The sequence below is a fragment of the Salmo trutta genome, chromosome 3 (assembly GCF_901001165.1).
Source record: "Salmo trutta chromosome 3, fSalTru1.1, whole genome shotgun sequence".
NCBI lineage: Eukaryota > Metazoa > Chordata > Actinopteri > Salmoniformes > Salmonidae > Salmo > Salmo trutta.
In genome coordinates, this window is record NC_042959.1 from 7285252 (window position 1) to 7403065 (window position 117814).

General features: G+C 43.0%; 4 protein-coding genes, 1 long non-coding RNA gene and 2 pseudogenes across 7 annotated transcripts; 3 read left to right on the top strand and 4 right to left on the bottom strand.

The window, feature by feature from the left end:
• The first annotated feature begins 7042 nt into the window (after nt 1-7042).
• LOC115164668 (uncharacterized) lies at nt 7043-7668 on the top strand. Its single transcript, XR_003869965.1, has 2 exons — nt 7043-7102; nt 7314-7668. It is a non-coding gene; the product is annotated as an uncharacterized LOC115164668 (long non-coding RNA).
• A 2053-nt stretch (nt 7669-9721) lies between these two features.
• slu7 (SLU7 homolog, splicing factor) lies at nt 9722-17489 on the bottom strand. Its single transcript, XM_029721742.1, has 13 exons — nt 17364-17489; nt 16903-17089; nt 16516-16669; nt 16259-16339; nt 15805-16038; nt 15402-15566; nt 15136-15233; nt 14109-14176; nt 12494-12633; nt 10911-11072; nt 10537-10641; nt 10196-10414; nt 9722-10032 (listed from the first exon to the last, which is right to left on the bottom strand). Exons 2-13 carry the CDS (start codon nt 17064-17066, stop codon nt 9847-9849), a joined length of 1776 nt encoding a protein of 591 aa, XP_029577602.1. The 5' UTR covers nt 17067-17089; nt 17364-17489; the 3' UTR covers nt 9722-9846.
• Nucleotides 17490-20507: 3018 nt separating this feature from the next.
• nsd1a (nuclear receptor binding SET domain protein 1a) lies at nt 20508-79176 on the bottom strand. 3 transcript variants are annotated; one of them, XM_029721720.1, is made up of 20 exons: nt 79105-79176; nt 76332-77242; nt 75767-75908; nt 74855-75027; nt 72550-74584; nt 71772-72452; nt 40378-40532; nt 40087-40281; nt 39769-39891; nt 39462-39585; nt 38877-39077; nt 37632-37811; nt 35901-36057; nt 32193-32398; nt 31824-31936; nt 30856-31125; nt 30284-30542; nt 28823-28929; nt 26329-26539; nt 20508-22038 (listed from the first exon to the last, which is right to left on the bottom strand). In XM_029721720.1, exons 2-20 carry the CDS (start codon nt 77223-77225, stop codon nt 21251-21253), a joined length of 7014 nt encoding a protein of 2337 aa, XP_029577580.1. In that variant the 5' UTR covers nt 77226-77242; nt 79105-79176; the 3' UTR covers nt 20508-21250. The 3 variants fall into 3 exon arrangements, with proteins under 3 accessions (XP_029577580.1, XP_029577571.1, XP_029577590.1); XM_029721711.1 differs by lacking the exon at nt 79105-79176 and adding an exon at nt 77884-78574; XM_029721730.1 differs by lacking the exon at nt 79105-79176 and adding an exon at nt 77451-77467.
• Nucleotides 79177-79666: 490 nt separating this feature from the next.
• Nucleotides 79667-82242, bottom strand: LOC115167371 (UPF0461 protein C5orf24 homolog pseudogene; annotated as a pseudogene).
• Nucleotides 82243-83060: 818 nt separating this feature from the next.
• Nucleotides 83061-84416, bottom strand: LOC115167384 (ATP synthase subunit O, mitochondrial-like; annotated as a pseudogene).
• A 2317-nt stretch (nt 84417-86733) lies between these two features.
• Nucleotides 86734-91850, top strand: LOC115167379 (serine/threonine-protein phosphatase 2A catalytic subunit alpha isoform). Its single transcript, XM_029721769.1, has 7 exons — nt 86734-87191; nt 87773-87982; nt 88695-88868; nt 89809-89898; nt 90419-90580; nt 90725-90843; nt 91098-91850. Exons 1-7 carry the CDS (start codon nt 87090-87092, stop codon nt 91168-91170), a joined length of 930 nt encoding a protein of 309 aa, XP_029577629.1. The 5' UTR covers nt 86734-87089; the 3' UTR covers nt 91171-91850.
• Nucleotides 91851-99321: 7471 nt separating this feature from the next.
• On the top strand, nt 99322-116158 carry LOC115167393 (sideroflexin-1). Its single transcript, XM_029721789.1, has 9 exons — nt 99322-99402; nt 104916-105085; nt 106443-106613; nt 109112-109210; nt 111656-111731; nt 114211-114296; nt 114999-115126; nt 115315-115364; nt 116090-116158. Exons 2-9 carry the CDS (start codon nt 104922-104924, stop codon nt 116141-116143), a joined length of 828 nt encoding a protein of 275 aa, XP_029577649.1. The 5' UTR covers nt 99322-99402; nt 104916-104921; the 3' UTR covers nt 116144-116158.
• The last annotated feature ends 1656 nt before the right edge of the window (nt 116159-117814 follow it).

Below are 117814 nucleotides of genomic sequence, written 5' to 3' on the forward strand. Positions count from 1 at the left end.
CCTGGACTTCCTGACGGGCCGCCCCCAGGTGGTGAGCGTAGGTAGCAACACATCTGCCACGCTGATCCTCAACACTGGAGCTCCACAGGGGTGCGTGCTCAGTCCCCTCCTGTACTCCCTGTTCACCCACGACTGCATGGCCAGGCACGACTCCAACACCATCATTAAGTTTGCAGACGACACAACAGCCTGATCACCGACAACGACGAGACAGCCTATAGGGAGGAGGTCAGAGACCTGGCCGGGTGGTGCCAGAATAACAACCTATCCCTCAACGTAACCAAGACTAAGGAGATGATTGTGGACTACAGGAAAAGGAGGACCGAGCACGCCCCCATTCTCATCGACGGGGCTGTAGTGGAGCAGGTTGAGAGCTTCAAGTTCCTTGGTGTCCACATCAACAACAAACTAGAATGGTCCAAACACACCAAGACAGTCGTGAAGAGGGCACGTCAAAGCCTAATCCCACTCAGGAAACTAAAAATATTTGGCATGGGTCCTGAGATCCTCAAAAGGTTCTACAGCTGCAACATCGAGAGCATCCTGACTGGTTGCATCACTGCCTGGTACGGCAATTGCTCGGCCTCTGACTGCAAGGCACTACAGAGGGTAGTGCGTACGGCCCAGTACATCACTGGGGCTAAGCTGCCTGGCGTGTCAGAGGAAGGCCCTAAAAATTGTCAAAGACCCCAGCCACCCCAGTCATAGACTGTTTTCTCTACTACCGCATGGCAAGCGGTACCGGAGTGCCAAGTCTAGGACAACATTTTTTTTTTTACCCACAAGCCATAAGACTCCTGTACAGGTAATGAAATGGCTACCCGGACTATTTGCATTGTGTGCCCCACCCAACCCAACCCCTCTTTTTACGCTGCTGCTACTCTCTGTTTATCATATATGCATAGTCACTTTAACTATACATTCATGAACATACTACCTCAATTGGGCAGAACAACCAGTGCTCCTGCACATTGACTAACCGGGCTGTCTGCATTGTGTCCCGCCACCCACCACCCGCCAACCCCTCTTTTACGCTACTGCTACCCTCTGTTCATCATCTATCATATAGCCCCATATACTACCCACCACTGCGACCTGTATGATCTCGTTGGCTGGCCCTCGCTTCATACTCGTCGCCAAACCCACTGGCTCCAGGTCATCTACAAGTCTCTGCTAGGTAAAGCCCCGCCTTATCCCAGCTCACTGGTCACCATAGCAGCACTCACCCGTAGCACGCGCTCCAGCAGGTATATCTCACTGGTCACCCCCAAAGCCAATTCTTCCTTTGGCCGCCTCTCCTTCCAGTTCTCTGCTGCCAATGACTGGAACGAACTGCAAAAATCTCTGAAGCTGGAGATTTTTACCTCCCTCACTAGCTTTAAGCACCAGCTGTCAGAGCAGCTCACAGATCACTGCACCTGTTCATAGCTCATCTGTAAATAGCTCACCTGTAAATAGCCCATCCAATCTACCTCATCCACATACTGTATCTATTTATTTATCTTGCTCCTTTGCACCCCAGTATCTCAACTTGCACATTCATCTTCTGCACATTCTACCATTCCAGTGTTTAATTGCTATATTGTAATTACTTTGCCACCATGGCCTATTTATTGCCTTAACTCTCTTATCCTACCTCATTTGCACATGCTGTATATAGATTTTTCTACTGTATTATTGATTGTATGTTTGTTTATTCCATGTGTAACTCTGTGTTGGTGTATGTGTCGAACTGCTTTGCTTTATCTTGGCCAGGTCGCAGTTGCAAATGAGAACTTGTTCTCAACTAGCCTACCTGGTTAAATAAAGGTGAAATAAATAAAATAAATATATGGATAGTCACTTTAACCATATCTACATACTACCTCAATCAGCCTGACTAACTGGTGTCTGTATGTAGCCTCGCTACTTTTATAGCCTCGCTACTGTATATAGCCTGTCTTTATACTGTTGTTTTATTTCTTTACCTACCTATTGTTCACCTAATACAATTGTTGCACTATTGGTTAGAGCCTGTAAGTAAGCATTTCACTGTAAGGTCTACTACACCTGTTGTATTTGGCGCATGTGACAAATAAACTTTGATTTGATTTGGAATACTCTTATTGCAATGTCAATGGCTCTTAAAAAGAGCCTTTGGTTGTGGATAGTGTAGTCTATGGTGTTGCCAGGGAACAGCACCCTCTTCGAAGAAGTAGGAGGTGAAGATCTGCTGCACGGATTGCCTCTTGCTGCGTTGTTGGACCCCATCCTTGAAACATCCTGCAGAGCAGCAGACTGATATTTCATTCACTTAGCTAGCTGTCTATACAGTATGTGAAGTTTGCTAGATAGCTAGCTAGCCAACTAGCTAGCACATTTAGCAGCTCATATGAGTTAGCCTGCACTGTAGGTAGTTAGATAAAAAATTTCTAAATGAATTTTCTTACTTGAATTGGTTCTCCTAGCCATGTGGACAATTGGAAACAGGGCAGCAACGTTTGTTTGTCACCAGAGCGTTTTAGAGGATATTACTATTGAACTATGTATCCATTTAATAACCAGACCTTCATACAAACTGCTGAATTCTTGACAAAATCGAACATGCTGCTATATGCTGCCAGCACGCCCACAAGCGAGTCACACTGGGCGGCCTAAGCGGCACGAGGCAATTTACAGCGCAATTTACCGTACATTCACCATTAGTGACAATTGGTGGAATAAATACATTTTATATATTCCCATTCTGTTTGTGAATAATTTTATCTCACTACGCACTGAAAATGTCATATATCACTGAAAGTATAGGTGATGTAAGTGCTGTTTAAAGAAAATAAATTGGCTCACACTTTTGGTACCTAAGAAGTGCCAAGCACTGCAGACAAATAGTTGCTGCAAAAATACTTAGCTTGGCCCATGTCTGGTATGGGTTTGTGCTTGTCTCATCAGTGGAACCTGAAACAGGACATGGGAGAGAGACAACAGGACAGGAGGGAGAGACACCTCTACATGCATCATCTTCGATCGTCTGATTCACAAACCAACAATGTCATTGTTCAATGGTCCCCATCTCTGGAATAGTTATATATTAGCTGTTTCTTTGCATGCCAATTAGTTTGAGGGCTTAATCACAATTGTATCATGTGTTTTATTTAGTTGACATTGTGGTTTTATTCTGTGAAGCATTGCCAACACAGTGCTTCACCCTCTTCTTCCAGCGGGGAGATTTTGATGGGTTTTCTCTGGTTCTTGTGTCTGGACACATCTGGTAATCCTCAGAGTTTTTGCATGGAGCCGCCTTCAATGATCTTTGTTTTTCAGATTTCTCATTGTTATGGTGATAACCTGAGAAGTTGACGGTATAGTGCCTATCAAAACATCACCTAATGCAATTTGTCCCCTTGGCACAACTGTCCAAAGCTGTCAATCAATCACGAGCCTAGGGAATCAAGTGTCAGATTAAATTTCACACAATAACCGGTGAGAGAAAAGCCTCAAAACCAATACATTCAGCTTTCATCTTAAACTTTGCTTAATTTATTTATTTACATTACAAGGATTGTCAGAGGGTAATCTTGTTGAGTTGGTTGAAACTAATTACCTCATGGTGAAAGTATTTGTTGGCAGAGAGAGAACTATTGCTGAAACAGGGTGGATGTTCATGTTTTGCATTTGTGGTTAAAATACACACAGGATTTCTTTCCAGTGCTGCACTTCAGAGATGGTATTTCGACTTGACATTGGAGTATTATGTAGGCGGTAAGGTTGTGCTTCTGTTCTGTGGAACTGAAGGGTTGGGCAACCCATAAAAATGCTGCTCTTTATCAAGTTGACCTCTTCAGTTGGTGAGTAGCATACATGTTTTGTCTTTCTCTATTCCTTCAGCATGTTCCCTAATGATGTCATAATGTGTAAGAGATGTTCCCTAACGCTGTCATAATGTGAGAGATGTTCCCTAACGATGGCATAATGTGTGAGAGATGTTCCCTAACGATGTCATAATGTGTGAGAGATGTTCCCTAACGACGGCATAATCGTTAGGGAACATTATGACATCGCTAGGGAACATCTCACACATTATGCCATCGTTAGGGAACATCTCTCACATTATGCCATCGTTAGGGAACATCTCACACATTATGCCATCGTTAGGGAACATCTCTCACACATTATGAGATCGTTAGGGAACATCTCTCACACATTATGCCATCGTTAGGGAACATCTCTCACATTATGCCATCGTTAGGGAACATCTCACACATTATGCCATCGTTAGGGAACATCTCTCACACATTATGAGATCGTTAGGGAACATCTCTCACACATTATGACAGCGTTAGGGAACATCTCTCACACATTCTGACATCGTTAGGGAACATCTCTCACACATTATGACATCGTTAGGGAACATCTCTCACACATTCTGACATCGTTAGGGAACATCTCTCACACATTCTGACATCGTTAGGGAACATCTCTCACACATTCTGACATCGTTAGGGAACATCTCACACACATTATGACATCGTTAGGGAACATCTCTCACACATTCTGACATCGTTAGGGAACATCTCTCACACATTATGACATCGTTAGCGAACATCTCTCACACATTCTGACATCGTTAGGGAACATCTCTCACACATTATGACATCGTTAGGGAACATCTCTCACACATTATGCCATCGTTAGGGAACATCTCTCACATTATGACAGCGTTAGGGAACATCTCTTACACATTATGACATCATTAGGGAACATGCTGAAGGAATAGAGAAAGACAAAACATGTATGCTACTCACCAACTGAAGAGGTCAACTTGATAAAGAGCAGCATTTTTATGGGTTGCCCAACCCTTCAGTTCCACAGAACAGAAGCACAACCTTACCGCCTACATAATACTCCAATGTCAAGTCGAAATACCATCTCTGAAGTGCAGCACTGGAAAGAAATCCTGTGTGTATTTTAACCACAAATGCAAAACATGAACATCCACCCTGTTTCAGTAATAGTTCTCTCTCTGCCAACAAATACTTTCACCATGAGGTAATTAGTTTCAACCAACTCAACAAGATTACCCTCTGACAATCCTTGTAATGTAAATAAATAAATTAAGCAAAGTTTAAGATGAAAGCTGAATGTATTGGTTTTGAGGCTTTTCTCTCACCGGTTATTGTGTGAAATTTAATCTGACACTTGATTCCCTAGGCTCGTGATTGATTGACAGCTTTGGACAGTTGTGCCAAGGGGACAAATTGCATAGGTGATGTTTTGATAGGCACTATACCGTCAACTTCTCAGGTTATCACCATAACAATGAGAAATCTGAAAAACAAAGATCATTCAAGGCGGCTCCATGCAAAAACTCTGAGGATTACCAGATGTGTCCAGACACAAGAACCAGAGAAAACCCATCAAAATCTCCCCGCTTGAAGAAGAGGGTGAAGCACTGTGTTGGCAATGCTTCACAGAATAAAACCACTAAATAAAACACATGATACAATTGTGATTAAGCCCTCAAACTAATTGGCATGCAAAGAAACAGCTAATATATAACTATTCCAGAGATGGGGACCATTGAACAATGACATTGTTGGTTTGTGAATCAGAAGATCGAAGATGATGCATGTAGAGGTGTCTCTCCCTCCTGTCCTGTTGTCTCTCTCCCATGTCCTGTTTCAGGTTCCACTGATGAGACAAGCACAAACCCATACCAGACATGGGCCAAGCTAAGTATTTTTGCAGCAACTATTTGTCTGCAGTGCTTGGCACTTCTTAGGTACCAAAAGTGTGAGCCAATTTATTTTCTTTACACAGCACTTACATCACCTATACTTTCAGTGATATATGACATTTTCAGTGCGTAGTGAGATAAAATTATTCACAAACAGAATGGGAATATATAAAATGTATTTATTCCACCAATTGTCACTAATGGTGAATGTACGGTAAATTGCGCTGTAAATTGTCTCGTGCGGCTTAGGCCGCCCAGTGTGACTCGCTTGTGGGCGTGCTGGCAGCATATAGCAGCATGTTCGATTTTGTCAAGAATTCAGCAGTTTGTATGAAGGTCTGGTTATTAAATGGATACATAGTTCAATAGTAATATCCTCTAAAACGCTCTGGTGACAAACAAACGTTGCTGCCCTGTTTCCAATTGTCCACATGGCTTGGAGAACCAATTCAAGTAAGAAAATTAATTTAGAAAAAAATGTTAAAAAATTATTATTATCTAACTACCTACATACAGTGCAGGCTAACTCAGATGAGCTGCTAAATGTGCTAGCTAGTTGGCTAGCTAGCTATCTAGCAAACTTCACATACTGTATAGACAGCTAGCTAAGTGAATGAAATATCAGTCTGCTGCTCTGCAGGATGTTTCAAAGATGGGGTCCAACAACGCAGCAAGAGGCAATCCGTGCAGCAGATCTTCACCTCTTACTTCTTCGAAGAGGGTGCTGTTCCCTGGCAACACCATAGACTACACTATCCACAACCAAAGGCTCTTTTAAGAGCCATTCACATTGCAATAAGAGTATTCTTCCATTTACGTCACTGTCAACTGCAGTTATTCAATTCCCTTTTGATTTCTACTTCTCAGGTGAGGGTGCTGTTTAGGTAAGGGTGTGATGTCTGTACAAAAACAAAACAGGCTATTTTAAATCACCCATATTGAAAAAATGTAGAACAATTAGACAGCCTATAACCCACACCTACACACTCATGTATCAATCTGATTGATGGATTGTGTTGTGCAGTAAACTGGCTCAGGTGTATAACTGTGACTCCTTCCACCTTCAAAGAATAGGCAAGAGGACCAACCATGGTAAGACACTTCATTATTTCTATAACTACGCTGTATTGTTTGTCCTCGTGTGTCCGTTTATGTTTTTCAGCATAAAGTCTCTGCAGCCACTTGGTGTGGTGTGGACACCAGGTGAGGCCACACACAGATTCCTGTTGAACACTGACTCTTTAACTACCTTATTTTCTCAATAAGTCTCTCTCCTTCACTTCATCCCTCTCTCCTCTTCTCCCTCAATCCTCTAGGGTTATATCAGCTGTGTCGGTGAACCCCTGAGGCATTAGGACTGGCTACATAGAGGGCACAGCATGATCAGAGGTGAGAGGTCACTTGGTTGGGTCAACAGGACATACTATTAAAGAGATGCTTTACATTGAAATACAGATAGAGATGTAGTAGTCCCAGAGTTAATGATCCAAGGTCTGTTTTGCATTTCACCTCCTGATGATTATGATAACTAACAAAGTTAGAATAAAAAATAAAAACAAGTCTTAAACATGCTCTCTCTCCATCTGTCTCTCGTCTGCAGATACGTTTTGATGTGAGAGAGGATGCCAACCCCCATTCCCATCATCACCACCTCACCCACTCTTATCCTTCGGGCTGACTAGAGACACTATTATATAATTGTGATGAAATGAGAAAATATTTGAGTTGCACTGATTCATTAACCATATGCTGCCTTCCCTGCTCCTAAGTTCATAACTCTTTCCCTTTGTCTTTTACACCTCTCTTCCTGTGCATTATAATGCACAACAGATGTGCATTGAAGTACAGATTGAACTTGTATTTATAATATTACAATTATATTTGTAATGCATGTATTTATAACCCTTTGATAATGCACTTTCAATAAAGCGTTTCACATTCTCTACTGGTTGAAATTAAGTCTCATTTGATTTAATACTACACCTATCCTGTTTATCAGATCAATGCAGATGAAGGGCATCAGATATTGAGATGAACCAGTTTTAGAGTATTTACATGATGATTAGGAAGTGTAGTGTAATGTTTTAAATTATATTTCCATATATGATTTACAAATCAGCCTTTAAGTAGTTAAATCATGTTTCTAGTCTAATGCATAGTTACAATGTGTAACCATTGATGTCCCAGGACCAAGATTGGTAAACACTGCTGAAGTGTATAATTGTAATACATACATGCAGACACAGCATCATACAAAGACTGGAATGTAATACTCCTGGTATTGGATATGAGTTTAAAATAATCTGTCTTTTATACCTGAACTGCACTTTTATTTGCCAAGGTAGAGTTACATGATCAGTGAATATATTAAATATACAGGCTACAATGTGGGGATCTCATGCATGGTAATAAATACATGTATATACGACTTGCATCCTTGGCACAAAGTTATATTATATTCTACTCAATCCATAGGCTTCATTAATGTCATTCAGACTGTTGTGAAGTTGATACAACTGGCTATGATAGCTGAGGTTCATAGGTTCTGAACTAATATGTATACCAAGTGTTTGGGCCCATACACAGATCAGCTAGATAGCTAGCTACACATCCATAGGCATACAGGTATTTTTTTTATATTCCACTGCACAATAAGCAAGAACATAGCTAGCTACGTTATTTCATCTATCTGCACTGCATGGCAAATATCAGCAAAGCAAGCTTACAAAATTGTACATTAAATTTGCAGTAAACGCTTTAGCTAGCTAGATTCTTTACATCCACTGTTTCACAAGATGACAGCCTGGTTTGCTGGTTGTTTCAGGAGTCCCTAAAAACAAACCAGAATTACAATTTCATACCCATGTCACAACACCCATAAAGCTAGCCAGCTAGCTGGTTAATGTTAGCTAGTCAGCTAGCTTGCTAAATTGCGATTTTCCTAAGTTAACTTCACGATTAAAAAAATATGCATAATCGTTTGTCTCTACATTAACTAACATATTCCTCTCAACAGTATTTTTTTTTTATTCGTTATAATCACTTACATTTGTTTCCATCCTAGTATTTTTGTCAGCCATCTTCCCTGAAGTCTCCTGCCTTGGGTCGCACAGCTTCAAAATCGTCATGGAAACCGCTCCATATGATTGGTCATCGCTCAGCGGTCGCCGCTGGTGATTTTCACAAAGTTGGTAAAAGTTGTAACTTTTTCGCCACCTTCGCACCGCCCTCTCCGCTTTCCTTCCATTGAAATGAATGGGGAAAACGGTGTTTCACCGCGCGGCATCCTGTGCTAGTGTATCATGCCCGTAAAAAGAGAACCAAGGGAAGTCATGCTTTTTATTGGATAAACGGTCGTTTGAAAGTTCAAAATTCATTCTAAATGTACAAATATGAAAGAAAATAACATTCTACCACATTGATAGACTTAATAATAAAAAGACAACCATGATCTTGAGGCGTAAGAACATTAACCAAAGAACAGGAGGTTGGGTTCCAGAGTGTGGTAGAAGGAGAGGGTAGGGTTATAGGAGAGAATATGGTAGAGGTAGGAGGAGAGGGTAGGGTAGAGGTAGGAGGAGAGGGTAGGGTAGAGGTAGGAGGAGAGGGTAGGGATCGAGGTAGGAGGAGAGGGTAGGGAACGAGGTAGAAGGAGAGGGTAGGGTTATAGGAGAGAATATGGTAGAGGTAGGAGGAGAGGGTAGGGGTCAAGGTAGGGTAACAGGATAGGGTAGAGGTAGGAGGAGAGGGTAGGGGATAGGAGATAATAGGGTAGAGGTAGGAGGAGATAATAGGGTAGAGGTAGGAGGAGAGGGTAGGGGTCAAGGTAGGGTGACAGGATAGGGTAGAGGTAGGAGGAGAGGGTCGAGGTAGAAGTATAGGAGAGAATAGGGTAGAGGTAGAAGAGGGTAGGGGTATAGGAGAGGATAGGGGTAGGGGTAGGAGAGGAGGGAAGGGATTTAGGGGAGTAGAGGGTAGGGTACAGGGGTGGGAGAAGACGGGTACAGGGGGTAGGGGTATAGGAGAGGGTACAGAGGTGGAAGGAGAAGGGGTACAGGGGTGGGAGGAGATGGTAGAGGGTATACTGTAGGTAGGGGCGAGCATAGAGTATGGGGTTGTCACTATCCCTCTTATCACTGTCCCAGCTCCAGGAAGTTGGCCATGGGGTCGTCTTCCCTGGAGCGTTTCATCCTGAAGGCCTCCATCTCCTCCTCCGTTGGCTCCTTGATCTCCTGCAGGCTGTTGTACTTCCTCTTCCTCTCATCCACCTTCATCATCTCCTCTACCTGCTTCAGACGCACGTCCTCTGCAGCCAGGGCCTGGGGCGAGAGGGAGGTAGGGGGTAAGGGGGAGGTAGGAGGATGAGAGAGGGAGGTAGGGGGGTGAGATATAGTCAGGTAGGAGTACAAGCAAAGGGGACTGACATGTACATAAACACACAGGCATTGACACAAACATCAAAGCAAAGAAGTCAAAGTTCACCTTGTTCAGTTTCTGTTTCTTCTTCTCCTCATCTTCCTCCTCAGAGTCGCTGCTGTCTGAGCCGTGCTTCTTCTTCTTCTGCTGCTTCTTCTTCTTCTGCTGCTTTTTCTTCTTCTTCTCTTTAAGTTTCTCCCTGTGCATCTCCAGTAGAGTCTTAGGCTCCTTCTCTTCCTCCTGCTGCTCAAGTCCCTCCTCAAAGGGAACACAGGCCGAGGAGCTCTATAGGGGGAGATACCTGTCAATCATCTCATCCGGGGAAAAAAACATGAGTGTTCATAATTGACTACGCAAATCACATTACCCAAGGCTCAAACATGACTGATGATTAGTGGAATACCGACCGTAGTTTTGATGCCAGCCTCGCCTGTGCAGTAGCTCTGTTTGACCATGGAGTGGCAGCACTTAAAGCCCCAGCAGCCTTCTCTCCAGTATGACCCCCAGATACACTGCAAAGCAAAAACCCAGAAACCCCTGTAAGTATGCATATCTGAATAGATGCTACTGTACAACCTTAATACTGTCCTTTACTCTTTTTTAGTTGGCACAGTTCTTGAACACTCCAATTGTTATTGTCTGACAAAGTCCTTCTAAAAACACCAGCACTGTGCTCCTCCACAAGGGGGCCGTTCAAGAACACTCCAAAGGTTCCTGTCTAACCGGAGACCGTTCTGACTGCGCTCATCTCTACGGGGTTAGTCAGTTCTAGACGCCTCACCGCGTGGTTCTGGATGAGTACGTCCTCTTCGTATTTGGAGCGTGCCACAGCCTTCTCCTGTCCCTTCAGCACGGCACCGTGGCGACTGTACTCCACGTAGTCCTCAGTCTGGGCCAGCAGCAGCTCTCTGGGGGGGGCGTCCAGGTGCTCCTCACCCCCGTACTGAGACACAGTCAGAACACACAGGAGTAACAGTCAGAACACACAGGAGTAACAGTCAGAACACACAGGAGTAACAGTCAGAACACACAGGAGTAACAGTCAGAACACACAGGAGTAACAGTCAGAACACACAGGAGTAACAGTCAGTACACACAGGAGTAACAGTCAGTACACACAGGAGTAACAGTCAGTACACACAGGAGTAACAGTCAGTACACACAGGAGTAACAGTCAGTACACACAGGAGTAACAGTCAGTACACACAGGAGTAACAGTCAGAACACACAGGAGTAACAGTCAGTACACACAGGAGTAACAGTCAGTACACACAGGAGTAACAGTCAGTACACACAGGAGTAACAGTCAGTACACACAGGAGTAACAGTCAGTACACACAGGAGTAACAGCCAGTACACACAGGAGTAACAGTCAGTACACACAGGAGTAACAGTCAGTACACACAGGAGTAACAGCCAGTACACACAGGAGTAACAGCCAGTACACACAGGAGTAACAGCCAGTACACAGTCAGAACACACAGGAGTAACAGCCAGTACACACAGGAGTAACAGTCAGTACACACAGGAGTAACAGTTTTTCAATAGGACCATCAACAAACAAACAAGAATGAAACAAACATTAACTAATGTATGACAGGGTTGGGGTCAATTCCAATTTAATTTGAAATTCCAATTTAATTCACTCAAAGTGAATAATTTACATTGAATTCAATTTCAACTATCTTTAAGTTATAGAATTGAATTAGACTTGTTTGGACTGTTTGAATTGGAATTGTGAAAACATTTAATCTTTGGAATTGAAATTCAATATTTGTACATTTCCCAGTTAAAGGAATTAATGTACTTAGTATCAAAAATGGACAGTAGGATTTGTTTTTAATTATTTAAGCTTACATTTTTGGGGATAATATTGAATTGGGAATTTAATTATTGAATTTGGAATTTAATTATTGGAATTATTATTTATTTTTTTACCTTTATTTAACTAGGCAAGTCAGTTAAGAACAAATTCTTATTTACAATAACAGCCTACCAGGGAACAGTGGGTTAACTGCCATGTTCAAGGGTAGCACGACAGATTTGTACCTTATCAGCTCACGGATTCGATCTTGCAACCTTTTGGTTACTAGTCCAACGCTCTAACCACTAGGCCACGCTGTCGCCCAAAATGTATTTATCTCAATTTAAAGACTGACCTGGAATTAGAATTTAATTAAATAGAATTCACAAGGAGGGGGAATTGAATAAGTATAATTAATCCAAACCCTGCTGTATGAGGAACTTGAAATCATGTTTATTACATTGATGACACTTTTATGGGCTTCACAACTTTCTGCATGCAGTTTATCTACATTGAAAATGAGGCTGGTGAGGATGGATTGCTGTGTATTTATTCTGTACCTTATCCAGGATAGTCTCCTTCTGTTTGTCCTTGAAATCCTCCTTCTTGACCTTGAAGGACTGGTGCAGCAGCTCCAGCTTGGTGGGGTCGGCTTGGAGGTGCACCTCAGAGCCCTTATCATAGGCCTCCCACGCAAAGACTGGAGAGATGGAGGAGATGAGAGGAAGTATGTTTAGTTCCATACAATCTCTTTGCTAGACTAACTGTGAAGAATACTGGCATTAGGATGCTCTCTCTATGGATACCATTTTATGAGCCTAATAAATGAGAAGTGGGGAAATATGGGAGAAAATATGAACAAATATGGTTTAATATGAAGATACACTAGATGACCAAAAGTATGTGGACACCTGCTCGTCGAACATCTCATTCCAAAATTACTGGCATTCATATGGAGTTGGTCCCCCCTTTGCTGCTATAAAAGCCTCCACTCTTCTGGGAAGGCTTTCCACTAGATGTTGTAACGCATTTCCACTGCTCCAGAGTCCAACGTTGGTGAGCTTTACACCACTCGATGCTTGGCTTGCGCATGGTGATCTTAGGCTTATGTGCGGTTGCTCGGCCATGGAAACCCATTTCATGAAGCTCCCGACAAACAGTTCTTGTGCTGACGTTGCTTCCAGAGGCAGTTTGGAACTCAGTAGTAAGTATTGCAACCAAGGACAGACTATTTTTACGTGCTACATGCTTCAGCACTCTGGGGTCCCATTCTGTGAGCTCGTGTGACCTACCACTTCGTGACTGAGCCGTTGTTGCTCCTAGACATTTCCACTTCTTAATAACATCACTTACAGTTGACCGGGGCAGCTCTAGCAGGGCAGAAATTTAATGAACTGACTTGTTGGAAAGGTGGCATCCTCTGACAGCTCTTCAGTAAGACCATTCTACTGCCAATGTTTGTCTATGGAGATTGCTTGGCTGTGTGCTGAATTTTATACACCTGTCAGCAACGGGTGTGGCTGAAATAGCCGAATTCACACGTTTTAAGGGGTGTCCGCATACTTTTGCATATATAGTGTATGTAGAAACTGGTTGTCCAATAGAAATACCTCGATATAACTTCATTTTTGACGAAAATGTGTCAGTTTGTCACTTTGACGAGGTTGGATTAAAAACATGTTCAGTTACTTAAAGGGATAATTCTGGATTTGTGCAATGAAGCCCTTTATCTACTTCCCCAGAGTCAGATTAACTTGTGGATACCATTTGTCTATACGTGCAGTTTGAAGTTGCTAACTAGCGTTAGCTCAATGACTGGATGTCTACGGGAACAGCTAGCATGACGCTAGTTAACATTGGCTCTCGAAACTACCTCTAGACTTCCTTCATACTGGACACAGATAATAAAAATGGTATCAACAAGTTCATCTGACTCTGGGGAATTAGATAAAGGGCTTAATTGCCAAAATTCAGGAAGTATCCCTTTAAGACATTGTCTAGGTTGTGCCTTTAGAAATCGAGAAAATGAACAACTATGTAAGAATTTTCCCCTTGGTCTGCCGAGTATGCTTTGCAAGCGTTCCCGGACGTCTTGCGATGTTGGGTCTCTGTGTTTAGAAACTCAGAGAAAACCCCGTTGGGTCGTTGGCAGGAAAGAGAGACTTTGTGACTCACGCTGTGTCTGTGCCATGGTGACGGTGTCTCCAGAGTAACGTACAAAGTTGTCTCCTGCGAACCCCACACTGCCAAATAAACACGACACAGACAGACACACATTTAGGAAGACAGTTAGGAGATCTCTCAGTGACAACAAAGCATTCTTTCAGACACATCCCAAAGACACAGTGAAAGAAAATAAGCATTTTCACTTCAGCATTCATGACATGTATTTAGTGATTTGGAACATGTAATTACAAAATCATAACACATGGTTTAAGACTCATGATATGTAATTAGAGATTCATGACATGAAGTTAGACTGTTAGTTAAAGGAATAGTAACCTAGTGCTCAGACACCATGCCAGTGTTCCGATAGGGGTTTTCTCGTGGGGAGGTCATTAGCTAAATAGTGCTGAGAGATTAGTGCTTGTTAAGGTCGGTTCGGTTTTGATTATTAAACAATAATACCGGCTTTTCATTTCTCACATTAAATGCACTATGCATTATGTGGGTTTAATTCTGTAACAACATAGAATAAAGTCCCCTGATAGTAGTGACTGCTCATTACTGCTTATCACTTATTAAAAATTAAAAATGAAATATGTTAGTAAACCTTTATTTAACTAGGCAAGTCAGTTAAGAACAAATTCTTATTTACTACGACGGCCTACCCCGACCAAACCCTAACCCGGACGACGCTGGGCCAATTGTGCGCCGCCCTATGGGACTCCCAATCACGGCCGGTAGTGATACAGCCTGGAATCGAACCAGGGTCTGTAGTGACGCCTCTAGCACTGAGATGCAGTGCCTTAGACCGCTGCGCCACTCGGGAGCCCCCAGAGTTGTTGTGTATATTACATTTTATTTTAAGACTTTATTATTTCATTCCAAGTCATCATCGCATTGATCTCACACACACACAAAAATAACTAAATGGTATTCAAATAGTTTAACCAACTTTTGTCAATTTCTTTTAAAGTGAAAAAAGAACCTACATGTTGGTTAGTCGCTCAGCACTATAGTTAAAGGAAGTGTAACCTACTCTTCAGGAACCATGCCAGTGTTCTGGTATGGGTTCTCTCTCATGGCTCGAGTCTTGGGGTCGTAGTAAGCCGAGTCTGGATCCAGATTTCTCAAGTACTACGGGGCGCAAAGTACACAAACGCATAAGTTAACAAATACTTCTTCATCAAAACTTGTCATAATTACAAATGTGTAACTTCTATGGGTGATGAGGGGAAAAACAGATTGAGATGCCCAATGTAGGAAGGCTCACAAAACACCTTCAACATTTATGACTGGACTCACCTTAGCGATGTCTTCTCTGATACGCAGGTTTCTGACTGTGATTCGTCTCTTGGAGTCAAAGTTCTGTCCCGGCATGTCGATGTCATCAGCGTACTTATCTTCATCCTCATCCTCACTGTTTTGCTCCTGTGTGCGTTCGCCATCATCCCACTTTCTTGAGGAGCTCTACAGGAAACAGAGAAGAGTATATCAACACACACCACCAGAAAACAGACAAGCATATAGCATGCATTTACCTACTAGATTGATATTAACCAATCAACCAAATGCATTTTATTTCATTTTGGATAAAGTGCCAACGACCAATATTTAATGCAGTATTTGCAGTCTTCAGCAACATATTTAGTGTGTAGAATAATAAGTGGTATTCAACACAGCTATGTGAGAAAATCTGATGGCTTACTGCTTGGTCCGTGAGTTTACCCGAAGCCAACTCCTCATGGAGTTTCTGAGATTTCAGTGTTTGTTTGGCCTGGTCTACTTTGGCGTACTCCTCCACAATACGCATGTGATCCTCAGGGTCGTAGCCGTTCCAGCGGTCCCTCTTCCCATCGTAGTCCAGATCCAGAGAGATCTGGCTGTGTTCGTCGGGGGCCATGCCGTTACCTGTGAACTTTGCCCCCACCTTTCTGGGCCGCTGAAAAGGGGTAAGGATAGGGATGGATGAATGGATAGATATATATATATATGGATAGGTAGATAGTCAGATGTGGAGCATCATCATTGATTCCAAACCAAGCACATAATACTCTGGCTACATCCAAACAGCACTCTATTCCCTATATAGTACACTACTTTTATAAAGGCAATAGGATGCCACTTGGGTTGCAGAAAATAAAACTAAATGTGGTAAGCACCTCCAAGCAGTCCTTCTTCTTGTGTGTCATGGCACCGCAGTTATCACAAGCTCCCTTCCTGAACTTGGTGCTGATGGCTTTCTGCAGAGAGATACAGGGTCAGGGATCAGGCATACGTTTAAGGATTTAGAACGGAAGACAATTGAATTATGCCTTAACTCAGCTCGTGGCTTTAACTGCTACATGCACAACAGTATTTATTGTAGTTAAGGCTTTACAATGGAAGACAGCTGAATTACAACACTGAATCTGCTCACCTCTTGCACCCCTCTCTTGTACCACTCCTCGATGGAGGAGAACTGTTGTTGCCTCTCCTCCTGGGGCCTCTGGTGCTTTAAGGTGGGTCTCTTAGAGGGGTCGATGTACCAGGGCACTGAGGAGATGTACTGGGGAATGTGAGGGTTGATGTCCCTGGAAACAAGAGGAAGAACAATTAGTCAGCACACTATGCTTCCACAAAAGGAGAACCCACTGGCCCGCTGGTTTCTTTTGTGCGGAATGGTGTGACTAGCTAGCCCAAAGTACTGGAAAACAGAGAGGATTCTCGCTCTTTATATACAAACAGACAGAGAGACTATGAGGTCCAGTTCTGGGCTGTGTGTGTGACCACTCTGATGTGAACTGGTCCAGCTAATTTTACTTACTTTCCCTCTTCATCTACCTCAGCAGGAGCATTTCCCAGTTTTCTCTGTTCCTCTAACTCCTTCTTCTTCCTCCAATCCTCTCTGGTCATCTTCTTGGGTTCTTCCAGACCCACCACCCCATCGGCGCTGGTCGCAGCCGTCGCTGCCTCTTCTTCCTCCGGCATGATTACTGTGATGGGGTCACCGGCTGGGAGTGCACACGACACAAAGCTGGATCAGTCACCTAGCTACTATTAAACGAATACGTGGCTTTCATAAAATGATGCATATTTATGTAGGGATACGGGGCTGATGGTGTAGCTAGCTGGCTTTAAGTTATTGACAAAAACAAAGGTTTCCAACACGCTGGCAGGCTGGTTAGCTAACTTTGGTGCATCCCTCTGTATAATTCAAGTAAGCGACGAAGGTCTGACAAAAATAGACCATACAACTCACTCTGATCAAATGCATGTTTTTCTTACCTTGACAGGATCACCAAAATTAGATACGTTTAGAGACGTAGACTGGAATCGTGGCTTTCGTGACTTGTGTTTACAACATGAACGTCGCCATTTCACAAACCAGGAAGTGACGTCATATCCTGGCAGAGAGGAAGAGGAACATCGGCCTCTCTCCAGCAGCTGGCGTATTTTCCCCGGCCAAGGAAGCAGTTTTTGTATTGAGGTCGAATTTGTTCAACAAAAAAATGAATGCCTTATTTACTACGTGAGGTTTATTTGACCGAGTAGAAGTTTCGTATTTGTTGAAGTTGTTACATTTGTACCGATATAAGTACAACACGTGACTTCCCGGCAACTTTGAGAGAAAACATTTTATATCGGCGTTGTTCCTGGATGGCTATGCATATTCATGATATGAGGCTATAGTAGCGTTGTATTTCTCCCCATTGAATACAGGCGGTTGACGTCAACAACCTTAATCGAATACTAAAATGTGCATGCATTACAATGAGATGTTTCCACCAATAAAAAGAAAGGATAGGCGGGAGCTAGACAGCACGTCCTGTCGCTTCGTGGACAACGACTCCCATTGTTCGGGCGGAGAGATATGCATCTTGTCAGTATATCTATCATCGTTGCGCTGAGCCAGTTGTATGACCATGACTTGTTCGCCACCGACAGGAACGTTTATGACATGTGTCCTTTGATTCATTTCATAGTCATTGTAAAATAAGTTCATCAGTAAATATTCTTTCAAAAGTGGACAACTGGTGAGTGATTTAAAAAAAAATGACAAGAACAACATTTTCTATTGTAAAACTTTACTTATAATATTTATTATACACAAAGGAGTACAGTACAGTTCAGTTCATGAGTCTTCTCTACATGGCATCAATAAACATATCCCCCGTTTCTTCAGAAAATCTATGGTTGTGTTTCAGCTCTCTAAAAAAAACAGGAGGGGCCAGAGAACTCTTCGAAGTAGACCTGTTGGCATAAACATCATCACAGAACACACAATGGAAAAAATACAAAATAAACATTAGAAAAAAAGATAATATTGGTTTGAGAAATACAAAACTAGCCAACAAAAAAAAACCATATATTTATCTGCCCCAGATGTCAAGAGTGAGGCAGAAAGATTTGTTGTTGACATTGATGGGCAAGCCATGTAAAAATGGTAGTGCTTCTGTTTGGGAATTCAGTACATAATTTTCTCATTTAGTTGATATGTGTTGGACCCAATTGATTATTTTAAAAGGCTGAATATTCAGGATTGTAAGGCCAATTGTCTAGTGATTCTCATAGTTGACATTCTAATTCTAAACATCAATTTAACCAATTCTAAAATTCATGAAAATGTAGCAAAGGGTTCTCATTTCAAAAACGTTGGATGAGACTCATGGGAAGGATTGTTATTTCATGGAATTTAACATAACCAGCAACCAATCAAACTGGACCCGTGTGTTTTGTGCGTTGGAAGTGTGCTGCTACATGTTTGAATGCAAAACATATAGGGCAGAACATTACACAAAAGTTATGAACTGAAAGTCTCAGAACAACCTTTCTAAAATGTACAGATGTTTCAGGACACTTCACAGCTTCAGAGTGATGGATAAACCACCCTGTTGGAAAAGCTGCCCGATGAATCAACATTAGTTATGACAGAGAACATGAGACATTCTGCTTGGCTCTTCAGTTAACTGACTTTTAGTGATGCAAGCAACCAGCCTTCCAGCCAGACGATGAAGAGTCTATACTAAGGGTTTTTTGTTAAAATGTTTACAGCACCACAACACTCAATTCAGAGGTATAAAACTCTACTTTAAAAAGTCTAAAAGCACTGTTCTTTAGGCCATGAGTTAATACATGACTAGTATTGCTTGATTCTATAACAGCAGACATGTGCGTGCACTCAAACATACATCACTTTCACTCACAATATACATTGTGTCATCTCCCAAACAGACAATAGACATTCTCCTGCCAGATGTGACATGTGAATGACCTTTAATGATGGAATCATAGAACTAGAATGTGTTTCATTTCCTTCTAATTCTGTGGATGGAACAGTAACACAAGCCATAAATGAAGGTCAAAACATTGATGTGCGCACAACTAACAGGAGTGATGTTCTGAACTCTTGGAATGTTTCTGTTTGTCCAGCCATAAACATCTTAATGTAATGAACAAACAATCTGTGATCTTAAATCAGGGATTTTGAGAGTTTTATCAACAATCTTTTACAGTAGACAAAAAGGGTTTTCTTTACCGTTCACAAGAGATGCACTTTAGATTTCAACATTGGGTTGATTTGTAACAATGTTATAAGTCCAAACCAGTAGTTGGTTATGGCTTTTTAAAATCAGTGATCATTGAGAGCATATCGTTGATTATTCTTGATAACTGGTCGAGCTCCTAAATCTAACACCATGGCTACACCGGACTAGACGCCATGACACACAGGTTAAAATAACAAAACCAACTGTGATCCAACTATATTCATTTGGGGCCAGGTTGAAACACACATGAAACATTCATGGACAATAAGCTGTTGTTAGCGGTTTGTCCTGGGAGATGAACATTCATGGACAATAAGCTAGATAGCTGTTGTTAGCGGTTTGTCCTGGGAGATGAACATTGTGTTGTTATTTTACCTGATCATTTTGTAAAAAAAGAAAGAAAATGTAACCTTTATTTAACTAGGCAAGTCAGTTAAGAACAATTTCTTATTTACAATGACGGCCTACACCGGCCAAAACCTGGACGATGCTGGGCCAATTGCGCGCCGCCCTATGGGACTCCCAATCACGGCCAGTTGTAATACAGCCTGGATTCGAACCAGGGTGTCTGTAGTGACGCCTCTAGCACTGAGATGCAGGAGCCCATGCGTGTGGTCCCATTCTTAGCTGTGTGTCGCTCCATTCCAACGAATAATCCATAGATAAAAAGGGAAACCAAGCTATCTTTGATTAATATCTCCCGGTTTCTCCTTTCAAGCAACCATGTTGGGTTGTATCTTCATGAAAACCAAAAAGGATATGAGAGATGTGGGACTTACAGCGCATCGAGTGTCTGAAATATAACCAAGTTGTGTTTTAGAGTTAGGAATCAAAGAGGTTAGTTGACGTGTGTGAGCAGTGTGGATGAAATGATTGAAGAACATGTTTTTGTACATTTATTTTGCAACATGGCCGGTGTAGGCAGGGTGTGGCTGAGTGAGGTTGGCCATCCTTTTTTGTTTTCCAATTGTAAAAAAAAGCAAGAACAAAAATGTAAACAACTTTTTTGAGAGGAAGAAAAACAGCACCAGACACTAATAACATATCAACAGAAGGACCAGAGGCTGACCGGAGCAGACACTAATAACATATCAACAGAAGGACCAGAGGCTGACCGGAGCAGACACTAATAACATATCAACAGAAGGACCAGAGGCTGACCGGAGCAGACACTAATAACATATCAACAGAAGGACCAGAGGCTGACCGGAGCAGACACTAATAACATATCAACAGAAGGACCAGAGGCTGACCGGAGCAGACACTAATAACATATCAACAGAAGGACCAGAGGCTGACCGGAGCAGTCCTCCCAGCCCCTTAGCACCACTTCCTATCCCTTACACAACGTTAGTCCAGTCCAGTCCAGTCTACACTGTGCTATGCTGTGCTGTGCTGGGGATAGGAAGACTATGCAGTACGAACACAAAGGCAGCTTCGTATTTCACTTGGTACCACCAGGACAATCTCTCTCTCTCTGTCTCTCTCTGTCTTTCTCTGTCTCTCATTGTCTGTCCATCTGAATGTCACTCTAGTGAGATGAGAGCTAGAGAAACAGTATTTTTGTAGAGATGGATAGATCTAAGAAGGAATGGAAGACACAAGGGGGAGGGATGTAAACGGAGTTCATTTCTCTTCGTCCTCCACCCTCCCCCACTCCTCCTCCTCTCCCTCTACCTCCCCCTCATCGTCTGGCTCCTCCTCCATGTAGTCCCCCCAGGTATCATACACATCTCCCCCTTCCTCCTCCTCCTCTCCTAGTCCGCCCTCATACTGCTCATCTTCTTCTTCCTCCTCCTCATCCTCAAATACCTCCATCGCCTCTTCTTCCTCCTCGTCCTCTCCTTCCTCCTCCTCTTCCTCTCCTTCTTCCTCCTCCACGTCCTCTTCTATCCCACCCACCTGTCCGTCTTCCAGCTCTCCATCCTCCTCCTCTTTCTCGTCCTTGTAGGAGGAGGGGGGAGAAGGAGGGGAGAAGTGCAGTATTTGACTATCAGACATGTAGGGACTGCTAGGTGGTCCGTATGAGAAAGTGTTGGAGGACTGGGAGGTGTTGAGGAACAGGCTCCCTGTAGGGGGCAGTAGCGAGTCCTGGGCCAGGCCTGAGGCAACCATGGAGGAGATAGAACCAGCAGTGGTGGAACCAGGCCTGGGTGGGACCAGACCCTGGGGGTGGGTGAGGAGGTGAGGGAGAGGCATGCCCCCAGGAGGTACATACTCCCGGATCTCCCCTGGTTCCAGGGGCTCGGGTCCACAGGGGTCGTGATCGTTGCAGGCGAGTCGCCCGTCTATCTTAGAGATGAAGAGCAAGCCCTCACGGTGCTGCTTGCAGAAGGAGCTGGGACACATCTCACAGAAGGAGGCCGCCTCATGACCGCAGATGTCACACTGGTGCCAGGGGCACTCCCAACGGCCTTAGAATAGACACAGAATCACTGCTACAACAGAGATCATCAGACACATTCATGTAGTACAGATCCTTACGCTCCTTCAGGAAACTCCAGCTTTGAGGGTTGAACAAAAGCTAAAACTACTAGTACAATTTATTTCCTTCTCCGATGTACTAAATCAATCTAACCCACTGGGCACAATCTGGTTGAATCAACGTTGTTTCAGCGTCATTTATTAGCGTATTGTGACGTGGAATGTTTTCAGGGTGACATTTCATCCACAGGATTATGTCATCATGGTTACCACATTGCAACATAGACAAACCTTGTATAAAATATGTTGAATTTGTACCTTTAAAACAACGTCAGCTCTTCAACGTTATATCAACTATCCAAAGGAACAAAAAACTATAGGCTCGGCAGCACCTCCTACTGGAGAATTGTTTCATCTACAGCTACCCTTTGGTCTCTCATCCAGGGTTTTAACCAAACCCAGCTATGTTGTTCGTTACTGACTATTACCAAAGTGCGATCGTGAGAATGATCTTAGAAAGATCTCCACTTAAAAACAAAATAGATTCACTGTTGCTATTGAAGTCATTCCAAACGGTAGGTTTAACAGAGCAAATGAAATGTGACCATTATTTATCTATTTAGGCCTACATAGCATTAGGGATGTCATCGACAGATATTTTTTCAATTTAACCAAGGATTCAACTAAAAATAGACAATACAAAAGGCATAGCGTTTCAAGCCCTGGTTGATTTAATATTTAATGATATTTAGTGATGATGAATTGTGTTTGGTTGTCAACGCAACCAAATTTCAACATTTGAAGGAGATGTGCATTCGGAAAGTATTACAGCCTTATTCTACAATTTATTAAATTAATCTACACACAATACCCCATAACGACAAAGCAAAAACAGTTTTTTATTTAGCAACTGTATAAAACAAATTAAAATGAAATACCTTATTTACATATGTATTCAGATCCTTTGCTATGAGACTCGAAATGGAGCTCAGGTGCATCCTGTTTCCATTGATCATCCTTGAGATGTCTCTACAACTTCATTGGAGTCCACCTGTGGTAAATTCAAGTGACTGGACATGATTTGGAAAGGCACTTACCTGTCCATATAAGGCCCCACAGTTGACAGTGCATGTCAGAGCCATAACCAAGCCATGAGGTCGAAGGAATTGTCCTTAGAGCTCCATGACAGGATTGTGTTGAGGCACAGATCTGGGGAAGGGGACCAAAAAATGTCTGCAGCATTGAAGGTCCCCAAAAACACAGTGGCCTCCATCATTCTTAAATGGAAGAAGTTTGGAACCACCAAGACTCTTCCTAGACCTGGCCGCCGGCCAAATTAAGCAATCAGGGGAGAAGGGCCTTGGTTAGGGAGGTGACCAAGAACCCGATGGTCACTGTGACAGAGCTCCAGAGTTCCTCTGTGGAGATGGGAGAACTCTTTCTCTGCAACACTCCACCAATCTGGCCGTTATGGTAGAGTGGCCAGACGAAAGCCACTTCTCAGGAAAAGGCACATGACAGCCCACTTGGCATTTCCCAAAAGGCACCTAAATGACTCTCAGACCATGAGAAACAAGATTCTCTGGTCTGATGAAACCAAGATTGAAACCTTTGTCCTGAATGCCAAGTGTCACGTCTGGAGGAAACCTGTCACCATCCCTACGGTGAAGCATGGTGGTGGCAGCATCATTCTGTGGGTATGTTTTTCAGCGGCAGGGACTGGGAGACTAGTCAGGATCGAGGGAAGATGAACTGAGCAAAGTACAGAGAGATGCTTGATGAAAACCTGCTCCAGAGCACTCAGGACCTCAGACTGGGGATAAGGTTCACCTTCCAACAGGATAACGACCCTAAGCACACAGCTAAGACAACGCCAGAGTGGATTCGGAACAATTCTCTGAATGTCCTTGAGTGGCCCAGCCAGAGCCCGGACTTGAAACCGATCGAACATCTCTGGAGAGACCTGAAAATAGCTGTGCAGCATCGCTCCCATCCAACCTGACACAGCTTGAGAGGATCTGCAGAGAAGAATGGGAGAAACTCCCCAAATACAGGTGTGCCAAGCTTGTAGCATCATACCCAAGAAGACTCAAGGCTAAGCTTGAGAGGATCTGCAGAAGGGTCTAAATACTTATGGAGATGTGATATCAGTTTTTTATTTGTAATACATTGCACTGTTTTTGCTTTGTCATTATGGGGTATTGTGTGTAGATTGAGGATTTCTATTTATTTAATACATTTTAGAATAAGGCTGTAACGTCAAGAAATGTGGAAAAAGTCAAGGGGTCTAAATTTCCAATTGCACTGTATCTTCTGCTTGGATAGCTCTATCTGTGCCACTGTAACGCGGGTCGTCTAATGGGGACCAAGACGCGGCATGTGACGTGCTCATATTCACTTTTATTAAACTTACAAACAACAAAACAACAAACGACCGAAAACAGTCCCGTCAGGTGCAACATACACAAAACAGGAACCAACCACCCACAAAACACAGGAAAAAACACCCCTACTAAATAGGACCTTCAATTAGAGGCAACGAGGAACAGCTGCCTCCAATTGAAGGTCAACCCAAGAAACTTAAACATAGAAATAGACACACTAGAACAAACATAGAAATATACTAACATAGAACATAAACCAAAAAACCCGAAACACATAAAACAAACACCCCCTGCCACGCCCTGACCAAAGTACAATAACAAATAACCCCCTTTACTGCTCAGGACGTGACAGCCACTGATTTAGTCTGGCTGTAATTCCAGTTTGTCTACAAATTAACAGTTGAAATGTTAGATTCACGTCTCCATCTCAACCAAAAATCTAAGTTAAAGAATGAAACCAGACTAAGTCTGTGGCTCAGATGGAACTATCCAAGCAGAAGATACATCTCCTTCAAATGTTGATATTTGGTTGCGTTGACAACCAAACACAATTTAATATTAGGCCTACTTTTGTAACACAGTATAGCCTAAGGTTAAAGACATGCTCCGGTAAGTATTTTTTAAACCTCACACTTTGGGCTGGATGTGTCAATGTGTAGTTCATACATGCATAATCTATTAATTAGCCATGAAATCCCTAGTTTGAAAGCAACTGTTTTCTGGAAGCTGTGCAGTGCCATTTTCCCTACATTGACCCTCACTTGGGCCAGCCCCCTAGCAATTCGAGTTTCAGCCAATTATCTCCAGCCCCTCGCCATTGGAGTGACAGACAGCGAGACCCAGATACAGTAGAACGAGAGAACAACGACATGGTGCACATATCTGCAGATTTGAAACATAGTACGCAATTTTTGGGGACCACTTTCGGACCGTGGGCGCTACTTTCAAAAACTACTGGCTAAAAATTAGTCAAAAGTTCAGGAGAATCTCTTTAAGGCTAATGTAAAACAAATACAAAAATTCTACCTTAAAATGAGTAACAGATTCATGGCCACATTTTACTGTAACTAATATCTTCTTATGTAATCATATAAAGCATGCATGTTCCAGGTAGCACGCATAGGTCATCGCAGGTCTGTGGAGATCTTCACAACACCTGTAGTAAACTGATCAGAATGTCAAAAAGCATTGGTCACTGCACTATATACTTTTAATGGAATCTTAACTGGAATCCAGGTCATTTGGTTGTGCTATTAGATGAAGCACAGTGATAACAAAATAATCTGTTGTATAAATAAACAACATATCTGACATTTGAACTTTCTGGGCTTTTAAATGGTTGAAAGTGCAATGATAGACATTTGAGTGACAACTCAACCAAAAACCAGACATTGTTTTTCCATTGGAATTCGATTGTACTTTTAGATGGTTGAAAGCATAGTGATAGTTTGACATGTATGTAATTCTGTCCTTGAGCTGTTCTTGTTCTGTATTATGTCATGTTTCATGTTTTGTGTGGACTCCAGGAAGAGTAGCTGCTGCTTCTGCAACAGCTAATGTGGATTCTAATAAAATACCAAATTGGAAATTCAACTAACGTTTGGCTGTCTTTTTGAGTGGGTGACTGTCTTTTTGAGTGGGTGAATATAGTCGGTTGTAATCTCATTGATCCAACATCTCAACCATACATTACCCAATTATTTATGTTGAAATTATGCTGTGTGCCCAGTGGGAAGTTACCCCCCCATGTCCAAATCCCTTGCTGATGAATTATAAGGACAAAAGAATCTACAGACAACCTCTTAGGCAAGTCCCATTCATAATCACACATAATATAACAGCCATTTTGGGTCAAAGAGCCTTCATGGGGAGGTGGTTTCTCGCCCCTTCACTCACCTGCAGGTCTCTTGGCCAGGTTGAGACAGTCTGCGTGGTAGACCTTGGGACATCCTGGCTTCTTACAGGACACGATCTGTCCTCCATCCCCACAGCTGAAACACTCGTCCTCCCTCTCCTTCGTCACCTCCAGCTGAGGCTTCCTCTTCACCAGAACCTTCTTCTTGCCCTCCTTTAGTTCCCTTCCTTCCCGTGCTTTAGACGGCTGGTTCTGGGAGACAGACACACGTACACACAGGCCATTACTTTAGACTGCTATATTCCCCGTTCTACCTTTAGACTGCTATATTCACCAGTCTACCTTTAGACTGCTATATTCCCCAGTCTACTTTAGACTGCTATATTCACCAGTCTACCTTTAGACTGCTATATTCACCAGTCTACCTTTAGACTGCTATATTCCCCGTTCTACCTTTAGACTGCTATATTCACCAGTCTACCTTTAGACTGCTATATTCCCCAGTCTACTTTAGACTGCTATATTCACCAGTCTACCTTTGGACTGCTATATTCACCAGTCTACCTTTAGACTGCTATATTCACCAGTCTACCTTTAGACTGCTATATTCACCAGTCTACCTTTAGACTGCTATATTCACCAGTCTACCTTTAGACTGCTATATTCACCAGTCTACCTTTAGACTGCTATATTCACCAGTCTACCTTTAGACTGCTATATTCCCCAGTCTACCTTTAGACTGCTATATTCCCCAGTCTACCTTTAGACTGCTATATTCACCAGTCTACCTTTGGACTGCTATATTCCCCAGTCTGCCTTTAGACTGCTATATTCACCAGTCTACCTTTAGACTGCTATATTCACCAGTCTACCTTTAGACTGCTATATTCCCCAGTCTACCTTTAGACTGCTATATTCCCCAGTCTACCTTTAGACTGCTATATTCACCAGTCTACCTTTAGACTGCTATATTCCCCAGTCTACCTTTAGACTGCTATATTCCCCAGTCTACCTTTAGACTGCTATATTCACCAGTCTACCTTTAGACTGCTATATTCCCCAGTCTACCTTTAGACTGCTATATTCCCCAGTCTACCTTTAGACTGCTATATTCACCAGTCTACCTTTAGACTGCTATATTCACCAGTCTACCTTTAGACTGCTATATTCACCAGTCTACCTTTAGACTGCTATATTCCCCAGTCTACCTTTAGACTGCTATATTCCCCAGTCTACCTTTAGACTGCTATATTCACCAGTCTACCTTTAGACTGCTATATTCCCCAGTCTACCTTTAGACTGCTATATTCACCAGTCTACCTTTAGACTGCTATATTCACCGTTCTACCTTTAGACTGCTATATTCACCAGTCTACCTTTAGACTGCTATATTCACCAGTCTACCTTTAGACTGCTATATTCACCAGTCTACCTTTAGACTGCTATATTCCCCAGTCTGCCTTTAGACTGCTATATTCCCCAGTCTACCTTTAGACTGCTATATTCACCAGTCTACCTTTAGACTGCTATATTCACCAGTCTACCTTTAGACTGCTATATTCACCAGTCTACCTTTAGACTGCTATATTCCCCAGTCTACCTTTAGACTGCTATATTCCCCAGTCTGCCTTTAGACTGCTATATTCACCAGTCTACCTTTAGACTGCTATATTCCCCAGTCTACCTTTAGACTGCTATATTCCCCAGTCTACCTTTAGACTGCTATATTCCCCAGTCTACCTTTAGACTGCTATGTTCACCAGTCTACTTTTAGACTGCTATATTCCCCAGTCTACCTTTAGACTGCTATATTCCCCAGTCTACCTTTAGACTGCTATATTCACCAGTCTACCTTTAGACTGCTATATTCACCAGTCTACCTTTAGACTGCTATATTCACCAGTCTACCTTTAGACTGCTATATTCACCAGTCTACCTTTAGACTGCTATATTCACCAGTCTACCTTTAGACTGCTATATTCCCCAGTCTACCTTTAGACTGCTATATTCCCCAGTCTACCTTTAGACTGCTATATTCCCCAGTCTACCTTTAGACTGCTATGTTCACCAGTCTACTTTTAGACTGCTATATTCACCAGTCTACCTTTAGACTGCTATATTCCCCAGTCTACCTTTAGACTGCTATATTCACCAGTCTACCTTTAGACTGCTATATTCACCAGTCTACCTTTAGACTGCTATATTCACCAGTCTACTTTAGACTGCTATATTCACCAGTCTACCTTTGGACTGCTATATTCACCAGTCTACCTTTAGACTGCTATATTCACCAGTCTACCTTTAGACTGCTATATTCACCAGTCTACCTTTAGACTGCTATATTCCCCAGTCTACCTTTAGACTGCTATATTCACCAGTCTACCTTTACTTTTTATAGTATAACTCATCTTCATCACACAGTAAACAACTAAAAGCACTTACTTTACATTTCTCTAGATAAGAGTGTCTAGTAGACAAGTCAAATTTGAATTCAAATGTTTTGCATGTTGACATTCGTCACTCTCAGAGCCTTACCTTTGGTCGAACCCCCAGGAACCCGGAGCAGTTGGACGCTCCACATTTACACACCGTCTTCCCGTTACCAAGACACTCCAGGTTGTAGTTGAAGGTCAGCTCCACACCTGTTCAGAAATAACAACACACAGCCAGATTATGTACAGGTAGCTTGATTCCTATTCTAATTAAGCAAACAGATTTGATATCATAGTCCATAATTAAGGAACAATTAGGTTTGTTTCTTATGTCGTGCTTCTTCACAGTTACCTTCTGAATCTTTACAAATTACAAAGACACTTTTGGTCACTAGCCCTAGTGCCTGAAGTGGAGTTAGTTACAGAAATGGAACCAGGGTCCAGGAGTTAGTTACAGAAATGGACCTAGGCTCCAGGAGTTAGTTACAGAAACGGAACCAGGGTCCAGGAGTTAGTTACAGAAATGGAACCAGGCTCCAGGAGTTAGTTACAGAAATGGAACCAGGGTCCAGGCTCCAGGAGTTAGTTACAGAAATGGAACCAGGCTCCAGGAGTTAGTTACAGAAATGGAACCAGGATCCAGGAGTCACTTACAGAAATGGAACCAGGCTCCAGGAGTTAGTTACAGAAATGGAACCAGGGTCCAGGAGTTAGTTACAGAAATGGAACCAGGGTCCGGGAGTTAATTACAGAAATGAAACCAGGCTCCAGGAGTTAGTTACAGAAATGGGACCAGGCTCCACAAGTTTGTTACAGAAATGGAACCAGGGTCCAGGAGTTAGTTACAGAAATGGAACCAGAATCCAGGAGTTAGTTACAGAAATGGAACCAGGCTCCAGGAGTTAGTTACAGAAATGGAACCAGGGTCCAGGAGTTAGTTACAGAAACGGAACCAGGGTCCAGGAGTTAGTTACAGAAATGGTACCAGGGTCCAGGAGTTAGTTACAGAAATGGGACCAGGGTCCAGGAGTTAGTTACAGAAATGGAACCAGGCTCCAGGAGTTAGTTACAGAAATGGGACCAGGCTCCAGGAGTTAGTTACAGAAATGGAACCAGGCTCCAGGAGTTAGTTACAGAAATGGAACCAGGGTCCAGGAGTTAGTTACATAAATGGTACCAGGGTCCAGGAGTTAGTTACAGAAATGGAACCAGGGTCCAGGAGTTAGTTACAGAAATGGAACCAGGCTCCAGGTGTTAGTTACAGAAATGGAACCAGGCTCCAGGAGTTAGTTACAGAAATGGAACCAGGGTCCAGGAGTTAGTTACAGAAATGGAACTAGGGTCCAGGAGTTAGTTACAGAAATGGAACCAGGGTCCAGGAGTTAGTTACAGAAATGGAACCAGGGTCCAGGAGTTAGTTACAGAAATGGAACCAGGGTCCAGGAGTTAGTTACAGAAATGGACCCAGGCTCCAGGAGTTAGTTACAGAAATGGAACCAGGCTCCAGGAGTTAGTTACAGAATTGGAACCAGGCTCCAGTAGGTTTGTTGGTACTTCCTCTGACCTTTGGGGATGTCCTCCAGGGCAAAGAGCCCCACCCTGGTGTCTCCGTTTACCGTCCATTTCTGGGTCTCACAGTTGGGCTGGCAGCAGTGATTCATGAACCTCGCCTGGTTCCCCTTGGGCCCAGCATCTATGATCCGGTCCTTGTCCAGCGTGAGCATGTAGAAGTTACAGATGTCGTTCTCTTGAGCATGTTTGATCCTGGCTCTGCACTCCTCCTCGTCTATCACCTCCCCCACGTACTCATTCACAAATGCACCCTGAGAGAGGGAGGAGAGCACAGACTCAGGTTATAATCCAGCTCATACACAACACCTTTTACATCCCAGACACAGCGGAATGGAGGCTAAATATACTATTGTATGCCCACATCTTAAAACAGACAGAAACAAAGAACAATCGGGTGAAAAGGCGCTTGGAATTGATTTCAATTGTAAATACTTGATTTATCCCACAAGAGGCAATTATGTAGGCAGCAGCGCAGATCCGTAGCAGGGACAAGGCGGAATGGTTCTCTAAACAGAAACACAAGAGGAACTGTTTTGAGTTGTAGTTTGATGCCCTAGTCTGTACCTTCTTGATGTCGGAGACGCCCCGTAGCCCCCAGCCTCGTGACAAGGTCCTGAAGATCTCCACCTGGGTGTACTGTCTCTTGGTGTAACTCTGGTTCAGACACCTCTCCCCTGCCAGACACACCTGAGGGTGGCACTCATACATCAACATGCGGTTGATACACTCCGAGTCCATACCACACGGGTTCTCATCAGACGCCTTGCAGTTACAGCGCGGCACCTCCGATAGGTCCGCCGTGATGATCTGGACCTTGCCGATTGGTCGGTTCACCTGAGGGGAAGAATAAGCGGATGCAATTCAGACTTCTGTGTGAATTATGCATAGATCTCAAAGGGAGATTTGAGTGAAAATACTGAGGTACTATTCAATCTTCAAACATGAGAGAAGCTGTAGCAGGACAAATCAAATAGGGACCAAAGAGAGGGACAGACAGGGGATGCAAGGCAGTACCTTGATGTGTCTGCAGGGAGGAGGTTTAAAGGGACAGTACCTTGATGTGTCTGTAGGGAGGAGGTTTAAAGAGACAGTACCTTGATGTGTCTGTAGGGAGGAGGTTTAAAGAGACAGTACCTTGATGTGTCTGTAGGGAGGAGGTTTAAAGGGACAGTACCTTGATGTGTCTGTAGGGAGGAGGTTTAAAGAGACAGTACCTTGATGTGTCTGTAGGGAGGAGGTTTAAAGGGACAGTACCTTGATGTGTCTGTAGGGAGGAGGTGTGTCTGTAGGGAGGAGGTTTAAAGGGACAGTACCTTGATGTGTCTGTAGGGAGGAGGTTTAAAGGGACAGTACCTTGATGTGTCTGTAGGGAGGAGGTGTGTCTGTAGGGAGGAGGTTTAAAGGGACAGTACCTTGATGTGTCTGCAGGGAGGAGGTTTAAAGGGACAGTACCTTGATGTGTCTGTAGGGAGGAGGTTTAAAGGGACAGTACCTTGATGTGTCTGCAGGGAGGAGGTTTAAAGGGACAGTACCTTGATGTGTCTGTAGGGAGGAGGTTTCTTGTCATTCCTCCTGTCCTCCTGAAGCTGTCTCATCTCCTTCTCATCCTGAAGCGCTTTGAACCGCTCAGCTGCTTCACTCAGAGCTGAGAGGAAACGGAAGTTAGCATTATCAACTAGCTAATACATCTCAAATTGCAAACTTTCAGCTCTACCATGTGGTACCTGGAAACATCTCTATTGTTTAAGACTTGAAGAAAACATTTAGAAGGTGCCAAAATAGGCAAAAAGGCATTTTAATACACTAAATAGGAAAGGTTCTTTGGTATTTCTTTCTAAAATGAAGTCTATTGTTTGTCATATATTCTATAATAACCAGGTAAAGGAGGTTTTCTTTCTAACCTTTCTTGTAGATGGCGTCACAACCCTTCCCCATCTTGTCCTTGTTGTTGGCATCTCCCTCCATGTAAGGGAAGACTCTGGCCTGATAGGTCCAGGCGTAGTCCTTAGAACCAAAGAACTGAACGGGGAACTCCCCCACCTCGTGTTTCATACGGAGGATGTTCTCTGGGACGTTCTTAGGAAGACACACCTCCGCAGGCCACCACCTGAACAAAGGAGAGGAGATACACATTTTACATTATACACTGATTATACAAAAACATTAAGAACACCTGCTCTTTCCATTACATAGCTTTCACTTAGATTCACCTGGTCAGCCTATGATCCCTTCTTGATGTTAAATCCACTTCAATCAGTGTAGATGAAGGGGAGGAGACAGGTTAAAGAAGGACTTTTAAGCCTTGAGACAATTGAGAAATAGATTGTGTATGTGTGCCATTGAGGGTGAATGGGCAAGACAAAAGATTTAAGTGACTTTGAACGGGGTATGGTAGTAGGTGCCAGGTGTACAGCTTTGTGCCAAGAACTGCAACGCTGCTGGGTTTTTCACACTCAACAGTTTCCCGTGTGTATCAAGAACGGTTCCACCACCCAAAGGACATCCAACCAACTTGACACAACTGTGGGAAGCATTGGAGTCAACATGGGCCAGCATCTAGGGCTGTGGCGGTCATTAAATTTTGTCCGCTGGTTATTGTCATGCAAAAGACCGCTGGACTCACGGTAATTTACCGCTAATTAACATAACATTTTTTAGCATCTCCTTGCCTCCAACCTTCTGATGAGCCTTTGGAACATCTACATTTAAAAAGGTAGAATAAATCCATTTAATATACACCATCACAATAAATCCATGATTTATTTTAGGCAGGTCTAAAGATTTCAGAAGAACAGGATATGAAATTGGCGTACTGTATGTTATCTGGCTATGCTCCATGCCATAGGCTGTAGGCTTGTTCATGTAGCAGACAAGATATGTTTATAAGTCCCGTGCCATTATTTTACATTATATGATTTTATAGTAAGAAAAATATATAATTGAACTTAGCTGAATAAAATAGGATGCGTTTCCCATTCCGGAGCGAGTGCTCATATGAAGTGGCTATGTCAAACGTAAACGTGATTATTTGGAACAGGCCCTATACACTAGATGTACAGTTATTTGGCAACTTTAGTTGTGAATGATACAAACCATAGAATGTGTTAGAAATCACAAGATATTGTCTGCATGATGCCACTATACTGACGATTTGAGAAAGTAGTAAAATAGAGCTTGTGATCTAGTCCTTACCTCAGACTGCACACGCTGTTCTCTCATCAAGGCATCATATTTTTACCCATCAGACTATTTTCTATTTCATCTTGCCTTTACTAATATGTAATATTTGTTTTTCGATTTAGAACGGCCCATTATCAAAGGGGCAGGAAAAGGGGCAAGGGGAAAAAATAAGTGTTGCACTCAAATAGCGAATGGAGGCCTTTCTCACCAGGTAGGCGACTTTCTATATTTACCTCCTGCATCAACCACAGGTTGAGCAGCATGCAGCCGCTGCTGCGCGGCAGGTGATATTCCGCCCAAACTCTGTATGTTATGGGCTTTCCAACCCTGTTCCTGCAGCTACCCAGTGTTTAATTTGGGAAACCAAGTGAAATCTGTTCAGGAACATCCATAGTAACATGTTTTCACAACGAAACATATTTCACTAAACACAGGCTCTCTCTCTGCGCGCTGAAGAAAGGAGTGAAGGAGAGAGGGGAGATGGAAACGCAAGGTGGTGAGACATTCTGTAGCTAAAGGTAATGTGTCAGCCTATTAATAAATGACCTATTACCAGGCTATTCAAAATCTAATTTCACTGTAGGCTTAGCCGCCCCGCACAATCACTGAACCAACAGCATCCCCTACGCCCAGGCTCATGAATAGAAAGTTTGAAGCGTAGCATAAGGCACAAGCCAGTCCATCCAGTATGCATAATAATACAGTCTACACCCAAAGGCATTACTAAAGTATAGGCTAGACCAATTATGTACCAAAGTCATCTTAAATCAATTTTGTTCTATGTTTTTCTGCAACAGAGCCCCCACTCAGTTTCAACCTGCTGTTGAACTTCTTTCTTCAAATTGATCAAATCACAGTGACGTGAGTTTTAAAAGAATGATACTGTTTTGATATCAGTGTTTTATTAGAGTTTATATTATATTTGCATTGATGTCAGAGTGGTTAGAGACAATAGAGCCCTGAGTACCAGGCCATTAGGACCTGATGGAGGGACAATAGAGCCCTGAGTACCAGGCCATTAGGACCTGATGGAGAAACAATAGAGCCCTGAGTACCAGGCCATTAGGACCTGATGGAGGGACAATAGAACCCTGAGTACCAGGACATTAGGACCTGATGGAGGGACAATAGAGCCCTGAGTACCAGGCCATTAGGACCTGATGGAGGGACAATAGAGCCCTGAGTACCAGGCTATTAGCAACCTGATGGAGGGACAATAGAACCCTGAGTACCAGGCCATTAGGACCTGATGGAGGGACAATAGAGCCCTGAGTACCAGGCTATTAGCAACCTGATGGAGGGACAATAGAGCCCTGAGTACCAGGCCATTAGGACCTGATGGAGGGACAATAGAGCCCTGAGTACCAGGCTATTAGCAACCTGATGGAGGGACAATAGAGACCTGAGTACCAGGCCATTAGGACCTGATGAAAGGACAATAGAGCCCTGAGTACCAGGCTATTAGCAACCTGATGGAGGGACAATAGAGCCCTGAGTACCAGGCCATTAGGACCTGATGGAGGGACAATAGAGCCCTGAGTACCAGGCTATTAGCAACCTGATGGAGGGACAATAGAGACCTGAGTACCAGGCCATTAGGACCTGATGAAAGGACAATAGAGCCCTGAGTACCAGGCTATTAGCAACCTGATGGAGGGACAATAGAGCCCTGAGTACCAGGCCATTAGGACCTGATGGAGGGACAATAGAGCCCTGAGTACCAGGCCATTAGGACCTGATGGAGGGACAATAGAGCCCTGAGTACCAGGCTATTAGCAACCTGATGGAGGGACAATAGAACCCTGAGTACCAGGCTATTAGCAACCTGATGGAGGGACAATAGAGCCCTGAGTACCAGGCCATTAGGACCTGATGGAGGGACAATAGAGCCCTGAGTACCAGGCTATTAGCAACCTGATGGAGGGACAATAGAGCCCTGAGTACCAGGCCATTAGGACCTGATGGAGGGACAATGGAGCCCTGAGTACTAGGCTATTAGCAACCTGATGGAGGGACAATAGAGCCCTGAGTACCAGGCCATTAGGACCTGATGGAGGGACAATAGAGCCCTGAGTACCAGGCCATTAGCAACCTGATGATAATTAGCAATTTGAGTACTACCAACGCGTGTCCAGAGCGCATAAGAGGAGATTACCTTACTAAGTGGTCACGTAGAATTTTACTACGGTCATGACCCATAACTGCCGGTGTGGCAGCAACTGAATGTTAGGAAGATGTTCCTTATGTTTGGTATACTCAGTGTAGAGGCAGATTATACACACAGATAGAGATTCTGATCAATAACAACATGACTGGGTTTCAGGTTCTGCTCTTAAACTACTTTTTTATGTTGACCCGGGATTAAAGTGTCACTCAGTTGGTTCTGACCAAAAGCATCGATACTATTTCTACAGAACAGTGTTTCTTACTTGTATCTTCCCACTTTAACCCAGAGGATGTCCTTGAAGTGTGGTTTCTTCCCGGCCTTGCAGTCGTTGCAGAACCAGCTACCCTCAGGCATCTCGATGTTCAGACACTCTTGGTGGAAGGCAGCAGGACAAGACTCGCAGCACAACAGACTGCCTCCTGCATGGAGAAAGGAGGAGGTGAAGCTCAAACACCAAGTCAAATCAGATCTGACCCAATGACCTCAGGACGGGAGGCTGAATGCTTCTTTTCACTTTATGTTTCACTTCAATCTTTTTACTCTGTGAGGAGCGTAGGTCCTCCACATTTGATTTCCACCACACTCCTACTCCTATTATTACTGTACCTCTAATAACAATACCACCACATTTGTATACGGGTTCCTTCCTCCTTGCATAATGGACTCTGGAACACTGACAACACTCAATCAACCAACCAATCAAGTCCTATTTATCAGGAAGGGAGCAAGTAGTAGAGGTTAATGGTTCACTGTCTCAGGCAAAACCAATGAGTTGTGGTGTTCCGCAGGGGAGCGTGCTTGGGCCTCTGCTGTTTTTATTGTATATTAACGATATGAAAGATGCTTGTTCTTGCCGTCTTCTTCTTTATGCGGATGACTCTACACTTCTGGTGTCTCACAAAAGTAAAACTATGTTGGAGAGCATACTTAGCAGAGAGCTTACTAACATTAGCAAATGGCTTGGAGATAATAACCTATCTCTGCACTTAGGGAAAACTGAAGCAATTATTTTGGGATCCAGACCTAAATTGTGTAGGTCGTCTGAAATCAGAGTGGAGTTAGGGGATGAGGTGCTGTCTACTAAAACCTCTGTTAGCTACTTGGGATGTATCCTTGATGGAAGCTTGGGAGGTGTGAGCATGGCCAATAAGGTGCTAGGGAAGGTTAATGTCAGGACTTAAGTTTGTGGCTAGAAAGTCCAAGCTGCTTGATAAGGACTCCATGAAAGTGCTAGCTACTGCCCTCATTCAATGCCATTTTGACTACGCTAATACTTCCTGGTTTGGGGGCTTATCTAAACTAATGAAGGAGAAGCTCCAGATAGCCCAGAATAAGTTGATCAGGGTAGTATTGAAGGTGAGTCCACGCACTCACATAGGCAGGAGCTGCTTTCAGGAACTAAACTGGCTGCCTGTTGATGCTAGGGTGTCCCAGATTAGACTAGGTTTGGTTTACAGGACTATTTATGGTCCAGCACCCAGATATCTAAGTGATTACTTTCCTCGCGTTAGGGATGCATACAATCACAGCACCAGATCAGGTGTTGCTGATGTGTGCTTCTACAGGTTCAGGAGTAATGCTGGGAAAGGTACTTTCTTGTATACTGGAGCCTCAGAATGGAATGAGTTGCCTCTGCCCATAAAAACAACGTCCTCTCTGGACAGCTTTAAAAATAAAGTAAAAACATGTTTGATGTCTTCTGTGCCCATATGAATAACCCCTATGATGTAACTGGAATGATGAGATAGATGTTCTCCTTTTATGTTTTTGTTTTATTATTTCACTGCCATACTGTGTTGGATCTTGTATAGCCATCTTGTCTCAAGAGGACCACAATGGACATAAGTCCCAGGCTTTACTGTGTGTTATCCTCAATGATTTTCTTCATGTGCATGTATATGGCTTTTTCAGGTTTTATGTGTGCTTGTTCTTTAAAATGGTCAAATGAATAAACTAAACTAAAACATTAACAGCAACCCAACCAGTCACCAACCTTCTGAGCAGACGAAGCACCAGCTGACGTTGATGTGTTCGTGGTTCTTGCAGTTCTTGCGGGGGATGAAGTGGTTGGGACACAGGAAGCTGTTGTTGGCCAGGACTACGCTGCCCGCCGCCATACAGTAGTCGTTAGCGTGGTACGCCACAGGGCAACGCACGCAGCGGGTCAGACGACCTAGAAGAGGAACACAGGTCAAAAACAACACACACCAAAGCATCTCTACAGCCATGTTAGAATCTAGGATCCCATCCCAGACAAACAGATCTGCAGTAATGTTTGTAGCTAATCTTAGTCCTCCAATCACGTTACGGGTTTTCACCCTACTTGATACGTTTCAATTCTACTGTAGCAATAGGTTTTCCATCCCATAAAAACCACATTCAAATCCACTCTAACCGTGTAACTTCCAATTGTAAACAGAACCTAGAGTGTAGATCTATTTCTACTCTGTCCAGGGGTGAAAGTAACACGGTACGGTACATGAGCTTATCACAATAATTCAAACAAAATGTCCCAAAAACTGTAGGCCTTCATACCACTATTTATCATTATTATATGTCAGAGGCATGAGCAATTAGCAAACGGACTTGAAAACAGGTGGTTTAGCCTATGCTCCAAAAATGCAACGTGGTTCGACGAGAACACTGACATTTTGTCAAGGCAGAAATAAGTTGCTGATACCGCGACACGCGCAGACGCATAAATTCTGGCCTAATGACAATCGCCAAACGTCATAAACCCTTTTTGGTGTAACATTCACCACTGTTTGGAGGCTGGAAAAACTGACCGTTCATCCTCTCTGAACGTGCAGCCTAATAAAGGAGACCTATGAAGTGATTGTTTGACAATCAGATGAACCCTAATGAAGACAGCTTGTCTGTCGAAACGTTGGACATAGAATATTTTTGCATCTGAGTTCCTCCTGTGTGACTCTTCTTTATTTTTTAAGTGTTCTACTCCGCTAGCCAGCACCTTCGCCTAAATAGGTGTGAGTTTCTTCCACCTCTTGACAATCAGATGAAAACATCATGACTGGCTGTGTTTATACCACAATAAAAGGTCATACATTATAAAAGTTAAATGACAAATCTTTACGAATAGACCCACAGAGATCCTATTGAGTTAATAGTGCACAAATGTTGGACGCACGCATGCACATATAGGAGGTCTCGTACCAGGAAGAAATGAATTCTACTTTACCCCTGGTTCTATCCGAAGCAGACTGGAAGTGGAACCTACTTTTGGAAGTGCAGGGGTTGAGGGGGTTGGTGATGTGGCAGGACAGACAGACGTGGAGGGAGCAGCGAACCCCTTTGTTCTGGGGCTGGGTGGGTGTGTGTTTCAGGATACACTCGTTGTGGTAGAATTTCCCACATACAGGCACCATGCACCTCTTCACACCGTCGCCAGACTTCTTACACACAAAGCACGTGTGGACCCCTGCAATGGAAAGGATACACTCTTAGCTTTGTGATACACCAAAGCAGCTTACATACATTGTGGGTATTGATACAGAATACCTCTGTCAGATGCAGAGATATGGTCTATGAGCATGGCAGTATCACTGCACAGGTATAAGAACTCAGTAACACAGTGTTAAGTCAAGGTGAATGTGTGTATAGGTGAGGCTGCACCAGGTGTATATGGCTCTGTATGGTTCCAGGTAGCCTAGCAACCGAAAGGTTGCTGGTTCGAATCCCTAAGCTGACTAGGTGAAACATCTGTGCCCTTGAGCAAGGCATTCAACCCTAATTGCTTGGATAAGAGCGTCTGCTAAATGACTCAAATGTAAATGTACAGACAGGTGTATAGGTAGAGACTCACCTATAGTGCATTCACTACAGATAAACTTCCCTCTGGGGGCTTCTGATAGGCCGATACACTGCAGGTGGAATGCCCCACAGCACTGACCCTCACACAGCAGCAGCTCACCTGTCCTCTCACACACCTGCAAGACACACACACACATATTTTGTGTTACAATACTCTCAAATGTCATTCATCACTCGGCTATTGGGAACGTCTATTTCTGAACTAATGTGAGAAAGCCTGGAAATCAAGGTTAGCGCTATTTTGACTGTTTCTGCCACTACAAAATAGAAAGGTTGTGGTATGTTGTTGGTTGACCTACCTGACAGACATTCTCCTTCATGGACGCAGCTCCTCCTTTCTCTCCTGTGTTCTTCTTAGTGCTGGAGACCAGGGACCCTTCACCAGGTAGGGAGAAACTGTCATTCAGACCAGGAGAGAACACCTGGAGGAGAGGAGAGGTTTCATTACACATTAATACATAAGTTAATACACAGCATATTGGTTAAGGTGTGGGGGCTTAGCATCCTGTTTTACAGTACTGGTACAATTATACCTCAGGTGAATGCTGACATCAATAACATGAAACTAGTCATCTTTTCACACAGGTTGAAAAAGACAACGAGGTGTTTATGCTGACCTCAGGTTTGGGTGTTCTCTCTCCGTTGGTGTGGCTCTCTCCTCCCACCCCAGGACTGATCTTCTCGTTCTCTTCCTTGGGGGTGAGGAGCACCATAGGGCTAGGGGGCCGGGCAGGGGAGGAGCCCTGCAGAGAAACCACACTCTCTGGAGTTGTCACGCTGGATACAGGCACTTCTTTCTTCACAGACTTAACCTGTCATAGAAATGAGATAATTAGATCAGTTTCCGAGTGGTACTGTAGCAGTATAGTTGTGTTAATATGGCTGTTGATTAGTTCCTTCAGCCTTACCTGAGTGTTCCTGACTTCTGTCTTCTCCTCTGTCTGTCCACTCTGCTTCTTCAACTCTTTCTTCTTTGGAGGACTGAGTGACACTTCTTCTATGGTGCATTCCAGGACCTTGTGAGATGGCTTCCTTGGCCTCTTCCTATCCAGGGATACTGGGGCTGGGGAATGAACAGACATTTAAATACCCTAAATCTACTGTATATGAAAATATCAGGATTTGTTTTCATTATCATAACTACTTTACCAAAATATCTACTTTCACTACATAACTACAGTACTCTCCCTATGGAACTACTTTCCCTATGGAACTACTTTCACTATGGAACTACTCTCACCAATGGAACTACTTTCCCTATGGAACTACTTTCCCTATGGAACTACTTTCCCAATGGAACTACTTTCCCTATGGAACTACTTTCCCTATGGAACTACTTTCCCTATGGAACTACTTTCCCTATGGAACTACTTTCCCTGTGGAACTACTTTCCCTGTGGAACTACTCTCCCAGTGGAACTACTCTCCCAATGGAACGACTCTCCCAATGGAACTACTTCCCCAATAAAACAACTTTCCCAATGGAACTACTCTCCCAATAGAACAACTTTCCCAATGGAACTACTCTCCCAATAGAACTACTCTCCAATTGGAACTACTCTCCCAATGGAACTACTCTCCCAATGGAACTACTCTCCCTATGGAACTACTCTCACCAATGGAACTACTCTCACCAATGGAACTACTCTCCCAATGGAAATACTTTCCCTATGGAACTACTCTCACCAACGGAACTACTCTCACCAATAGAACAACTTTCCCAATGGAACTACTCTCCCAATAGAACTACTCTCCCAATGGAACTACTCTCCCAATGGAACTACTCTCCCAATGGAACTACTCTCCCTATGGAACTACTCTCACCAATGGAACTACTCTCACCAATGGAACTACTCTCACCAACGGAACTACTCTCCCAAGGGAACTACTCTCCCAACGGAAATACTTTCCCTATGGAACTACTCTCACCAATGGAACTACTCTCACCAACGGAACTACTCTCACCAATGGAACTACTCTCTCTATGGAACAACTTTCCCAATGGAACTACTCTCCCAATAGAACTACTCTCCCTATGGAACTACTCTCCCAATGGAACTACTCTCCCTATGGAACTACTCTCCCAATGGAACTACTCTCCCAATGGAACTACTCTCCCAGTGGAACTACTTTCCCTGTGGAACTACTCTCCTATGGAACTACTCTCACCAATGGAACTACTCTCACCAATGGAACTACTCTCACCAATGGAACTACTCTCACCAATGGAACTACTTTCCCTATGGAACTACTTTCCCTATGGAACTACTCTCACCAGTGGAACTACTCTCCCAGTGGAACTACTCTCCCAGTGGAACTACTCTCCTATGGAACTACTCTCCAAATGGAACTACTCTCCCAATGGAACTACTCTCACCAATGGAACTACTCTCCCAAGGGAACTACTCTCCCAACGGAAATACTTTCCCTATGGAACTACTCTCACCAATGGAACTACTCTCACCAACGGAACTACTCTCACCAATGGAACTACTCTCTCTATGAAACAACTTTCCCAATGGAACTACTCTCCCAATAGAACTACTCTCCCTATGGAACTACTCTCCCAATGGAACTACTCTCCCTATGGAACTACTCTCCCAATGGAACTACTCTCCCAATGGAACTACTCTCCCAGTGGAACTACTTTCCCTGTGGAACTACTCTCCTATGGAACTACTCTCACCAATGGAACTACTCTCACCAATGGAACTACTCTCACCAATGGAACTACTCTCACCAATGGAACTACTTTCCCTATGGAACTACTTTCCCTATGGAACTACTCTCACCAGTGGAACTACTCTCCCAGTGGAACTACTCTCACCAACGGAACTACTCTCACCAACGGAACTACTCTCACCAATGGAACTACTCTCACCAATGGAACTACTCTCCCAGTGGAACTACTCTCCTATGGAACTACTCTCCAAATGGAACTACTCTCCCAATGGAACTACTCTCACCAATGGAACAACTCTCCCAGTGGAACTACTCTCCTATGGAACTACTCTCCCAATGGAACTACTCTCCCAATGGAACTACTCTCCCAATGGAACTACTTCCCCAATGGAACTACTCTCCCAATGGAACTACTCTCCCTATGGAACTACTCTCACCAATGGAACTACTCTCCCAATGGAACTACTTTCCCAATGGAACTACTCTCCCAATGGAACTACTCTCCCTATGGAACTACTCTCACCAATGGAACTACTCTCACCAATGGAACTACTTTCCCAATGGAACTACTCTCCCAATTGAACTACTCTCCCAATGGAACTACTCTCCCAATGGAACTACTCTCCCTATGGAACTACTTTCCCAATGGAACTACTCTCCCAATGGAACTACTCTCCCTATGGAACTCCTCTCCCAATGGAACTACTTTCCCAATGGAACTACTCTCCCTATGGAACTACTCTCCCAATGGAACTACTCTCCCTATGGAACTACTTTCCCAATGGAACTACTCTCCCTATGGAACTACTTTCCCAATGGAACTACTCTCCCAATGGAACTACTCTCCCTATGGAACTACTTTCACCAATGGAACTACTCTCACCAATGGAACTACTCTCACCAACGGAACTACTCTCACCAATGGAACTACTCTCCCTATGGAACTACTCTCACCAATGGAACTACTCTCCCAATGGAACTACTCTCACCAATGGAACTACTCTCCCAGTGGAACTACTTTCCCTATGGACCTACTCTCCCAATGGAACTACTCTCCCAGTGGAACTACTCTCCCTATGGAACTACTCTCCCTATGGAACTACTCTCCCAATGGAACTACTCTCCCTATGGAACTACTCTCCCAATGGAACTACTCTTCCAATGGAACTACTCTCCCAATGGAACTACTTTCCCAATTGAACTACTTTCCCTATGGAACTACTCTCCCAATGGAACTACTCTCCCAAGGGAACTACTCTCCCAATGGAACTACTTTCCCTATGGAACTATTCTCCCAATGGAACTACTCTCCCAATGGAACTACTCTCCCAATGGAACTACTCTCCCAAGGGAACTACTCTCCCAAGGGAACTACTCTCCCAATTGAACTACTTTCCCTATGGAACTACTCTCACCAATGGAACTACTCTCACCAATGGAACTACTCTCCCAATGGAACTACTCTCACCAATGGAACTACTCTCACCAATGGAACTACTTTCCCTATGGAACTACTCTCACCAATGGAACTACTTTCCCTATGGAACTACTCTCCCAGTGGAACTACTTTCCCAATGGAACTACTCTCCCTATGGAACTACTCTCCCTATGGAACTACTCTCCCTATGGAACTACTCTCCCTATGGAACTACTCTTCCAATGGAACTACTTTCCCAATGGAACTACTTTCCCAATGGAACTACTCTCCCAATGGAACTACTCTCCCAGTGGAACTACTTTCCCAATGGAACTACTCTCCCTATGGAACTACTCTCCCTATGGAACTCCTCTCCCAATGGAACTACTTTCCCTATGGAACTACTCTCCCTATGGAACTACTTTCCCAATGGAACTACTCTCCCTATGGAACTACTTTCCCAATGGAACTACTCTCCCTATGGAACTACTTCCCCAATGGAACTACTCTCCCTATGGAACTACTTTCACCAATGGAACTACTCTCACCAATGGAACTACTCTCACCAACGGAACTACTCTCACCAATGGAACTACTTTCCCTATGGAACTACTCTCACCAATGGAACTACTCTCCCAATGGAACTACTCTCACCAATGGAACTACTCTCCCAGTGGAACTACTTTCCCTATGGAACTACTCTCCCAATGGAACTACTCTCCCAGTGGAACTACTCTCCCTATGGAACTACTCTCCCTATGGAACTACTCTCCCTATGGAACTACTCTCCCAATGGAACTACTCTCCCAATTGAACTACTTTCCCTATGGAACTACTCTCCCAATGGAACTACTCTCCCAAGGGAACTACTCTCCCAATTGAACTACTTTCCCTATGGAAATACTCTCACCAATGGAACTACTCTTCCAATGGAACTACTCTCCCAATGGAACTACTCTCCCTATGGAACTACTCTCCCAATGGAACTACTCTTCCAATGGAACTACTCTCCCAATGGAACTACTCTCCCAAGGGAACTACTCTCCCAATTGAACTACTCTCCCAATGGAACTACTCTCCCAATGGAACTACTCTCCCTATGGAACTACTTTCCCAATGGAACTACTCTCCCAATGGAACTACTCTCCCTATGGAACTCCTCTCCCAATGGAACTACTTTCCCAATGGAACTACTCTCCCTATGGAACTACTCTCCCAATGGAACTACTCTCCCTATGGAACTACTTTCCCAATGGAACTACTCTCCCTATGGAACTACTTTCCCAATGGAACTACTCTCCCAATGGAACTACTCTCCCTATGGAACTACTTTCACCAATGGAACTACTCTCACCAATGGAACTACTCTCACCAACGGAACTACTCTCACCAATGGAACTACTCTCCCTATGGAACTACTCTCACCAATGGAACTACTCTCCCAATGGAACTACTCTCACCAATGGAACTACTCTCCCAGTGGAACTACTTTCCCTATGGAACTACTCTCCCAATGGAACTACTCTCCCAGTGGAACTACTCTCCCTATGGAACTACTCTCCCTATGGAACTACTCTCCCAATGGAACTACTCTCCCTATGGAACTACTCTCCCAATGGAACTACTCTTCCAATGGAACTACTCTCCCAATGGAACTACTTTCCCAATTGAACTACTTTCCCTATGGAACTACTCTCCCAATGGAACTACTCTCCCAAGGGAACTACTCTCCCAATTGAACTACTTTCCCTATGGAACTACTCTCACCAATGGAACTACTCTCCCAATGGAACTACTTTCCCTATGGAACTACTCTCCCAATGGAACTACTCTCCCAATGGAACTACTCTCCCAATGGAACTACTCTCCCAAGGGAACTACTCTCCCTATGGAACTACTCTCACCAATGGAACTACTCTCACCAATGGAACTACTCTCCCAATGGAACTACTCTCACCAATGGAACTACTCTCACCAATGGAACTACTTTCCCTATGGAACTACTCTCACCAATGGAACTACTCTCACCAATGGAACTACTTTCCCTATCGAACTACTCTCCCAGTGGAACTACTTTCCCAATGGAACTACTCTCCCTATGGAACTACTCTCCCTATGGAACTACTCTCCCTATGGAACTACTCTCCCAATGGAACTACTCTTCCAATGGAACTACTCTCCCAATTGAACTACTCTCCCAATGGAACTACTCTCCCAATGGAACTACTCTCCCTATGGAACTACTTTCCCAATGGAACTACTCTCCCAATGGAACTACTCTCCCAATGGAACTACTCTCCCTATGGAACTCCTCTCCCAATGGAACTACTTTCCCAATGGAACTACTCTCCCTATGGAACTACTCTCCCAATGGAACTACTCTCCCTATGGAACTACTTTCCCAATGGAACTACTCTCCCTATGGAACTACTTTCCCAATGGAACTACTCTCCCAATGGAACTACTCTCCCAATGGAACTACTCTCCCTATGGAACTACTTTCACCAATGGAACTACTCTCACCAATGGAACTACTCTCACCAACGGAACTACTCTCACCAATGGAACTACTTTCCCTATGGAACTACTCTCACCAATGGAACTACTCTCCCAATGGAACTACTCTCACCAATGGAACTACTCTCCCAGTGGAACTACTTTCCCTATGGAACTACTCTCCCAATGGAACTACTCTCCCAGTGGAACTACTCTCCCTATGGAACTACTCTCCCTATGGAACTACTCTCCCAATGGAACTACTCTCCCTATGGAACTACTCTCCCAATTGAACTACTCTTCCAATGGAACTACTCTCCCAATGGAACTACTTTCCCAATTGAACTACTTTCCCTATGGAACTACTCTCCCAATGGAACTACTCTCCCAAGGGAACTACTCTCCCAATTGAACTACTTTCCCTATGGAACTACTCTCACCAATGGAACTACTCTTCCAATGGAACTACTCTCCCAATGGAACTACTCTCCCTATGGAACTACTCTCCCAATGGAACTACTCTTCCAATGGAACTACTCTCCCAATGGAACTACTCTCCCAAGGGAACTACTCTCCCAATTGAACTACTTTCCCTATGGAACTACTCTCACCAATGGAACTACTCTCCCAATGGAACTACTCTCACCAATGGAACTACTCTCACCAATGGAACTACTTTCCCTATGGAACTACTCTCACCAATGGAACTACTCTCACCAATGGAACTACTTTCCCTATGGAACTACTCTCCCAGTGGAACTACTTTCCCAATGGAACTACTCTCCCTATGGAACTACTCTCCCAGTGGAACTACTTTCCCAATGGAACTACTTTCCCAATGGAACTACTCTCCCAATGGAACTACTTTCCCAATTGAACAACTCTCCCAATTGAACTACTCTCCCAATGGAACTACTCTTCCAATGGAACTACTCTCCCAAGGGAACTACTCTCCCAATTGAACTACTCTCCCAATGGAACTACTCTCCCTATGGAACTACTCTCACCAAAGGAACTACTCTCACCAATGGAACTACTCTCACCAATGGAAATACTTTCCCTATGGAACTACTCTCACCAATGGAACTACTCTCACCAATGGAACTACTCTCACCAACGGAACTACTCTCACCAATGGAACTACTTTCCCTATGGAACTACTCTCACCAATGGAACTACTCTCACCAACGGAACTACTCTCCCAATGGAACTACTCTTACCAATGGAACTACTCTCACCAATGGAACTACTTTCCCTATGGAACTACTCTCCCAGTGGAACTACTTTCCCTGTGGAACTACTCTCCCAGTGGAACTACTCTCCCAATGGAACTACTCTCCCAATGGAACTACTCTCCCTATGGAACTACTCTCCCAATGGAACTACTCTCCCAATAGAACTACTCCCCCTATGGAACTACTCTCCCAATGGAACTACTCCCCCTATGGAACTACTCTCCCTATGGAACTACCGTAATTTCCGGACTATAAGCCGCTACTTTTTCCCACGCTTTGAACCTCGCGGCTTAAACAATGACGCGGCTAATATATGAATTTTTCCCGCTTTCAAATTATTATTCTTTTTTTAAAAACACATTCTGTGACGTGCTCAGTTTCTTGGCGGCATGAAGCTTTCATTAGACCAATGAAATTGCCGAACGGGTTAAGGTCAAACAACTTTTGTGTTTACTGTTTAGATTAAATCGAGCGCGGTCAAACTTCCCATCATTCTGATTACGGTAGTCATTTTGTCACCCTCATCATGGCAAAGACACGGAGAAATGCATATGATGCAGCTTTCAAGTTGAAGGTGATTGATCTGGCTGTTGGAAAAGGAAATAGAGCTGCTGCACGGGAGCTTGGTCTGGAGCAATGAATTTCTTGGAAGGCTACTGTTTACTGCTAATTTTTTATTTTTTGTTACAAGCCATGTTTCGTTAAAGCCTATTTATTTTTGTTACAAGCCGTGTTTCGTTAAAGCCTATTTTTTTTTGTTACAAGCCGTGTTTCGTTAAAGCCTATTTATTTTTGTTACAAGCCGTGTTTCGTTAAAGCCTATTTTTTTTTGTTACAAGCCGTGTTTCGTTAAAGCCTATTTATTTTTGTTACATGCCGTTTTTTGTTAAAGCCTATTTATTTTTGTTACAAGCCGTGTTTCGTTAAAGCCTATTTATTTTTGTTATAAGCCGTGTTTCGTTAAAGCCTATTTATTTTTGTTACAAGCCGTGTTTCGTTAAAGCCTATTTATTTTTGTTACAAGCCATGTTTCGTTAAAGCCTGTGTAAAGTTAATTTGTTTCAATGTACCGGTAGGCACCTGCGGTTTATAGACATGTGCGGCTAATTTATGTTCAAAATAATAATTTTAAAAAAATTCAGTGGGTGCGGATTATATTCAGGTGCGCTCAATAGTCCGGAATTTACGGTACTCTCACCAATGGAACTACTCTCCCAATGGAACTACTTTCCCTATGGAACTACTCTCACCAATGGAACTACTCTCCCAATGGAACTACTTTCCCTATGGAACTACTCTCACCAATGGAACTACTCTCCCAATGGAACTACTCTCACCAATGGAACTACTCTCACCAATGGAACTACTCTCACCAATGGAACTACTCTCTCTATGGAACTACTCTCCCAATGGAATTACTCTAACCAATGGACTACTCTCACCAATGGAACTACTCTCACCAATGGAACTACTTTCCTTATGGAACTACTCTCACCAATGGAACTACTCTCACCAATGGAACTACTCTCACCAATGGAACTACTCTCTCTATGGAACTACTCTCCCAATGGAATTACTCTCCCAATGGAACTACTCTCCCAATGGAACTACTCTCCCTATGGAACTACTCTCCCTAAGGAACTACTCTCCCAGTGGAACTACTCTCCCAATGGAACTACTCTCCCAATGGAACTACTCTCCCTATGGAACTACTCTCCCTAAGGAACTACTTCCCCAATGGAACTACTCTCCCAATGGAACTACTTTCCCAATGGAACTACTCTCCAAATGGAACTACTCTCCCTAAGGAACTGCTCTCTTAATGGAACTACTTTCCCAATGGAACTACTCTCCCAATGGAACTACTCTCCCTATGGAACTACTCTCCCAATGGAACTACTCTCCCAATGGAACTACTCTCCCTATGGAACTACTCTCCCTAAGGAACTACTTCCCCAATGGAACTACTCTCCCAATGGAACTACTTTCCCAATGGAACTACTCTCCCAATGGAACTACTCTCCCAATGGAACTACTCCCCCTATGGAACTACTCTCCCTATGGAACTACCGTAATTTCCGGACTATAAGCCGCTACTTTTTTCCCACGCTTTGAACCTCGCGGCTTAAACAATGACGCGGCTAATATATGAATTTTTCCCGCTTTCAAATTATTATTATTTTTTAAAAAACACATTCTGTGACGTGCTCAGTTTCTTGGCGGCATGAAGCTTTCATTAGACCAATGAAATTGCCGAACGGGTTAAGGTCAAACAACTTTTTTGTTTACTGTTTAGATTAAATCGAGCGCGGTCAAACTTCCCATCATTCTGATTACGGTAGTCATTTTGTCACCCTCATCATGGCAAAGACACGGAGAAATGCATATGATGCCGCTTTCAAGTTGAAGGTGATTGATCTGGCTGTTGGAAAAGGAAATAGAGCTGCTGCACGGGAGCTTGGTCTGGAGCAATGAATTTCTTGGAAGGCTACTGTTTACTGCTAATTTTTTATTTTTTGTTACAAGCCATGTTTCGTTAAAGCCTATTTATTTTTGTTACAAGCCGTGTTTCGTTAAAGCCTATTTTTTTTTGTTACAAGCCGTGTTTCGTTAAAGCCTATTTATTTTTGTTACATGCCGTTTTTTGTTAAAGCCTATTTATTTTTGTTACAAGCCGTGTTTCGTTAAAGCCTATTTATTTTTGTTATAAGCCGTGTTTCGTTAAAGCCTATTTATTATTGTTACAAGCCGTGTTTCGTTAAAGCCTATTTATTTTTGTTACAAGCCATGTTTCGTTAAAGCCTGTGTAAAGTTAATTTGTTTCAATGTACCGGTAGGCACCTGCGGTTTATAGACATGTGCGGCTAATTTATGTTCAAAATAATAATTTTTAAAAAATTCAGTGGGTGCGGATTATATTCAGGTGCGCTCAATAGTCCGGAAATTACGGTACTCTCACCAATGGAACTACTCTCCCAATGGAACTACTTTCCCTATGGAACTACTCTCACCAATGGAACTACTCTCCCAATGGAACTACTTTCCCTATGGAACTACTTTCCCTATGGAACTACTCTCACCAATGGAACTACTCTCCCAATGGAACTACTCTCACCAATGGAACTACTCTCACCAATGGAACTACTCTCACCAATGGAACTACTCTCTCTATGGAACTACTCTCCCAATGGAATTACTCTAACCAATGGACTACTCTCACCAATGGAACTACTCTCACCAATGGAACTACTTTCCTTATGGAACTACTCTCACCAATGGAACTACTCTCACCAATGGAACTACTCTCACCAATGGAACTACTCTCACCAATGGAACTACTCTCTCTATGGAACTACTCTCCCAATGGAATTACTCTAACCAATGGACTACTCTCACCAATGGAACTACTCTCACCAATGGAACTACTCTCCCAATGGAACTACTCTCACCAATGGAACTACTCTCCCAATGGAACTACTCTCACCAATGGAACTACTCTCCCAATGGAACTACTCTCACCAATGGAACTACTCTCCCAATGGAACTACTCTCACCAATGGAACTACTCTCCCAATGGAACTACTCTCCCAATGGAACTACTTTCCCTATGGAACTACTCTCCCAATGGAACTACTCTCCCAATGGAACTACTCTCCCAATGGAACTACTCTCCCAATGGAACTACTCTCCCTATGGAACTACTCTCACCAATGGAACTACTCTCTCTATGGAACTACTCTCCCAATGGAACTACTCTCACCAATGGAACTACTCTCCCAATGGAACTACTCTCACCAATGGAACTACTCTCACCAATGGAACTACTCTCTCTATGGAACTACTCTCCCAATGGAACTACTCTCACCAATGGAACTACTCTCCCAATGGAACTACTTTCCCTATGGAACTACTCTCACCAATGGAACTACTTTCCCTATGGAACTACTCTCTCTATGGAACTACTCTCCCAATGGAACTACTTTCCCTATGGAACTACTCTCACCAATGGAACTACTTTCCCTATGGAACTACTCTCTCTATGGAACTACTCTCACCAATGGAACTACTTTCCCTATGGAACTACTCTCCCAATGGAACTACTTTCCCTATGGAACTACTCTCACCAATGGAACTACTTTCCCTATGGAACTACTCTCTCTATGGAACTACTCTCCCAATGGAACTACTCTCACCAATGGAACTACTCTCACCAATGGAACTACTCTCCCAATGGAACTACTCTCCCAATGGAACTACTTTCCCTATGGAACTACTCTCCCAATGGAATTACTCTAACCAATGGACTACTCTCACCAATGGAACTACTCTCACCAATGGAACTACTCTCCCAATGGAACTACTCTCACCAATGGAACTACTCTCACCAATGGAACTACTTTCCTTATGGAACTACTCTCACCAATGGAACTACTCTCACCAATGGAACTACTCTCACCAATGGAACTACTCTCTCTATGGAACTACTCTCCCAATGGAATTACTCTAACCAATGGACTACTCTCACCAATGGAACTACTCTCACCAATGGAACTACTCTCCCAATGGAACTACTCTCACCAATGGAACTACTCTCCCAATGGAACTACTCTCCCAATGGAACTACTCTCCCAATGGAACTTCTCTCCCAATTGAACTACTCTCACCAATGGAACTACTCTCCCAATGGAACTACTCTCCCAATGGAACTACTCTCACCAATGGAACTACTCTCACCAATGGAACTACTCTCCCAATGGAACTTCTCTCCCAATTGAACTACTCTCACCAATGGAACTACTCTCCAAATGGAACTACTCTCCCTAAGGAACTACTCTCCCAACGGAACTACTTTCCCAATGGAACTTCTTTCCCTATGGAACTACTCTCCCAATGGAACTACTCTCACCAAAGGAACTACTCTCACCAATGGAACTACTCTCCCTATGGAACTACTCTCCCTAAGGAACTACTCTCCCAATGGAACTTCTTTCCCTATGGAACTACTCTCCCAATGGAACTACTCTCACCAAAGGAACTACTCTCACCAATGGAACTACTCTCCCAATGGAACTACTCTCACCAATGGAACTACTCTCCCTATTGGAACTACTCTCCCTAAGGAACTACTCTCCCTATGGAACTACTCTCCCTAAGGAACTACTCTCCCTATGGAACTACTCTCCCTAAGGAACTACTCTCACCAATGGAACTACTCTCCCAATGGAACTACTGTCACCAATGGAACTACTCTCCCTACGGAACTACTCTCCTAATGGAACTACTCTCCCAATGGAACTACTCTCCCAATGGAACTACTTCCCCAATGGAACTACTCTCCCAATGGAACTACTCTCCCTATGGAACTACTCTCCCAATGGAACTACTCTCCCAATGGAACTACTTCCCCAATGGAACTACTCTCCCAATGGAACTACTTCCCAATGGAACTACTCTCCCAATGGAACTACTCTCCCAATGGAACTACTCTCCCAATGGAACTACTCTCCCAATGGAACTACTCTCCCAATGGAACTACTCTCCCAATGGAACTACTCTCCCAATGGAACTACTCTCCCAATGGAACTACTCTCACCAATGGAACTACTTTCCCTATGGAACTACTCTCACCAATGGAACTACTTTCCCAATGGAACTACTCTCCCTAAGGAACTACTATCCCAGTGGAACTACTCTCCCAGTGGAACTACTCTCCTAATGGAACCACTCTCCCAGTGGAACTACTCTCCCTATGGAACTACTCTCCCAATGGAACTACTCTCCCAATGGAACTACTCTCCCAATGGAACTTCTCTCCCAATGGAACTACTCTCCCAATGGAACTACTCTCCCTAAGGAACTACTCTCCCAATGGAACTACTCTCCCAATGGAACTACTCTCCCTAAGGAACTACTCTCCCTATGGAACTACTCTCCCAATGGAACTACTCTCCCTAAGGAACTACTCTCCCAATGGAACTACTCTCCCAATGGAACTACTCTCCCTAAGGAACTACTCTCCCAATGGAACTACTCTCCCTATGGAACTACTTTCCCTATGGAACTACTCTCCCTAAGGAACTACTCTCCCAGTGGAACTACTCTCCCTAAGGAACTACTCTCCCAATGGAACTACTCTCCCAATGGAACTACTCTCCCAATGGAACTACTTTCCCTATGGAACTACTCTCCCAATGGAACTACTCTCCCTATGGAACTACTCTCCCTATGGAACTACTCTCCCAATGGAACTACTCTCCCTATGGAACTACTCTCCCAATGGAACTACTTCCCCAAAAGAACTACTCTCCCAATAGAACCACTCTCCCAATGGAACTACTCTCCCTATGGAACTACTCTCCCTATGGAACTACTCTCCCAATGGAACTACTCTCCCTATGGAACTACTCTCCCAATGGAACTACTCTTCCAATGGAACTACTCTCCCAATGGAACTACTTTCCCAATTGAACTACTTTCCCTATGGAACTACTCTCCCAATGGAACTACTCTCCCAAGGGAACTACTCTCCCAATGGAACTACTTTCCCTATGGAACTACTCTCCCAATGGAACTACTCTCCCAATGGAACTACTCTCCCAATGGAACTACTCTCCCAAGGGAACTACTCTCCCAATTGAACTACTTTCCCTATGGAACTACTCTCACCAATGGAACTACTCTCACCAATGGAACTACTCTCCCAATGGAACTACTCTCACCAATGGAACTACTCTAACCAATGGAACTACTTTCCCTATGGAACTACTCTCACCAATGGAACTACTTTCCCTATGGAACTACTCTCCCAGTGGAACTACTTTCCCAATGGAACTACTCTCCCTATGGAACTACTCTCCCTATGGAACTACTCTCCCTATGGAACTACTCTCCCTATGGAACTACTCTTCCAATGGAACTACTTTCCCAATGGAACTACTGTCCCAATGGAACTACTTTCCCAATGGAACTACTCTCCCAATGGAACTACTCTCCCAGTGGAACTACTTTCCCAATGGAACTACTCTCCCTATGGAACTACTCTCCCTATGGAACTCCTCTCCCAATGGAACTACTTTCCCTATGGAACTACTCTCCCTATGGAACTACTTTCCCAATGGAACTACTCTCCCTATGGAACTACTTTCCCAATGGAACTACTCTCCCTATGGAACTACTTCCCCAATGGAACTACTCTCCCTATGGAACTACTTTCACCAATGGAACTACTCTCACCAACGGAACTACTCTCACCAATGGAACTACTTTCCCTATGGAACTACTCTCACCAATGGAACTACTCTCCCAATGGAACTACTCTCACCAATGGAACTACTCTCCCAGTGGAACTACTTTCCCTATGGAACTACTCTCCCAATGGAACTACTCTCCCAGTGGAACTACTCTCCCTATGGAACTACTCTCCCTATGGAACTACTCTCCCTATGGAACTACTCTCCCTATGGAACTACTCTCCCAATTGAACTACTCTCCCAATGGAACTACTCTCCCAATGGAACTTCTCTCCCAATTGAACTACTCTCACCAATGGAACTACTCTCCCAATGGAACTACTCTCCCAATGGAACTACTCTCACCAATGGAACTACTCTCACCAATGGAACTACTCTCCCAATGGAACTTCTCTCCCAATTGAACTACTCTCACCAATGGAACTACTCTCCAAATGGAACTACTCTCCCTAAGGAACTACTCTCCCAACGGAACTACTTTCCCAATGGAACTTCTTTCCCTATGGAACTACTCTCCCAATGGAACTACTCTCACCAAAGGAACTACTCTCACCAATGGAACTACTCCCCCTATGGAACTACTCTCCCTAAGGAACTACTCTCCCAATGGAACTTCTTTCCCTATGGAACTACTCTCCCAATGGAACTACTCTCACCAAAGGAACTACTCTCACCAATGGAACTACTCTCCCAATGGAACTACTCTCACCAATGGAACTACTCTCCCTATTGGAACTACTCTCCCTAAGGAACTACTCTCCCTATGGAACTACTCTCCCTAAGGAACTACTCTCCCTATGGAACTACTCTCCCTAAGGAACTACTCTCACCAATGGAACTACTCTCCCAATGGAACTACTGTCACCAATGGAACTACTCTCCCTACGGAACTACTCTCCTAATGGAACTACTCTCCCAATGGAACTACTCTCCCAATGGAACTACTTCCCCAATGGAACTACTCTCCCAATGGAACTACTCTCCCTATGGAACTACTCTCCCAATGGAACTACTCTCCCAATGGAACTACTTCCCCAATGGAACTACTCTCCCAATGGAACTACTTCCCCAATGGAACTACTCTCCCAATGGAACTACTCTCCCAATGGAACTACTCTCCCAATGGAACTACTCTCCCAATGGAACTACTCTCCCAATGGAACTACTTCCCCAATGGAACTACTCTCCCAATGGAACTACTCTCCCAATGGAACTACTCTCACCAATGGAACTACTTTCCCTATGGAACTACTCTCACCAATGGAACTACTTTCCCAATGGAACTACTCTCCCTAAGGAACTTCTCTCCCAATGGAACTACTCTCCCAATGGAACTACTCTCCCTAAGGAACTACTCTCCCAATGGAACTACTCTCCCAATGGAACTACTCTCCCTAAGGAACTACTCTCCCTATGGAACTACTCTCCCAATGGAACTTCTCTCCCAATGGAACTACTCTCCCAATGGAACTACTCTCCCTAAGGAACTACTCTCCCAATGGAACTACTCTCCCAATGGAACTACTCTCCCTAAGGAACTACTCTCCCTATGGAACTACTCTCCCAATGGAACTACTCTCCCTAAGGAACTACTCTCCCAATGGAACTACTCTCCCAATAGAACTACTCTCCCTAAGGAACTACTCTCCCAATGGAACTACTCTCCCTATGGAACTACTTTCCCTATGGAACTACTCTCCCTAAGGAACTACTCTCCCAGTGGAACTACTCTCCCTAAGGAACTACTCTCCCAATGGAACTACTCTCCAATGGAACTACCAATGGAACTACTCTCCCAATGGAACTACTTTCCCTATGGAACTACTCTCCCAATGGAACTACTCTCCCTATGGAACTACTCTCCCTATGGAACTACTCTCCCAATGGAACTACTCTCCCTATGGAACTACTCTCCCAATGGAACTACTTCCCCAAAAGAACTACTCTCCCAATAGAACCACTCTCCCAATGGAACTACTCTCCCTATGGAACTACTCTCCCTATGGAACTACTCTCCCAATGGAACTACTCTCCCTATGGAACTACTCTCCCAATGGAACTACTCTTCCAATGGAACTACTCTCCCAATGGAACTACTTTCCCAATTGAACTACTTTCCCTATGGAACTACTCTCCCAATGGAACTACTCTCCCAAGGGAACTACTCTCCCAATGGAACTACTTTCCCTATGGAACTACTCTCCCAATGGAACTACTCTCCCAATGGAACTACTCTCCCAATGGAACTACTCTCCCAAGGGAACTACTCTCCCAATTGAACTACTTTCCCTATGGAACTACTCTCACCAATGGAACTACTCTCACCAATGGAACTACTTTCCCTATGGAACTACTCTCACCAATGGAACTACTTTCCCTATGGAACTACTCTCCCAGTGGAACTACTTTCCCAATGGAACTACTCTCCCTATGGAACTACTCTCCCTATGGAACTACTCTCCCTATGGAACTACTCTCCCTATGGAACTACTCTTCCAATGGAACTACTTTCCCAGTGGAACTACTTTCCCAATGGAACTACTCTCCCTATGGAACTACTCTCCCTATGGAACTACTCTCCCTATGGAACTACTCTCCCTATGGAACTACTCTCCCTATGGAACTACTCTCCCTATGGAACTACTCTCCCTATGGAACTACTGTCCCAATGGAACTACTTTCCCAATGGAACTACTCTCCCAATGGAACTACTCTCCCAGTGGAACTACTTTCCCAATGGAACTACTCTCCCTATGGAACTACTCTCCCTATGGAACTCCTCTCCCAATGGAACTACTTTCCCTATGGAACTACTCTCCCTATGGAACTACTTTCCCAATGGAACTACTCTCCCTATGGAACTACTTTCCCAATGGAACTACTCTCCCTATGGAACTACTTCCCCAATGGAACTACTCTCCCTATGGAACTACTTTCACCAATGGAACTACTCTCACCAATGGAACTACTCTCACCAACGGAACTACTCTCACCAATGGAACTACTTTCCCTATGGAACTACTCTCACCAATGGAACTACTCTCCCAATGGAACTACTCTCACCAATGGAACTACTCTCCCAGTGGAACTACTTTCCCTATGGAACTACTCTCCCAATGGAACTACTCTCCCAGTGGAACTACTCTCCCTATGGAACTACTCTCCCTATGGAACTACTCTCCCAATGGAACTACTCTCCCTATGGAACTACTCTCCCAATTGAACTACTCTTCCAATGGAACTACTCTCCCAATGGAACTACTTTCCCAATTGAACTACTTTCCCTATGGAACTACTCTCCCAATGGAACTACTCTCCCAAGGGAACTACTCTCCCAATTGAACTACTTTCCCTATGGAACTACTCTCCCAATGGAACTACTCTTCCAATGGAACTACTCTCCCAATGGAACTACTCTCCCAAGGGAACTACTCTCCCAATTGAACTACTCTCCCAATGGAACTACTCTCCCAATGGAACTACTATCCCTATGGAACTACTTTCCCAATGGAACTACTCTCCCAATGGAACTACTCTCCCTATGGAACTCCTCTCCCAATGGAACTACTTTCCCAATGGAACTACTCTCCCTATGGAACTACTCTCCCAATGGAACTACTCTCCCTATGGAACTACTTTCCCAATGGAACTACTCTCCCTATGGAACTACTTTCCCAATGGAACTACTCTCCCAATGGAACTACTCTCCCTATGGAACTACTTTCACCAATGGAACTACTCTCACCAATGGAACTACTCTCACCAACGGAACTACTCTCACCAATGGAACTACTCTCCCTATGGAACTACTCTCACCAATGGAACTACTCTTCCAATGGAACTACTCTCACCAATGGAACTACTCTCCCAGTGGAACTACTTTCCCTATGGAACTACTCTCCCAATGGAACTACTCTCCCAGTGGAACTACTCTCCCTATGGAACTACTCTCCCTATGGAACTACTCTCCCAATGGAACTACTCTCCCTATGGAACTACTCTCCCAATGGAACTACTCTTCCAATGGAACTACTCTCCCAATGGAACTACTTTCCCAATTGAACTACTTTCCCTATGGAACTACTCTCCCAATGGAACTACTCTCCCAAGGGAACTACTCTCCCAATTGAACTACTTTCCCTATGGAACTACTCTCACCAATGGAACTACTCTCCCAATGGAACTACTTTCCCTATGGAACTACTCTCCCAATGGAACTACTCTCCCAATGGAACTACTCTCCCAATGGAACTACTCTCCCAAGGGAACTACTCTCCCAATTGAACTACTTTCCCTATGGAACTACTCTCACCAATGGAACTACTCTCACCAATGGAACTACTCTCCCAATGGAACTACTCTCACCAATGGAACTACTCTCACCAATGGAACTACTTTCCCTATGGAACTACTCTCACCAATGGAACTACTCTCACCAATGGAACTACTTTCCCTATCGAACTACTCTCCCAGTGGAACTACTTTCCCAATGGAACTACTCTCCCTATGGAACTACTCTCCCTATGGAACTACTCTCCCTATGGAACTACTCTCCCAATGGAACTACTCTTCCAATGGAACTACTCTCCCAATTGAACTACTCTCCCAATGGAACTACTCTCCCAATGGAACTACTCTCCCTATGGAACTACTTTCCCAATGGAACTACTCTCCCAATGGAACTACTCTCCCAATGGAACTACTCTCCCTATGGAACTCCTCTCCCAATGGAACTACTTTCCCAATGGAACTACTCTCCCTATGGAACTACTCTCCCAATGGAACTACTCTCCCTATGGAACTACTTTCCCAATGGAACTACTCTCCCTATGGAACTACTTTCCCAATGGAACTACTCTCCCAATGGAACTACTCTCCCAATGGAACTACTCTCCCTATGGAACTACTTTCACCAATGGAACTACTCTCACCAATGGAACTACTCTCACCAACGGAACTACTCTCACCAATGGAACTACTTTCCCTATGGAACTACTCTCACCAATGGAACTACTCTCCCAATGGAACTACTCTCACCAATGGAACTACTCTCCCAGTGGAACTACTTTCCCTATGGAACTACTCTCCCTATGGAACTCCTCTCCAAATGGAACTACTTTCCCAATGGAACTACTCTCCCTATGGAACTACTCTCCCAATGGAACTACTCTCCCTATGGAACTACTTTCCCAATGGAACTACTCTCCCTATGGAACTACTTTCCCAATGGAACTACTCTCCCAATGGAACTACTCTCCCTATGGAACTACTTTCACCAATGGAACTACTCTCACCAATGGAACTACTCTCACCAACGGAACTACTCTCACCAATGGAACTACTCTCCCTATGGAACTACTCTCACCAATGGAACTACTCTCCCAATGGAACTACTCTCACCAATGGAACTACTCTCCCAGTGGAACTACTTTCCCTATGGAACTACTCTCCCAATGGAACTACTCTCCCAGTGGAACTACTCTCCCTATGGAACTACTCTCCCTATGGAACTACTCTCCCAATGGAACTACTCTCCCTATGGAACTACTCTCCCAATGGAACTACTCTTCCAATGGAACTACTCTCCCAATGGAACTACTCTCACCAATGGAACTACTCTCACCAATGGAACTACTCTCACCAACGGAACTACTCTCACCAATGGAACTACTTTCCCTATGGAACTACTCTCACCAATGGAACTACTCTCCCAATGGAACTACTCTCACCAATGGAACTACTCTCCCAGTGGAACTACTTTCCCTATGGAACTACTCTCCCTATGGAACTCCTCTCCCAATGGAACTACTTTCCCAATGGAACTACTCTCCCTATGGAACTACTCTCCCAATGGAACTACTCTCCCTATGGAACTACTTTCCCAATGGAACTACTCTCCCTATGGAACTACTTTCCCAATGGAACTACTCTCCCAATGGAACTACTCTCCCTATGGAACTACTTTCACCAATGGAACTACTCTCACCAATGGAACTACTCTCACCAACGGAACTACTCTCACCAATGGAACTACTCTCCCTATGGAACTACTCTCACCAATGGAACTACTCTCCCAATGGAACTACTCTCACCAATGGAACTACTCTCCCAGTGGAACTACTTTCCCTATGGAACTACTCTCCCAATGGAACTACTCTCCCAGTGGAACTACTCTCCCTATGGAACTACTCTCCCTATGGAACTACTCTCCCAATGGAACTACTCTCCCTATGGAACTACTCTCCCAATGGAACTACTCTTCCAATGGAACTACTCTCCCAATGGAACTACTTTCCCAATTGAACTACTTTCCCTATGGAACTACTCTCCCAATGGAACTACTCTCCCAAGGGAACTACTCTCCCAATTGAACTACTTTCCCTATGGAACTACTCTCACCAATGGAACTACTCTCCCAATGGAACTACTTTCCCTATGGAACTACTCTCCCAATGGAACTACTCTCCCAATGGAACTACTCTCCCAATGGAACTACTCTCCCAAGGGAACTACTCTCCCAATTGAACTACTTTCCCTATGGAACTACTCTCACCAATGGAACTACTCTCACCAATGGAACTACTCTCCCAATGGAACTACTCTCACCAATGGAACTACTCTCACCAATGGAACTACTTTCCCTATGGAACTACTCTCACCAATGGAACTACTCTCACCAATGGAACTACTTTCCCTATCGAACTACTCTCCCAGTGGAACTACTTTCCCAATGGAACTACTCTCCCTATGGAACTACTCTCCCTATGGAACTACTCTCCCTATGGAACTACTCTCCCAATGGAACTACTCTTCCAATGGAACTACTCTCCCAATTGAACTACTCTCCCAATGGAACTACTCTCCCAATGGAACTACTCTCCCTATGGAACTACTTTCCCAATGGAACTACTCTCCCAATGGAACTACTCTCCCAATGGAACTACTCTCCCTATGGAACTCCTCTCCCAATGGAACTACTTTCCCAATGGAACTACTCTCCCTATGGAACTACTCTCCCAATGGAACTACTCTCCCTATGGAACTACTTTCCCAATGGAACTACTCTCCCTATGGAACTACTTTCCCAATGGAACTACTCTCCCAATGGAACTACTCTCCCAATGGAACTACTCTCCCTATGGAACTACTTTCACCAATGGAACTACTCTCACCAATGGAACTACTCTCACCAACGGAACTACTCTCACCAATGGAACTACTTTCCCTATGGAACTACTCTCACCAATGGAACTACTCTCCCAATGGAACTACTCTCACCAATGGAACTACTCTCCCAGTGGAACTACTTTCCCTATGGAACTACTCTCCCAATGGAACTACTCTCCCAGTGGAACTACTCTCCCTATGGAACTACTCTCCCTATGGAACTACTCTCCCAATGGAACTACTCTCCCTATGGAACTACTCTCCCAATTGAACTACTCTTCCAATGGAACTACTCTCCCAATGGAACTACTTTCCCAATTGAACTACTTTCCCTATGGAACTACTCTCCCAATGGAACTACTCTCCCAAGGGAACTACTCTCCCAATTGAACTACTTTCCCTATGGAACTACTCTCACCAATGGAACTACTCTTCCAATGGAACTACTCTCCCAATGGAACTACTCTCCCTATGGAACTACTCTCCCAATGGAACTACTCTTCCAATGGAACTACTCTCCCAATGGAACTACTCTCCCAAGGGAACTACTCTCCCAATTGAACTACTTTCCCTATGGAACTACTCTCACCAATGGAACTACTCTCCCAATGGAACTACTCTCACCAATGGAACTACTCTCACCAATGGAACTACTTTCCCTATGGAACTACTCTCACCAATGGAACTACTCTCACCAATGGAACTACTTTCCCTATGGAACTACTCTCCCAGTGGAACTACTTTCCCAATGGAACTACTCTCCCTATGGAACTACTCTCCCAATGGAACTACTCTTCCAATGGAACTACTCTCCCAAGGGAACTACTCTCCCAATTGAACTACTCTCCCAATGGAACTACTCTCCCTATGGAACTACTCTCACCAAAGGAACTACTCTCACCAATGGAACTACTCTCACCAATGGAAATACTTTCCCTATGGAACTACTCTCACCAATGGAACTACTCTCACCAATGGAACTACTCTCACCAACGGAACTACTCTCACCAATGGAACTACTTTCCCTATGGAACTACTCTCACCAATGGAACTACTCTCACCAACGGAACTACTCTCCCAATGGAACTACTCTTACCAATGGAACTACTCTCACCAATGGAACTACTTTCCCTATGGAACTACTCTCCCAGTGGAACTACTTTCCCTGTGGAACTACTCTCCCAGTGGAACTACTCTCCCAATGGAACTACTCTCCCAATGGAACTACTCTCCCTATGGAACTACTCTCCCAATGGAACTACTCTCCCAATAGAACTACTCCCCCTATGGAACTACTCTCCCAATGGAACTACTCCCCCTATGGAACTACTCTCCCTATGGAACTACCGTAATTTCCGGACTATAAGCCGCTACTTTTTCCCACGCTTTGAACCTCGCGGCTTAAACAATGACGCGGCTAATATATGAATTTTTCCCGCTTTCAAATTATTATTCTTTTTTTAAAAACACATTCTGTGACGTGCTCAGTTTCTTGGCGGCATGAAGCTTTCATTAGACCAATGAAATTGCCGAACGGGTTAAGGTCAAACAACTTTTGTGTTTACTGTTTAGATTAAATCGAGCGCGGTCAAACTTCCCATCATTCTGATTACGGTAGTCATTTTGTCACCCTCATCATGGCAAAGACACGGAGAAATGCATATGATGCAGCTTTCAAGTTGAAGGTGATTGATCTGGCTGTTGGAAAAGGAAATAGAGCTGCTGCACGGGAGCTTGGTCTGGAGCAATGAATTTCTTGGAAGGCTACTGTTTACTGCTAATTTTTTATTTTTTGTTACAAGCCATGTTTCGTTAAAGCCTATTTATTTTTGTTACAAGCCGTGTTTCGTTAAAGCCTATTTTTTTTTGTTACAAGCCGTGTTTCGTTAAAGCCTATTTATTTTTGTTACAAGCCGTGTTTCGTTAAAGCCTATTTTTTTTTGTTACAAGCCGTGTTTCGTTAAAGCCTATTTATTTTTGTTACATGCCGTTTTTTGTTAAAGCCTATTTATTTTTGTTACAAGACGTGTTTCGTTAAAGCCTATTTATTTTTGTTATAAGCCGTGTTTCGTTAAAGCCTATTTATTTTTGTTACAAGCCGTGTTTCGTTAAAGCCTATTTATTTTTGTTACAAGCCATGTTTCGTTAAAGCCTGTGTAAAGTTAATTTGTTTCAATGTACCGGTAGGCACCTGCGGTTTATAGACATGTGCGGCTAATTTATGTTCAAAATAATAATTTTAAAAAAATTCAGTGGGTGCGGATTATATTCAGGTGCGCTCAATAGTCCGGAATTTACGGTACTCTCACCAATGGAACTACTCTCCCAATGGAACTACTTTCCCTATGGAACTACTCTCACCAATGGAACTACTCTCCCAATGGAACTACTTTCCCTATGGAACTACTCTCACCAATGGAACTACTCTCCCAATGGAACTACTCTCACCAATGGAACTACTCTCACCAATGGAACTACTCTCACCAATGGAACTACTCTCTCTATGGAACTACTCTCCCAATGGAATTACTCTAACCAATGGACTACTCTCACCAATGGAACTACTCTCACCAATGGAACTACTTTCCTTATGGAACTACTCTCACCAATGGAACTACTCTCACCAATGGAACTACTCTCACCAATGGAACTACTCTCACCAATGGAACTACTCTCTCTATGGAACTACTCTCCCAATGGAATTACTCTCCCAATGGAACTACTCTCCCAATGGAACTACTCTCCCTATGGAACTACTCTCCCTAAGGAACTACTCTCCCAGTGGAACTACTCTCCCAATGGAACTACTCTCCCAATGGAACTACTCTCCCTATGGAACTACTCTCCCTAAGGAACTACTTCCCCAATGGAACTACTCTCCCAATGGAACTACTTTCCCAATGGAACTACTCTCCAAATGGAACTACTCTCCCTAAGGAACTGCTCTCTTAATGGAACTACTTTCCCAATGGAACTACTCTCCCAATGGAACTACTCTCCCTATGGAACTACTCTCCCAATGGAACTACTCTCCCAATGGAACTACTCTCCCTATGGAACTACTCTCCCAATGGAACTACTCTCCCTATGGAACTACTCTCCCAATGGAACTACTCTCCCAATGGAACTACTTTCCCAATGGAACTACTCTCCAAATGGAACTACTCTCCCTAAGGAACTGCTCTCTTAATGGAACTACTTTCCCAATGGAACTACTCTCCCAATGGAACTACTCTCCCAATGGAACTACTTTCCCAATGGAACTACTCTCCCAATGGAACTACTCTCCCAATGGAACTACTCCCCCTATGGAACTACTCTCCCTATGGAACTACCGTAATTTCCGGACTATAAGCCGCTACTTTTTTCCCACGCTTTGAACCTCGCGGCTTAAACAATGACGCGGCTAATATATGAATTTTTCCCGCTTTCAAATTATTATTATTTTTTAAAAAACACATTCTGTGACGTGCTCAGTTTCTTGGCGGCATGAAGCTTTCATTAGACCAATGAAATTGCCGAACGGGTTAAGGTCAAACAACTTTTTTGTTTACTGTTTAGATTAAATCGAGCGCGGTCAAACTTCCCATCATTCTGATTACGGTAGTCATTTTGTCACCCTCATCATGGCAAAGACACGGAGAAATGCATATGATGCCGCTTTCAAGTTGAAGGTGATTGATCTGGCTGTTGGAAAAGGAAATAGAGCTGCTGCACGGGAGCTTGGTCTGGAGCAATGAATTTCTTGGAAGGCTACTGTTTACTGCTAATTTTTTATTTTTTGTTACAAGCCATGTTTCGTTAAAGCCTATTTATTTTTGTTACAAGCCGTGTTTCGTTAAAGCCTATTTTTTTTTGTTACAAGCCGTGTTTCGTTAAAGCCTATTTATTTTTGTTACATGCCGTTTTTTGTTAAAGCCTATTTATTTTTGTTACAAGCCGTGTTTCGTTAAAGCCTATTTATTTTTGTTATAAGCCGTGTCTCACCAATGGAACTACTCTCTCTATGGAACTACTCTCCCAATGGAATTACTCTAACCAATGGACTACTCTCACCAATGGAACTACTCTCACCAATGGAACTACTCTCCCAATGGAACTACTCTCACCAATGGAACTACTCTCCCAATGGAACTACCCTCCCAATGGAACTACTCTCCCAATGGAACTACTCTCCCAATGGAACTACTCTCCCAATGGAACTACTCTCCCTATGGAACTACTCTCCCAATGGAACTACTCTCCCAATGGAACTACTCTCCCAATGGAACTACTCTCACCAATGGAACTACTCTCACCAATGGAACTACTCTCCCAATGGAACTACTCTCACCAATGGAACTAATCTCCCAATGGAACTACTCTCCCCAATGGAACTACTCTCCCAATGGAACTACTCTCCCTATGGAACTACTCTCACCAATGGAACTACTCTCCCAATGGAACTACTCTCCCAATGGAACTACTCTCACCAATGGAACTACTCTCCCAATGGAACTACTCTCCCAATGGAACTACTCTCCCTATGGAACTACTCTCACCAATGGAACTACTCTCTCTATGGAACTACTCTCCCAATGGAACTACTCTCACCAATGGAACTACTCTCCCAATGGAACTACTCTCACCAATGGAACTACTCTCACCAATGGAACTACTCTCCCAATGGAACTACTCTCCCAATGGAACTACTTTCCCAATGGAACTACTCTCCCAATGGAACTACTCTCACCAATGGAACTACTTTCCTTATGGAACTACTCTCACCAATGGAACTACTCTCCCAATGGAACTACTCTCACCAATGGAACTACTCTCTCTATGGAACTACTCTCCCAATGGAACTACTCTCCCAATGGAACTACTTTCCCTATGGAACTACTCTCTCTATGGAACTACTCTCCCAATGGAACTACTCTCACCAATGGAACTACTCTCCCAATGGAACTACTTTCCCTATGGAACTACTCTCTCTATGGAACTACTCTCCCAATGGAACTACTCTCACCAATGGAACTACTCTCCCAATGGAACTACTCTCCCAATGGAACTACTTTCCCAATGGAACTACTCTCACCAATGGAACTACTCTCACCAATGGAACTACTCTCACCAATGGAACTACTCTCTCTATGGAACTACTCTCCCAATGGAATTACTCTCCCAATGGAACTACTCTCCCAATGGAACTACTCTCCCTATGGAACTACTCTCCCTAAGGAACTACTCTCCCAGTGGAACTACTCTCCCAATGGAACTACTCTCCCAATGGAACTACTCTCCCAATGGAACTACTCTCCCTAAGGAACTACTCTCCCCAATGGAACTACTCTCCCAATGGAACTACTCTCCCTATGGAACTACTCTCACCAATGGAACTACTCTCCCAATGGAACTACTCTCCCAATGGAACTACTCTCCCAATGGAACTACTCTCCCAATGGAACTACTCTCCCTATGGAACTACTCTCACCAATGGAACTACTCTCCCTATGGAACTACTCTCACCAATGGAACTACTCTCCCTATGGAACTACTCTCCCTAAGGAACTACTTCCCCAATGGAACTACTCTCCCAATGGAACTACTTTCCCAATGGAACTACTCTCCAAATGGAACTACTCTCCCTATGGAACTACTCTCCCAATGGAACTACTCTCCCTATGGAACTACTCTCCCTATGGAACTACTCTCCCAATGGAACTACTCTCCCAATGGAACTACTCTCCCTATGGAACTACTCTCCCTAAGGAACTACTTTCCCAATGGAACTACTCTCCCAATGGAACTACTCTCACCAATGGAACTACTCTCCCAATGGAACTACTCTCCCTATGGAACTACTCTCCCAATGGAACTACTTTCCCAATGGAACTACTCTCCCAATGGAACTACTCTCCCTATGGAACTACTCTCCCAATGGAACTACTCTCCCAATAGAACTACTCCCCCTATGGAACTACTCTCCCTATGGAACTACCGTAATTTCCGGACTATAAGCCGCTACTTTTTTCCCACGCTTTGAACCTCGCGGCTTAAACAATGACGCGGCTAATATATGAATTTTTCCCGCTTTCAAATTATTATTATTTTTTAAAAAACACATTCTGTGACGTGCTCAGTTTCTTGGCAGCATGAAGCTTTCATTAGACCAATGAAATTGCCGAACGGGTTAAGGTCAAACAACTTTTTTGTTTACTGTTTAGATTAAATCGAGCGCGGTCAAACTTCCCATCATTCTGATTACGGTAGTCATTTTGTCACCCTCATCATGGCAAAGACACGGAGAAATGCATATGATGCCGCTTTCAAGTTGAAGGTGATTGATCTGGCTGTTGGAAAAGGAAATAGAGCTGCTGCACGGGAGCTTGGTCTGGAGCAATGAATTTCTTGGAAGGCTACTGTTTACTGCTAATTTTTTATTTTTTGTTACAAGCCATGTTTCGTTAAAGCCTATTTATTTTTGTTACAAGCCGTGTTTTGTTAAAGCCTATTTTTTTTTGTTACAAGCCGTGTTTCGTTAAAGCCTATTTATTTTTGTTACATGCCGTTTTTTGTTAAAGCCTATTTATTTTTGTTACAAGCCGTGTTTCGTTAAAGCCTATTTATTTTTGTTATAAGCCGTGTCTCACCAATGGAACTACTCTCTCTATGGAACTACTCTCCCAATGGAATTACTCTAACCAATGGACTACTCTCACCAATGGAACTACTCTCACCAATGGAACTACTCTCCCAATGGAACTACTCTCCCAATGGAACTACTCTCACCAATGGAACTACTCTCCCAATGGAACTACTCTCCCCAATGGAACTACTCTCACCAATTGAACTACTCTCACAAATGGAACTACTCTCCCAATGGAACTACTCTCCCAATGGAACTTCTCTCCCAATTGAACTACTCTCACCAATGGAACTACTCTCCCAATGGAACTACTCTCCCCAATGGAACTCCTCTCCCAATGGAACTACTCTCACAAATGGAACTACTCTCCCAATGGAACTACTCTCACCAATGGAACTACTCTCACCAATGGAACTACTCTCCACATGGAACTACTCTCCCAATGGACCTACTCTCCCTATGGAACTACTCTCCCAATGGAACTACTCTCCCTATGGAACTACTCTCCCAATGGAACTACTCTCACCAATGGAACTACTCTCCCAATGGAACTACTCTCCCAATGGAACTACTCTCACCAATGGAACTACTCTCCCTAAGGAACTACTCTCCCTATGGAACTACTCTCCCTAAGGAACTACTCTCACCAATGGAACTACTTTCCCTATGGAACTTCTTTCCCTATGGAACTACTCTCCCTAAGGAACTACTCTCACCAATGGAACTACTTTCGCTATGGAACTTCTTTCCCTATGGAACTACTCTCCCTAAGGAACTACTCTCCCAATGGAACTTCTTTCCCTATGGAACTACTCTCCCAATGGAACTACTCTCACCAAAGGAACTACTCTCACCAATGGAACTACTCTCCCAATGGAACTACTCTCACCAATGGAACTACTCTCCAAATGGAACTACTCTCCCTATGGAACTACTCTCCCTAAGGAACTACTCACACCAATGGAACTACTCTCCCTAAGGAACTACTCTCCCTATGGAACTACTCTCCCTAAGGAACTACTCTCACCAATGGAACTACTTTCCCTATGGAACTACTCTCACCAATGGAACTACTCTCCCAATGGAACTACTCTCACCAATGGAACTACTCTCACCAATGGAACTACTCTCACCAATGGAACTACTCTCACCAATGGAACTACTCTCTCTATGGAACTACTCTCCCAATGGAATTACTCTAACCAATGGACTACTCTCACCAATGGAACTACTCTCACCAATGGAACTACTCTCCCAATGGAACTACTCTCACCAATGGAACTACTCTCCCAATGGACTACTCTCACCAATGGAACTACTTTCCCAATGGAACTACTCTCCCCAATGGAACTACTCTCACCAATGGAACTACTCTCCCAATGGAACTACTCTCCCAATGGAACTACTCTCCCTATGGAACTACTCTCACCAATGGAACTACTCTCTCTATGGAACTACTCTCCCAATGGAACTACTCTCACCAATGGAACTACTCTCCCAATGGAACTACTCTCCCAATGGAACTACTCTCCCAATGGAACTACTTTCCCTATGGAACTACTCTCCCAATGGAACTACTCTCCCAATGGAACTACTCTCCCAATGGAACTACTCTCCCCAATGGAACTACTCTCCCAATTGAACTACTCTCACAAATGGAACTACTCTCCCAATGGAACTACTCTCCCAATGGAACTTCTCTCCCAATTGAACTACTCTCACCAATGGAACTACTCTCCCAATGGAACTACTCTCCCCAATGGAACTACTCTCCCAATGGAACTACTCTCACCAATGGAACTACTCTCACCAATGGAACTACTCTCCCTATGGAACTACTCTCCCAATGGAACTTCTCTCCCAATTGAACTACTCTCACCAATGGAACTACTCTCCCAATGGAACTCCTCTCCCAATGGAACTACTCTCACAAATGGAACTACTCTCCCAATGGAACTACTGTCACCAAAGGAACTACTCTCCCTATGGAACTACTCTCCCTAAGGAACTACTCTCCCAATGGAACTTCTTTCCCTATGGAACTACTCTCCCAATGGAACTACTCTCACCAATGGAACTACTCTCCCAATGGAACTACTCTCACCAATGGAACTACTCTCCAAATGGAACTACTCTCCCTATGGAACTACTCTCCCTAAGGAACTACTCACACCAATGGAACTACTCTCCCTAAGGAACTACTCTCCCTATGGAACTACTCTCCCTAAGGAACTACTCTCACCAATGGAACTACTCTCACCAATGGAACTACTCTCCCAATGGAACTACTCTCCCAATGGAACTACTCTCCCTATGGAACTACTCTCACCAATGGGACTTCTTTCCCAATGGAACTACTCTCCCTAAGGAACTACTCTCCCAGTGGAACTACTCTCCCAGTGGAACTACTCTCCCAATGGAACTACTCTCCCAATGGAACTTCTCTCCCAATGGAACTACTCTCCCAATGGAACTACTCTCCCTAAGGAACTACTCTCCCTAAGGAACTACTCTCCCAATGGAACTACTCTCCCTAAGGAACTACTCTCCCTAAGGAACTACTCTCCCTATGGAACTACTCTCCCAATGGAACTACTCTCCCTAAGGAACTACTCTCCCAATGGAACTACTCTCCCAATGGAACTACTCTCCCTAAGGAACTACTCTCCCAATGGAACTACTCTCCCAATGGAACTACTCTCCCTATGGAACTACTTTCCCTATGGAACTACTCTCCCTAAGGAACTACTCTCCCAGTGGAACTACTCTCCCTAAGGAACTACTCTCCCAATGGAACTACTCTCCCAATGGAACTACTCTCCCAATGGAACTACTTTCCCTATGGAACTACTCTCCCAATGGAACTACTCTCCCAATGGAACTACTCTCCCAATGGAACTACTCTCCCAATGGAACTACTCTCCCTATGGAACTACTCTCCCTAAGGAACTACTCTCCCTATGGAACTACTCTCCCTATGGAACTACTCTCCCAATGGAACTACTCTCCCTATGGAACTACTCTCCCTAAGGAACTACTCTCCCAATGGAACTACTCTCCCTAAGGAACTACTCTCCCTATGGAACTACTCTCCCTAAGGAAGTACTCTCCCAATGGAACTACTCTCCCTAAGGAACTACTCTCCCTATGGAACTACTCTCCCTAAGGAAGTACTCTCCCAATGGAACTACTCTCCCAATGGAACTACTTTCCCAATCGAACTACTCTCCCAATGGAACTACTCTCACCAATGGAACTACTCTCCCAATGGAACTACTCTCACCAATGGAACTACTCTCCCTATGGAACTACTCTCTCTATGGAACTACTTTCCCTATGGAACTACTTTCCCAATAGAATATACCTTCCTCTTGTATTAAATAAGACAGCATTGCCTATTGAGAGAAGTTTTTGGAGATGTTGCTTACCAGAGGGCAGAGGAGGGTTTGTCCCATCTGATGATGAAGATTCAGTGGAGAAATAGGTCACTGCTGAGGGTTGTTTGGATAATGATTTTATAACACAGACAGACAGACTCTGTTTCAGCCCTGCTAGGGCCTTGGTGCTGGCTGGCTCTCCAGAGTTAGGGTCAGGGGTGGTGATGGTTGGCTCTCCAGAGGTAGGGCCAAGGGTGGTGATGGCTGGCTTCCCAGAGTTAGGGCCATGGGTGGTGATGGCTGGCTTCCCAGAGTTAGGGCCATGGGTGGTGATAGCTGGCTCCCCAGAGGTAGGGCCAAAGGTGGGGCTGGCTGGCTCCCCAGAGGTAAGGCCAGGGGTGGGGATGGCTGGCTCCACAGAGGTAGGGCCAGGGGTGGGGCTGGCTGGCTCCGCAGAGGTAGGGCCAGGGGTGGGGCTGGCTGGCTCCCCAGAGGTAGGGCCAGGGGTGGGGCTGGCTGGCTCCCCAGAGGTAGGGCCAGGGGTGGGGATGGGGCTGGGGATAGAGATGGATGTTAGCAGGCCGGGGCCTGGAACTGTGGAAGGGCTCAGAGGAGTTTTGGAAGATTCCAGAGGTTTCTTTAGTTTTTTCTTCGGGGAGAAGAATTGTTCCTCCTCTGTGGATTCCAGCAGTCTTTTGCTGGGTTTCCTCAGCCGTTTGTTTTCAGAATGTGCTGTGGGAACAAATAACCAATCAATTAAATCAATCTCTAAAAATAAAAAGCAAACTGTTGACATAAAACACTGCTGGTACTGAAAGCCATGTCTTACCTGATGTGTCATCTTGCTTCTCCATCCCCAGGTTCAGCTCATGGGACCTGATGCAGTCTGGTGTCCCTCCCTGACCGTCTCTGTAGATCCCATTCACCTCCACAGGCCCCTGCGGTGAGGCCACCCCACCCAGAGCACCTGCATCCTTCCCTGGCTTCACTGGCCCCTGCTGTGCAAACGTCTGCCAGCGCTTCTTAGGGGCCACTTTGGTACCCGGGCTCTTGTCGAGGTAGGATGAGGAGTCAACAGCGGAGGGGACAGGAGGAAGAGGAGGGCCGAGGCCAGGCTCAGCCAGGTCAGCGTGCCCAGAGACAAACTCCCTCCCCCAGGCTAGGTCAGCCATCTCGGGAGAGAGACCAGCGATGGTGGCCCGGAGCTTGGCTGGAGGCCTCGGCTTCCTCCGCTGCTGCTTCTCCACCGCGTTCGCCACCATCTGAGCCAGCACTGTTTTCCCTTCAAGTTTGAACGTTTCGTTTTTCATGATGGGTTTATTTTTAGACTTGGGTTTGGCCGGTGTTCTCTTGGTTGTTGGCGTGCTCGCATGCTGGCCGTTTTGGATTTTGGTCCCCGCTGGCGTCCAGTCCCCGCCAGCAGCAGCGTTAAGGGGGTCGTCTGGTGGTTGGGCGGTGGGTATGACCATGGGTTCTTCCTTGATGAGGTCTGGCGAGGGAGGCATGGTCAGGGGCTTGCCCTCTTTCTCCCTGGTATCATGCATGTCCTTCAGGAGCATCAGGAAAGTACTGAACTTGTAATTAGGCTCAGGTTTAAAGTTAGTGTTAGAGTCCCCAGAGTCGCTCTCTTCCTTCACTAAGGATTTGAATGACAGCTCCTTGATATCTTGGAAAGCGTCCATGGGAGAGAGAGAGGAGGTGGGGGAAGAACAGGAGGATATGTCTGAGACAATGTTCTCTTCCTTGACCTTAATAGGGGTTATGACAGGCTTACTGGACCCTGGAGTCACATCTTCAGAGTTTTTCCACGAGCCGTTGTGGAGGTGCTTCCAATCAGACTCGGCCTGTTTTTTAGGAGAGCTGTGACTAGCAGAGGATCTGGCTTTGTCTGGTGAAGAATCCCTGCTAGTAGACGACTCTGTTCTGATCTGAACGTTATCACTCACATCATCATCATCATCAGAAGAATGCACATTAAGCCGATCGTCCTTCAAGTTTTGGCTTGAGGCCAGCAGAGCCTCTTTGAGTTCTGTCTCCTTCTCTGCTTTCAGGGCCCTGGTCATCAGACGTCTGCTGGCAGGGAGATGCAGAGAGTGCTTATCATGATCATTTTTATTCTTCAGTTCAGAAGAGCTGCCCAACTTCTGTTTTGACTGTAAAACATTTGTGTTTTTTGTAGTTCTGTAATTTAAAAGAGATTTGTTTGCTAAAATGCTTGGGGATGAGGATATAGGAACTACATGTCTAGGAACCACCATGACCACACGCCTGTCTTTGGCCTTTTCAGGAGGAGTAGCCCGCTCCTTCTTACCCCCTTTCTCTGCCTCCTCTTTTGAGGGTTCAGACGGTTTCTCTGTGTCTTCTATAGCAGGTTTCTCAGACCGTTTGGGACGCACAATGGTTGGTACAGAATCCAGGTCTGCGTACGGAGAGTCCTTGGGATCTTCTTCTTTCAGTGGATCAGCTGAGGCAGCAGGCATTTGGTTGGCCAGGTCTAGGATGCTTAGTGACTCTGTGGGACTTCCAGCTATATGACCAAAGATCTCCGCCAAACCCTTCCTCTTCTTCTTCTTCTTCTGGAAGGGTTTCTTTTTGCTGCTACTGTCGTTCGCTACGGTCAGGTTGGCAGCAGGGGGATGTTCGTTTCTGTTGGGGGGAGGGCTGAGGGAGGAGGGTGCAGTGAGGTTAAAGGAGGAACAAGAGGGGGCCTTTGATGTTTTTTCATCAGGCAGTGGGGAGGACACCCGCTCTTCACCGTTAAAGGCCATGGAAGAAGAGACAGCAGTATTCTTCAGCAGGTCAGGTAGGAGAAACTCAGCTTCCAGCACACTGACCTTCCACGACTCCAACAGACGCTTGGGTATCTACAGCAGAGGGAAGACAAACATCAGGACAAAAGCGGCCAACTCTCAAAGATGTCCTTGTTTCTAAACTATATGGAGTTGTCGTCTTTGTGGAATAGATAGTATGAGTATAATCTTCCAGATATGTTTTGTGAGACACGCAATGAAACTATTCTGCACCTTTACAACGACAAAAAGCGATTTGGGACTTTAAACATATCTCTACTAACAGCAACACACAATGTGAGCTAAATGAAAAGCAACAGGAGTTGACAGTCTGTGGTCAGTTACTGTGTATTTGTAGTCCTTTTCCCTCTGTTTCCCTCTCCGTCTCAGCACAGGCAGATCTGTGAACTGCTCTCCTCCTGTGAAGGGGTAGGTAACTTTCCCCGGTACCCAGGCATGGTCTGCCATCTCTGCCACAGTCTCCACGTAATACATACGACAAGGACGACGACTGGGGACTGGAACAACAGAAAACACAAAGACAACTTGTTTTAACATTGATACAAAATGTTATAGGAGAAACTCAAAAGCTTTTAAATGCTTGTCATTACACAAAGACAAACTGAGCTGATACATTGAGTTGAAGTAGTTTATAGATAACTGTCGGAGGATGCCCCCATACTATATGCCCTTATGTACCACAAACTATGTCAACTTTGGAGTGATTGTGGACAACACATTTTAGATCCAGGTGGTTATTTCTTCTCTCTAGCTGTTATATCCCCCACAGAACCCAGAGGAGAACTTCACTTCCTTCCCCCACAGAACCCAGAGGAGAGCTTCACTTCCTTCCCCCACAGAACCCAGAGGAGAGCTGCACTTCCTTCCCCCACAGAACCCAGAGGAGAGCTGCACTTCCTTCCCCCACAGAACCCAGAGGAGAGCTTCACTTCCTTCCCCCAAGGAACCCAGAGGAGAGCTTCACTTCCTTCCCCCAAGAAACCCAGAGGAGAGCTTCCCTTCCTTCCCCCATAGAACCCAGAGGACAGCTTCCCTTCCTTCCCCCATAGAACCCAGAGGAGAGCTTCCCTTCCTTCCCCTATAGAACCCAGAGGTGAGCTTCCCTTCCTTCCCTCAAGGAACCCAGAGGAGAGCTTCCCTTCCTTCCCACTTTTAATCAATGCTTCATGCCCTGACTTAATAATACACCCATCCTGTGATACGTTTAGATCCAACACCAATAATACATCTTCCCACCTTTCATGCGTGTGTGTATCCCTTCCAGAGGATCTATGGTAACTCTACAGGGCCACCAGGGACGGCGGTTGAACTTGGCCCAGACCAGATCTCCCTCCACGTACTGCACTGCTGGGAGGGGCTTCTTCTTTGGGCTGTTGGGCTGAACAAAAAAATAAACAAAGGACTTATTACACATATAGGATCCTCCCTTTGACAGTTCAAACTCTGAGGGTAAAAGGGATTTATTGTACCTTATTATATGTTGTTCAACATTTCATTTTAGCATCTCAAATTCAAATGTGAAACAAATACTCTTATCAAATCAATATTATTTTGCTTAATATAAAACTAGCCTATATGGTTGATCAGCATATAGTGTACGCCAAATCAAAACAATAAAAATATCTTCTTGAAAAATACTGTTCCAAGAGACTACACAGTATTTACAGAACTGAAGATAATGTCAGATAAGATCAGATATCTTTTAGAGCTACCCAGGATGCATCTTCCCTGGGGGTTATTATTATTACCATCATCATCATCATCATCATCATCATCATCATCAGTAAGAGAGAGAACTCACATTAGAGTTGGTTCCAACAGGTGAGATGAGACCATTGTCATGTGTGTCTCCTGTCATCTCACTGTCACTGTCACTGTCAGAGTCCTGGTCCATACTCCAGCCATCCCCCATGGACATGTCAGGCAGGGCACTGGGGCTCAGAGTAGGGTCCAGTTCAGATAGACTCTTAGACATCAGGTTGAGAACAGAGGGTTTGTATGTGCTGTTATGGTCTACCCCTGAACCAGAGGTGGTGTTAGAGTCTGTGACTGTTCTGTCTCTGGCGGACTTAGAAGAGTGTTGTTGAAAAGGTACCAACTCATCCTCCTCGTCCTCGTCCTCCCTGTCCCCACTGTCAAACAAGGTGGACTCGAAATGCAGGTATCCGTTGGGGATGGGAGAGCAGCGCTCCAAACTATCAGAACTAACAGGAGAGAAACCGTTCTGATCCTGGATGGAATCCTCGTAGGGTTCTGTCTCCTCGTTACCAGTAGAGGGGGGCAGTCGGACAAGGGGAGCCCCAAAACTAGAGCCTCCCACTGGGCTGTGAGAGTGCAAATGGTTCCTGGCATGGAGGTCCTTGGGCTGGGGCCCGGGTCCCAGATCAGACCCAGGTCTGTGTACCATAGTGGAGAGATCCTGGAGCCTCAGCAGAGGACTGTAGCAGTGGGGCCTCTCCCTCTCTGCCTGGTTATACCCGTAGCTAGGTGCCTGTTTGAGGGAGGAGGTTGACAGTTGCATGGCAGTCGAAGGTTGGTCTGTTGAGCCACGCTTGGCGCTGCTGTTGCACTGGTTTCTATACGAAGTGGTGGAAACTGAGAGGCGATTGGGGGGCCTCAGCTCTGGCTGGCCTGAGCTGTAAGATGTGGCTGAAGCTGAGCCGCCCCGAACAGCCCGTCTGTATGAAGAATTCATGTTGTCATGGCTTCTTCCTGTCATTGTAAAAGAACATGCAGGTTAGGGTGGTTGAGGTAAACCTTCTAGCAAACAACCAGGTTTTTCCTGTCCAGCTACAGTGTGGTCAATTCATATGGTTCAGACTCATGCACTGTTTGAAATAGCTACAATGTTACAAAACAATTGTTAAAAAACACAAGAATGTATATAAACCATACTGTCTGTGTGTAAATAACAACTCACATTCCACGCGACAATAACATAAAGAAAGACTACCGCATAGCCTACACGTAATAACACGACATTTGCATGGCTTCCCCTCTGAAGGCCGTCCGTAGTGGCAGCAGAGAAGACAAAAAGATCAGGAAAACCCAGCGAGCGACCGGTGTGCTCTGCCCCGTTCACAATAAAATCATATCTACTCGTTCTGTTTTTTTATAGCAAAATAGAACGATCGCAAATACTGAAATGATAGATCTGTGCCACATTGATCGCGCTGCCAGCCTGACTGTCTGTAGGGGAGTCAATACAGTCAAAGCCATCATACAGAATGGCTCACACAAGTAGCCTACACAGAGCCTATAAACCGACATAGGAAGCATCCATTCTAACTCACAAAAGGACGGTTCAAAACGTTTAAAAACATCGTCTGTATTAAAAAACGCAATAATCTTACCATTTGGAGGTCGGTCACAATAAAACCAACTGCGGGTCTTTCAGATTGGGGCATGAAGCGTGTGTTTTTTTCGATTTGTGAAAGCGGATCTGCACAATCCCAGCAGTAGCAGCAGCACTAGGCCAAGAAAGACCAACAGCTCTCATTCTCTCTCCTTCACCTCCTGTCCTATCTCACCAGCGGCAGCCTTTCCAAAACAGTCACCAATAGACCAAAAAAAATTAAACCTTCCATTTTAGTGCATCAAAAGTCATTGTAGCGTTCACCACCTTAGTCCCTGGCAATTACAATATCATTTTTACTACATGGTTGTTTTGCGGGCTGTCGAAATGCCCCTGTAGTTCTGTTAAAAGAGCCCTGCTAGACGGACTGGCTGTGTTGGCGAGCAGAGCTGAACAACCAATCCGCACAGCCACCCAACCCCCCTGTCTGCGGAGCCGCGGATCACAGCACCTCGGGCTCGGGTACTCTCAACCTATCATCCTCAGTCAGCACACTGGTCTACTCACACATCCACATGCTACTATATCCCCTCATGGCTTTTAGTCAACATACACGAACCCCTTGGCTAGATAAATACTATTTATTATGGCGTTATGTGAGTGGAAGGTATGTCAAACTGATAAACCATTGCGCCATTGGTTTCCTTATCCCAACAAAGGCGTAACTTGTTTCCTCCATTTTGGATAGCAGAGAGAGGTTGGAGAGAGAGAGAGAGACAAATCTGTGACCACAACGAATACGGATCAATAGTTCGAAAGTGGTCGACGGGAAAACAGCGCAAGCGGATGCGGCCTAGTCAAAGTTTTAAAATAGACTATGCGCCATATTGCCTGACAGGAGAGAAAATAGGCCATGTCGGCAGCAATACGCATGTCAATGGAGGGGGCAAAGCCCTATAACTAAAATCGGACCCCTGGACACCATGTCAATGAGGTGCAATGTAATATAATATTGTTAATTCGGCTGAATGCCTATCCGTTTTTTTCCGCGTATCCTGCAATTACGTTCGCATTAAAAATAACAATGACAGCATCCTATAAAGAGAAGAATACGCCTTGCATAGTGGCCACACAAAAGGCTCGACATACTTGCAGTCGTGCCCTACTGCTACTGTAATAAACTCGCTTCGCACAATGCCCATCACTGCTACATCGAAATGACAGTTGTCAAATAGGCTACAGACGTTATTTTATAGCCAATTCTAATGAATCATATTACCTGATAGGAAATTTGCCTCGGCTGCTCTTCATTGATGACCAATCTGTAGATTTGTAACCTTATGAGGCCGTCACTGAGAACGTAGGGCGAAGAGAATGCACTTACAATGTCAGAGGCCCAGACAAAAAGAAGAAAATGAGTTTAGAATTTTTTTTCTTCTCGAAGTGGACCATTGTTTTAATGTTGAAATTATATTTAAATGTGTTGTTCTTTTTTTTCTCATTCAATATTGGTTTCTCAGTTCTATGAGATTCACAACACAGGCCGTATGTAATTCTAGGCCTATGTAAGACACAATACCCAGGTTTATGTACGTAAATCTTCTTAGAAAAATTATTATAGGATGCGAATATCAAGATTAAAACAGTATTCCTTATATGTATTTTAGAGTGGTTGGACATGCAATCAGTGTTTTATAAAGGTGGTGTCCACTGGCTCATAGGGGGACCTGGACCCCATGATATGATAACATATATATTTTTGTCTGTACTTTACAAATGGAAATGATCTACACTGTTGTTTATACACTACACTATTAAAATATCAGTGACAGTCAAGACAATTTCATTTTGGAATGACCATTTCACTTTAATTTTTGGTCATACATACAGAAAACTATCTTATCGTTACACATACTCCACCACATATCATTTTCTCCGTTGGTTAAAAATGATCGTTCCTAGTCAACACCATTCTGGGTTTGCTTTTATCAATTGATAGTTAACTTGTGAGAACAAAGAATAAAGGATAATACAGTACATTGAGAAGACAAAACCATTCATATTCACAAAAGGTTAGAAATAAGAATTCCTTTGTCGTCAAATAAGCATCATGAGAGGTTTTCAGATGCACTGTGTTCGTGTCAGTTTATTTGTTATTATATTTAACTAGGCAAGTCCGTTAAGAACAAATTCTTATTTACAATGACGGCCTACACCGGCCAAAACCTCCCCTAACCTGGACGACGCTGGGCCAATTGTGCGCCGCCCTATGGGACTCCCGATCACGGCCGGTTATGATACAGCGCGGAATCGAACTCAGGTCTGAAGTGATGTATCTAGCACTGCGATGGAGTGCCTTAGACCGCTGCGCCACTCGGGAGGCCCAAAAGTTCAAGCAAAATTTCAAAAAACGTGTCGTAACAATGTTATATTGCATGAAATCCTGTGTATAAATATGCTATGTATAAATACAAATAAAAAATATGTCATACCATACAACACAAAAAAGACACAAACACTGCCACATGAACTCTGGGAGAAGCTTAAGATTCATGTTTTGCTAGTGTGTTTTGTGTTGTTTCCTACTCAGATGCATTTTCAATGTGGAAAACATCAGGAGGACAAGCAAACTACTAATGATAAAAGCACATTATATCAGAGCATGAAATAAACAGATGAATGAAAGTCAAATATTTAAACATTTAAACAAAACATCAACCTTTCTCCAGACAGCGAGCATTTGACCAGATAATGACGAATAGTAGGCTATTTCTCTCATTCCTGTTTAGCTAAAGTATATTGATTGTATTTATTATATGCCTTATCATGCAATTTCTATAAAATAAGATAACAAACTTATTGAAAAAAAAGAGAGCGATTTCAGTCTTTGGATAGGGACAGAGTAAATGGTGATGATATCAGCAGAGTACGTTGAAGAGAGGAGGAGCCATCCGTTAGTAACCAGTGCCAGACATATCCAAAAGTCAACCCATATTTTGGCTACATGAGTCCCTGCTGGTCATCAACACCCTTTAGGACAAGCACTCAAATATGATTTCCAGGCAATAGATACGAGACGCAGGAAGAACTACTTGTTAGTTTCCTCCACTTTGCCAGTAGGCTCACGCAAGCCTCGTTTCTGCATCAGGGTGTAAGGGAAAGGTGCCACTTCGAAGCTGGCATAGTCCAGTTTCTTGGCTCCGCCGACGCAGTTACTGAAGCCTAGTTTCTTGGTACCATCACAGCTCCCGTACTCCAGTTTCTTGAGCCGAGACAGAGTCTTGATGCTACCAGGAGGCCTGCCAGGGCTAACCTTGTAGCCCGCCGCTTTGGTCGTACCCAAGGGCCTGCCGGGACTGGTCTTGAACCCCGCAGCTTTCGTGGTCCCCAACGGACGTCCGGTGCTTGTCCGGTAACCGGCTGACTTAGTGGTCCCCGAGGGTCTCCCTCTACGGCCGGACTTGACGACGCCTCCTTTCTTTTTCTTGGAGCTCTCTGTCCCAGTTGGGGCCTCGCTGGACCCTCGGATCCTCACTGCCTGAGGGTGAAACTCATTCTGGGTCTCTTGTTGCATTTGACAGGGCATGGGCTTGTGCAGGTTTGGGTGGGGCAGCTGTAGAGCAGGGGGTGGGGGCGAAGGGTAGAATTTGTTGGATTGCGAGCTACATACGTCAAAGTGGCTGGTTGGGTGTTGACATTCCTCTGCAAGGCCACTCATGCAATAGTCATTGCTGCTGCTAGTGACTTGGTGCATCATTTTCTGTTGAGGGATATAAATAAAAGAGAAACAGGTTTAGTCATTGAATTGGTATGTGTGACACAGACTTACGAGCATGCACATAAACACACACACACACACACACACACACACACAGACACACACTAAGAACCTACGTTGGTGATGCACATCACTATGTAATGAATATGTTATAAAATATCTATTCTATGTGCAAACATCTTGTCCAACATTATTAATTAAAACAGGCTATTGTTGCAAAACCATATCGGCGGTGCTAATACAATACGCAACGTAGTGTCTCGCTATTATGCGCTTACAACCCAATAATACAACAGCTGTATAAATGGGGCAATGGGCGCTACTACAACGAAATACCACGAAGAAAACTGCTGCATTTGCAAGTACATTTTGAGAACATTAAAAAACCACAAACCTCATTTGTAGGCGGATCATAGAATGCAAAGGGTTAAATTTGAAACAGATTTTCCATTCTTGACCGCCATAACATCATAAAAACGCATGTATTCTACGCCTTATATTCCATGGATATTAACTTGATCCTGGATGACATTATGCGCCGGGTATTTGATATTTATTTATTCTTCTAGGACAGAGGTTTAAATGAGAAAGGCAGCCATTTTCCTCGTTTTTTTCCTTTTAGAAAATAGGAGGGGCTCAAAGCGCAGGCGCGCCAGACTTTAAGGAAACATAGCATAAAGCCATTTACTATAATAAAAATATGGCATGTAATCCAGCCATATTTCGATCAAGAATATAGGATATTATGTATTTTGTTTGTAACCTTTGTTCTGAAATCGTGGACATTGTGTCCAGGAAATGAGTTAACCGTTTTAGAAACAGTTTTAGAAAAGGTCGTCACTAGTGACAGCCAGTCATAAACCCCACCTATTTCTACAAAGTCTCTTCTTAAAATGTGATTTTAAACCTTAACATTAAACCTAACATTAACCACACTGCTAACCTTATGCCTAACCGTAACCTTATATTAAGACCAAAAAGCTAATTTGTGTTTTCATAACATTTTATGATATAGGTAATTTTGACTTTGCGGCTGTGGTAACTAGTGGGAACCTTTATAAACAGAGGTTTATTAATACTGTACTTTCAGTAGTTGGTAGTATAACAATGACAAACATTAAGTACAGGATAAAAAATTTGCTTGATCTACTAAACCGTGTAATATAACTACATTTGACCTGATGTTAGTGGGAAAGCAATCTAATTTACAGAACTCAGATCAGTTTTTCTGTAGTTTCATACATATTCACATTTCAGTCACATCGCTAGTTCTTCACTGTCTGATTGTCAAACAGTAGTTTGCCTCTGAAACTGTAAACAAATATTTTTGTGCAATATTTTCTACACACATTTCTTTGACTGCATCCGCAAATCAACTAGCCTCACCCTTTACGAAGCTAAATCAACTAGCTTCGCTCTGGCTACAAATAAACTTTAAAAGAAACAGACAAATCCAGTGGTTTTAATAATACATCATATTTAATATGAGTTACATGTTGTGTGTATGAACTGATAGATACACTATATGTTAATGTTTTAAATGTATGTAAATTGTAAAGTCTTTTGCTTGTAATGTATTTATCGTTATGTGTCAGACCCCATTAAGACTAGCTGTCACCATCGGCGTCGACTAATGAGGATTCAAATATATCAAATCAAACATGTCAACAGAAAGACTACATTTACTGTAATACTTTGTACTGTTAAGCTTGAAGCTGGGAAGCCATAATGCACATAGGCATTTCCCTGTAACATTGTTACATAATACACATAGGCATTTCCCTGTAACATTGTTACATAATACACATAGGCATTTCCCTGTAACATTGTTCCACTATTGTTCCATTACTCATTCATTCACAGGACTTAGGTCTAGTTGATTAAGCAAAACGTTTAAAACAAAAATAAATACCCCCAAATGGCACCCTATTCCCTCAACCTGGTCTCGTAGCCCTTTATAGCGCTACATACTGTAGGGAGTATGGTGCCATTTGGGACACAGCCTATGCCAATTATTAGGTCTCCCTAATGATCTTGGTCCGTTTCTGGATCTTTGTCTTGGTAAACATGTCCACATACTTGTCCCTGACGCTGACTGTCATTCCATCCAGGATGGAGGGGGTCAGACTGGGTAGAGAGAGAACAGAGAAGACATTCAGACTTGAAGCAGCATGTACAAACCAGCTCACAATCAATATATTAATCACTATATTTCACAGACTTTATGGTGAGGATTTTAGTTAGGAGTAACAAGAAATGTAACCCCTAAAATGTCAACGTTTCTGATTCTGTAGGTGGACAGTGATTCCATTATCCTTTCATCCACTGTGGCTTGGTGTTATGTATATTTAGTATTAGCTATTCAGTAGCCTCCTCTGGGAGTTCCTAGTTCCTACTTTAGTCTCCAGCTTGAGCGTCTCTCCTTTGGCCAAGAAGCCATTCAGAGCAACTCTCAGGTCTTTGAGGTTAGCAGCATCCAGAGGCTAGGAAAGAGACACAGGACTAGCAAAATGTCAAATACATGCGAATCATTCATCTGCAAATGATCAAGCCCTGTAAATATAAAACATGTAAATTACATTTTAGTGTGGATTAATGTAAATCTTGAGTTGGTTGATCTGTGTTCAGATTAAATCTGTGTAATGATGGAGTGTGTGTGTGTGTGTGTGTGTGTGTGTGTGTGTGTGTGTGTGTCAGTTCCTACCTGTGCGGTGGTGACAGTACAGATGACCTCTCCACAGTGGGCACTCATCCTATTGCTGAAGGCTGAGATGACGTCAAAGGTCAGAGGTCAGACGGCCGTTATAAGCCATAACATCTGAGGAATGGAGGTAAAGATACACAATTATTCAATTCAATTCAATACAAATGTAGTTGTTATCTCCTTAGTGACAGGGCTACATCAGGGCTACATCAGGGCTACATCAGGGCTACATCAGGGCCCACGACACAGTCACATAAACAACACACACACAACAAGACAACTATTACACATTACACTGTTATTACACACAACTTTTGTAACACTATGTTTCTTTCACCTGTCTGACATAGTGCTGGCTACACACTGATGAGGATGGGAGACATCCCTGTCTTGGTAATGACATCAGTGAAGGTGTGCTGTTTGATACTGCATTTGCCAGACAGCTTGAGGTCCTTGACTCCAACTCAGTAAAATCGTTGAAATTGTTGCTTGTTGCGTTTATATATGTTTTTTCAATGTAGCTACCGGTGACAGCGAGTGAGAAACTAAGGCTAGAAACCCATTAACTGTAGAAGTGTTGGTTGTTACCAGTGTTGGGAGTAGTGAACTACATGTAGTTCAACTAGTAATTTCATTACATTTTGCAGTAGCTTGGTGGTAGTTTAACTAAATTCAAATATTGGTGCTGTTTTCAATAGTTCATGACTTTTTTGCCATGTAGTGGTGTTTTCGGCATCAAACCTTCGTAATTCTCACTTGAAACATCGTTTTTGTGTTTAATAGGCTGAATTACACTTTCTGTTAACATCCGACTTTTGAGCGATAATGGTCTTGCAATCTGTAGTCAATTACATTTTAGATATCATTTTTCACGAAGTATTTTGGATGTTGTGAAATGCTTTTTCAAAGTAACTTTATAGTAGTAAACTATATTTTTCTTATGGGTAACTTTAGTGTAACTTAACTTATTCCATTTTGGAGTAATTGGTAGCTCAGTAAAGTACATTTTCAGAGTAGCTTCTCTAACACTGGTTGTTACATTGTATCAAGCTTGATCATTCATTCAATTCGTTTTGATCCTGCTGTAGTATCAAACACGTCTGTCAAAACGAATGACTGCTCAAAACATAAGTCCTCGTGGACGCGAGCTGCACCGATTTCAAAGTGACGATGTAGCTAGGGTTTAGGTGAAGAGGTTCAGCTAACTATATGTTATTTTACAACAGAAAATACACGTTAAATATTGAACGTCTTACCTGCTGTCCTCCTTGCCTCAATGGTGCTGCCATTTTCTCCTGGGTACGTCGCTACCCTAAACCTTAACCCCTACTACAGTTCCCTAACCTTAACCCTAACCTCAATTCTTACCTTCACCATTTTAAATGTCAAATTCAATGGAGTATCCTCAGAGTTTGGACGTCTCAAGGAATCAGGATTGCATGGACCATTTCTCATACTGCTGACTAGGGTGAAACTCAATGCGCATGCGTGTGTCTAAAACATTGGGAGCCGCTTTAAATTCTGGATAGTTGCTTTTGCATCCTGCCAGTCCGTTGTATTTATTCACTGTGTATTATATATTTTTTTTTTATACCATTTATTTCAGCTTGATAACCTGCACGCACAGTAGTCATATGCATTTGAATAGCAGTAGATCTATTCCGGGGCGGCAGGCAGTTTAGCGGTTAGTGTTGGACCAGTAACCGAAAGGTTGCAATATCAAATTCCTGAGCTGACAAGGTAAAAATCTGTCGTTCTGCCCCTGAACAAGGCAGAATATGTTCTTAACTGATTTGCCTAGTTAAATAAAGGTAAAACATATATTTTTTTTAAATCACACAATTATCCACAATATTCATGGTATTTATTGTGATAGATTTATTATTTTGAAACCGAGAGCACATTGTAGTTCCCATTCACAACCTCCCGGTGGCAGCAAAGCCCAGATGAAGGGGACGGGTGAGGTACGTCGGCCAATGACGCAAACGCAGCAAGACCGGGGGGTTTTGTTTATCTGACTCGGGTTACCCCGGTGTGAGAAATTTGAATCGGGTGAAAAGTGATTGCATTTGTTTTGGAACCAGGATGTCTCCCGAGCGTGAGCCAGGTGCCCAGCTCTGGCCTTCCGCGAAGTCGGCTCAAAACAAAAGCGACGTAATTAAACAAGTGGAGGAGGGATGAGTTGGATTCTGTGTTCCCACATGCAAAAGTGCTAAAAACGATTTATCTGCCTTTCCAATCCTAGTTTGAAAATTCAAACATTTATTTTGTGGAAAATAGATGTATGTTTCTGGACGATGCACCATGCTGCCTTTGTTGACAACCTGACAGAAAGGCGCAGGAGTAATGTTTGATTTGAGTATTGCGCTCCTCCCTCCCCGCTTTCTCCTGATGAAGTGAGGGAGCGTTTCCCCGTTCATCCCGGGCCAGTGTAATAAAACCCTCTCATTGATTGTTGCTCGGTGAAGAAGCAGGGTTGGGTCCAAGGAATTTCATATAGAGAGACAGTTTTCTGCAACTGCGTCTGTACACCGCATTTCTTTAGCTATTTCAGATAAACAGGATATCAAGGGCGCATGCAGCGTTTATTTTTTAACGAGTAGCTAGCTAGTAGGGGGGGGGGGTTTGAACCAATTTAAAGCCGTGTCGGTGACCTAGCTAGCTTGGGCATTCATTTTCGACGAAAGCAAAAAAAGAGTACGAATGACGAGAACGCATTAGCTAAACTAGTTTTCAATAGGTAACCTAACGAGGTAGTTTACTAGCTGAAATATAACCAGACATGGACGACAAATCATTCACTAAGGAATTGGATGGGTGGATTGAGCAACTCGGCGAATGCAAGCAGCTCTCGGAAAACCAAGTCAAAGCCCTTTGCGAGAAGGTAATTTTAACCCGTTTAATTCGTATGATCTTGCGAGTCCTTAGCCGGCAAACTAGCTTAGCTAATATTTGTTATGCTAGACAGCTAGCATTAGTTAACTGTTAAGTAAATATATTAAATTGCTCATTGGTCAGAGCACGGTTAATTTCCCCACCGGCTATTGTTTGTTACTGCTAGTTAGTTACTAGTTAGTTACTAACTAGCTAGCTACATTATTCTGAAAATGGCGGCGGAGCATATTGCCTTTGCATTCACTGTGGGGTTGGCTGACATGCGTTGACTGAATAGAGTTGTTGTATTTTTATATGAATGTGTTTAGACATTTCATCTTGATATCCTTGATGTTCTTACGCTCCGTTCTGGGTTTGTTGCAGTTGAATTTCCAAGTGTGCCCCCTGGGTATCAACTACCGTATTTAGTTAGAGCTTCAAAATATGCATGCATTTTATAAATATAGTACTCAAAACGAGTAATAACATACACAGACCCGAACTCCCGCTCTTCCTCTCTGTATCCCCGATTTCCTCCATCCTCTGTTTAAATTCCTGACCCCAAACTCTTACGTCTCATTTCCTTCCCAGGCCAAAGAGATCCTGACGAAGGAGTCTAACGTGCAGGAGGTGAGATGTCCGGTCACCGTGTGCGGGGACGTCCACGGCCAGTTCCATGACCTGGTGGAGCTGTTTAAAATCGGAGGGAAGTCTCCGGACACCAACTACCTCTTCATGGGAGACTATGTGGACAGGGGCTACTACTCTGTAGAGACAGTCAGCCTCCTAGTATCTCTCAAGGTAAACATAGACAAATGTTTTAGAGCAGGAAAGGGCAACTCTAACCCTAACCCCCCCCCCCCCCAAAAAAAATCTGAATTCATCATGAGAGACTGCAGTGGATTTTCCTGACGACTCAAACTGAATTCTTCTAACTAACTAATTTCATGCAATTTTGCCATAGGGGGGACAGAAATGTTTGCAAAATCTATTGGGGCCCCTGGTCGGTGTTCGGCCTTGATTACTACAAGTTTAGATAGCTGACTAGGCTAAATTACCAATCTAAACATTTTTAGCTTGCATGGACTAATTGAGTGACTGTTAGTGACACATAACAAGAGAGAAACTGCTGACGCACGACCACAATTTTTTTTATTTATTGAAGCTTGTTTTTTTTCTAATTCTCAACAGTAAGTTGAGACCCTGAATGAGTTCCTATTGATATACGGGCCCTACAAAATGGTATTGCTTAGTTAGTGTATTTTGCACAGGGAAAAACTGCAACAAGGTTAAAACTCTAACTGGTAGAGGAGGCCAGTAGGTCTACAGGGAGGACAGCCTACTAATACAACACAGGATAAGTTTCACTGCTGCTACTGTAAATGTTGTCGTCAACTTTAAACCATGTCTGGTTGACACGAGAACAGAAGGTGCAGTCGCTGTGAATGTAATGTCTTGTTATGCGCTTTTTGTCCTATCCAGAGATGTGTTAATAATTAGTTTTGTTTTTCAGGTTAGGTACCGTGAGCGAATCACAATCCTTCGAGGGAACCACGAGAGCAGACAGATCACCCAGGTGTACGGCTTCTACGACGAGTGTTTAAGGAAATACGGAAACGCCAACGTCTGGAAGTACTTCACAGACTTATTTGACTATCTGCCCCTAACTGCCCTGGTAGATAACCAGGTGAGATGTTAGTTGTTTAAAGTGCATTATGCATAAATCACTACGCCAATTCATGGTTGCAAAAAATTCCAATAGTTTACCTAATTTGAGTTTATATAACAAAACCAGCCGTCATTGTGTAGAGTATCATTGTACCATCTAAACGACTGTGAAAGATATTTTCCATAACCAAAAAATAGTATTTTAGATAATTTTTTTTAGCTGTTTGAAGCAAACAAAACCGACAGTAAAAGGCGCACAGGCGAAACTTAAGACCGGGAAGCGTAGAAATAGTGCACACAGAACAGATCGACCACTTCTTACGCTTGGTTTCAATGAGAATGACAGCTCTATAACTCGCACTTCTATGTAAATTTGGTCGTGTTGCCCCCAAAAAAGTGACATATTGCAATTTTAATGTAACACATATTTATTTATTAGTGGAACCATTACATAAGTGTCTTTGATTGGGTCCTTGAAGAGCGCTATATAAAAGTCCTGTACTATTAGGATCACTGTTATGAAGGAGAGAGGAGATTCAGCAACACGGAGGACAATGGAGTTCAGTAAAAAGCATTTATTTTTTTATTGCTACAAATAGAACCAACGATTTTCGGCTTTTGACCTTCATCAAAAACCATGATGAAGGCTTAAAAGACAAAACGCACTGGTTCTACTTTTAGCAACAAAAAATATATATTTTTATTGAATTCTGTTGTCGTCCGTGTTACTGAATCTCCTCAATTCCGTGGTTGGAAATCGAGGTCTCTCCCTTGATCACTACTGTTATTACATAACCATGCAATTCAGCAGAAATGTGCTGTACAATACAGATGTTAAAAAAAAAAAAACATCTACAACCTCAACACAGCGTTAGGTGGTATTTTAAGCCTTAATGATTTGATTCCTTCTAACACATTTTAGATGGAAATGTCCTAATTGACTTGTCGTTCCTCTGCAGATCTTCTGTCTCCACGGTGGACTGTCCCCCTCAATAGACACACTGGAACACATCCGAGCGCTGGATCGCTTACAGGAGGTTCCTCACGAGGTCAGCTCACTTCCACGTTCCTAGAAACGACGTTCCAATCTTCATATTACCATGCTAGTTAGAATGTATGTCCAATATGTTGTTTCATAATATTGACTTGACTTGACTTAAACCTCTTGGTCCCCTTGGGAGCATAGGGGGCGTCCACCATGCTCTCCACCTCACTCACTTCTGTGTGACAGCTTTTGCCTCTAGCCAGGAGATCCCTGCTCTGTTCAGTTCATGTAGAGTGAAGCGTTTCCAGTTGTTCAGCGTCTTCATAGTGTGGATATTGAACCACTGGAGTCTGTAAGGCCTGACATTGTATAGCAGATGTTTAATCTGTTCCATGGACTTCTAGCCAACCAGTCACTACTCATCTCACAGTTGTAATATGCACTCAGCAAACACCTTTGATAAAATCATGTGGTGACTCTCTGTGTTGCAGCCTGACCTCACCAATATGGCCACCTTATTCACATCATGTGGTGTTCACTGTATTGTTGACCTTACTAACATGGCCACCGTCTCCCTCCCCCAGGGTCCGATGTGTGACCTGCTGTGGTCAGACCCTGATGACCGTGGCGGCTGGGGCATCTCTCCCCGCGGTGCCGGCTACACCTTTGGACAGGACATCTCAGAGACTTTCAACCATGCTAACGGACTCACCCTGGTCTCCAGAGCTCACCAGCTCGTCATGGAGGTACAGTGGCATGTTTTTAAGTACTGGAAAATTATATATTTTTATACCAAAATGCTGACATTCTTTTGTATTTGCATGATTTCATGTTTTAGATGATCTTGTTCCTAGATGTACCTCTGGTGTACTGAGTGTTTGTTTTGACAGGGTTATAACTGGTGCCATGACCGTAACGTGGTGACTATCTTCAGTGCACCCAATTACTGCTATCGCTGTGGAAACCAGGCCGCCATCATGGAGCTGGATGACACACTCAAGTACTCCTTGTAAGTATTCACTTCAAAATAAAAGTATTCACTTCAAAATAAAAGTATTCACTTCAGAATAAAATTCCTGTTGATAATTCTTTACTTTAGCTTTGTTGTTAAACTCTATACATTGGAAATTGTTACGTGTAGATAAATGAGTTAGCAAGCTTCCTTTTCTCATCTTGATTGATGAAATGAAGCGAACCCTCTATTAGATGTAACGTCGCTCCAAGGCCTCGTATCAGATATGTGACTCTGTCTTTCTGTTCCAGCCTTCAGTTCGACCCCGCCCCTCGCAGAGGTGAACCCCATGTGACCCGCCGCACTCCTGACTACTTCCTGTAAAAGATCCCAATGCCTGTGAAGTATCGCTATAGATTCTTCTTAGTGAAGAAGTGGGAGAAGATGCGGGAGAAGGGAGCAACCGACCATTGGTATAGAGTTGTGACAAAGTAAGCATCCATCAATCCATGGACCAAAATGTGTGCCATAATTTCACAATGCAAAATGGAAGAAGAAAAAAAATGTCACATTGATCTTTAAAGAAGACCACACAACCGACGCCCACCACAGTCCATGGAACCAGTTTCTTCTCTCTCTGTGCATGATGTTGTATTTATCTCTGAAAATGGTTCTTCATTGTAAAGATTACAGTGTACTATATAGTAATAGGGTGCCATTTTGGAAGCAGACAGTCTCATAGTACCTGCTGGTTTTGTCAGGAAAAAGATCTGCTTTGAATTAATTAATCTGCTGAGATTAAGGTTTAAATGTAACCCTTGTGGTAGGAACATAATTATAGTATAGAAAAGTTTTGGTAATCCCAACTCGGCATGGCCTCAAACTGGAAGGTTGCAGTAAACATGTTATTTTGTGAACATTTTTCTAACAGAAATTCAATGGCTTTTTTTTTTTTTTGTGAATTTTAAATCATTGTTTTCGGAGTTGGTTGGGCACTGGATGGAATTGAATTCTTCTTTCTCTTTGCACTTTTGTATTTAATGTTTATCATGACACTGACAAACTACAGCATTCTGTTTTATGGTGCATTCGGAAGGTATTCATACCCCTTGACTTTTTCCACATTTTGTTACGTTACAGCCTTATTCTAAAATGGATTATATACATTTTCTTCCTCATCAATCTACACACAATACCGCATAATGACAAAGTGAGGGAAAAAATTCTAGACATTTTTGCAAATGTAAAAAAAAATGTTTATAACAGAAATACCTTATTTACGTAAGTAGTCAAACCCTTTGCTATAAGGCTTGAAATTGAGCTCAGGTGCATCCTGTTTTCATTGAACATCCTTGAGATGTTTCTACAACTTGGAGTCCACCTGTGGTAAATTCAATTGACTGGACATGATTTGGAAAGGAACACAGCTGTCTATATAAGGTCCCACAGTTGACAGTGCATGTCAGAGCAAAAACCAAGCCATGAGGTCAAAGGAATTGTCCTAGAGCTCCAAGACAGGATTGTGTCGAGGCACAGATCTGGGGAAGGGTACAAAAGCATTTCTGTTGCATTGAAGGTTCCCAAGAACACAGTGGCCTCCATCATTCTTAAATGGAAGAAGTTTGGAACCACCAAGACTCTTCCTAGAGCTGTCCGCCAGAGGCAAACTGAGCAATCGGGGGAGAAGGGCCTTGGTTAGGGAGGTGACCAAGAATCCGATGGTCACTCTGACAGAGCTCTAGAGTTCATCTGTAAAGATGGGAGAGCCTTCCAGAAGGACCACCATCTCTGCAGCAGTCCACCAATCAGGCATTTTATGGTAGTGTGGCCGGACGGAAGCTATTTCTCAATAGAAGGAACATGATGAGTTTTCCAAATGCACCTAAAGGTCTCAGATCATGAGAATCAAGATTTTCTGGACTGATGAAACCAAGATTGAACTCTTTGGCCTGAAGGCCAAGTGTCCCGTCTGGAGGAAATCCATTTTTAAAATAAGGTCGTAACGTAACAAGATGTGGAAAAAGTTAAGGGGTCTGAATACTTTCTGAATGCACTGTATATTTCACCCCCAGCAAATAGCTTTTCTGTCACTCACCTGTCCATTAGTTGAGTAAAACCTATTTCAGATGAACACAGGAACACCTGTACAAAATGACATCCCTTGTTATAGATACCTTTCTGTTTTGCAGCCTCCACTATATAATAAAGATTGAAGTTGTTCCTTCATTGCTTTGTCCTGTATGGTTCTTAGGCGCTCTGCGTGGCACAGAGGCAAGTGTGACCTTTGACTTTCAGAACGACGTTGCCCCCTTGATCAAATCAAATCAAATGTTATTGGTCACTTACACATGGTTAGCAGATGTTAATGTGAGTTTAGCGAAATGCTTGTGCTTCTAGTTCCGACAGTGCAGCAATATCTAACAAGTAATATAACAATTTCACAACAACTACCTTATACACACAAGTGTAAAGGAATGAATAAGAATATGTACATAAAAATATATGGATGAGCGATGGCCGAACGGCATAGGCAAGATCCAATGATTACATTTGTGATAGAAAGATGCCCGAGTTTCCGACTTTGGATTCATATTCAAAATGATTTTTGACAGTTTGAGCTTGTTTTTTTCCCTGAGTTCCCAGTTGTATTGAACGCAGCGTATGCACCAGGTATTATAAGGACAGACATTTGCCTAGACACTAGAGCAGGGGTGTCAAACTCATTGTCTGGTATTTCGTTTTTTTCCTTTCAATTAAGACCTAGACAACCAGGTGAGGGGAGTTCCTTACTGAGACCTAGACAACCAGGTGAGGGGAGCTCCTTACTGAGACCTAGACAACCAGGTGAGGAGAGTTCTTTACTAAGACCTAGACAACCAGGTGAGGGGAGTTCCTTACTGAGACCTAGACAACCAGGTAAGGAGAGTTCTTTACTAAGACCTAGACAACCAGGTGAGGGGAGTTCCTTACTGAGACCTAGACAACCAGGTGAGGGGCGTTCCTTATTCAGACCTAGACAACCAGGTGAGGGAGTTCCTTACAGAGACCTAGACAACCAGGTGAGGAGAGTTCCTTACAGAGACCTAGACAACCAGGTGAGGGAGTTCCTTACAGAGACCTAGACAACCAGGTGAGGGAGTTCCTTACTGAGACCTAGACAACCAGGTGAGGGGAGTTCCTTACTGAGACCTAGAAAACCAGGTGAGGGGCGTTCCTTACTGAGACCTAGGCAACCAGGTGAGGAGAGTTCCTTACTGAGACCTAGACAACCAGGTGAGGGAGTTCCTTACTGAGACCTAGGCAACCAGGTGAGGGAGTTCCTTACTGAGACCTAGGCAACCAGGTGAGGGAGTTCCTTACTGAGACCTAGACAACCAGGTGAGGGGCGTTCCTTACTGAGACCTAGAGAACCAGGTGAGGGAGTTCCTTACAGAGACCTAGAAAACCAGGTGAGGGGCGTTCCTTACTGAGACCTAGAGAACCAGGTGAGGGAGTTCCTTACAGAGACCTAGACAACCAGGTGAGGAGAGTTCCTTATTCAGACCTAGACAACCAGGTGAGGGGAGTTCCTTACTGAGACCTAGACAACCAGGTGAGGGGAGTTCCTTACAGAGACCTAGACAACCAGGTGAAGAGAGTTCCTTACTGAGACCTAGAGAACCAGGTGAGGGAGTTCCTTACAGAGACCTAGACAACCAGGTGAGGGGAGTTCCTTACTGAGACCTAGACAACCAGGTGAGGGGCGTTCCTTATTCAGACCTAGACAACCAGGTGAGGGAGTTCCTTACTGAGACCTAGACAACCAGGTGAGGGAGTTCCTTACTGAGACCTAAACAACCAGGTGAGGGGCGTTCCTGATTCAGACCTAGGCAACCAGGTGAGGGGAGTTCCTTACTGAGACCTAGACAACCAGGTGAGGGGCGTTCCTTATTCAGACCTAGACAACCAGGTGAGGGAGTTCCTTACTGAGACCTAGACAACCAGGTGAGGGAGTTCCTTACAGAGACCTAGGCAACCAGGTGAGGAGAGTTCCTTACTGAGACCTAGAAAACCAGGTGAGGGGCGTTCCTTACTGAGACCTAGAGAACCAGGTGAGGGAGTTCCTTACTGAGACCTAGACAACCAGGTGAGGGAGTTCCTTACAGAGACCTAGACAACCAGGTGAGGGAGTTCCTTACTGAGACCTAGACAACCAGGTGAGGGGAGTTCCTTACTGAGACCTAGACAACCAGGTGAGGGAGTTCCTTACAGAGACCTAGACAACCAGGTGAGGGGAGTTCCTTACAGAGACGTAGACAACCAGGTGAGGGAGTTCCTTATTCAGACTTAGACAACCAGGTGAGGGGAGTTCCTTACTAAGACCTAGCAGGTGAGGGGAGTTCTTTACTAATTAGAGACCTTAATTCATCGAGTACAAGCCCCCCAGGACCGACTTTGTGAAACCCTGCGCTAGAGTCCAATGTCACCTCTATTAGCAATGACTAACCAGCTGACGCTTTGTCCTACTTCTGAGTGAGAATGAGTCATCTGTACTCCCAAAACGGACCACTAGATGGCAGTAAAAGTCCCTAAATTCTTACCTTGCTTTATTGTTTGCACTGTAGGATACTAAGGGGTAACTGCCCCACCCCCGTAATTCCACAAGATGTCACCAAATTATTTCCCCAACACTTCCCTAGCTGCCACTGCTCTTGCTCAACAAAAATGTCCTCTATGACATCACCATTTTTGGAGATATTTCAACAAAACTATTTTGTGGTAAATTGATCAAGTTCTAGATATATTCCAATGAAGTTAGATCTATAATTGTTTTTTTTAAATATACAAGTAGGAAAGCCTTAAGCTAAATAATACCCTTGTTTAGAGAGAACAATGTCCATAATGTTTATGTAAACTAGTAATATGTTGGATGAGTGTGTTCGGCAGCCCCCAACACACTCATACTTTATAGCCTTTTAGATATTTTACACAGCATTTTATCTCATATAGCTAGATCGCTAGAGCTACGTAAAAAAATACATAGATTTTCAATTGGCATCTCTCCCCCTGTTTTCAGTCACAGGTGGGGACTGGATTAGGTGTGAGCAGCGCAGGAGGTGGGCTCATGAGTGGTGCTCCAATTTGACTGGGGACAGCTGTATTTGTGACCTATGTACAAATTAGAATCGTCCGATAGCAGAGCATAAGAGAGTTGCCCCATCAATGTTACACTGAATTAATTAGTTAAGTTATTGTTATTTGATAATATATTCCAATTTTATTTAATGTTTTCAGTTATAATCCAAAAAAAAGCCCCTTTTCTAAAAACAATATTTCAATTAAATAACAAAAAAATGTATTTCACTTTATAGTTTATTCGCCTAAGCATGACTTTCATCCACTACCAATTTTTTTCTCCAAACGTAGATTTTTTTTGTGTCAGCAATTAGACATTGTTCTTAAGAGGTCTTGTTACCTCCTACTACCCTATCACTTCCACTTGTCCAGTCTCTAGTTAGATAGGCCTATGATATGAATGTCCAGTCTCTAGTTAGATAGGCCTATGATATGAATGTCCAGTCTCTAGTTAGATAGGCCTATGATATGAATGTCCAGTCTCTAGTTAGATAGGCCTATGATATGAATGTCCAGTCTCTAGTTAGATAGGCCTATGATATGAATGTCCAGTCTCTAGTTAGATAGGCCTATGATATGAATGTCCAGTCTCTAGTTAGATAGGCCTATGATATGAATGTCCAGTCTCTAGTTAGATAGGCCTATGATATGAATGTCCAGTCTCTAGTTAGATAGGCCTATGATATGAATGTCCAGTCTCTAGTTAGATAGGCCTATGATATGAATGTCCAGTCTCTAGTTAGATAGGCCTATGATATGAATGTCCAGTCTCTAGTTAGATAGGCCTATGATATGAATGTCCAGTCTCTAGTTAGATAGGCCTATGATATGAATGTCCAGTCTCTAGTTAGATAGGCCTATGATATGAATGTCCAGTCTCTAGTTAGATAGGCCTATGATATGAATGTCCAGTCTCTAGTTAGATAGGCCTATGATATGAATGTCCAGTCTCTAGTTAGATAGGCCTATGATATGAATGTCCAGTCTCTAGTTAGATAGGCCTATGATATGAATGTCCAGTCTCTAGTTAGATAGGCCTATGATATGAATGTCCAGTCTCTAGTTAGATAGGCCTATGATATGAATGTCCAGTCTCTAGTTAGATAGGCCTATGATATGAATGTCCAGTCTCTAGTTAGATAGGCCTATGATATGAATGTCCAGTCTCTAGTTAGATAGGCCTATGATATGAATGTCCAGTCTCTAGTTAGATAGGCCTATGATATGAATGTCCAGTCTCTAGTTAGATAGGCCTATGATATGAATGTCCAGTCTCTAGTTAGATAGGCCTATGATATGAATGTCCAGTCTCTAGTTAGATAGGCCTATGATATGAATGTCCAGTCTCTAGTTAGATAGGCCTATGATATGAATGTCCAGTCTCTAGTTAGATAGGCCTATGATATGAATGTCCAGTCTCTAGTTAGGATAGGCCTATGATATGAATGTCCAGTCTCTAGTTAGATAGGCCTATGATATGAATGTCCAGTCTCTAGTTAGATAGGCCTATGATATGAATGTCCAGTCTCTAGTTAGATAGGCCTATGATATGAATGTCCAGTCTCTAGTTAGATAGGCCTATGATATGAATGTCCAGTCTCTAGTTAGATAGGCCTATGATATGAATGTCCAGTCTCTAGTTAGATAGGCCTATGATATGAATGTCCAGTCTCTAGTTAGATAGGCCTATGATATGAATGTCCAGTCTCTAGTTAGATAGGCCTATGATATGAATGTCCAGTCTCTAGTTAGATAGGCCTATGATATGAATGTCCAGTCTCTAGTTAGATAGGCCTATGATATGAATGTCCAGTCTCTAGTTAGATAGGCCTATGATATGAATGTCCAGTCTCTAGTTAGATAGGCCTATGATATGAATGTCCAGTCTCTAGTTAGATAGGCCTATGATATGAATGTCCAGTCTCTAGTTAGATAGGCCTATGATATGAATGTCCAGTCTCTAGTTAGATAGGCCTATGATATGAATGTCCAGTCTCTAGTTAGATAGGCCTATGATATGAATGTCCAGTCTCTAGTTAGATAGGCCTATGATATGAATGTCCAGCCTCTAGTTAGATAGGCCTATGATATGAATGGCTGCAAAGATTGGGTGGATAAGTTCAAATTTGTTATTAGAGGGAATTTTACATATGATTGAAAATATGTTAGTTAATCTTTCTCTACGCTTCCATTTAATTTGTATTTTGTCAAATCAAAGGCCCAGTGTTCAGCAGCCTACAACTGATTTACAACAGTACAATCCATTAGGTCTGTGTTAAAAGAGCTGACTACTGGAAAACCAGCTTTCCTTCCACTGCCCTTGATGTTGAACATCACCCCTCCCCCCATTATCTGGGCCAAAAGTGAAAGCAACATACATGGCAATTTCAACTACAAGCCAAGTTATACACGCTGCCATGCACTCTACCAAACCATATCAGACCGTTACGGGCCATATAAGGCAGCGTTTAGACAGCCCACCCAATTCTGATCTTTTTTTTACTAATTGGTATTTTGACTAATCAGATCAGCCCTGAAAAGACCTGATTTGAAAAGATCTGATGTGCTTGGTAAAAATACAATTTTGTGTGAAAAAAATCAGAATTAGGCTGCTTGTGTAAACGCTTTTTGTTGGCTTTGTAATGTTTCCCCTTCTACAAAGGAGCAAGCCCCAGTCTTGTATAATCAGTGGACGTTAACATTGCTTCAAATATTGGGAGTCTACTGATGATGCGCATAATGCAGTGATTCTGCTTCCTGATATTCTTTAATGCAAGTTTATGGAGATAGGCCCAGAACTAGACAATACAAAGGGAAAAAAAGCTATCTTTCAAGGTTGTATTGGGGCTCCCGAGTGGTGCAGCGGTCTAAGGCACTGCATCTCAGTGCAAGAGGGGTCACTACAGTCTCAGGTTCGATTCCAGGCTGTATCACATCCGTCCTTGATTGGGAGTCCCATAGGGCTGCGCACAGTTGGCCCAGCGTCGTCCGGGTTTGGCCGTTGTAGGCCGTCATTGTAAATAAGAATTTGTTCTTAACTGACTTGCCTAGTTAAATACAAAAAATATATTGTGTTATTGTCATCAATTATCTATCTGTTCCGCAAAAATAGTAAGGTTAAGTTTTCACACATAACTGAACACTAGTGACTACCCCAAAAATATTTGCAAATAAAAGTCCTGGTCTGAGAAAAAAAAACAATGAACTATCATTGACTTTTAAATTATGATAAACCTCGCCATGAACATTTTTGGGTATGGAGCAAGAATATTTAACATTTTTATGATTTCGAGATATTGATATTTTGGCCTGTTTATTTGCATTGATTTCATGTTGGGCTTTTATTGTGAAAGGAACTCCGGCCCCACTGCTGTGCGCCTGTTGGTGCTGGGTTGCCGCTGCACATACATGTCCAATGAGCTTCGTTGAGCTAGCTATTCAGGGACATCTCTGGCGGCGGACTGCTGTGACCGTGCCAGACAAGGATCGGAGCTCAGTGCAGTAAGTGTCTGGATACCTTTATAACACATGTTGGATTTGATACCACTTTTTTTGAGGGAGGGGGGTGTGGCAGGCAGTGCTTTAGTTGAAACAGGGGGCGCACAGCTGGCCTGAAACAGATGCTTGGGATAATAGGTTATTAGCGGAGATATTACATTTGCAACATGTTGGATGCTGAATTGGTATAATTTTTAAACTGCATTGTCGGTTAAGGGCTTGTAAGTAAGCATTTCACTGTAAGGTTGAATACCTGTTGTATTCAGCATTTCACTGTAAGGTGTTGTATACGGCGCATGTGACAAATACAATTTGATTTGATTTATCCATATTGATCTGTATACATGCAGCGATTTACTCCAGATCAAGCTAATCTGCATCGCGTTGATCCATTTATCTGATCAAGCCAATAGTAGGATTGTGCGTCCGGATCCATTTGCACGGTCGGTTCATTTGACAAAATGATGAGAAATATTGTTGGCTATATTTCACTGACCCTCTCTCAAACCAGAGCTGGCCGGTTCTTGCACAACGTTATGCAGTTGTGTAATTAGGCTATGCTATGGGAACTCCCATTGTAGCCTAAGAAATACGTTACAATGTAGCTAATATAGCTTAATATGTAGCCATTGAGGCCAGTGATTGGTTAAACGTGGGGCAGGAACAGAGGTATTTAGCCCAAATACCACCTAACCTAAAGTAGCAGGCGTAAGACAAACCGCCCATTGTCAAAGTTCAATTTTAGAATGAGATAACAGATATCATCAAATCAATGTTGCCTTTGTATTAGAGCTTCAGCCTATTGTTGTATTGGATTTGACACACAGGCAGTCTGACTGATTGACATTTTATCAGAGGAAGACAGATTTATAACAACTGTTGTTTGTGAATAACCAATAAGACATATTTGCTACAGACTGATTGTTGTGTGTGTGTGAGAGAGACACCGCGATAAGGAGACACCCATCAGTCGTGCTTGTGCATTGAGTTATTATGGTCTGTATCCATTGAATTGATCTATCTCGTGAGAACCCCGTGAACCATAATTACATTTAAAGATACAGGAGCGCCTCTCATAGACATTTTACAGCCGCCAGCCGGAGTCTAAGGAATACCTGTGTTTTATCGTTACTCATGCAGCCATCTTTGGTGCAATTTCATCATCCAGTAGTAGACCCGTGCACGAGCTACACCAATGCCTTTGCAGTTTCTCACATAACGGTTTACAGACAGAGACATGCGTTTCAAAATGTCCCCTGTTACATCTGCAGCAACGTGGAACTGGATGGATACAACACTGGATACATTGTAACAACGGGTTAATAGAATCCAGTTCAGACTGGGTTACATTGTAACAACGGGTTAATAGAATCCAGTTCAGACTGGGTTACATTGTAACAACGGGTTAATAGAATCCAGTTCAGACTGGATACATTGTAACAGCGGGTTAATAGAATCCAGTTCAGACTGGGTTACATTGTAACAACGGGTTAATAGAATCCAGTTCAGACTGGGTTATATTGTAACAACGGGTTAATAGAATCCAGTTCAGACTGGGATACATTGTAACAACAAGTTAATAGAATCCATTTCAGACTGGGTTACATTGTAACAACGGGTTAATAGAATCCAGTTCAGACTGGGTTACATTGTAACAACGGGTTAATAGAATCCAGTTCAGACTGGGATACATTGTAACAACAAGTTAATAGAATCCAGTTCAGACTGGGTTACATTGTAACAACGGGTTAATAGAATCCAGTTCAGACTGGGTTACATTGTAACAACGGGTTAATAGAATCCAGTTCAGACTGGGATACATTGTAACAACAAGTTAATAGAATCCAGTTCAGACTGGGATACATTGTAACAACGGGTTAATAGAATCCAGTTCAGACTGGATACATTGTAACAACGGGTTAATAGAATCCAGTTCAGACTGGATACATTGTAACAATGGGTTAATAGAATCCAGTTCAGACTGGGTTACATTGTAACAACAAGTTAATAGAATCCAGTTCAGACTGGGTTATATTGTAACAACGGGTTAATAGAATCCAGTTCAGACTGGGTTACATTGTAACAACGGGTTAATAGAATCTAGTTCAGACTGGGTTACATTGTAACAACGGGTTAGTAGAATCCAGTTCAGACTGGGTTATATTGTAACAACGGGTTAATAGAATCCAGTTCAGACTGGGATACATTGTAACAACAAGTTAATAGAATCCAGTTCAGACTGGGTTACATTGTAACAACGGGTTAATAGAATCCATTTCAGACTGGGTTATATTGTAACAACGGGTTAATAGAATCCAGTTCAGACTGGGATACATTGTAACAACAAGTTAATAGAATCCAGTTCAGACTGGGATACATTGTAACAGCGGGTTAATAGAATCCAGTTCAGACTGGGTTACATTGTAACAACGGGTTAATAGAATCCAGTTCAGACTGGGTTACATTGTAACAACAAGTTAATAGAATCCAGTTCAGACTGGGTTACATTGTAACAGCGGGTTAATAGAATCCAGTTCAGACTGGGTTACATTGTAACAACGGGTTAATAGAATCCAGTTCAGACTGGATACATTGTAACAATGGGTTAATAGAATCCAGTTCAGACTGGGTTACATTGTAACAACAAGTTAATAGAATCCAGTTCAGACTGGGTTACATTGTAACAACGGGTTAATAGAATCCAATTCAGACTGGATACATTGTAACAACGGGTTAATAGAATCCAGTTCAGACTGGGATACATTGTAACAATGGGTTAATAGAATCCAGTTCAGACTGGGTTACATTGTAACAACGGGTTAATAGAATCCAGTTCAGACTGGGTTACATTGTAACAACGGGTTAATAGAATCCAGTTCAGACTGGGTTACATTGTAACAACGGGTTAATAGAATCCAGTTCAGACTGGGTTACATTGTAACAGCGGGTTAATAGAATCCAGTTCAGACTGGGTTACATTGTAACAACGGGTTAATAGAATCCAGTTCAGACTGGGTTACATTGTAACAACGGGTTAATAGAATCCAGTTCAGACTGGGTTACATTGTAACAACAAGTTAATAGAATCCAGTTCAGACTGGGATACATTGTAACAACGGGTTAATAGAATCCAGTTCAGACTGGGTTACATTGTAACAACGGGTTAATAGAATCCAGTTCAGACTGGGTTATATTGTATCTCGGGAATGTCCTGATTATTTTTCCTCTCTGTGATTAAAAAAAAACAACGTAACATCCATTTGATAAGAAAATAAACATGCAGTAGTATGGCTTAATGCAGAAGTTCTCAAATTAAAGGGATTTTCTCCAGAGCCTTTCTCTGTTCTGTCACACTAAACGTAGACATATGGGCTTACTGCTAGACAAGGTGTTGCCTAGGATATGAGAGATTATTTTTGTGGTGTACAGCGTAAAACACCAAATAATGCATGCAGAGCAGAATTAGGTCGATACCCACTAATTATCAAAATCCAGAAAAGACACATTAAATTCTATAACCACCTAAAAGGAAGCGATTCCCAAACCTTCCATAACAAAGCCATCACCTACACAGAAATTAACCTGGAGAAGAGTCCCCTAAGCAAGCTGGTCCTGGGGCTCTGTTCACAAACACATACAGAGTCCCAGGACAGCAACACAATTAGACCCAACCAAATCATGAGGAAACGAAAATATATATTTTTTTATCTTTATTTAACTAGGCAAGTCAGTTAAGAATAAATTCGTATTTACAATGACAACCTAGGAACAGTGGGTTAACTGCCTTGTTCAGGGGCAGAACGACAGATTTTTACCTTGTCAGCTCAGGGATTCAATCTAGCAACCTTTCAGTTACTGGCCCAACACTCTAACCACTAGACTACCTGCCACCCAAATATCTATTGGGTGAAATACCACAGTGTGCCATCACAGCAGTAAGATTTGTGACCTGTTGCCACAAGAAAAGGGCAACCAGTGAAGAACAAAGCCCACTGTAAATATAACCCATATTTATGTTTATTTATTTTCCCTTTTGCACATCGTTACCATATATACCAGACATAATATGACATTTGAAATGTCTTTATTCTTTTGGAACATTTTTGAGTGTAATGTTTACTGTTCATTTTTTTATTGTTTATTTCACCTTTGTTATTTATTTCACTTGCTTTGGCAATGTAAATGTCACGGGTGTCGTAGGGTAGAGACCAAGACGCAGCGGGAAAATATATACTCATCTTCTTTTTATTTGGTGAAGAAGGGAAACACATACAATGTATACAAAATACAAACGAACTGGACAGTCTTGTCAGGCACACAGCTAAACAAGCACAATCTCCCACAAAAACCCATGACCAACAAACTCCTAATTATAGGACCCTCAATCAGAGGCAACAATAACCAGCTGCCTTCAATTGAAGGTCCAACCCCAATTAACTACAAAAATATACTAACATAGAACATAGACTAACAAACCCCGAACCACATAAACCAAACACCCCTCTACCTAAATACATAGCCCAAACCACATAAAACAAATACCCTCTGCCACGTCCTGACCAAACTATAATAACAAATAACCCCTATACTGGTCAGGACGTGGCACTAAACAAATTTTTCCCATGCCAATAAAGTCCTTAAATGTAATTGAATTGAGAGAGAGGGACATAACGGGGTAGGAGGGCGTGGTGTGGGGTTTGGGGCTTTTGAAAAGACACCACGACCCGGACACAGGTCTGGGGTTGTGAAGTTCAGGACAATTTAGTGCTTCAAAACCCCTGTGTCAGGTCAGTCAGCTCATCTCCATAGCAACATTATACTGAATCAGCTTTCCTGCTAAGCTAATACTGAGAAGAATTTCTCACAGTGTGTTCTAAATTACTCATTCTTCTCAAGGGACAGCAGTTGTGAAATGATTTTGTGGTAATATAAGAGAAGTTACCTAGAAAGGAGTGATTTCTGGCTGATGTGTGTAATATAGGCCTACAGAATGTGTAATCAACTCAACAAAATGTGTGTGTGTGTGTGTGTGTGTGTGTGGGGGGGGGGGGGGGGATTGGGGAACTATGTCTACTTTAGTTTCAGAATGAAATTGAATTAGTGGAATGCTGTTTCAGGGTTCGTTTTGTTCTAGGAAATACAATAGTCACGGCCCCTTGTTTAGCTTTTGGTGATTTGTGTTGCGTTTGTCTCCTTGTCTCTAACACTAGGACTGGGGACCCAGATGACAGTGACTTAATGCTGTTTAGAACTGTTCCTGTGAGTGCCACAAGTTGTGGAAACTAATCTTGTGGAAAGAAACTTATCACAGGGACACCTTATTACAGCATTTATTCAGAAGGTTGTTCTGAACTTCGCTTCCTCTGACAGTAGCGAGGCTAATTTATGAATTTTGGTCGAGCGCCGGTAGATAAATCACCTGGGACAATGTAACTAATGTGTGTTATGAGTGTTTACAGGGTAGATATACAAGGACAAAATAATGAATCTTTGTTATGAATGTTGTGTCCTTTCAGATAACCATGACGACAGAAATCTCCACCTTCATAAACATCAAGGAGCCTCGATGGGACCAAGGGACGTTTATGGGCCGGGCCAAACACTTCTTCACCGTTACCGACCCCCGCAACGTACTGCTTACCAACGAACAACTAGAGAATGCACACAAAGTCATCAGTGACTACCGGTACTGTATTCTGAGCATGGTTCTCCTTAGTTCTGGTTCTTCCTAGTTCTCCTTGGTTCTGGTTCCTCCAGGTTCTCCTTAGTTCACCTTGGTTCTGGTTCCTCCTGGTTCTCCTTAGTTCACCTTGGTTCTGGTTCCTCCAGGTTCTCCTTAGTTCTCTTTGGTTCTGGTTCCTCCAGGTTCTCCTTAGTTCTCCTTAGTTCTGGTTCCTCCAGGTTCTCCTTAGTTCTCCTTGGTTCTGGTTCCTCCAGGTTCTCCTTAGTTCTCCTTGGTTCTGGTTCCTCCAGGTTCTCCTTAGTTCTCCTTAGTTCTGGTTCCTCCTAGTGCTCCTTAGTTCTGGTTCCTCCAGGTTCTCCTTAGTTCTGGTTCCTCCAGGTTCTCCTTAGTTCTCCTTGGTTCTGGTTCCTCCAGGTTCTCCTTAGTTCTCCTTGGTTCTGGTTCCTCCAGGTTCTCCTTAGTTCTCCTTAGTTCTGGTTCCTCCAGGTTCTCCTTAGTTCTCCTTGGTTCTGGTTCCTCCAGGTTCTCCTTAGTTCACTTTGGTTCTGGTTCCTCCAGGTTCTCCTTAGTTCACCTTAGTTCTGGTTCCTCCAGGTTCTCCTTAGTTCACCTTGGTTCTGGTTCCTCCACGTTCTCCTTAGTTCACCTTGGTTCTGGTTCCTCCAGGTTCTCCTTAGTTCACCTTGGTTCGGGTTCCTCCAGGTTCTCCTTAGTTCTCCTTAGTTCTGGTTCCTCCAGGTTCTCCTTAGTTCTCCTTGGTTCTGGTTCCTCCAGGTTCTCCTTAGTTCTCCTTGGTTCTGGTTCCTCCAGGTTCTCCTTAGTTCTCCTTGGTTCTGGTTCCTCCAGGTTCTCCTTAGTTCTCCTTGGTTCTGGTTCCTCCTGGTTCTCCTTAGTTCTCCTTGGTTCTGGTTCTTCCTGGTTCTCTCTAGTTCTCCTTGGTTCTGGTTCCTCCTGGTTCTCCTTAGTTCTCCTTGGTTCTGGTTCTTCCTGGTTCTCTCTAGTTCTCCTTGGTTCTGGTTCCTTCTGGTTCTCCTTAGTTCTCCTTGGTTCTGGTTCTTCCTGGTTCTCTCTAGTTCTCCTTGATTCTGCTGTATGGAAACAACCCATAACTGAGCTGAGAGCTCCTGATAGAATTGACCCCAGGCTTATTGGCATAGATCTAGGATCAGTTTTCCCTTAATTAACTATTGATTAACCAGAAAGGCAACACATGGTTGCATTCTGTGATGCAACATTGAATACAATGGGCCGTGTTTATCAAATGCAGGTTGTGTGCATCTAACAGAGTGGTGTTTAAACTTGTATTGCGTCTAAGTAAACAGGCTCAGCTAATCACTTGTCCCCCCCCCCTCTCCCCCAGGCAAGGGGTGATGTCCCCCGGGCTGACAGAGGACGAGTTATGGAGAGCCAAGTACATCTTTGACTCAGCCTTCCACCCAGACACCGGAGAGAAGATGATCCTGATTGGCCGCATGTCGGCTCAGGTCCCTATGAACATGACCATCACTGGCTGTATGATGACCTTCTACAGGTGAGCAGCAGTGTTCTATTAGAATGAATGATAGTGTGTTAACCTTTATTAAACCAGGCAAGTCAGTTAAGAACAAATTCTTATTTTCAATGACGACCTAGGAACAGTGTTATAAGACTGTTCTATTAGAATGATAGTGTTATAAGACTGTTCTATTAGAATGATAGTGTTATAAGACTGTTCTATTAGAATGAATGATAGTGTTCTAAGACTGTTCTATTAGAATGATAGTGTTATAAGACTGTTCTATTAGAATGAATGATAGTGTTCTAAGACTGTTCTATTAGAATGATAGTGTTATAAGACTGTTCTATTAGAATGAATGATAGTGTTATAAGACTGTTCTGTTAGAATGATAGTGTTATAAGACTGTTCTATTAGAATGATAGTGTTATAAGACTCTTCTATTAAAATGAATGATAGTGTTATAAGACTGTTCTATTATAATGATAGTGTTATAAGACTGTTCTATTAGAATGAATGATAGTGTTATAAGACTGTTCTATTAGAATGAATGATAGTGTTATAAGACTGTTCTATTAGAATGATAGTGTTTTAAGACAGTTCTGTTAGAATGAATGATTGTGTTCTAAGACTGTTCTATTAAAATGAATGATAGTGTTATAAGACTGTTCTATTATAATGAATGATAGTGTTATAAGACTGTTCTATTATAATGAATGATAGTGTTATAAGACTGTTCTATTAGAATGATAGTGTTTTAAGACAGTTCTGTTAGAATGATAGTGTTATAAGACAGTTCTATTAGAATGAATGATAGTGTTATAAGACTGTTCTATTATAATGAATGATAGTGTTATAAGACTGTTCTATTAGAATGATAGTGTTATAAGACTGTTCTATTAGAATGATAGTGTTATAAGACTGTTCTATTAGAATGATAGTGTTATAAGACTGTTCTATTAGAATGAATGATAGTGTTATAAGACTGTTCTATTAGAATGATAGTGTTATAAGACTGTTCTATTATAATGAATGATAGTGTTATAAGACTGTTCTATTATAATGAATGATAGTGTTATAAGACTGTTCTATTAGAATGATAGTGTTATAAGACTGTTCTATTAGAATGATAGTGTTATAAGACTGTTCTATTAGAATGATAGTGTTATAAGACTGTTCTATTATAATGAATGATAGTGTTATAAGACTGTTCTATTAGAATGATAGTGTTATAAGACTGTTCTATTAGAATGATAGTGTTATAAGACTGTTCTATTAGAATGATAGTGTTATAAGACTGTTCTATTAGAATGATAGTGTTATAAGACTGTTCTATTAGAATGATAGTGTTATAAGACTGTTCTGTTAGAATGATAGGGTTATAAGACTGTTCTATTATAATGAATGATAGTGTTATAAGACTGTTCTATTATAATGATAGTGTTATAAGACTGTTCTGTTAGAATGATAGTGTTATAAGACTGTTCTATTATAATGAATGATAGTGTTATAAGACTGTTCTATTAGAATGAATGATAGTGTTATAAGACTGTTCTGTTAGAATGATAGTGTTATAAGACTGTTCTATTAGAATGATAGTGTTATAAGACTGTTCTATTAGAATGATAGTGTTATAAGACTGTTCTATTAGAATGAATGATAGTGTTATAAGACTGTTCTATTAGAATGATAGTGTTATAAGACTGTTCTGTTAGAATGATAGTGTTATAAGACTGTTCTATTAGAATGATAGTGTTATAAGACTGTTCTATTAGAATGATAGTGTTATAAGACTGTTCTGTTAGAATGAATGATAGTGTTATAAGACTGTTCTATTAGAATGATAGTGTTATAAGACTGTTCTATTAGAATGATAGTGTTATAAGACTGTTCTATTAGAATGATAGTGTTATAAGACTGTTCTATTAGAATGATAGTGTTATAAGACTGTTCTATTAGAATGATAGTGTTATAAGACTGTTCTATTATAATGATAGTGTTATAAGAATCTCATTGTAGGTTTACTACAGCATGTTGTAGAAAGGATATCAGGTCATGCCATGGGTCACTGGCAGTTCATACTGAAGCAGGTAGGTTGAAGCAGGCGGAGTACCAGTCAGATTCGGACACTACAAGGATGTATCGTTCTCATCATTCATTCTCATCAGTCAACACAGAGTTGCAGTGTTTTTGAGATGAGTAATTGAGAAGATGGGTAGATCAGTGGTTGTGTGGTGTGCTGTCACTGTTATGTCTGCTATTACCTGATAGCTTCCCATCTCTCTCTGATATCTCTATACTCCCTTGTTTTGTACACAAAGAAATCTGCATTTGTCAGGGTTAGGTGCTTTGTCTCTCAAGTCAATATATCTTTTCCTTATCATCCCGTCTCAGTCTAATTTACGTGTCTCTCTCTCTCGCTCTCTCTCTCTCTCTCTCTCTCTCTCTCTCTCTCTCTCTGTCTCTCTCTGTCTCTCTCTCTCTCTCTCTCTCTCTCTCTCTCTCTCTCTCTCTCTCTCTCTCTCTCTCCTCAGGACAACTCCAGCTGTAGTCTTATGGCAGTGGATCAATCAGTCCTTCAATGCAATAGTCAACTACACCAATAGGAGTGGAGATGCTCCTCTCTCAGTTAAGTAAGTTGGTGTTATAGTTTCTGTATCAGGGCTATTCAACTATATTCTTACAGTGACCAGATGTAAAAAAAAAAAAAAAAGAGAAAAAAAAGTTGATTGCAGGGGGCCTGGACATTTTCTATGTGTGATTATTCTTCGGAAGAACTGTATAAAAAAAAACAATGCACATGAAATGAAATGTTGCTAAAAGTAATTAGGAAAGAGGTGGAGGGCATTCAACCAACGTGAGTCTAGGTGTAACCAAAACATTTGATAATCATTGAAAAGGAAAAAGCTTCTTAAAAGTAATGAAGTAATTTTAAATTCATCTGAAAACTAAGCATCTCAATAAATATTACAAAAGGTATGTCAAATCAATAAATGTCAAATTCTAGTCTGAAGGAAGTATGCTTTGAATTAACTTCCCTCAGTCGGTCTGTAGTTTAGTTGATGTTGGCTTGTAGTTTAGTTGATGTTGGCTTGTAGTTTAGTTGATGTTGGCTTGTAGTTTAGTTGATGTTGGCTTGTAGTTTAGTTGATGTTGGCCTGTAGTTTAGTTGATGTCGGCCTGTAGTTCAGTTGATGTTGGCTTGTAGTTTAGTTGTTGTTGGCCTGTAGTTTTAGTTGATGTTGGCTTGTAGTTTAGTTGTTGTTGGCCTGTAGTTTTACTTGTTGTTGGCCTGTAGTTTTAGTTGTTGTTGGCCTGTAGTTTTAGTTGATGTTGGCTTGTAGTTCAGTTGATGTTGGCCTGTAGTTTTAGTTGATGTTGGCTTGTAGTTTTAGTTGATGTTGGCCTGTAGTTTAGTTGATGCTGGCCTGTAGTTTTTGTTGATGTTCGCCTGTAGTTTTAGTTGATGTTGCCCTGTAGTTCAGTTGATGTTGGCCTGTAGTTTAGTTGATGTTGGCCTGTAGTTTAGTTGATGTTGGCCTGTAGTTTTAGTTGATGTTGGCCTGTAGTTTAGTTGATGTTGGCTTGTAGTTTAGTTGTTGTTGGCCTGTAGTTGATGTTGGCTTGTAGTTTAGTTGATGTTGGCTTGTAGTTTAGTTGATGTTGGCTTGTAGTTTAGTTGATGTTGGCTTGTAGTTTAGTTGATGTTGGCTTGTAGTTTTAGTTGATGTTGGCTTGTAGTTTTAGTTGATGTTGGCCTGTAGTTTAGTTGTTGTTGGCCTGTAGTTGATGTTGGCCTGTAGTTTAGTTGATGTTGGCTTGTAGTTTAGTTGATGTTGGCCTGTAGTTTTAGTTGATGTTGGCCTGTAGTTTAGTTGATGTTGGCCTGTAGTTTAGTTGTTGTTGGCCTGTAGTTGATGTTAGCTTGTAGTTCAGTTGATGTTGGCTTGTAGTTCAGTTGATGTTGGCCTGTAGTTTCAGTTGATGTAGGCTTGTAGTTTAGTTGATGTTGGCCTGTAGTTTAGTTGTTGTTGGCCTGTAGTTTAGTTGATGTTGGCTTGTAGTTTAGTTGTTGTTGGCCTGTAGTTGATGTTGGCCTGTAGTTTTAGTTGATGTTGGTTTGTAGTTTTAGTTGATGTTGGCTTGTAGTTCAGTTGATGTTGGCCTGTAGTTTAGTTGATGTTGGCCTGTAGTTTTAGTTGATGTTGGCCTGTAGTTTAATTGATGTTGGCTTGTAGTTTAGTTGATGTTGGCCTGTAGTTTAGTTGATGTTGGCCTGTAGTTTAGTTGATGTTGGCCTGTAGTTTTAGTTGATGTTGGCTTGTAGTTTTAGTTGATGTTGGCCTGTAGTTTTAGTTGATGTTGGCTTGTAGTTTTAGTTGATGTTGGCTTGTAGTTTTAGTTGTTGTTGACCTGTAGTTTAGTTGTTGTTGGCCTGTAGTTTAGTTGATGTTGGCTTGTAGTTTTAGTTGATGTTGGCCTGTAGTTGTTGTTGGCCTGTAGTTTTAGTTGATGTTGGCTTGTAGTTTAGTTGTTGTTGGCCTGTAGTTCAGTTGATGTAGGCTTGTAGTTTTTAGTTGATGTTGGCCTGTAGTTTAGTTGATGTTGGCTCGTAGTTTTAGTTGATGTTGGTCTATAGTTTAGTTGTTGTTGACCTGTAGTTTAGTTGTTGTTCGTCTGTGGTTTCAGTTGTTGTTGGCCTGTTGTTTAGTTGATGTTGGCTTGTAGTTTTTAGTTAATGTTGGCTTGTAGTTTGAGTTGATGTTGGCCTGTAGTTTTTAGTTAATGTTGGCTTGTAGTTTTTAGTTGATGTTGGCCTGTAGTGTTTAGTTAATGTTGGCTTGTAGTTTTAGTTGATGTTGGTCTGTAGTGTTTAGTTAATGTTGGCTTGAAGTTTTAGTTGATGTTGGCCTGTAGTGTGTAGTTAATGTTGGCTTGTAGTTTTAGTTAATGTTGGCCAGTAGTTTTTTGTTTGCTGTGTTTCTGGTACCTATTAAAACCCTTTCATGTTTTGTGGTTAGGATAATATGTGAATGAGTATGAATATGTGAATTTATGAATGCATTTCTCATTTGCAGTCAGCTTGGCACAGCCTATGTATCTGCTACCACAGGGGCAGTAGCCACGGCTCTAGGACTAAATGCACTAACAAAGGTATTAACCCATATATTAACCCTGTTCTCATTCATTCATTTACCGTCAACCACATCACATCAGAGTGTTATCAGACGTAGCCACTCACAAGTCATATCATGAGTGGTTATCATGTCCAAAATATACTGCTCAAAAAAATAAAGGGAACACTTAAACAACACATCCTAGATCTGAATGAAAGAAATAATCTTATTAAATACTTTTTTCTTTACATAGTTGAATGTGCTGACAACAAAATCACACAAAAATAATCAATGGAAATCCAATTTATCAACCCATGGAGGTCTGGATTTGGAGTCACACTCAAAATTAAAGTGGAAAACCACACTACAGGCTGATCCAACTTTGATGTAATGTCCTTAAAACAAGTCAAAATGAGGCTCAGTAGTGTGTGTGGCCTCCACGTGCCTGTATGACCTCCCTACAACGCCTGGGCATGCTCCTGATGAGGTGGCGGATGGTCTCCTGAGGGATCTCCTCCCAGACCTGGACTAAAGCATCCGCCAACTCCTGGACAGTCTGTGGTCCAACGTGTCGTTGGTGGATGGAGCGAGACATGATGTCCCAGATGTGCTCAATTGGATTCAGGTCTGGGGAACGGGCGGGCCAGTCCATAGCATCAATGCCTTCCTCTTGCAGGAACTGCTGACACACTCCAGCCACATGAGGTCTAGCATTGTCTTGCATTAGGAGGAACTCAGGGCCAACCGCACCAGCATATGGTCTCACAAGGGGTCTGAGGATCTCATCTCGGTACCTAATGGCAGTCAGGCTACCTCTGGCGAGCACATGGAGGGCTGTGCGGCCCCCCCAAAGAAATGCCACCCCACACCATGACTGACCCACCGCCAAACCGGTCATGCTGGAGGATGTTGCAGGCAGCAGAACGTTCTCCACGGCGTCTCCAGACTCTGTCACATCTGTCACATGTGCTCAGTGTGAACCTGCTTTCATCTGTGAAGAGCACAGGGCGCCAGTGGCGAATTTGCCAATCTTGGTGTTCTCTGGCAAATGCCAAACGTCCTGCACGGTGTTGGGCTGTAAGCACAACCCCCACCTGTGGACGTCGGGCCCTCATACCACCCTCATGGAGTCTGTTTCTGACCGTTTGAGCAGACACATGCACATTTGTGGCCTGCTGGAGGTCATTTTGCAGGGCTCTGGCAGTGCTTCTCCTGCTCCTCCTTGCACAAAGGCGGAGATAGCGGTCCTGCTGCTGGGTTGTTGCCCTCCTACGGCCTCCTCCACGTCTCCTGATGTACTGGCCTGTCTCCTGGTAGCGCCTCCATGCTCTGGACACTACGCTGACAGACACAGCAAACCTTCTTGCCACAGCTCACATTGATGTGCCATCCTGGATGAGCTGCACTACCTGAGCCACTTGTGTGGGTTGTAGACTCCGTCTCATGCTACCACTAGAGTGAAAGCACCACCAGCATTCAAAAGTGACCAAAACATCAGCCAGGAAGCATAGGAACTGAGAAGTGGTCTGTGCTTACCACCTGCAGAACCACTCCTTTATTGGGGGTGTCTTGCTAATTGCCTATAATTTCCACCTGTTGTCTATTCCATTTGCACAACAGCATGTGAAATTTATTGTCAATCAGTATTGCTTCCTAAGTGGACAGTTTGATTTCACAGAAGTGGGATTGACTTGGAGTTACATTGTGTTGTTTAAGTGTTCCCTTTATTTTTTGAGCAGTGTAGTTATCATGAATAGAAGTGAATAGTAACCATGAATAGAAATGAATAGTAACCATAAATAGAAGTGCATGGTAACCATGAATAGAAGTGCATGGTAACCATGAATAGAAGTGCATAGTAACCATGAATAGAAGTGCATAGTAACCATGAATAGAAGTGCATAGTAACCATGAATAGAAATGAATAGTAACCATAAATAGAAGTGCATGGTAACCATGAATAGAAGTGCATAGTAACCGTGAATAGAAATGAATAGTAACCATAAATAGAAGTGCATGGTAACCATGAATAGAAGTGCATAGTAACCATGAATAGAAGTGAATAGTAACCATGAATAGAAGTGCATGGTAACCATGAATAGAAGTGCATGGTAACCATGAATAGAAGTGCATAGTAACCATGAATAGAAGTGAATAGTAACCATGAATAGAAGTGCATGGTAACCATGAATAGAAGTGCATAGTAACCATGAATAGAAGTGAATAGTAACCATGAATAGAAGTGCATGGTAACCATGAATAGAATTAGTCTACATATTTTGCCTGCTGCCTGCTTTGCTGGTTAGTCAATGTGTTGAAAGAGAGAGAGAATGTTGTATAATTCATACAGTATTCCCATTGTGGAAACAAATGCCACTCGTCATAACATCATGACATGTACAAAGAGCTTTCAGCTTTGGAACAATACGCCTCGCCCAATAATTATATTAGACTCTATAGATCAATTTCATCCCTGTCTATCTGTTTCACTCCAACTTGTTGTTGTTGTTGTCCAGCACATATCTCCCCTCGTAGGGAGGTTAGTTCCCTTCGCTGCTGTTGCTGCTGCTAACTGCATCAACATCCCTCTCATGAGGCAACGGTAAGACCAGCCAGTCTATATCTCCTCCTGTTTGATGATATACTTTTACAAATATGCAGTCAGCATTTTAAATTGTTTTTATTCTAAATTCTTTAATAAAATGTAGTGTTAAATGTTAGGTTTTATTTCGGTTTCATTTATTCACACCAAAGAGAAGAAGTGAAAGACAAAACAGTGCAGGTATTTAACAGGTAAAGCGGTGTGCAGGTGAGGCTGGAAGCCCAAAAGGGCTGATATGAAAATCACACCACAAATATAATATAATAATATAATATAACATAAGTACAAACAAAATAGTTTGTTCAATCAGCTAAACAAAGCATATTAATTATAATTGATTGTGTGTGTGCGTGTGTGTGAGAGAGAGAGTTAGGCTACATGGAGGGGATTATTGTGTAGTTTGGTTCATCAGGCTGAATCCCAGTCTTTGCTTGAAGTTATTGAGGGATGATGATGTTTTGGCAATGTGAAGATAAGAATTCCAGAGTATGGTACCTCTGTAAATGTTTGAAATATTAATTAGGTGTCTCTACAATGCTCAATTTGACCTTTCTAAACCCATAGGTCACACATATCTTATTGACATTTACATTATTCTTTCCACAACTTGGACAAGGTCTTTGAAAAGAAAGTGTCTTTATCATCAATGCCAGTTCCTATAATAGATGTTTCCATTATTTTCCATCTTTTTTTATTGTCCAGGGAACTGAAACACGGCATTCCGATAACAGACGAGAACGATAACCGGTTAGGAGAGTCAACGACCGCCGCTAAGCAGGCTATCTCCCAGGTGGTGGTGTCTAGAATCCTCATGGCCTCTCCTGGAATGGGTATGTATGACGTAATGGGCTTTAGGACCAATCTGGCAACCCATGCGATCTGTGACTCAAACATGGCAACACAATAGGATACACTGGAAATGATAAAAGCTTGAAATGAACCATGTTATCAGGTAAAATATAATGTTTGTAAACATTTCTAAAAGATTACAATTTTATTTCACTATTCTGTTTTTCAGCTATCCCTCCGTTTTTAATGAACACCTTGGAAAAGAAAGCCTTCCTAAAGGTATTATTTACATCATTTATCACTTTATTTATTCACGTATGATCACATAAATTACATATTCACTTACTTTCTCATATCTATGATGTCAGTCTTACTTTCTCATATCTATGATGGCAGTCAGTCTTACTTTCTCATATCTATGATGTCAGTCTTACTTTCTCATATCTATGATGGCAGTTAGTCTTACTTTCTCATATCTATGATGGCAGTTAGTCTTACTTTCTCATATCTATGATGGCAGTCAGTCTTACTGTCTCATATATATGATGTCAGTCTTACTGTCTCATATCTATGATGTCAGTCAGTCTTACTTTCTCATATCTATGATGTCAGTCAGTCTTACTGTCTCATATATATGATGGCACTAAGCCTTTTGATAAGTGGCTTTACTAGAGAGTGTGTATATATAATGGCCTGTCACTGTGTTGTGTTAGCCATCGAGGGACTCCGTAGCAGTCTTCTAGACACAGTCAGCGGCTAAATCCAAATGCTTTAAAGTCATTTCCTTTCCTATGTGTCCTATTTCCTCATCCTGATTCAAACTAACTGGATAGGTAGAAACAAAAGGGTGTATACTAAGCAATAACCCACATATTACCTATAGCACTCCAGCCCTTTCAGTGATCAGTGAGTGTGAGGAAATAGGACAGAACAGAGGAAGCCATTTCAGAGGAGTGGAATGTATCCCTTCCTTTGTTTGTCTCATTGTTTTCTGGTCTTTTCAGAAGTTCCCATGGATGAGTGCACCTATTCAAGTGGTCTTGGTGGGATTCTGGTAAGTGGCCAGCAATGGACTGCTGATAAACCACCATTTGGACTGCTGATAAACCACCATTTCAACTGCTGATAAACCACCATTTGAACTGCTGATAAACCACCATTTGAACTGCTGATAAACCACCATTTGGACTGCTGATAAACCACCATTTGAACTGCTGATAAACCACCATTTGAACTGCTGATAAACCACCATTTGAACTGCTGATAAACCACCATTTGAACTGCTGATAAACCACCATTTGAACTGCTGATAAACCACCATTTGGACTGCTGATAAACCACCATTTGGACTGCTGATAAACCACCATTTGAACTGCTGATAAACCACCATTTGAACTGCTGATAAACCACCATTTGGACTGCTGATAAACCACCATTTGAACTGCTGATAAACCACCATTTGGACTGCTGATAAACCACCATTTGACTGCTGATAAACCACCATTTGAACTGCTGATAAACCACCATTTGAACTGCTGATAAACCACCATTTGGAACTGCTGATAAACCACCATTTGAACTGCTGATAAACCACCATTTGAACTGCTGATAAACCACCATTTGAACTGCTGATAAACCACCATTTGGACTGCTGATAAACCACCATTTGAACTGCTGATAAACCACCATTTGGACTGCTGATAAACCACCATTTGGACTGCTGATAAACCACCATTTGAACTGCTGATAAACCACCATTTGGACTGCTGATAAACCACCATTTGAACTGCTGATAAACCACCATTTGGACTGCTGATAAACCACCATTTGGACTGCTGATAAACCACCATTTGAACTGCTGATAAACCACCATTTGGACTGCTGATAAACCACCATTTGAACTGCTGATAAACCACCATTTGAACTGCTGATAAACCACCATTTGGACTGCTGATAAACCACCATTTGGACTGCTGATAAACCACCATTTGAACTGCTGATAAACCACCATTTGGACTGCTGATAAACCACCATTTGGACTGCTGATAAACCACCATTTGGACTGCTGATAAACCACCATTTGGACTGCTGATAAACCACCATTTGGACTGCTGATAAACCACCATTTGGACTGCTTCCCGTGACATATACTGTCAACGCTGTGAAAGACCTGTGACATAGAGTATACTGTCTACGCTGTGAAGGACCTGTTACATATACTGTCAACGCTGTGAAGAACCTGTTACATACAGTATACTGTCAACGCTGTGAAAGACCTGTGACATATACTGTCAACGCTGTGAAGGACCTGTGACATATACTGTCAACGCTGTGAAGGGCCTGTGACATACAGCATACTGTCAACGCTGTGAAGGACCTGTGACATATACTGTCAACGCTGTGAAAGACCTGTTACATACAGTATACTGTCCACGCTGTGAAGGACCTGTGACATACAGTATACTGTCAACGCTGTGAAAGACCTGTGACATACAGTATACTGTCAACGCTGTGAAAGACCTGTGACATACAGTATACTGTCCACGCTGTGAAGGACCTGTGACATACAGTATACTGTCCACGCTGTGAAGGACCTGTGACATATACTGTCAACGCTGTGAAAGACCTGTGACATACAGTATACTGTCCACGCTGTGAAGAACCTGTGACATATACTGTTAACGCTGTGAAAGACCTGTTACATACAGTATACTGTCAATGCTGTGAGA

Coding starts and splice junctions, on each gene's coding strand:
- slu7 (XM_029721742.1), bottom strand. CDS start 17,066: ATGCCGGAGGAAGAAGAGGCAGCGACGGCTGCGACCAGCGCCGATGGG. Junction 15,234..15,401: donor TCAGAGAAGACATCGCTAAG/GTGAGTCCAGTC, acceptor TGCGCCCCGTAG/TACTTGAGAAATCTGGATCC. Junction 11,073..12,493: donor AGGAGACTATCCTGGATAAG/GTACAGAATAAA, acceptor ACTGTGTCTCAG/TACGGGGGTGAGGAGCACCT.
- nsd1a (XM_029721720.1), bottom strand. CDS start 77,225: ATGAATTCTTCATACAGACGGGCTGTTCGGGGCGGCTCAGCTTCAGCC. Junction 31,126..31,823: donor CTCCCTACAGACACATCAAG/GTACTGTCCCTT, acceptor TCTTCCCCTCAG/GTGAACCGACCAATCGGCAA. Junction 22,039..26,328: donor CCTGGCCAAGAGACCTGCAG/GTGAGTGAAGGG, acceptor GTCTATTCTAAG/GCCGTTGGGAGTGCCCCTGG.
- LOC115167379 (XM_029721769.1), top strand. CDS start 87,090: ATGGACGACAAATCATTCACTAAGGAATTGGATGGGTGGATTGAGCAA. Junction 87,192..87,772: donor TCAAAGCCCTTTGCGAGAAG/GTAATTTTAACC, acceptor TTTCCTTCCCAG/GCCAAAGAGATCCTGACGAA. Junction 90,844..91,097: donor GACACACTCAAGTACTCCTT/GTAAGTATTCAC, acceptor TTTCTGTTCCAG/CCTTCAGTTCGACCCCGCCC.
- LOC115167393 (XM_029721789.1), top strand. CDS start 104,922: ATGACGACAGAAATCTCCACCTTCATAAACATCAAGGAGCCTCGATGG. Junction 114,297..114,998: donor ATCCCTCTCATGAGGCAACG/GTAAGACCAGCC, acceptor TTTATTGTCCAG/GGAACTGAAACACGGCATTC. Junction 115,365..116,089: donor AAAAGAAAGCCTTCCTAAAG/GTATTATTTACA, acceptor TGGTCTTTTCAG/AAGTTCCCATGGATGAGTGC.